The sequence below is a fragment of the Eumetopias jubatus genome, unplaced genomic scaffold (assembly GCF_037043125.1).
Source record: "Eumetopias jubatus isolate StellerSeaLion01/CBP00866 unplaced genomic scaffold, mEumJub1_p1.0 scaffold_13, whole genome shotgun sequence".
NCBI classification, from domain to species: Eukaryota; Metazoa; Chordata; class Mammalia; order Carnivora; family Otariidae; genus Eumetopias; species Eumetopias jubatus.
In genome coordinates, this window is record NW_028274819.1 from 89,744,689 (window position 1) to 89,888,867 (window position 144,179).

General features: G+C 43.7%; 1 protein-coding gene across 4 annotated transcripts; it reads left to right on the forward strand.

The window, feature by feature from the left end:
- The first annotated feature begins 4,393 nt into the window (after nucleotides 1-4,393).
- Nucleotides 4,394-67,351, forward strand: ETS1 (ETS proto-oncogene 1, transcription factor). Of its 4 annotated transcripts, XM_028120803.2 has the most exons (9): nucleotides 4,395-4,851; nucleotides 29,064-29,165; nucleotides 37,058-37,177; nucleotides 38,720-38,920; nucleotides 41,754-41,831; nucleotides 42,818-43,066; nucleotides 47,459-47,719; nucleotides 64,979-65,097; nucleotides 66,007-67,351. In XM_028120803.2, exons 1-9 carry the CDS (start codon nucleotides 4,770-4,772, stop codon nucleotides 66,220-66,222), a joined length of 1,428 nt encoding a protein of 475 aa, XP_027976604.1. In that variant the 5' UTR covers nucleotides 4,395-4,769; the 3' UTR covers nucleotides 66,223-67,351. The 4 variants fall into 4 exon arrangements, with proteins under 4 accessions (XP_027976606.1, XP_027976604.1, XP_027976605.1 ...); XM_028120805.2 differs by lacking the exon at nucleotides 47,459-47,719 and having other exon boundaries at nucleotides 4,394-4,851; XM_028120804.2 differs by lacking the exon at nucleotides 29,064-29,165 and having other exon boundaries at nucleotides 4,397-4,851.
- Nucleotides 67,352-144,179: the final 76,828 nt, after the last annotated feature.

Below are 144,179 nucleotides of genomic sequence, written 5' to 3' on the forward strand. Positions count from 1 at the left end.
TTAAATTAACATGATCGTTCTCCCTATCTGTCCCTGAAGACAGTTCAGGTAAATAGAGGATGCAAGTTACTCTGCAAAGGGGATGGTCCTAGAGATTGAACAGGATTTCTTGACTATTCTACCTCATCCTGGATCTTAATAACAGTAACAACAATTTAACTGGTCATGTTTTCTGACCTGGACACCGTGCTAAGTGCTTTGCATGCAGTATCCCATTTAATGCTCCAAACGACCCTAAAAGCAGGGTGCTATTATCGTCTCTACCTTGAGTGTGGAGGAGCTGAGGTTTTGGAGTAAGTGACTAAGGAGCAGGAATTTAGCCAGTTAGCGGGTAGAGCTAGAGTTCAAACCTGAGTCCTACTCCAAGCCTACAGTGCTCACTCTCATCTTTGATTGTGTGTGCCAAGCAGCCCCTAAGTCCTCCCTCTCCCTGGCCCCCTCCCCCCACTACTTCCCCCTAACTAGGGCTCTTCTTACGGCCCATTGTTTATTGTACCTTCTAAACAATAGCTAATGAGTGTGTATTACATGGTTGGGAGAGCCAGGGGTGATTTGATTCCCTGAAACAGAGATGAGGTTGTCACACACAAAGGTTAAGTGGCTCTGCTGAGGTCACAGAGCCAGCCTGCAGCCCTACAGCTCTGAGCCCGCCACTTGGGTTTTTAAACTGACCCTCAGGCCTTCTGGCATCAGAGTTTAATTAAGAGAGTTATTTTCATTTTCCTTTCGATCTCCAATTTGCCATTTTATTGCTGCTTGATAATGGTAGATATCGAAGCCCCAGGCAGTTTTCTGCCCCACTGTGCTTTTTTAATGACTCAACTTATCACGGAGAAACCACTTGCTTTAGAGTGAAGCTTTAGAGGTCTGTTTCTAGGTCCCTGTGTGCGACGGGAACTGTTGCCTTTTCTCAGAGAAAAAACAACCACAAACGCAACTCAGACAGGTTGTTAATTGAGGACTTTTTTTTTTTTTTTAATCTTACATTTGAACCTGTAAATCAACATCTGTGAGTCATAAACTTGCTCTGGATCAGCCGTTAGTGGTCTGAATGTTTTTTGCACCTACCTCCAAGACAGCATATTTTAGCTCAAAACTCAGAGGTTCTTTGGTTTGGTGAAGTTTAAGATTCAAGAAAGAGACAAATAACTTATTCTAGCACGCTTGTGGAGAGGGAGAGTCTGTCTTCCATGACTGTTTGAAATCTGGTGTATTTTTATCTTTCTTTTTTATTGAGGCTGGTGTGGAGTTGAGGGGAGGAGTAGTAAAGAGAAAGTTAATGTTTTGGACATCTTCTATGCGTGTGAGGGAATTCTTATAAAAATGTGACTAGTTGCTTGATATCATTAATGTCTAACTGCACACCCCTGTCCCCCAACTCTTGCAGCCCTGTTTTGACCCTTATTGACATGAAGTTCCTAGTTTAGGGAGTTTTAGCGCTTGCTGGGTGTAATTCCCTAGGGTTTAGGAATGTTTAAAAATACAATCCTGTTTTCTCCCAAGTGTAGGAGGATCAGACTGCTGCATTACAAACAAAAGCAAGGAAGTATTTCCTTGGTTGATTTTTCTCGAGTGCCTCACAAGTTGGAACAACTTGCCTAAGTAGCTGGAACGCAAGGCCCGGCTGCTCTTGTTTTGCTGATGGGGAAACTGAGGCACAAATGAACCTGAGTGGGCACAAATGCTGGGGAATAGGGGTTCTGCTCTGACACGGGGGACACAGGGCAGACCTAGGGGCGGAGTCGCTGACATGGTTAAGTTCATCTTCACAAGCCAGAGCAGAACCAGCTTCACTTAAACCTTTGAGTTACCGAGAGTTGGTGGTGAAGTAGACGCTCCTAGTGACCAGGAAGTTGATAGTTCATTACTGAAAAGATATTTCCTGAGTGTCTGCAATGTGTCAGGCACTGGGCTAGGGACTGTTTTTTAGGCTCCAGTAAGATATAAGTTAAGTTAAGTAGAACACTTACAAGAATCTACTCATGTCGTAAGGAGAATGCAAATTTCATTTATCAACATCGATTTGATACTTGCAGGCCCGATTGGATTATTAATATCCCACATTTGTGAACATATTTTAACTTGTTTACATCAGTGCCCCTTGTCCCAAGCGAAGTTTCAGTTAGATCCGAAGTTAGATGCATAATTTGTGATAATTTCACTGTTCACAATCAGCCTCAAGTAGAAGGAGATTTCCTGGAGGTCTGTGGCGGCCCCTGGCTATCTCCCCCACCGTCCTGTCTTGCCTAACCCCCTTCCTTGATTCGGACCTTCAAATACTTTGAGCTTCTGTGCTGCAGGACTGGGTTACAAAAGGGTGATGGACAAGGTGAGATGTCATTGTTGAAGAACCAAAAGAATGAATTCCCCCACTGCGGGAGTGGAGTGGAAAGTGCTTCTGGTTGGATCCTGGTGGGTTCTTTTAGTGTCTGATGGTGGGGGGTGTCGGCAGCAGGGTTCAGGCTAGCCTGGGGAAGAAAGCTGAAGAGGATTCTGGGGAAGAGAGAAGACTGGCTCTGAGGCAGCTTCGTTTGCAAGTAGAAAAGTACTCACTTTGATTTAAAAATAACAGCATTTTCTTAACACAACATCAATAAAACAAGATTCCCCAAAGCAACTCTTGATTTGCTCAGTTCTTTTGCTGATGTATTCAGAGCAGGCAAGGCAGGATGGGTTCAAGATCCTTTCTTTTGCTGCTCCTTTGGACGTGTAAATATCCAATTCATTCTTCCAGCCATTTCCTCTGGCTTTTCCCAGGATCAGAAGTGTCTGTTCTTGTCATCTGGAGGCCAGCATTGTTTTCTCACACCTTTTGGAAACACAGCTGGATTACAACAATCTTTCAAAAATTAGAATTGTCACATACAAATATTTTCCTCTGGTCACTGAAGGACGGGCGTAATCTGAAGTTGGAACCCGGAGCCAGAGATTTATTTTCTGTTCCTGGCTCCTTTTCTCATTTGCTGTGGGAAAACAGCAAGTTACTAATACTTCAAGAAGACAAAACTGGGATTAGGTGAAGGTAAGCAGGTGTGTTAAAACTGATCTGAGTCAGTTGCAGGCAAGTGGTGGTAGTTCAATATAGACTTAGAAATCAGGAAACAGTATTAAAAATAGCTTTCTTTGAGGTTGTTCAGAAAGACTGATGTTTAATCTTCTAGTTAATCAAAGGTAGACCTCAGTGTCTGGCTCTCGCTATACACGTGTGTCTGTGTACATCCCTCTAGATTTACTGGTTGATGTGTTAATTAGAACCAACTAGGTCCACTTATGATAACCAAAGTATTAGTGCAGTCATTAATTACTTGGGATCGTGTTGTGGTGTCCGAAGTGTCTGGAATTCCCAAATGGAACAGGGGCTGTGCATTGTGATTCTGTCACAGCTGCGAATGATGTACTCCAGAAATTCAAAACCAGGAGCCTCTGCATCACTTTTTTTGCCGGTGGTGGTGGTAGTAGTAGGGTTGTCAGTTTTACCTAGTGGAGGAGAGTGTGTGAAAGGAAAGGCCAATGGCGACCTAATTAGAGGAACAGAATAATAGCTTCCCCTAACACCCAACTGCTGCTAGAGGTAAACTGGACGCTTATGGAAGCCCATGACTGGATTCCAGTTTGGGGGCCCTGTTCGCTGCTCTCCCAATAATAAGCATTTGGGCCTTTGTTTTGGGGTCTCCCGTAGGCTGCTTTGGGCTTGATGCTGCTCAAGGGCCGCGAGAATTCTGCTCAGGAACGCTGCCTCCGTCTTTTCCTAACTCATTTCTTAACCATGACACGGGGGGGGGGGGAGGGTGTGTCTCTGAAAAATCGAAGGCTCCTCCAGAAACACAGCACCGAATCCTGACTCACTAACCGGCGAGAGTCCAGGACTCCCAAAGCCCTTAGGACACTGGCTCCAGAACCCCCTGCGCCCGCTCGCACGCACGCCCCTTCCTCCGCATGCCTCACGTCCTGTGTGTCAGTCTTTGTGAATGAATGATGTACACGCACTCGGAAAACTATGCTGCTACTGGGAGGGGGGCAGGAGCGGGTGACCAAGTCCTCAAGAATGCGTGGCGAATCAGACGGACTTTCCCGAAACGGCCGCAGCAGCCTCCGCCACCCAGCCTGCTCGCGCGCTCTGAGCCCTTCCCGGCTGGGCACCGGGCTCAGCGCCCTGCTGGCTCCGCGCTCAGCTATCGCCCGCCGGGCGGCTGGGCCACGGCAGGCAGCGGGCGCGGGCGCGGGCGGCCGCGGAGCTCCGCCCCGCCTTCCTTTCGTTTTTGGGCCACCGCCGCCGATTGGCCGTGGCTCTCTGGCCCCGCCCCCGGACCGCCCCCGCCCCTCCGGCCCCGCCCCTCCCCCCCGCGGAGAGCCTGGGGGATGGGGGGGGCGGGCGCGCAGACCCGGCGGCCGAGGCTCCGCGCCGCGAGAAACGCCCTAAAGAGGAGGGAGAGAGGGAGGGAGAGCGCGGCTTCGGAGAGCGAGAGCGAGCTGAAGCTGCTTGCCGGCGGAGAGGAGGAGCGGGGCGAGGACGAGGAGGAGCGGGGCGAGGCGCAGGCGAGGCTGGGACCCGGGGCGCGCGCACTTCTCCGCAAAGTGCCAACTTCCCGGGAGAGAGTGCCGGGCGCGCACCTTCTGGGCGCGGGGAAAAGTCAGCGGGAATTTGAGATCTTAGGGAAGAAAGTCGGATTCCCCCGGTCCCCCTTCCCCTGTTACTAATCCCCATTAAAAAGACAACAAGAATAACAGCAAACTTGCTATAATCCTGTCTGCCCCCCACTCCTGGCACCATGAAGGCGGCCGTCGATCTCAAACCGACTCTCACCATCATCAAGACGGAAAAAGTCGATCTGGAGCTTTTCCCCTCCCCGGGTGAGTGGTGACTGTCGAGGCCCCCACGCCAGCTTTCGGCCAGAGGCTGGGTCCCCTCCGCTTCTCCCCCTTTCCGCTGTTCCCTCCCAGGCAGTGCGTTTCTGCCTGAGCGAGGCGATGCTGGTGGCAGCTGGAGCAAGGTAGAGAAGAGGAGGACTGTTGGTGGCCTGAGACCCTTGTTTAGGGGGTGGTATTTATTATCACAGCTGTGTTTTTGTGAGTAGTGAGAAAAAGCTTATAGAATGTCCAGCACCCTCATTCCTGCTTTTTTTTTTTTTTTTTTTTAATCTTTCCAAATGAGTGAGCACGCTCTGGCCTTATTACTTAGCGTTAGGGGGGATGGACACTGCGCAGAAGACATCATCCACAGCCCCTGCATCCCCCAGACTTGGAGCTGGGTGGAGGGCCCTGGGCAGTAAGAACAGAAACAGTGTCTCGCTGTCTGGCCTACAAGCACATTTTCAAACGTCTTGCCTTCCTGAGCTCCTCTGTCACATGCCCCTTTGCTATCTAGCTCCTCTTTTCTGGGTTGAGGGCAAGGAGGTGGTAGGAGAACTGAAATGATCATCTTAACTTTCTGGAAACATCCCGATTCTATACATGCAGGTTACTTACTTTATCCAAAGCTTTCTCATCTGCCATACGTTTGTCCTCTGGTACCAGAGATCTGTTAGAAGAGGGAAAACATCCTGACCCCAAACGTGACTTTGGGTCTTTGGTGGGTGGTGTTACCCAACTCTTTGGTTTGAAGGATTTAGAAGAAGGGGATAGGAAAGAAATTTGATCTTGTCCTAGACACAATTTTTGATCCTACACAGTTTCATGGGGTCCAGAAGTCCAGGAATAAATGCAGTTTGAGAAGAATAGATGTTTTCTTTTAGAATAGGGAACTGCCAGCTATCCTTTCGAGATCAGTGATTTTAGAGGTAAAGGTATATATAATAAGATATGGAGAGAAGGTGATGCTTTCTGGAAAATAATTAACTGCTGCTCTGTTGTATCTGATTATTGATAAGTTTAGCTGCTCTTGCCTTTGGTTAACACTTCTTTGCCTCTGCCATCATCAGTTGCTTATTTTAACCCTTTCTTCACCTGCTTAAACTTCCAACACAAGCCAAGCTGATGTTCTGTCCCTTGGAGATCTTCCCGAAATGTTAATGAAGACATGGCCCTGTCCTCCCCTGCTAGACCCCCTAACATTCAGCCCCAGGATTGGGAGTTCCACTGGGGAGTGCACAAAGAAGGCTAAGCTTGTTTGTTGTTACAAGGATGATGACGGTCAGAGCAATGCTGAGATCAACTAGAACCACGGAGACATTTCAGGCACTTAGACCTACGGTTCGGAAATGATGTCGCTGTGCTGGTTGTGTTTGGGGTTCAAGGAAGCCAGAATGAATTCTCTTAGTCACAATTGATCCAAGCCATGTATCAAAGAAATGAAGGGGTAGTTGCCAGCAAAGATAGAAACTCAACTAATAGGTTCTTTCTTTAAGAATGGCTTGTTTATATGTGTGTTTATGGGGAAGAGACAGATTTGGCTGTCTGGGAAGTATCGTGTAAGATAGGTCAGTCCACATACCTACAGTGGATTTCGTGTGCTGGGAATGAAGAAGCGCCCCTGGAAACACATGTTTTAGATCGCAGTAAACAGCTGAAGTCATTTTGGGGGGCGGGTAATTTAATACTATATATTAGAGATTCTGAGCATATGGTGTTGTTACTTTGGTTATTGATAAAAATAAGCCTCAGGGCAAGTAACTTTGCTTGGCATTCCCATCTGTAAAATGGGACAGTAAGCCCTAATGCTACAGTCAACATCTATTATGATAAGTGTCTTTACAGTGCCTCTCTTTTTCAAAAAAGGTTGACAAGCCACTGATCAGGTTTTGTAAGCAGCCTTCGATACAACAAAATTTCAACAGGTCAGAGAAATTGAGCAATCTTCTGCCATTCATCATAATGAGATTTGATTTCTGGCACTGTCTTGGGGAAAACAGAGAAACTTGAAAATATATATAGCAGTTTTAGTTTAGTTTTTTTCCCCTGGATTTTTAGTAGCGTAGATGTGAATATTATACCCATATCTCAGAGAGGAAAATAGAGGCCCAGAGAAGGTAAGTCACTTACTTAAGAAAATCTTGTAAGCCAGTGGCTAGAGTAAAATTAATCCCTTTTTCTAACTTCTCGGTATATGTTGCCTTGAGTAATACTGCAAGTTGCCTTTGAAAAGCTCAGCAAAGAAACTTCAGTTGAGGCTTAAGCTTGCAGGTGCACGGATAGAAGAAGCATTGGCCGGGGCTGCCTGCCTTTGTTGGTGGGTGGGGAAGACACTGGGTAAGTGGGGATTTGCTTTGCCCATCAGACCATATAGGACATGTGTTTAAAGTTTAACTTTTCACAACGTGGCTTTGTGTCCACAGCTGTGACTTAAATATATTTCAGAATGATTCTTTGGGTCGTTTAGTTTCTTATGTGTGGAGACAACTAGTTTGGGATCTTATCTGGCTTAAATAATTAAACCAGGATTCCGCCCCCCCCCCATCCCACCCCAATCCATGGGAGCCAGTAGGGAGGCAGTAGGGAAGTGGGTGTTGAAACAGGAGTCCTGGGTTATTTGCCTGTCTTTGTGGCTAGGACCTGATCCAGAACCTTTATTCACATTTCTTCTAGATTGAGACCTCCCAGGATTTTTAACAGCTTTAAGTACCAAATTAACATATATTTTGAAATAACTTGGGAATTGGACATCCCTTATAAGTGTAAAGTGGGTATACCATTTTGATTGCAATATGTGATTGTAGGGGCTCTCGGATCTTAAATGGGCTAAAACAAACAAAGCCACGGAGAGTGGAGAGTCTATGGAGTTCCCTCCTGGTGCGGAGCTTACTGAGAAGGGTGGAGGCTGGGTGCCAAAGCAAATACATTCCCAAGCTGCTTCATTTTCCCCCTCCTTTCCCATTCCACCTTCTCGGTGAGGTGAGCATAATGTCCAGGGAGGAGTAGGAGTTCTAACTCTGGATGTTCGCTACCCCGGCAGGGGATGTGCATTCATCGGGGACCCCTGTTGACCTTAGAGATAGGAAGATTCGTTCCTTTCGCTGTCCCTTTGGTCAGTCTTTGTGTCTTCATCAGCATAGACAAGAGAGATGGTCAGAGCTGCCCAGGCTATTAAGCTCGCTCGTTCACTGTGCTTCCAGACCCCTGCAGACCACACTCCATTAGTGACTAACGAGCCCGGTGGTTCAGAGCCTGGACTCTGGAGCCAGCTTGTCTGGGTTGGAATCCCAGCTCTGCCACTTACTAGCTGTGTGACTTTGGGCAAATTACTTCAGCTCTCTGTGCTCTCGCTCCTGCATCCACAAAATGAGTGTAATGACTGTTCTATCTCATCGGGTTGATTGGAAAATTAGGTCTACTGGTGTGCACACAATCTTAAAGCAGTACTGACCCATAACAGATTCTCAACAGTTAACTAGAAAACAAGTCAACAGAAAATGAGCCTGACCAGTGTAGAATTTTCGGGGGCCCTTGAAATGTTTCACAGGGGCCACTGCTTGCTATATTGTGCACCTCTTCTCCTTTTTTAGCTGAGATCTCATGCCAATGAGGTTCCATGCTATGCCTCACAGAGCCAACACAGTGAACCAGGTAACTTTCCGAGTGTCTGAGTGTCTCCAGGTCCCAACTCAGAGCTAAAGAAAGGCACAGGGGTTGGTCAGTTACTTTGGGTGATGGAGGTGATCAGTGCTACCTCTAAGCAAGAGGGCCACCAAGACTAGGGGCCGGGGGGACATTTGAAGGGCTGATGAAAAAAGCAGTGTTTCAGTTATGCAGAGTTGAAAAAGGCATCATGTCCAGTTATTATAAAGTATCTCACATTTTATTTATTTATTTGGTTGGCAGAGCTTGCATTCCTGGCATTTTTGGTTGGTTTGTATTGCTGTTTTTTTGTCTATGTAACTTTTTTTCTTTCTTAAAGAGACCAGACCACCCTGTAGGAGGATCACCATCCCCCCCCCCCCCCCCACCGCCCAGGGGACAAACCAGCCTGTGGTCAGCCTCCAAGAACCAAGCTGACCCTGGGCTCCAGCAAAATCTCTGCAAGGCAGAGAGCTGGTTAGTATAAGTCAGGATTTTTCAGGAAAGCAGGGCTCTCTCTTTCAAGGAGCACAGATGACTCTACAAGGGCTATGGCAACAGCATAATTACAGACGTCTCTCTGGTTTGTGGAATGAATGACCCGTGGCTCTAGTGGTATCCCATGAGCTAGCATTGAAGGTAGATTGCTATTCACAAATGACAAATTATGGAGCCTACATTATGTACCTGGCACTCTCACATCAAATAACACTTTTTTACTCTTCACACTAACTCAGGTGGGGAGAGCTATCATTTTATCCCTTTTTTCAGATGAGGAAAATGATATTCAGGGAGATGCATAATTTGCCCAAGGCCACACTGTTAGAAACTTACAAACTGATGAGCTGTGGCAGGCATTTTATACCTAAAGTAAAAGCACCATGTTATTCATAGAAACTCTGGAAATTAAAAGGGGCATATGTTTAAAACAATTACATATATATATATAAACAATTACATATATATATATATATATATATATATATATATATATATATACACACACATATATGTATAAAGGGGGCATATGAGGAAGCAGTGAGGGTGGGTCCTCTGGGGGTCGAGGAGGTGCAGGGCTCCCGGCCACCTTGCATGACTGTTCTGAGCTTAGGGAGAGGGCTGTTCCGTGGGCAGTCTTCAGGCCTGCCAGTCCAGATGTGGTGCTTTAGGAAGGTACTTGAAGGTTAGAGCCATGCTTGCCTCAGATCACCAAGCAGAGAGCCAGGGTTCTTGTTTTTCCAATGTCTTCCAGATGTACTTCTCTCTCTCTCGCAGGTGGGGAGGCGATTATGTTCACTTCCAAGGTCACATCCTTCCTGGAGCCTCCTGATGCTGCCTGTTTTGCCTCTTGCATCACAGACACAGCTCTGCATATAATCTCACTCACAATCTGGCCAATGAGAGACCTAGATCAGCAACTAGTTTGTTTTCTTAATACGGCTGTAGTTCAATTTTCCTGCTTCCTCAAGAAGCCATAGGCCCCTACATTTGCTGTCTACACACCAAATGTTTTATTTTTTCCAACTAAAATGTAGTATTTTCAAGTCTGTTTCATGGGCCAGGGGACTGTGTGTAGTTTTTACGACACAAGGAGGGAGGGCGAGCTTTGGGATTCTGCTCGCGGACCTACCAGACCTCCACGAACCCTGGCTAATCCAGACACAGATGCCCCGACTACTTGTCCCTGGGTAAGGTATGGGTTTCTCTATCACTGCCTTATGGGGAGCATTTTCTCCGAGTAATTAATATCCTGGGACCTACACAGTCATCATAGAGGTGCATTTGCCTATTGACAACTCAGTCTCCATATTTTTTATCGGCTGCTCCAGAATGAAATGTTGGCCCCACTTCCCTGCTCAGACAGAATGTCTGATGAGATCTGCTCTCGTGTTCATAGCCTCTTAGGCCCACTCTTTGCTTATAGCTGCTAAGCAGTCCTTAACCCAGCATTGAGAACGTCAAGACAATTCCCAAATTTATCATTTCTATTTGTCATGTGTCTTTAGCTTCACTTTTTTCAGTTGGGTTAAAGGCATCTTTTTTTCAAAATGTCAGTAGATGTTTTTCAAATTGCATAAACAGGCTATTTCTGCTTGGCTAGTTGTCCAAAGCCCTGTGCCTATCTGTGTTACTTTTTTCTTTTAGTTGTGTAGTTTAGAGGCTCCGTGCAGATACAGAAAGAAATTGGTCTGTGGTGTAGGTTGCAGTAGATCCAATTTCACTGGCAGGGAGCCATGCTTACAGATACACTCAAAATATTGCTGTCCAAGCCATAAATATTTATTGATTATTTGGCCAACTTCGTCATATTTCCCAGGTGCTTTCCAGTTTCTGCTGCTTGGGTCCAGGCCTGTCACTGGACACTCCCAAATGTCGCGTCTTACTGTCCCATCAACTTTTTTCAGTTGTCCTTTTCTGTAGCATTTAGTTCTGTCCCTGAGAATTGTAGAATACTGACCTGGATGGTGCTTTAAGACCCAAAGTAGTATTGGCTGGTTTTAGGCTATTGGCTTTCAGATCTTGATGGTGTATAGGTAGTGAATTAATATAATTTACCATCTAAACTGGGACACTTTTGAGAATGTAATGGACACTGTGAATAATTATACTAGAATGATGGACATAAGCTGGGACTCTCCCAGCAAATGAGGGTCACACCAGTTAGATATTGAATTTAGATGACAATATTCTTTATAATTATCTATTCTCAATTGCTAATTTTGGGGCTTAGACCATCCAAAGTAACCTACGAGGGCCGGATTAAGAGTTTGAAACAATTCAAGTTCAGTGTGGTTTCCCCCAACCATGAGTTATATTTTTAAATGTGTTTTTGACGCATAATATAATATTTCTCAGAGCCTGAGAAACAACTAAACTACAAATCAACCTCAAACAAGTTCCCTTCAAGCATTTGAAACCTCTTGGTAGCTTTGGGGAGCTATGCTAAGCTGTTGATTTTTGCTTGGCAAGGTTCTGCAGAGGAACTGTAAACTTTGTGTATGTCGTGTGTGGGGAGGGTGTGTGTGTGTGTGTGTGTGTTTGTGTGTGTGTGTGTGTGTGTGTGTGAAAATGAACTTTTGAGTTGGGGGGAAATGTCATCATTACACGAGTGAAGACAATTAACATTTTTGCTTTGTTTTGTTTTAATGCTTGTCCAAGATGAGAAGTTTTACTGATGGGATCAAAAAGGGCAAGAAAAAAAAAGAGGTTTTTTTTCTTTTTTTTTGTACCATTAAAGTGCGTAAACACAAAAACAAAAGTAAAAAGCGAGCCCTCACTGCTTTAGGAGGGGAGGAAGGGAACAGTGGATTCAACTGCAACATCCCTTTTGGCTAAAAAGGAAGAGAGAGAAAAAAAGAGCAGGAAAGTATGAAAGAACTCATAAAGGAACAAAAAGAAATAATCAAAAATGAATAAAAGCTTTTAAGTGATTATTTCATAGACTCTTGGAAAAATCCTCATATTGACCAGTCTTGGGTGGTCAGGTAGGTGACCTCGGCTCTCCATTCTTCATCTGTGGAATCTTTTTAGGAGCCTTTAAATCCCTGGTGGATGCATGACCGGTGGGGGTCAGTCAGATGAGATCTTCCCTGGGCTCCAGATGCTTCCATGGCTGAAAGTGCAGGAGGACCATGGTGTGAATTTATGGACCTGCGTGTGGATCAATGATTATTTATATTTTCTGTGCCTGTTGGGCTCTGTCTTCCAACACTTCTAGGCTAGAATAATTTCACGGGTCAGCTTCAGGGAGAACATGGCTATTTCAGAAGCATTTGAAGGAGGTGTAAGAACAGGGAAAGGATTATTTTAGATAGAAAGAACAGTGTGGGAAGAATGCTGAAAGTTTAGAGTAAAAGAAAGGCTTACATAAATCTGAAGAAAACTACCTTGATTGTAGAAAGGGAAGAGAGAAGGAAACCTGAAGGCAGAAGGAAACCTTACCCCATGTAAGAACATTTTGAATCTCAGGATGAATTTTACCTTTGAAGGTAGGGAGGTTTTAAGGACAGATAAGTGTTACTGAATAGGCTTCTGAGACAGATGATTTTTTTTTTTTTTTTTTTTTTTGTAGCGTTACTCTACCTCCTACTCATACTGTTAGTTGTTAAAACCTCTGTATCAGTTTATCAGAATAGGTGTTAAACCTCAGAGTAGATGACAGAATCAATCAGGTACTTATTTTCAAGGTACAAATGGAAAATAAAAAATCTAGGTCAGGCAAGGGCATTCCTAAACCCAGGGAGTGTTTGTAGATCCATGTTTTTTTGAAGCGTTTAGAAACTCTTACTATGTGCCAGGTACTGTAACAGCTCCTAACAAATGTCATTTTTCTGTGATAACAGTTTGGTGCTAGGGTAATTCATTACTTAGCGTTCATGTTTAAAATAAAAGCGTTGCTGAGTCTGATTTTAAAATACCCTTCAGAAAATCCATCACCAGGACATTTTTGGTGGAAGAGTTTTCATGTGATGACCTTTATACTTCTATTATTTTCCTACCTGGTGTTCCTTGCCTAAAACTTAAGTGAGTTCTATACCTTATGCAAAGGTTGTCTTATGTCATTGAAATACTAATTAAATGTATGGAATACAGTGAGGATTCATGCATGGTAAGGGGAGACTTAGCAGCATAGTAGGAATAAATATTGTGAGTGGAGTGTACATTCTGGGGGGGGCCATCATTGCTTAGAGAGTCAACAGCCCTGGATTCTAGCCATGGCTTTGCACCTGTTTGTCTGCATGACCTTGAGCAAATCATTTCATTTTTTCTGAACCTCATGTTCTTCCTTAGTCAAATGCATGAGCCAGAGAAGATGACCCATAAGGTTTCTCTTTACCCTGACATTTTATGATCTTAGAGAACATCTGAAATAATTCAGGCTGGGAGAGAACATAGTATATGTCACTCAAGAGGTGGGCAAAATGAGGATGTTTTTTCTCCTAATCCTCAACTTTTGCCAATCATTGGGAGAACTAGGGTTACATCTGTGAAGGTTAATAGCTCTCATGGAGGGAGGTGTTGGGAACTGTTCCCGGCCTTGCTTGCCGTCGGAGAAACTTGGGCATGTGTCTCAGGGGTGACACTGGACCAGGAATCATACTTTCCTCTTAGTCCCCCTCCATGAAACAGCTTCCTTGTCCCATCGGCCTTTGCTAGAGTTGCAGCGGAAGGCAGTTTCAGTGTGGGGTCTCATCTGGAGGAAGGAGATGTAGGTTAGGGGTCCGGTAGGTGAAGCGGCCAGCCCCAGCTGCATCCTCAGGGCTGAACATGTGGTCTGAGCAGTGAGCCGATTCTGTCTAAGTTGCCACTTCTCAGGGCACTGCTCTGTAGGTAAACAGTCCCCTCCTGCAGCAGGAATGTATTCTGCTGAAAGCCCCCTCAGTGCCTCTTCCTGACATACTCAGTGAGTCAAGGCCTCTGCCCCCTGTTTGTGTAGAGGGAAGGGCCCGGGCCCTCTGGCTTCTGGCTGTTCACGCAAGACACCACCTGCTTTAGCTGCCCCAGCCGTGTCCCTGACGCTACAAGTGGGTGTTGGGGCGTGGTGAGCCCAGGCCGCCTTGCTTCTCAAAGGCCTCTCTTTGCAGCCATGGGAGAGTGTCGCCTGCACACAGCCGTTATCTGAAAATCATTTTCTTGATGTTATTTCTACACTTTGAGAAGGGCCTGTCACACTTCTCCCCTCTTCTGTCAGCAGCAGGCATCTAAGGGCGGCGTGCCAGTTTGGGGAAAAACAAGAAAAACTGCCACTGGTAATAAGGTACACCTTATCTACTGGTACTTATGTGGGCGCTTCTCTTCCCTCATCTTGACCCCTTTTTCCCCCCTATTAGTTATTAGGTGCCAACTTATTAATCCGTGAGGGTATTCATGTGCCGAGGACCTCATTATTTTACCCTCACCCCTAATGGCTAAGTATTATTTCCATTTCACAGATGGAGAAACGGAGAGGTTCAGCCACTTGCCTGAGCTCACACAGCTGGGGAGTGGAGGGCTTTAGATTCAGACCCACTCACTCAAGTTCCGGGTCTGCTGCCTCCAACACGCGCAGAAAAACTAGGATGCTTGTTGAGTTTGGGGGAAACACTCAGGTGTGTTTGTGTTTATTATCGACCAGGTCCCTTAATACTTGGTTATAATTTGGTAGCAGTTTTACAGTTAGACACGTGACTTCACCACACTTGAACCTCAAGGTAATTTTTTTTTAGTTAGTAACGTTTTATAAATGGGGCAACTGCAGAGCAGTGATTCTGAATTTTTTTCCCAAGTTTACATGGTCAAGTTCAGTGGCAGAGTTAGAACAGGAAGCTGTATTCCTCCAAACCTCCTGACATTTCTGTTTAGCCACACACATTTTCACTGTTTCTTTGATTTGGTGAGTATGTAGTGCATTCAATGTTAATGATAATAGTAATCATCATCATAATAATAAACATGAGCTGGAGATAAGAAATGCCAACAAGACACCCTCTCCTCTTTTGCCAGAGATAGATTTCCCCCACATATTTTATATGTAGTTAGTGGGTCCCACACAGTTGGCTAATTATTGAGCTCTGAGTGGGTTGCACAGATGACTCTGACATAGGATCTGAAAAATCTGCATAGCTTTCCATGATGCCAACCCACTGGCCAATTTTTAAGTAGGATGGCAAGTTAGTTTCTTCTCAAGAAGTAAGAAAAAAAATGTGAGTTACTCCACAGGTTTCTAGATAAATATGCAGTTTCCCTCTGGGATGGGTTGACCCTGGACTTTGAGAAATACATTATTTTTTAAATATAAAGAATTTTGAATAGAATCCCTGTCCAACCTGCTTTCCCGTGTTGAAATATATAGTCTTCTGTGCCTCCGTTTACCCATTTTAGCAAGCGAGGTCCATTTTGATGACTAGCAGGAACTTCAGGTAGCTGGAGGGAAAAAACCCAAAAATCAAAAACCAAAAACCTTTGAATCTCATACTGCATTTTATGAGCAAGAATTGTGCCAAAGAGGTGTATAAGAAGGAATGGCATCTTAGATGAGTGGGGTTTTTTTTCCCCCCTGTTTTCATCTGGGGCAGGGGCATTTGCTATGGTAACAGGTATATACACTCCCGAGTTTAGCTAACTCATACAATGTGTTGTTCCTTAGCAATAAAAATAAGTCCCCTCCCTCCTTGTGTTGGTCACTCTGGAAACTAGAGCGTTCCAAGGTGGGGTGACAGGTTGTTACACTGAGAAGTGTCCCCTTAGCATGTTGTTGTTTTCCTATGGGTGAACGTAATCCTGAGTAGCCAGCAGTGTCCTTGGGAGGGCTCTGGATTGTAAGGTGATGGGAATGGGGAGTAGAGGGTGGTACCCCTGATTGCAACAAAAACAGAGATCATCATTTTAAGTTTGGCACTTTTGAATCTCGGCCCTAAACTTAATGCTTGCCAGGAAAATCTAGTCTTGTAAAGCGAATCTTAGTGTGGCTGGAAGTGTGTCTCCTTCTCAACCTGAACTTTGGCTTCGTGCTCTCCACCTGTGGGGAGTTTGGGTCATAAGGAGTCCTTGGTCTTACCTTTTCCCGGTTTGAACGTTTTCTGTGCTTAAAACCGGGCAGGTCCACTTACCTAGGTTGGTCAACCTTTTGCCTTCTCTTGTCTGGTGTGGGAATGAGGAGAGCTGAGTCTCTTTTTACTCTGGAATGCCAGAGTATCACCACATCTCTTTGTCATCTCTACTCTTTTGGAAGAAGGGTGCTCGCTCGCTCCTCCTGAGTGAGCTGCCTCTCCTTGGGAGAGAGTGAGAGAGTTCATGAGCTCAGGTTTAGAAAGTACTCTTGGAGTCATTGTTGATGCAAGAAATGTTATTAAATTAGGGAGAGATATGATACAGAGTTACAATCCTGAATGCATACAAACTAAGGGTGAGTCATGTGTGTGTGTACAGGAAATGCATCCTTGATTTCACGTCAGATCAAGAGTTCAATCTTACACCTTCCTTGCCTCCTAATGGAAAACAAACGTTCTTCAAAACTGCTGGGTGCTCGTTTTTGGTCTTTGTATGTGTCTGGGTTTCAGTTTGGACGAGAGAGAGAAGTAAAACTAATATTTATAGAGTACCTACTGTGTGCCGGGCACGTGGTAGGGTGCTTTGCTCCAATAATCACCTTCCTTAAACAAACCTTCGTGAGCTTGGTGTTTTAATCCCCATTTTGAAGGTAAGAAATTGAGTCTCAGAAAGGTTCAATTAATTTTTCCAAGGTTCTAGAGCTCTCAAGTCATGAATTTGAGCTTAGATCTTTTTAATTACAAAGTCCTACCAGTTTAGAGTCTGCTTGGAGAGAGAATTTACTAACGTTCTCATCAGAGGCTTTGAGTCTTGGAACATCCTTTTGTGCGTTATGCTCTTCCAGCCTCCTCATTATTATCAGGGTAAGGAAGAAAACATTCAGTAGATCTTTAAATAGCTACCATTGGATGTGTAATACAGAGAAAGCCCCCCCCCCCATAGTTCCTAGAATTGTCACTGTGCATTTTCAAATTCAAAATGCATGAATGAAAAGTTGCTAACTAAATTCACCAAACTTATGTACAGAATTGGGGCTTTGGCCCCCATTTTCCGGATTGGGAAATCGAGGAATGGAGTAAGAGCTCCACCCTTGCTTGAGAATTCTCCAGGGAGGGGATGTTCAGAGGCACAAGTCTAGGCCTTGAGGCCACTTGATGCAACAGGAATGTTTGTAGATAAATAAACACACATGGAATGAATCAATGTCTACATGGCGGACCTGCAGTTAACCTCTGATTCAATTGAAGTTTTTTTTTTGTTGTTGTTGTTTTTTTTTTTAAACAGTATCTGTTGGCTTTATTTCTGGATTTCTGAAGGTTTCTCTTAGGGGGGCTTTGTGGCTTTTCCACACCCTCACCTGTAGTCTTCTGTGATGGATGGGCTGATGGGGGAAATGTGAAATTCCAAACTGGCTTCAATGTCTCCAAAGGATTTGGGATGCTGGATGAACAAAACAGCGATTTTTTTTTTTTTTTTTTTTTAAATGAGATCAGGCCCTGGTGTCTTGCCTCTGGGTTCATAGGGTTTGGTCAGGTTGCTCACAGGCATGTTGCAGACAGAGAGCAAGGAGCAAGGATGAGTCCGGTCTCTGGTGGCCCTCGGCTGCCTTGCTTTCTAAGAAGAGAATATTTTCAGTGTTTTTATGGGCACACCAATTCCAAGGAATTAATATTTGAATTTCTAAAAGCTGGTGGTGCAAGATAGGTTCCTCCTACGCAAACCAGTCTCAAATCTCTTTGCAAATCATCTCAGAATGCCTCACTGCAGTGTACCCTTTTTAGTAATTGTATTTGCTTTTTCTCTTTGCCAGGCAGATTTGTGTATGCCACAATTTCTTCCATAATCTTCAGATCTCTCTAGATTCTCTTTTTCCCATTTGGTGGATGAGACAGCTAAGTTCAAGGGAAGGGATTTGCATTTAGGTTGCTCGGTAGAAAGTAATCTTTGTCCCTAAATCACAGTCTGCCATTCATGATGTGGCTGATGAAGACACTGCAGGCACCATGGTGTCCTGGGAAGGGAAATGTTGATGTGAGCCAGCCCTGGGTTTGAATTCAGACTCTCTGCTTGCTAACTTGTCCTTAGGCAAAGTATTTAACTTCCGTAAGCCTTTTTTTCCCTGATCCTTACAATGGAGATCCTAATAAAGAGCTTTCAGGACTGTTGTCCGGATTTGAGGTAATTTGAGACAATATTTTTCCACTGCCACAGGGTCTCAGTAAATGGTATTTTATCATTATCTTGTAGGCCACCGTGTTCATTGCTGACAGCACTTCTTATGACTTCAGTGGTTGTTAAAACTGTGGTTACTGTTAACCTGGTTACAGAAAATTTTCCACTCGACACCACCATAACCAGCGGGCCAGAGCAGTCCCTGTGGCCAGTTAGCAACATCTTCTTCCTCTCACGCGTACTTACCAAACTTGAGTTAGGACTTTGGGTCACGTTTCCAACGCACAAGTGTTATTTACAGGCATTGCCCTTGCCTTGTCAACAAGGACGTTTCTTGGAATTGTAGCGATCAGGGAGGGCAGAGGATGATTTCAGCTGCGTAAGGACTCTCCTCTTTGCCCTGGGATGCTTTCTTTCCTTGGGAGGGACCTTAGGCATCCAAGGTCTGGGACAGAATCTCTGCTCCTTGTGAAAAGAGCCAGCCGAGGAGGAGAGATCACTCCTCCCTGGGAAGGTCGGGGCCAGTGAATCCGTTTGGCAACCTCCTGAAGATAATCAGCTTCAGGACTGAAAAATCCTACTTTCTTTCCTCTCCACATGCTGCCCCTTCTGTCCCCCAGCAATGCCTCTTAGATCTTCCCAGTTCTGGCCAAATGTCCCTAACGTGCTTTGCAGCTGAAGACGCCTGTAGGAACCGTGCACCTCTGGAGTCTGCCTGTTGCCAATTGCAATGGTTGATTTACAGCCAATATCTGGCACCTAGAAAAGGGGATCCTGTGTCTTTAAACAGCTGTGTGCCAGTGTGTGTAAATGTGCTTGCTAATCCAGTGACTAATTCAGTATATTATAAAGCAGCAATGAGCAGGCTGCCAAGGCAGGGCTGTATCCCAACTGGAGTGGGGTGTAAGGCTCAGAGAATTCTTCCTTGAATTCTGCCACACCACCCGACTCTGGAATGGACTCGAAATTTCATCTGTCTGCTCCCTGCCCCAGAGTCGGCACTTGCCTTCTCCTGGTTCCCGTTCTGCTCTCCGCCTGTCTGTTCTCTTTTCTCCTCTCCCTCTCTCCATTCCTTGGGTCAGTTTATTTACTCATCTGAGGGTGGAACTGTGCTCATTCTGAGTCAGGGCCACGGAACCAATCAGAACTGCTCTGGGGCATTCCAGGGGACAAAACTCATGATCCCTCTTGGAAAAGAATTTTCCAAAAGATCTCTTTTGGTCACAGTGCTGTGACTGCACCTTCCTCCGGCTCACGTCCAGTGAGCCTGGCCGGGGGTTTGTTTGCCCCAAGCTCTGTTCTGCCTGCCCTTCCTTTGTCTCCCTCCAGGGGTGGGGAGAGAAACGTCCAGAAAGAACTGGGTCTGATGGAGATTTGTTTTCTCTTGAAAGCCTTGTAGATCCAAGTATAAGTCCTTGGGCAGCGTCTTCTGGGGACATCTTTGGCTTAGGAGAATGGGAGGTGTTCTACTTCATCCTAGTCTGTGACCCTACCTCCCAGGCCTCGCCTAAGCATCCCACCCCGGAAGTTGTAGACACCGCAAGTTGGCCTCTGGAAGTGGACTTTGCCCAGCCTCTCACCTGGTCTCCAGTGAGCAGAGCCTCTCTGTTATCTCAGGAGGCTTTCACGTGGCAGAGTCCCAGCCCCTCTGGCTTCCCTTTCCCGATAGTGCCATCCATTGGAGGTGTACATCACACCATGACACCCCCCCCCCGGCTGTCTCGCACCCCCTACACTCAGGACATCAGCAGGCCGTTTCCTGCCCCCTTCCCCAAGGCTTCTGGAGCCCAGCTCCTGCCTCACTTCGTCTCCATTGCAAAACCTTTTGTCTTAGTCATTGTTCTGTCGCTCATCGCGAGATGTGACTGTGTGGCTATTGCTTGTGTGTTTATGTGGGGTTTGTTTCCCCCACGAAAAGGGAAACTCCAAGTGAAGGGTCTGTGTCTCCCAATCACCGAGTTGTTGCTTGGCTCATAGCAGGTGGCTCACTAGCTCCTACAATATATATATATATATATATATATATATATATATATATATATATATGGTTTTTTTCAAATTGAGATTTAATTTCCATAACATAAATTCACCATTTTAGAGTGTACAATTTGGTGGTTTTTAGTACATTCACAGAGCTGTACAGCGGTTGCTGATACATAATTCTAGTACGTTTTTATCACCCGCAAAAGAGACCCCATACCCCCGTTAGCAGAGGGTAGCTTTTTTTGATGCCGGCAAGGCTATCCAGCAGAGGACGGGAGGAGGTGGACCCGTGTGTCCTGATAAGAGCCCCCACTACTCTCCCCTGATGCTCCATGCACTTTCCTGGTGGGGGAGGTGCTCTCTCCCTGTTCTCCAGGCTCTAAGGACCTTCTGGTTCCCTGCTGCCTCACCAGGCAAGCCCCAGCTTTATTTTGGTGGCTCACTTGCTTTGGCTTCACCGTGTAGCGAGCCAGTGGATGTCTGGGCAGAGATAATGAGTGCTTTCACCATCTGCATGCAGACCGTTCAGTCCGAGAGCTGAGGGCTGTGGTGGCTGCAATTTCCTAATGGCTTCCTGATGAGGCAGAGCCATTTATTAGCGGCGGATGAGGGCTGAGGGCTGCGCATCTCAGTCTCCCTTTCCCACCAGACCTGGGCAGATGGAGGGTGGTTTCTGCTCCCTCCCTCTTTTGCATTGATCACTTTTTCTCTGCTCACCACCCGTTGACCTATCACACCCATTGATCTGGAGATCTGGTCTGCCTGGCGACTTCTCAGACACGAGGGTTTGCTGCTGGGAGAGGCATTGGTGCTGTCTGCTCTGGGCCAGTGTGGGTGACACTGTGGGGCAGTGATGGGGTTGTCAGAAGGTTTGGGGCCATGAGGAGAGGCCTGTTCTGAAAGGAGGGAGAGAAAAAAAAAAAAACCCATAGAGGCGAAGAGATCATAGTTTGGTGTATTTCCCCCTAAATCCTTAGCTCCCTGCATTCTAAATGGATTTCGTTTAGAACTGGAGCTGCTGATGTTGCTTTAGGACATGGCCTTTTGAGTCAGACATATGGCCTCATTAATTAGAAGCATCAGGTTCAATGTACAGGCCAATGCCCCTGATTTTATGTCTGGCTCTGTCAGTGGGTTTGTTGTATCCCCTGAACCCTATCGCTGTGTCTCCATTACTGTATTTGGAATACCAGTGGGACTGGACTGGGTAACCTTATAGAACCTTTGAATAGCATGATGGTGATCTGTTCTCCTTTCAGTGCTTTTTAAAGATAAAGGTCAATAGATCACTAAAATTAACTGCTGCCTTCACTCTGGATTGATGGGAACAGCACCCTCAAATTTTAGAGCTGTTATACACAGCGGTATCATGCAATTGAAGTTAGGTATTAAAGGTTGCTTGCTTTATAATTCCTGGTATTCAACTGGAATCTCTGCTCCAAGGAAGCTCTTCTATTGTAGAGGCTGACCACTGATATTGAAAGCTTATAGTCTGGAGCTGGAACAGGCGGCATCGTGGGTCTGTATAGTCCCAAGCCACGTTAATTCTTAGATCTTTGGATGGATTGTTCCTCTTTGATCCTTAGGAACTTGGGGAAGAGCAGTGTTTGTCCAGAAGGATGAACCAGGGCTTGACAGTGGCAAAGTTATAGGGGAGACCAGCTCCTTCCCAATCCACAGCTATGAGTAAACAGTAGTGGTATAGAGGTAAAAAAGTATTGGACAGGGAGTCAAGAGGTCTAGAATTAGTAACCCTGTGACCAAAGGCAAGTTGACGTCACCTCTCTGGGTTTCATTTTCCCTGTCTGTAAAAGAAAGGGTTTGATCTAGCTGACGTCTGAAGGGCCTTCTAAGCCTGTGTTCCGGGAATAGTGTAGGACCCCTGACCATTGACAGAGCTCGGGGCCTCCTCCTCTCTACCCACAGCCTCCTTTTCATTCATCTTATAATTACGTCAAGTTGCCAGGAAGAAGAACTTCCCTCCCAGGAGTTGTTAAAGTTTTATAGCAAATTCTATAAATTCCTCATTCCTGCTTTTGGGCCCCAGATAAGGCTTTATGTGTCATATAGCCATAGTGAGGTCGGTATAGAGGAACAGAAAGCCAAGGAAAAGTGTGAACACACAAGTAGAGTGGATGAGATGAGAGTTACTGCCCAATGCCATAAAAAAGGCCAAAGTTGAAGATATAGGGGCCAAAATTATAGATTAGGTAGGTCTAAACAAACCTTGGAGTAGCCTCAGATGATAGGTTTAGCAGCAAACCCGATGGTTTAGGGAGAATACCCATAATCCTTTTGAAGCACTCTCTCTGGGTCCTAAGTACCCCCTTAGCAGCTCAGGGAACTTGAGCTTGTACCCTGCAGTTACTACATAAATCCCTCAAAGCAACAGGATTTCTGATTCCTCGTTAGGAACGTACATTTGGATTTACTAAACTGAGTGCGGCCTTTAGTCCAGGAGCTGTTGAGTCCATAAAGCCTGATGCTCTAAACTCCAGATGTTCCATGTTCAGGCCATGCCATCAGTCTTTGGTACATTTTATCTGGCACGCAGGCATTTGGGAAGACTGATAGATAGGTCTAGAGAAGGGCTGTCTCCTGCACTTGCCAAACATACGATGGGTGGGAATTCTTGCATCTCCTCTGATGTCAGCCCTGCTTCAGGGTGGGAATGTGTGTCTCTCTGCCTTCTCCCCACTGCTGCCATGTGGCTCCCATGTGGCTCTCTTGAATTGCACGGGGTACGGTGCAACAGGGCCCTTGGAGTAGAAGGGAACCTTTAGCCTGTTGGGAGCACGTTGGGGGTGGGGTGGGAAGGGTGTCAGGGAAGCAGTGTTGGAATGAATTTAGTGGAGCAGGAGAGGTGGCCCATGCGCCCACTTAGATCTTCACTGCTTGGTGTAGTTTAGGTGGTCCAGTGTCTTCATCTGGGTTTCAGTCTCCACCATCTGCCTAGAAGGAAAGATGTACAGGAGTGTTTGCATGTGGTGGCCTTGTACAGATTATCTCAGTTAGCCTGTAATTCAAGTTTCTTACACCACCCTCAGATGGCCGAAACCCTGAGCATCTTGACGCAGGCCCTTCTGAAGTCACCGAGGAGGGGCTGGGGTGGTGAAGGAACATAGCGCTCACGTTTAACCATTCGCTGGTGGCACCCACTACAGCCATGTCCAGCACTAGCCTGATCGGTGCTTAAGCTTTTATATTCAGAAACGTTGCCTCTAGTTCCCTGTGAATGTGGTGACGTGACCTGGGATAGTCTCAATGACACATCCTAGGCTAGTTAACTGAAAAGGAGGAAAATGATCTTATTTGGGTTCCTTTCTGCCTTCTTAGTGTTGGTTTTCTAGGAGCAAGGAGGGGAGTTGTGGTAGGAACTGGTAGGCATGAGTGGGAAGCTGAAATTACTCCTCAGAGGATCTCTGTTGAAGCCCTGAATTTCTTGCCTTTGGGAGATGCCGGGTTTGCACTTAGGATTCTAGGAGGCTGTCAGGTTGGACTGGATCCAGGAGGCGCAGTTCCTGGCTACCAGTTGCCCGTGGATGCTGAGGGCTGTCAGGGGAAACAGACAATGCAGGGGTGCAGTAGGGGGACCGCCCTGCTCACTCCTGTGTCCCCACCCCTTCTTCCCTGGCTCAGCTCTGTTCATCTTCATTTTGGTGTCTATCACAGGCTGATGTGACCACCCCCGATCCTCTTTAGCTGGCCTCTTGGAGGATTAAGAATCTAGGTAACACGGTTACTAAATTATACACCTAAAACTAAGATAACACTGTATGTTAACTATACTGGAATTAGGATAAAATAAAATAAAAACTTAAAAGAGAAGTGGAACCATACAGAAGAAAAGAATATAAGTAACACGGGAAGGATTAGAATAGATGATCACTCCGAAGTCATGGTAGAACAGAAGATGACCTTTCCAGAGAAAAGAAAGAGACTGTCAGAAGAGGAGGCAGAGATCTTCATGAGGCATGAGACACACAAATCTGTGAATTGCAGCTCCTAGCCTCTTTATGCTAGCTCCAAAGAGGTGAGGAGGGAAGTTTCCCACAGAAAAGCTCTATTATGGTACCCGGAGATGTGTGTAATGAACAGATCTGATAGGACTCTTGTTCCAGGAACCGTAGAGTTGACCTCCATCTGCTGGTTGGTCTTCCCTTGACATCCCCACCTTCCTTTGACCTCTGTAGACAAAGGCCTTAATTGCCTTGGGCTGGGCGGAGCAGTAGTTAATGTTTGTGACCTACCCTCAGCGGTGACTGTATTTTAGCAGCAGATCTCTTTAGCAGCCTAAAGAGATCCTTTAGGCTAAGAAGAAACTCTGCAAGCAAAAAAGGAGCCTGTTCTAAGCAGGCAGCATTCTGGGTGACCTCATCTTCCTCCCAAATCGGGTCCAGTTGGAGCTGTGCGTACAGGGCAGACTTCCAGTTCCTCCTGTCTGGGACTAACAGTGGCAGATATAAATAGACCAAGACTTTGTCTGTAGCCATTGTTCTCTAAGTGCCCATTGTTTCTGGATGCAAAGTGGCTATAGCCCTCTCTCTCACTCTCTCTCGCTCTCCTTCCCTCCCTTCCGCCTTCCCTCTCTCCCTGCCTTCCTACCACCTCCCTCCCTCTCTGGGTCTCTTTCTCTGTCTTTCTCTCTGTGTGCACAGATCTGAATCCCAGCTCCGTTTCCCTCAGCTGCCTTTGCACTTGTCTGGCACTTAGTGAGAACCTGCAGGGGAACTGGCCCCGCATGGGGCACATCATCTGAATCTTATAGCTTTGTCTTTTTATTCCACTGAAGCTTTTGTCCAAGTCTTTCCATGATATATTTGTGGTCAAGATGAGGCTATGTGGATCCCACCATGGTAAAATCAGGAGGATTTGTAACTGGTTGAGCTACTATACCCAAAAGGGTCTTGATGAATGTGTCAGTGTCAGAATGATGCATGGTCTCTACTGTTCCGGGGCTCAGGACTTGGTCATTGCCTTTTCAACATTGCCTTTTTATCAGGGGCTCAGATTAGAGAAGGATACAGAAAACATACTTACTAAATTGCACATGGTGCAAAGCTAGTGCGATGAGGACAGATTCGTGATATAAAAAAAGATCTCTGCACCTAGAAGCAGGGATCAAAACAAACAGGGTCAGGTTCAATATGGATAAATGTGAAGCCTTACGCTGAGGTTAAGAAGATTCAGTCACAGGGTAGAGAACTGGCTCAGCTTCAGTGTACTTTGAGTGGCTTTTGTCGTGTGGTTGTTGGAAAACTCAGTGCTGGTCTGTACCCACAGGAGTGCTCGGTGTAGGGGGATGGTCTCATTTCCTCCTGAGGAGCATGATGTTCGCCTGGAAATGCTCCTGATGCTCTTGAGGAACATGGGCATGCAGGAATGCTTCTGGGTGGGGGGATGGACAGAACCATCCCATCATGAATGCTTGAAGGAACCACCAAGGAATTTAAAAACCTGGATAGAAGTGGTGACAAAGGAATGGTAAAGCGGTTGGGAAACCCATAGATGAAGAAAGATGAAACTTGTATGCATGGCTTCAACCCACAGAAGGAGGGTCAAAGGCTAGAACTCATTAGAAGGCAGATTTGAGCTCAGGGTGTGTAATCCTTAAGAAATCATGATGGCAGTCCATAAAGAAAATTGAGTGGCTCAAAAAGGACAGAGCAACTGAATGTCTTAGCAAGTCAGGTGCCATCCTAAAGGACCGCTGGGGGCCCTTCCGGGAAGCATGGTGATTGGGTCTCAGGTCCGGCCCTACCTCTGATTGTCATTACTCGTTAGCACACTGTCCTTTGTCCATCTGGGGAACTTGGGCGGGCTGCGTGCTTTCACTGGCTGTGGCCAGCCTGTTGAGAATATTTGTCCCTGTGCTGGGAAAATGGACTTATGTATTCTTTTTCACTGTGGTTTCCCTGGGTTGAAAACAGACAGTTGCACTGTGTGAATGTGTATGAGTACGTTTTTTCCTTCTCTGTCCAGATTTATTTATTAAAAGAAAAACACATCTGCATAAAAAAGCCTTAGAACACAGGAAGAATGTCCACTTTGTTTTTCTTTCTGTAGCACCAAGACATGTGGGGTTTCAGCTTCCTCTAAGGGGTTTTTGAAGACTGGCTTTCATCTCAGACAAGGCTTTTTCCCATTGGAAAAAAAACTGTCCTTTTTTGGTTTAAAAATGTATTTATATAATGTATAAATAAATAAGAAAGCCGAGAGAGAATTTCCTTTCAAAATTTATGGAAAAATGCTGCTTTCTGAACATCATTAATTGGAAGTTGCTGGCTCTTCCCAGCCTTCTTTCACTCTGCTCTCTGGTCTTTATTCTGGTGTAAGATTTCCCGGTTTCTCCTTCCTCTGCGTTTGCCTTTGTTTCCCTCTCTTCCTTCTCTGCCATCTGCCTTCCCTGCCTGCTCTTCTCCTCCCACTCCTCTCCCAGCTCCTCCCTGTCTGCCCCCCCCCGCCGCCCCTGCCCACGGACCCCGCCGCAGCCCACCCTGCGCCCCTCTTCCTTCTGCCTCTCCTGGACTAGCCTTCTGCGACTAGAGCCCTCACTGCAAGAGGCCCTTCTCTGTGTTTGTTTCCTGCGTGGGAGGGAGGGGCAGGCCTTGAGAAAACAGTTCAAAAGTGCAGAAAAACTTTACCTCTTCCAGCCTAAATAAACGGGCTCCACTCCATTTGTTTGCCCAGATTTTTCCTTTGCTTTCCTCATCCTCCACCTTGACCAGCCTGGCCTTCCTGGTGATTCTCATGAGCCGCCCCCCCCACCCCCCCGCCATTCCTGCCTTGCCCCCCAGACCAAGTGTCAGGTGGGCGCTGAGTTGAGCGGGTTAGGAAGAATGTTCTCTATCATGAAAATGATGGGGAAAACGGAAAGAAATGTCCTGGTGTTCAGCATTTCCGCCGCCCCTGCTTTAACCTCTGCTGATAGGTCTGGGTACAAAATACCTACCTGGCTTTAGCATCTGAGGATCTGGGTTTGCGTGCCAGTCAGACCACTGCCCTGGCCTGCCCGTCTTAGCAAAGTCACTCAGGGGACCTCTGTGAGCCTCAGTGTCCTCACCTATGGGATGGAGATAATACCGCAAACCTGGTCGTTTTCAGGATCATGTTAGAGTATAGGGGAAAAGGTTCTGTAAAATCTAAGATTCTGTTCTGACAACAGTTCTGAAAAATCAGAGGCCGGGAGGCAAGTGAAATGAAGATAAATTGCTTAGGCCCCAATTAACCAGCATCTCCAGGGTCTCTGGGAGGGAGGCATCAAAGGCCCATGTGTAAAGTCCAAGTAGAGGAAGCTGGGATTATATTATAGCAAGAGGGGGCATGTTAGATATTTTCCTGAGTCTTCCTGAGTGGGGTGATCCTGGGCCGCGTTGGCACCAAAAGCCTTATGGTTCCGTCATGAGGATTTTAGCTGATGGCAGAGCCGGAGCTTGGCCTCACTCAGAAGCGTAAGATGGCAAGAGCCCATAGGAGCGCCTGTGGCCATCTGAAAAGCTTTGGGCCTGAAAGGGACCAGTTCAGGCTTTCCTCCTGAGTAATATGGAAACGGGGCTCTGTGTTTTTCTCTGTATTTTTCGTGACAAAGAAGTCACACGGTTCTGGGACATTCAGAACCTGTAAAATGTGTGGTGTGGTGGGAGACATAGGAAATGATATGATGCATGTGACGTATTCTATAAATGGCTTGAAAGGATCATGTCAGAACTTTCAATTATTCTTTAAAATACTCTGTTGAGCTGTCCGTTTTTATGCAGGAATCCGAATCTCCACAGTTAAAACATCCTTCTAAATCGTGGGAGTGTCATTCATTGAAGGGCATGTGGATGACGAGGGTAAAATGCAGCTTTTGGGTTTTGGCAAGTTTCAAACATCTGGAAAAGGGTCTTGAGGCCCAAATTACAATTTTGTTTTGTGCCATATTGACTCTGAAATGGCACTCTTAGGACCTTTTGAAAACCAAACGGCATCTTAGGTGGGTTGGATCCTGGAGCTGTGAGGTGTTGTCTTGGCAAGACACATTTGAGATGATATTGCTGCAAAACAGGTTTCCCCCATAGCAGACTGGAGGGTGCAGCGTAGGTCAGAAATTAGTCTATTCTGTTTTAAACAAAGAGCCAGATTCCGGGGATGTCAATTTCCATTGACATCTCAGGATCGGATTTTTGCATTCATTTTTTCTTATTTTCTCAGTTGCTTCCTTGTACCTGGGAAAATTGCCAGATTCCGTCTCCTTGCTGTCTCTCAAAGCATTAGGAAATAAAATTCTGTATTTTTTTTTTTTTTTTTTTTTTTTAGTCTTGATATTTTACAAGATACTTTTTAGTTCTGTCCAAGTCACCAGTCACGTACTAAGCACCTCCTATGTATTAGGCTCTGGTATTTTCACACATTTTTAATTTAATTTAATCCTCCCTGCAAGGTGGGGTGAGAATCCTGGGTAACGAGAGAATGCTCCATCTTCGCTGCTCTTGGAGACCTGTCCTCATGCACCTTCTCTTGCCAGGGCTGTTGGAAAAAAAAAAACACAGAATTGAGGAGTCATTCTGGCAGGGTTCACTCATTCAAATATTTCCTCTTTCAGGCCATTTGCCCAATGTGTAGGGTAGGAGATTTGAACTACTCTAAGTAGAGAGCAAGAAAATTTAGCTCCAGGACCCAGGGGGCAGTTCTGCTTTCTGGCTCAGATTCTGGAACGGAAGACACTCTCTGGGTTTCCCTGAACACCTGGAATTAATTTGGGTTTTGCTCTGACTTCGAAACATTTGCTGAGGTGGAGGATGGTGGAGGGCGTAGGAAAGAAATAAATCCAGTGATTAAAAATAGCTTTGCATGTCAGGTGCCTGAACGGATTTGGGAACATGCCTGCAATCCCTTTTGTCTGGCAGGTCTGAACTCCGGCGCTGCCGAATTACAACCGCTTTCATTTGTTTTTCCTGCTCCCCTACCATGTAATGGTCAAGGGCTCATTGGAACCATGTGTGAGCCTGGTGAGTCACCAAATCCTCAGGACTTCAGTGGTAATAATGTGTTAAAACTCCTAGTGGGGGATGGGGCAGGGATGGATGGAGGGAAGAAGGGAGAGGACTGAAGTCACTTCCTACAGATGTTCGGATGTTCAGAAGCCCTCTCCGCAGGCATCTTTCCCAGGCCGGGCTGCGGGACCCGGGGCCGGTTTCTCCAGTGCGGTTGGGAGTGTGCTTTGCCTGGGTCCGGGGACCATCTCTTTTGTCCCGCGGTGGCTTCCGTCTGAGAGGGGGCATCCATCTCAGCAGTGGCACGCTGTACCCAAGCCCGTGTGCATTCCCCGGTGGCAGTGTGCATTGGCAGCAGGTCCAAGAGGCTGTAACTGGACACTGGCTTGCCTTTTGGGTCACCCAGGTCATTGGAGGGTGAATTGGGGATTTTTCTGTGCCGCTTCTTCTCCCCTCTTGGGACTGTGTTTTAAAACTGGCGGGTAGCTTGTAGGAGATTGGGTATTAAGAGGAGGGCGGAAGCCTGGTTGTAGGTTTTCCTAACTGATAGGAGTCTGTTTCAGAGCTCCGGGTGTCCCCTGACGTGGGGCAGTGATGGACTATTGGGTAGGGATGGGTGGTTCCAGAAGGGGCGCCAAAGTCTATCTTGTTCTGTGCTTGCCGGAGTGCAGTCCTGCCCCTCCCTCATTGCTCTGCCCCATCATTGCTCTGACCCTCTCTCCCAAAACAGAGCTGAGGGTCCGAGGAGGCACACTGATTTCCCTTCTTTGCACTAACCTCAGCCCAGGGGGCTTTGTGGGTTAGACCAGCTCCCTCCGCCGGAAGGCCTGCCTGCCAAGTTTCTAGGGCCTGTTACAGGATTGAGAATCAGGCATGTGGGAGAAAGAAGACCCTGACTGCTCTCTTGATCTCTAGTTCCCATCCACCTGTCCATGAATGAGAGACAGCAACAGACATGGGGTTGAAGATTCCCTGTCACACTCTACTGAGATATTAGTGTCTTCACGGGGGAGGTCCTCTTAGGGACCAGTAACAACTTTCCAGGACAGTCAACTCTGGGGTCAGAGTGAGCAGCCCTTGGCCACAGCCATTTTTCTATTTCTGTTGATCTAAAGGAGTAAAGATGCCATCTTTCCCACACTGGGACTTTCTAGGCAGGTTGGCACTGCCCTTTGGCTGCTTGCCAACATCCCCAGCCTTTTCTTGCATGCTCCTAGTTACAGTTACAAGTTCATGAACCCTTAGGAAGAATGATCCCTGCGGTCTCTGCTTGTAGGTCAGGGGAGTCCAAGGGACTGGCTTTCCATCCTGATTTGAGCTCCTCTCTCTCTGATCCAACTTCCTCACTTTCCAGATCATGGCAGTGTTGCTTTCAAACAAGCTCTGTGGTTCAAATGGGCTGATAAATAAAATGTAGACCTTGATGTAAGCACCATGGAAAGTAATCTGAAGCCTTATTCTCCTTTTCCATCAGTTTATCTGTCTCTTGTCAGCTTTTGTATTATGATCCTCCTTTATCTAGAGAATGTCTGCATGACAATAAGATGTTTGTGGGTGAAATGACATCTGGTCTGGGATTAGCTTTACAGTTCTTCAGTGTTCGGGGAAGGAGATGAATTAGGGACCGGTAGTGTTGATAGAGTTCGAATACGATTTCATTGTACTCTTCCCTATACTTTGGTGGATGTTTGAAAATTGAGATAAGGAAAATTAAAAATGCTATTCAACATTAACCTAGAACCTATTAATAGACTTCTTTTTAGCAATGCACTGATTAAGTGACTTATCCAGTATGATTATATTAGTGGCAAAACTGAGCTGCATGCCCTACTATGTCTTTTTCCCTTGTCTTCAGAATTCTGTTTCCAGTTGGGGCTATTGTTCTGTTTCCTCCCGGTATGAACCAGAAGGCTTCTTCTTGATTTCCTTTCACTTTAAGAAATATATTTCAGTAAGACTTTATGTAACTAATTAACCTTATATTATGCACACAGTTGCCCGTCAAGGTGACTCAGGGGTGAACACAGACGGGGAAGGAAGCCAGGTTGTCATTTAACCTGTGTCACTTTGTATGGAAGGAAGGAAGTGTCGCTACCCATAGTCCCGAGAAGGGACAAGATTACAGTTGATTCTGTAAATGCCTTTTAATTATGTCTTTATGGGGCTAGCCATATGGAATTCTGGATTTGTTCAGTCCAAGAAAGGTTTTGTTTAAGTTTTTAGTTATTTCCTCAAATGTATCTAATTTTCCAACTAAGAAATAAAAGTCCCATTTTCTCTCTTTGCGTTGTAAAAATTTTAGTGTTCTTGGATCTCTGATCTATTCCTATCTGCTGCAGCAGTGGAATGGAGTAGAAAGAGCTTGAGTTAAAAGAGTTGAAAGACTGGGGTCCAGCCCTGGCTGGGCCCTCCTGGCTCTCTGATTTTACACCAAACTTGATCTCTCAGAGCTTTGTTTCCTCATCTGTAAAATGGGGATTCCGTAGTACCCCCCGAGGACCCTTGGAAGTTTCATGTGTGGTGGTATCGTGAAATAGTATTCATGAAGGGTCTTAGAGGACCATAAATTGGTTTTCAGATGTCACGCATATTATTCATTCTTGGTGTTTCTTGCATGCTCCTCTTGATTGGGACAGCAGCCCCCCCCCCCATACACACACACAGATAGTATCATCATGGTAACCTGCTAGGGTTTGGCCAGTTGGATGGTTGTGCAAGACTGGAATAATGCACCTGGCATTTGTAGTTCTTAGTTTTGTTTCTCATCACCTAACCCTCAGATCCCAGACACTCCACTTTATTTTGTTGTTTATTTGAGAAAGGTGAGGGGACAAACATCTTAGGTCAGTAAGGCACTGTCCTCCCTTCTCCTGGAACAAACATCACTTCAGGCATAGATTCTATGTAACATGGTTGATATGAGTCATTCGGTTCCAAACAACTGAACAGAATGGCATGAAAAGTCACATGAAAACGTCCTGGATGGGTTTTTTGATATTGAACAGCCCTTAACCTTGAGTTACATAAAAGTGAATTGAAACCACTGTTCTGCATTTGACTTAAAACATCCATGGGGTGTGTATAAACTTTTGTTCAGGGTCAGGCCACAATGCAAAATGAGCAGATGTTTCCATGCATTCAGAATGGCCCTGGTTCGTTATGCCCCTATTAATTCAGGGAGTGCTCCCTGTTCGTTTCCGCCTCAATACTGTGTTGTCTTGGTAAGACAAGAGTTTGGGACTGTTACTCATTCACGAGCTTCTGTACAACTCTTTTCTCTGAAACTTGGGGTGATTCTTATAAATATTAACTCACGTTTAGGGTCCTGAGGGATAATCACGGGGTAGGAAATCCAATATGCTCGTAAATGTTTTCAGTTTCTCATGCATTGTGTTTAGAGTCTCCAGTGTATTGGCATAATATATCTTTCGGTCAGGTTCTCAGCATTTTGGGACAAATGTGTTATTTGAATTTAAGATACTGTAATTACAAATATTAACAAAAGACAATTTTAGTGCTTGTCCCTGAAATACAGTTAGTGAATTTCCGGGGGGGGGGGCATTGATTGATTTCTAGATGCCATCCCTAAAATTAGAAATATTTGGTACCTGATGCAAAAATATTATAACAGACTATGAGATAAAACATGGCAGGAATAACAGAGATGCCTTCTTGGGCTAAACTAGGTCGGATTCTCCACCTGTGTAATGATTTCATTATTGTTGTTGATCAGTGTAATTAACAGAACTGCTGCGATCACAAACTAGCACCATAGGGGGAATTTTTGCGTTCATATTTTCTATGAAGGGGTTTAATCTTTTAGATTAATGTCTGCTTTCAAATGTGATTATTCATCATCATTTAAATGCAATGCCCAGGCTACTACTGATAAAGACAATCCAGGCTAATTGTTCACTCACTTAGAGAGGGGGTTTGCATTTTTTAAAACCAGTGTTCCACACTGTTTAATAAGGGAGAAAAGCTCTGACTTTTCCTGTCTGAATCCTTTGGGTCCAAGGGCAATGACATGCCTTCTCCCGAGCTCATTGCGTCCAAATGCAGGTGTCCCAAGTGTGCGGGGTTGGCCTTCGCCAGCCAGCTGGGCTGTGAGCACTTTTCCAAGAGATCCAGCAGCCAGGGGCAGAGCTGATGGGCGCTCTGCAGCTGCAGCTGATAGCACGTGGACCAGGCTTTTGGAGATGGCACTGAGGTAGACAGGCAAAAGTCATTCCAGCTGCTTCTCTTGGAGAGAGCGAGTGAGAGCCTGCAAAGGCCGGTTCCCTAACAGGAACCTGCATGGGGCGTTGTCAGCCCTGCGGTCCTGTCCAGACCATACTTGCCAGAGTGTGTGGAGTTATAGGAAGCCGACTCCAGGAAACCCCTTTCTCAGGCTTTCTGCTGTCATCCATGCCCTTCACATCACCTTGGCATCTTCTGTGTAGAAGATGTCTGGGGCCTCCTAGCCAATCTCATCCTTCAGTTCCAGCTTCTCGCACAACCACTGCTTGTGCCTTTGGCCTGGCCTGTATTTTCCACATGTGTCGTCCTGGCCAATTTCCGCCATCAGTAAAGTTCTTTTCATCGAATCATAAATCAATGGCGGGAACAAACACACAAAACAAAACTCACACAGTTCAAGTTCATGAATTTGTGTTGGACGGGAGTGAAGGGAAGGAAAGTTGCTTCAAATTTGGAAAACAGTGAATTCACTATACATTTGTTGATTGACTCCTGTGTTCTCCCTGTGCTAGGAGGTGGGGGATGCTGCCGTTGTCCCTTGCAAAAGGAGTGCTCTTGGGTGAAATAAAAAGTCCCTTTCTCTGAGGTAACACTGACTTCTACTGAGTGGAGACATTTCTGGACCTGGCACTCGGCTGTTCACAAAGGGGCAGCATTGATGTCTTTCTTGGTGACTCATTTGATGATTACTCCATTGTTTGAAGGGCTGGATGTTATGTAATCAACATTTTATCCCCTCCCCTCCCCCCCCCCCGTTTTCCCTCTTAACAATCTGGGATTTTCCATCATTTTGTCAACCTTCCTGGAGGCATGTTGATTTTTCCACTAGATTACTAGATTTTTTTGGGCATGGCCCAGGGCTGCCCAAAGTCTCCACTCCCTAGAACTTCAGATTCACCCTTGGTCGCAGGGCCTGGGGAGCAGCTGCCGTGAACCCTTCTGTGCTTTTAGGGCAGAGCTGGACTCCAAGCTGTTTACTGAGGGCATCACTCAAAGCAAACCAGAGAGAAAGTGCTTTCTTGCAATGTAGTTTCCATTCATTTTGATGTTCAGAAGCAATCTATTTGCCCCTGTTTTCAGAGATCACCAATTGTCATCTTTTCCCTTCTATGTTTCCATTTCATTCAGCCAGTAACACATATGTATGTCCAAGAAATTTTTTTTTTTTTTTTAACTGGTCAGGGAATAGGGATGGCTAGTTGTGGAACTTCTCTAGTAGTCATGCCTGGAACCCAGCCATTGAATAAGTCAGTTTCATATGATACCCTCAAGATCCAAGGTGAGGAAGAGGGCTTCTGGAAATTACTACAGCAAAGTGTTATCACTGCCTGAAGATCACGCGATGGCTCGTTGGAATTCTCAGGCCATTTCTTTGCCTGTTAGCTTTTTATGGGAACTTGTGCCTGAGGTGAATGCTGAGGATTTTTAACCGGAGCCACATTTATGTATCTTTGCTTTGAACATGGTCTGCGAGTATAAGAGGGATTGGACATGGAGATAAAAATGCAGATGGATGTCACAAAGGATGATACGTTCGTGAACGTGCAGATTTTGATCCCTCACTCTTCCTCGCCACCTACAGAAATCAGGTTTTAGAGACACTACCTCCCATGTGCACTTCGACTTCATCCGCTTACATGACCTATATCACCATCTCCTTAGTGAAAGCCACCATCCACCTTTCACCGCAACGATTTTTTACCAAGTCTTTCCACATCTATTCATAGTTACCTCCTCAACCATTCTTTACAGAATAGCTAAGCTGATATTCTCTCTCTCTCTTTTTTATCCATTTTTATATTGGGGTAAAATACACATAACATAAAATTCACCACCTGAACAATTTTTAAGCATATAGGTCTGTGGTGTTATGTACCTTCATAGTGTTGTACAACCATCACCACCATCCAACTCCAGAACTCTTTCCATCTTGTAAAACTGAACCTTTCTTCCCATTAAATAACAACTCCCCATTCCCTTTCCCCCTCCAGGTTCTGGCAGCTACCGTTCCACTGTCTGTCTTGATGAATTTGATTATTCTAAGTACCTCATATAATGTGTCTTTTTGTGATTGGCTTACCTCACCTAGAATAATGTGAAGGTTCATCCAGGTCATAGTTCATGTCAGAATGCCCATCTTTCAGGCTAATATCACATTGTGTGTATATATACTACATTTTGTGTGTACCCATTCATCTGTTGATGGACGTTTGGGCTGCCTCCACATTTTAGCTATGGTGAACAATGCTGCTGTGAACAGAAGTATACAAATCTATCTTGAGGAGCCTGCTTCAGCTCTTTCAGGTATATCGAGAACTCCTAAAACTCAACAACAAAAACCCAACAACTTTATTAAAAATGGGCACAATCCTTGAATAGACATCTCTGCAAAGAAGATACAAAAATGGCCAATAAGCCCATGGAAAGATGCTAAACATCATTTGTCATTAGGGAAATGCAAGTCAAAACTACAGCGTGGTACCACTTCATGTCCATTATGGGGCCTTAATAGATTCCATGCTTCTCTTTCCACCTCCTTTCAATCAGCTGCCCTCCTGGTTCCTCTGCTTCAGCTGCATTGATATTTTTGATACTAAAATTGGCCAGGTTCCCTCCTCCCCCCATTTCATAAACTTCATCTCTGCTCCTCCCCTTGTCTAGGACCATGGTCCTCTAACTTGGGTGGTCATCAGGAGACCTGGATTGTGAGTTAAAACATAGATTTCTGGGCTCCCCCCACCCCTTCCCAGAGGTTCTGATTCAAGAGGTCTGGAGTGGAGCTGAGAATTTTGAGAATTTGCATTTCTAACAATTTCCACCCTGAAGAGGGTGGAGACTATTCCTCTGTTACTTTGGAGAACTCTGGTCTAGACTATTCCAACTCTTACCTTGGAGAACTCTGGTCTAGAGTATTTTTTCTCTTTTAAACTAGTATGCATGCTTTAGATCTCAGGTCAAGCATCTCTGTTCTCCTAAGGGAGGCCTTTTCTGATTCCTCCGGACTTTCAGGAATTCTTGTTCTATGTTAACATCTCATCTTATGCTTCTCATGAAGCCCATATTGACGTATTTGAATGTTCAGTGTGTAACTAGTTCTGTGATACCTAAATCCTCTGCTAGTGGCTGATCTCCAGCTCCATGAGGGCAGAGATCATTTCTGTCTTCTTCAACGATGTGTTGAATGAATGAATGTTGTCATTTCCTTTTCATGGAAGTAGGTAGCAACATTAATACTCTCAGTGAATGTGAAGGATGAGTAGGGACTATGAGTGAATTAGTAAAGCTATACAGAAAGAATAAGCATTTTTTTTTTTTTTTTTTGGTCAAGGATGCAAAACATTCTAGGCAACAGTCAGGTTTTTCCTTTTTTTAAGGGGCCTAGCACACTGTGGAAAGCCCCCCAAATTTTACCTGCCCTGGTGAGGATGTTAGTACAGTTATTTCTCAGCTTGCCTTCTTCAGGCCACTCATGCCCTATTATCTTTTATGGGTGGTTAACTACCTATTAGTTTTTTTTTTTTTAATTGAGTTGTAATTAGCATATGTTAGTTTTAGGTGTACAACATAATGATTTGATATTTGTATCTGTTGCTTAATGATGACTGTAGTGTCTAGTCTTCATCACCTGTGCTATTTTTTATTATTCATATGTTTTTTTTTCCTTACAGATATGGAATGTGCTGATGTCCCACTATTAACTCCAAGCAGCAAAGAAATGATGTCTCAAGCATTGAAAGCTACTTTCAGTGGTTTCTCTAAAGAACAGCAACGACTGGGAATTCCAAAAGGTGTGTTTTGTTGATGGGAAAAGAGAGGGATGGAATCAGACTTTTGGGTGAGGTTAGTTTTCTCAGCTGTAGAGATAGACATTATGACTAACCACAGTTCGGTCAGCCCCTACAGTTGGTTGCAGACGTCTGCTAGAACAGTCATAGACCCATGCCAAGTCTTCCCCATCTCCCAGGTTTTGACACAGCCATCTTGGTCGTAGGACAGTGATTCCCAAACTTGTTTGCACATGAGATTCAGGAACTTCAAAAAATTTCACAGCCCAGGCCATGTCCCAGGCCCATGAAATTGCAATTCCTGGTAATTCCAAAGCACAATCAAGCTTGGAAAACAGTGTGAGAGTCATTCTGGGCCATCATTGGGTGAACTCAGTGAGCTACATTCCTTGGAATTTAACTGATTGCTCTTTTCTTTTCCATGTGCTTTGGTGAAATGTGTTTATGCTTGGGTGTTCTCATCTGAAAGGGTTTATTCAGGAATGTAAGGGGACTGGAGTTGTCAAAAAGGACAAATGACTGGAGAACACTTAAGCCTCCAGCAAGCAACATTTCCTGAACAATTAAGAGCAGAGAGAACACTTTTCTCTTGAGTGAGAGTATCACCGTTTGCTGCTTCCAGCCCAGTCACACCCACATCTTAGACAGAGTCTGTGACTATACCTCCAAACCTTTTCTCACGTATATACTACTTCACCACAAACCTGACAACAATGCCCAACATCCTATTAGGATCACAAAGCAGAATCAAGTGAATTCTGCCCGCCCCTGGATTTTGTAGCATCTCATAAAGTCATCTTCTAGTTGAAGGAGGCAGGGGCGGGGGGGAGGGGCGGACCTGGACAGCAGGTGCGATGTGGACAGCACAACCTGCCTGCCGCCCTCTGAGCTCTGAGAGCACCATGCTGGTGTAGTCGTGTTCAGCCTCAGCCACGCGGGAAGAGCATGTCTTGTCGGTTCTCAGATGCTACTCCACACTTGCACAGCATCTGCTATGATGAAATCAGGCCCCTGATAATGCTGTTATGACTAAGGACCATTTGAATGGCTTACTATTACTAGTTGCTATGATTATGACTAGCCATAGTTAGCGAAGATAAAAATGATTAATTCTAATGCCTCAGGTCGGTCATGACAGGGAAGAGCAGGGATAGGTGAGTGCAATCTCTGAATGCACTTGACTTTGTTCTTATTGTTATGAAAGATGTCATTCTGTTCCTTGGTCCTGGGCTTAAAAAAAAAAAAAAAAAAGTCTCATGAAAGTAAGGCAGTGAGAGAGGAGATTTATGAGTCCGTCTGAAGAGGGTGGAGACTATTCCTCTGTTACTTTTTGGCTGATGGTAGTGATCTCCTAGCTTGGATAGGGATGTTGAGTGTGAGGGGGAGTGTTACGGAAAGTGCCCCGTGACATGCCTTTACAGGCTGGTGCTTCCTAAACCTGTAAATCAGAGAACATCCTCAAGTGAGTTCAGATCCTTCAGTGTCCTCGCTTGGGCATGAAGGAAAGCCTGACCTGCTGGATCTTCCTTTGATCTTTCTCCTCAGACCCCCGGCAGTGGACAGAAACCCATGTTCGGGACTGGGTGATGTGGGCTGTGAATGAGTTCAGCCTGAAAGGTGTGGACTTCCAGAAGTTCTGTATGAATGGAGCAGCCCTCTGTGCACTCGGGAAGGACTGCTTTCTTGAACTGGCCCCAGACTTCGTTGGGGACATCTTGTGGGAACATCTCGAGATCCTGCAGAAAGGTAACAGGGTGGGCACAGAGTGAGGAGGAAGCCATGTGGGGTTGCTGCAGCAGTGGGTAGGGGAGCAAACCCCAGGGCAGGACACCGATGCCATTAGGTGTGGGTGTCCGATCACAGCGTATATACGGTCTCCGGAGACACGTCAGGCAGGCAGGGAGCAGGTGCTCCATAAATGTCAGTTTCTTTTTCTTTTATGTATTAGAGGTTCAGATTTTAATATTTCGCAAAATTGCACTCCCGAAGCTTCTCAGGATGCAGAATTCTGATCCCAGTCCTTACCTTAGACTCATGGGCTGTTCGAGCAGTGTCAGCAACCAGCTCCCAAGACAGATCGTTGGTTTTTGGTTTTTGTTGTTGTTTTGTTTTTGTTTTTGTTTTTTTCCCCTGGCCATCTTAATACACATTCCCTTGATCCGTGGCAGTGTGATACCTGTCCACCTCCACAAGAGAGCTTAGCATCTCAGAGCTAATTACTAAGACTGGCTTCTCCGCCCACTCCCGGGGGGTGGGGGGATTGCTGCGATGTGGGCTACCTTTTTCATCTGGAGCAGAACTGGGGGTTATATCAGGACACCGTGTTGCAACCTTGTAATGACATGGCCTCCCCTACCAGCCTCTTGCAACCTTTTTGGACCAAGTGACTCATGTCCCACAGTCCTGGCTGAGTATAGAAACAGCAACAGGCGGCAAACCTGGGTGTTTTTGCACTTATTTTTCTGAATTTCTTCTTAAAATAAATTGCAGTTTCCAGCAGTCAGCAGTGGCCTCCAGCTGACTGTAAGCCTAGAAGCCCGTTGCCCTCTCTGACCCAGGCCCACCCTTTCCCTGTGGTCACCAGCTCCAAGCCTGGGCGCAGATTCCGGGGGGCAGGGAGCAAAGCTCCGGATTAGCACTTTTGTTCCATATAATACCTTCCTTTGTGTAAGGATATTTTCCACTCCGCAATGCTCAGGAGAGCCCCAAATTAGATTCCTCTGGGCCCAGAAGTGTTATCTTTCTTCCTTCTCTTCAGCGTCTGCTGGAAAATAAATAAATAAACACAGTCCAGAACTAGGTGAATCTTGCTGAGGCTGCCTCCAGTGAGGACTGCAGGGCACAGGCTTCCCGAAGCACCGACGGGGTGTCTGCGTTAACTGCACAAACACCCACTCCTATGGGTTGACATGAGTGACCTGTTTATAGAGGGAAAAGATAGGGCAGGCTCATAACAGATCTGATGTAACTGTTGGCGTGTAAACACAACAGTGGATTCTACCGGACCGTGTAACCCAAATATATCCCACTAATATGGTCTTCCCCTCTGTTTATCTCCATGGAGCGACCAGGTGTGCCGGAGTGTCTGTGATCACAGTTATGACTGATAACTGTAGAGCAGCTCCTTGTTTCCCGAGTGCTTTCCGATGCATTTTCTTGTTGGATTCTCAAAACAGCCCTGTGAGATAAGAGGACCATGTACTGTTGGTGTCCTCATCTGTAAAATGAGGGCAGATTAGGTGGTTTCCTCAAGATCACTCATTTCCTTAAACTTAGTCTTTTCAATTTAACTTCCTGCCCTGCGTTCTTTGTATAACAATATGGACTCGCAGTGGGGAGGGGAGCGTCTGGGCCCCTGAGACAGGTGTGGCCTACCTTCCTGCAAAGGAAAAGGTTTAAGAGAATTTAGGCCAATCGGGAAATCATTGAGAATGTTGGAGGACAAAAGTCCTATCATCCCATCCGTTTGCTCCTGGGAGAGGCGATAGGAACCGTCTCTCTTGAGATCCCTGAAGAGCCCAGCTCGAGGTTTGTATGGAGGCTACAGCTCTTGTTCTGTAATTAAACTAGAGCAACACAGCCCCAGAACATAGCTCTTTGGGGTGGGGTGGAAGGCCAAAGGTACGGGAATGTTTCAATCTGATAAGCTGCTAAAGCAAAGTTTAATAATTTTATCTCATTTGGGAACTGTTTTTCTGTGCAGGTATAAACTTGTTTTCCCAGCAGCCTCTGCTCCCAACAAGCTATCAGATATCCAAGGAAAAACCCAAGCCAACACTCGCTCTGTATGTCTGAGTCTTACAGTGAAATAGAATCAGAGCACTCCATACAATGGTCGAGGTCACACCATTGGATTCCAGGGTAATGAGAGGATCCTCGAGCTCACCTGAGTTCAGTGGAGAGCCTGTCTGTGCTTTGTTAGCTTCAACCACATTCCATTCTCATGCCAAGGGGAGTTGGCATCTGGTTGCCAACAGCCGTTGGTGATAACTGTTTTCTGTCTTCACGTGAGCCCTGCCATAGCCACCAAATATTCGCCTTACCAGTGTCCGGTTCTTCTCTGGGCCTACACTTGAAATCTGGGAGTGATGTAAAAAAAAACACAACACAAAAACCAGACATCCGTTAGAAGAAGTGGAGGCTCTAAAATCTAACTACCTAAAGATTGTAATATATTTCCGAAAAAAGTTTTGGAACCAATCAGTTCGAGTGTTGGGGACTGATTCGGGTAACTTCCCAAGACATCTCGAAGCCTCTGATGGTAACGTGGTGCACGCATGCATCAGAATGAGGGTGGGATGCCTTCCCAAGCCTTAGAGATTACTCACTGGTGCTGCTTCCAAGATATTAAATCCCATCTCGCAGCTACTGAAATAATAGACTTAGCCATACTTTTGTGATCTCATCTCTAGACAAGGCCCCAGTCAGGGTAGACTCAGACACCCGCTCAGTTAATGAACATGCTGATTTCTTAGAAGAGGGACTGAGATCATTGCAGTCCTGTGTCCAAAGTCCTTTTAGGCCAAATGCTACTTGCTTGTTGACCTCTTTGCTTGGTTCTCTGCCCTGTCTGTTACAGAGGATGTGAAACCATATCAAGTGAATGGAGTCAACCCTACCTATCCAGAATCCCGCTATACCTCGGATTACTTCATTAGTAAGTTCGTCTTCCACTCTTCTCTCGTTTCGCTTGCTAGCGTGGGAACCTAGGAAAGGATTCCTGTCCCAGATGATCTCAGGCTCCTTCATGGTAATTCTGCGGAAAATAGTATTTTCTTAAATGTGGCCTCTTTGTTATTAATTTTGTTATTCCCACGAGGTATGAGGCTTCAGCCTATTTACATGTTGGTATTTTTATTAACCTGCCAACTCCTACACACTAGGATCTCTCTCGATATCTTCAGCATTGAAAGTCATGCAGAGGGACTACAACTTGACCCCTGAACTTTGATCTTACTTGATCCTGTGTACCATGGTGGCCATCAGAGGTTTGGGTTAGGGACTTGGTTGTGGCCCTTGTTCTTTCCCTTTTTACTAGTAGATATGACAACATTTCCTCTGATCCTTCCTTAAGAGTGTTCCACGTGGCTTCAGGTTCTGTTACAGAAAATAAAACCTTCTCCCTTATGGTAGGTGATGCCTAACCTTCACGGAGAGGGGCCAGAATAAGAGAATTAGGAAAGGGCTGTTCTTATCCGATGGCCTTGCTTTTGAAGGGAGTCTTGAGCAGGTTTGTTTTCATTTTACCTTTTTATTTTATTTTGATTTTTACTCTAATAAGAGCAATGATATTAAGTACTGCGGTAGCAAGGGCTTATTGTGTACCAGAAGTGTTGGTAGGCATTTTACACATATACTCTCCTTTGCGCTTCTTCACAGCGCTCTGAGGGAAATTGCAATCATCCCTATTTTAGAGATGTGTGAATTAAGCCAGAAAAGGGAAGTGTCTTGTCAAGGGAGTATCTTGTTAAGTAGTGGAGCAAGGTGAAACACCCAGGCCCTTCTGACTTAAAATACGTTCCTTTCATTCTGTAAGGTCGTCAGCTTGTTTTCATCTTGTGGGGCTGTTGTGAATGGTGAAGACCTGCCTGTTGTAGGTACCAATTGGCTCTCTCTCCAACAGCACATGTTCTGTGTTTCCAGGTTATGGTATCGAGCATGCTCAGTGCGTTCCTCCCTCGGAGTTCTCAGAGCCTAGCTTCATCACAGAGTCCTACCAGACACTCCATCCCATCAGCTCGGAGGAGCTCCTCTCCCTCAAGTATGAGAACGACTACCCCTCGGTCATTCTCCGGGACCCTCTGCAGACGGACACCTTGCAGACTGACTACTTTGCCATCAAACAAGAAGTTGTAACCCCAGACAACATGTGCATGGGGAGGACCAGTCGTGGTAGGTCAGATTTCTTCTCTAGAAGCTCTTGGGTTTCCAAGAAGTACCTGACATTGTGAGTTTTTCAGGTCCCATTATTTTTTTCTTTGCTCTTGTTCCTGTGCATTCCTTAAGTTTCGGCCTTTCCATTAGAATGTCTAGATACGAAGAGCTTTCCAACATGGAAGTGTTGCCAAGTCCACCATGATGACAAAGACGGTGCGTCCGTTGGTGGAATTGGTGTGATGACCGATCCCATTTCTTATTTGGGTAAAATATTTTATGAAACGATAACTCTAGTTGAAGGTGGTTGTTTTTTAAGGTGTGAGTTATCTTCTGTGAGAGCATTTTGCTTGGGGAAGACATAATCTGATAAGAATGATTCAGGTGATCTTCCTGGAAAGCTCTTAGCTTCCCACGTAGCCTAGCGATCCTCCCAGAGTAGTCCTGCGTCAGACTGCAGACCTGGGCTTGCTATCTGAATGACCTCTGTTTCTCAATCTGGGCTCTCTAGCCTCCTGCGACTTCTTTGGTTTGGGGAGATACAAGATGGTTAACCAACGGTTTATTTGGAACCAGTCATCAGCAGTGTGGTGAAAGTGTGTATTTAGCTAGAGGACCAGGGAGAGAGTTGGCCAGAGGCTTCCAGAAGAAGGTACTCTTGTTGACATGACTTATGACAATGATAAAATATCCACTGACAGTGAAGTAAATGTTTCAAAATAGAGCTGACTCACTTTATAAAGCAAGAAAAATAAAAAAGGAAGAAAGTTAAGTACACCCGAATTTAAGATCAGGACACGAATGCTCAGAGGTGCAGCCCACCTCCTCAAGTGTCCAGATTGTTTTGTGTCTGAGAGAAGTGCAGTCCTCTGTAAGGAGGGATTTGTTCATCGAGGAAGAACTAGCCAATTTCTAGAGAGTTGAAAAAAAAAAAAAAAGATTTTTCCAGTGGATAAAGGGGAAAAAAACTATGAACAGGAAGAGGAACAGGAGAAGCTCATCCGAGTGGTGCTCTGAGGCATTTGGTTGCAGGAGTCGGGCTTGGCCGGCCTTGTAGTGATTTCTGCTTAGGGATCACCCTGCGCCCCTCCTCTGAGTCTCTCAGAGCGGATCCCAAAGACATCTTTACTTTGAAGAATCACTCTGCAGGCACCAGGGGCCATCCATGTTGTCGTCTTCTTCGAGCTTCAGCCTCATGCTTCCTCCCAGCAGGCCCTAGGAAGAGCGGCGGGCCCTGCAGAGGGAAAGTCCCTAGCAAAATCTGAACCTGCAATCTTCCTTCTTAGGGCCCCAGGGTGTTTGTGTGTCAGACCGAAGGGGTTGGGTGGAACCAGTTTTGCCTTCCCCTTTCTGACTCTTTTTTTATTTTTGGATGCATGTCTATTTAAATACATACACACATGTATGTGTATTTTTTTCTTTTTTCTTTTTTTCTTTCTTTCTTTCTTTCTTTTTTTTTTTTCAGACAGGTCAAAGCAACAAAACTACTTTCTTTCTCATGGGGCTTTCTGTGCATAGATGTGATGAGGCCGGGGCTGACTGAGGGTTGGGCCCAGGCACGGTGTCACTCGGGGAGCTCTGCCGTCACCTTGTTTCTAAATTGCGTCTGGCTTTGCTTTTGTGGGATTGTCCCTTCTCCCTCTCCTTCTCTCGGCTCTGGGTTTAGGGCCCCACCATCCTTCCAACCCCATGTCAGTGACTGGGGGACCAGATAGCAACCCGAGAAGAGGGGCAGGAGATGTTTCTCTCTGACCCCGTTCCCCCTCCCTCCGAGCAAACTGACCATCGGCACCGGAGAGGAAGCTCTTGTTGTTCTCAGCTGCTGTTTGCATGTTAGAGGTCCCGCACACCAGCCCTTGGACGTGCGGTGAGCGGTTAGACAGAGAGCATGACTGCTAGCTGACGATTAGTAGTAATGATCACAGTGTCCCTATACTGCATTATAGGCTACAAAGTGCTTCTGTGTCCCACTTCTTTGGACTCTGAGTACTGTCTTTGTGTCAGGGTGTCCAGAGCGTTGCTGGGGAGGCTACCTCGTCTACTGTGTAGCGTCCTCTCAGGCCTGTTTGGTGGAGTCAGATGGCTTTGGAAGGCCTTGCTCTGAGACAGCTCACAGAGAAGCCGGCCAGTGGGCGTCTTAGAGGACACAGGCTTCCCTGCCTGAGCACAGTAGCATAACTGAGTGCCTAATCCAGTTGGATCCAACCCATTTTTGGAGAAAATACCCGTAAACGAAGGTTCCCAGCTCCAGGATTGTGAAATAGAGCTAAAATGAAAGCAGCCTACTGCTATAAACCGCAACTCTCAACAGAGTTACATTTGGCTCATGTTTGAGAGGCTGCCAGAGGGTGGTTATGGCCTAGTTTAGTGCCCTTGCTTCTTGGGGCTCCTTGGAAACTCAGCTCTCCTGCTTTGGAAAGTTCAGTCTCTATGCCCTCCAAATAGAAAAGTGACTGATAGCGAGAGAATCGTTTCAGAAAGATTGAAGTATAAATGCTGCCTAAAGTGTTGGTGACTTGCTGGGGTGTTCTCCACGAAAAGGTGAATTCTCTTTCTTAGGCTGTTGGTGTGTTTGTCTCACAGAGAAATTGAATGACCATTAAGATGGGTAGCTGGTCTAAGCAAACGCCTTTTTATGAGATGCCGCAAATTTTCCTTGTTCTGTTAAAAAGAGGCTATTGCATTCTGGTTGTAGGCTGTTTTCTTGAGTCTTTTCATGTGAATTTCTGGAAAAGACGATTCTTTCATTTGTTATGATAATAAAAAACTTACATATGTGCCAGTGGATGGGGTAGGCGGTGCCAGTAACCCATGGAGCTCTTAGTCTGCCTTCTAGAGATTACTCTTCTTTGGATGATTGGAGGAAGGAATGAGATCAAGTGGATAAATAACTACCTTTCTGTTAACAGCAGTATTGGAGGGGGTAAGAGGTTCAGGAAATCTTACAACAGTGGCTTTACAAAAAATATATATATTTAACTGAATACCTCTTAATCTTGGATTGTTTTTGGTTGCTTGTTTAAATTTTATGAGCGACGTATCTTCCCTCCTAATTACTGTATATTTAATTTTGGTTTAGACACCATAATTAAATGTTTGAATTCCACTGTTTTAGCCATTCCCCACTATTATGAAGGGGAGAATACACCAGAAAACCACCAGTATTAGCTTGTATCGGCCAACCGTATTCTGGGTTTTAAACTCTATCGTAGACCAGCCACCCCTGAACAATTGAGAGTTGACCTAGTATTTCTACACACACGTTTGTCACATCCATTTGCCTCTTGGCCAGTGCTGACCTGAGGTCGTCATGTAGTCTCCCATGGTGATTTAATTTAGGTTGCCTGAAAAGTATCTGAAAGGGGAACATAGAAAATATTCCTGTGTGCTTTTCAGCTTTTAGATACATTTATTTTCCTCTAAATTATTTATTTTTTGGGTTAGTCTTCCTTTTCATGGCATTTTTGCCAATGGAAATTTCTCTAGGAGCTCTTATGCAATCGTAGCAGCTGTTTATAACCTGGTTTGGGAAATTAATGAACTTGCATGATCTTGTGGTCAGTTAAGAATGCCTTAAGCAACTCATAGAGTAAAGGATTTCTGACTTTGCTATGGACCTTAACTCTTTAATCAACTCCTTTGTGTTTTATTGCCCACACTCCCCCACTGAAGTATAAATTCCAAGTACAAAGTTGTACTTGGAGAGGATGAAGAACATGGATTTTTCTATTTAGAAGAGCGATAGTGTTTTTTTTTTTTTTTTTTAACTCCTGGAAAAAGCATCTCATTACTTATTTCTCGATTTGAGAAGGCATGGAGGCAGGGCATATAATTCATTTTAAAATAGTATTTGGAAAAAAATGCTAAAAAATAACACTTATGTTCCAAGGTCAAGGAAGTTCAATCTGCTCTTAGTCTAATGGAATATTTTTTCTTATGACCAAAATATATTGCCAAATTTGGCCTTTTGAAATCATCTCATTGGCCTGAGTGGGAATAGGGAGTTGAGCCTGACACTGCTGAGATTTCTTCATCTCTTCGTTGAGTCTAATACGTCAGCCAGAAATTCCGTAATCTCAAGGGTGATTCTCCACTTTTGGATTTCCGGCTCTAGAAGTCTTGAGGCCCCAAACACTGCTGTCTCCCTCTGACAGTATGAGCAGCATGCAAGGAATCTCTGTCCTAGGCCTGTAACACAAGACAACACAGTGGCAATGGGCCCTCGGATTGTGGCCCCGTGTGGTGCCCTTCCCCAGAGGAAAGCCATGAGCTTCCGTTTCCACTGGCCTCTCCCTTCTTCCATCCCTCCTGCAGGTCTGACGAGCAATCCGTCCTCACTAAGAGGGTTTTTACAGTTGTCTTTTCCCAATCCCTCCTCCCCTGCCCTCTTCCTACCTCCTCTACCTCCAGGTAAGCTCGGGGGCCAGGACTCTTTTGAGAGCGTGGAGAGCTACGATAGTTGTGACCGCCTTACCCAGTCCTGGAGCAGCCAGTCATCTTTCAACAGCCTGCAGCGCGTCCCCTCCTATGACAGCTTCGACTCAGAGGACTATCCAGCCGCCCTGCCCAACCACAAGCCCAAGGGCACCTTCAAGGACTATGTGCGTGACCGTGCTGACCTCAACAAGGACAAACCTGTCATTCCTGCTGCTGCCCTGGCTGGCTACACAGGTAGGCGCCCTGCCCCTACCTCAGCAGCCTCTCTGCGCTTGTCGCCATGGGTGGGCTCTGTAGAAGGCACCATGCGCATATTCCTAGAGACTGAAGTCAGCCTCTTTCTTTTTTGGAGGAGTGGGGAGAAGAAGATTCTAGGTCTGGTCAGTCTCTCACACCACTCTGTTTGTGACTGGCCATCAGTTTTTGCAAGTAAACAGCATCATTCTTTCCTAGGGGATCATTTCCAAGAGTGGTAGGAAGACCGTCTCTCTCAAGGGCATCACTGACTGAATGGCTTACACTCTAGATTCTTCTGTAGTAGAATTCTCATTAGGCTTGCTGTTCAAATGGGAAAAGGTCCTTAGTCACATTGTACTCTGTCCAGATCTGGCCTCTGTAGGAAACCTGTTTTGTTTTGTTTTGTTTTGTTTTTCTTATTTAGCTTTATTATTGATTTTCTTCTAGGAGTGAAAGTTCTAGTTGTGGTGAATGAAGAAAGAGCATAGGGAAAAGAAGATGTATGTTGAGAGCTTAGGCTTTGATTAAGAATCTGCTAGTAAAACAATTCATTGTCTGAATGAGCTGTCAGCATGGGTGCTGCCTAACCTTGGAGACGCGTGACGAGTGTATCTGAGAAATGTCCAAGGAGTGTTCATGGGTTGACTATCAGATCCTTTCTATAGGATTGTAGTGTTCTCTAAGAATTAGGAATTGTGTCGTGAGTGGAGCTTATTTTAAGCTTTGATTACTCGGCTGTGGTGTAGGCCACTACTCTCTTCTAATTGACTCCACCCTGGACAGGTTGACATGTGGGTACCCTTTATGTGGATGGAGGCAAACAGTCCTACCTGTGTTTCCAGGGAGGTACCTGTCTGATCTTAAGAGTGTGCTTGATCCTTATTCTTGTGTCAGGGAAGCCTCAAGATTTTACTAGGAAAGCGAGCTGAGCTTTGAGAACAACTCAAAAGCTTGGAGAAATTACTCCTTCAGAGATCAGGAGTGTGCCTTTTATGCTGCATCCCACATAGCTCCTAGGGCAGTGCATTGCATGAAGAGGTGCTCAGGAATTATGTCTGTGTTTTGAGGTAGCAACAAGCTCTCTATAGAGAGTCAGGACCCAGAAAGGCACGTAAAGGTCCCCTACCCTGTTTTTTTCTACTGGAACCTCCCATAGTCTTTGCTTGAACGTCACTAGTGTGTGGGAACGTGCTGATTTTCAAGGGAATCCTCCCCCATCTCTGGACAGCAGACTCTTAGAGAAGTCACCGCTTTCCTTGAAGGACATCTGGAATGAGGAAAAGAAAGTTCAGTCTCTTTCAAGATGTGCAAGAGTCCGTCCTGGCTCCTGTAGCTTTAGCTCCTAGGTATTTTAAGCCCTGAACTCCAGTTGGATACTGATGAAGGAGGGGAGAAGTGCAGCTTAATCAGGGGGAGAAAGGAAAGGCCAAGGAGCCTCCAGCATGACTCTGTGGGCTTTGCAGGCGGCGGTGTCTCTAACTGGTTGCGCTTGGTTCTGTTTTCGTGCTGCTCTGCCATTTGCTGCAGGTAAAGGCCAGCTCGTCTGCAGTTTGCACCAAGTCCTCAAATTGCTTTGTCCTTATTGGAAGTATTTCTGTATTCTCTCTGGCATCATGTCCCCTATAACCACCGGCATCCACAATCATTGTTCTAACCCCATGGCATCATTCTCTCTTAGCTAGGTATGTCATAATGAGAAGTTTGCTACTTAGGGTAGTTTTGTGGATAATGAGACTGAGTAAACTGACTTTAAGTTCTAAAGTCTGGGTTATGGCCAAAGAAAGCCTTATGGTTGAGGTCAACCTTCGTGGGATAAGATTCTGGTAAGGATCCCTGGCTACCCTGCAGAAGATCTAGAAGTTTCTGGGAAGGGTAAAAGCCTGGTCTCCACCTCAGATAGAAACCCCTCTGAACGTGTGACATGTATTAGTTACTGCATTTTCTATGTGGGAGAAGCCTACAGAGCTAACAGTCTACAAGAGTGACTTAAAGCGTTTTAACTTAGATGAGCTTAGTCTTTGAAAGAATTATCTGAGAGTTGGGGAATCTTTCCAAGTGTCCCAGTTTCAGGGCGAGACAGACAGGGATGAATCAGAAATTCTAAGAACTAGGGACGAATATGAAATACAAATTAGATAAATGAACAGCCATCAAGAGAGCCAACACCAGTGTGCTGCCCAAGAGTCTTCTCTGGCAATCCAGACTCAGAGCCAAATACATAAGAGCCCCAGAAAGTTCTTTCAGCACAAATATAGGCATGTCCTGGAGGTCTGAGTTACAGTGGATGTCCCCCCTTATCTGGATGGGTTGTTTTTAAAAGGTGCTTTCATTTTCTCCCTCCCCTCCCTCCCTCTCTCCGTCTCTCTGTCTCTCTCTGTCTCTCCTTCTCTCTCTCTAAGGGAATATTCAGTGAGTGGAAGGAAAAGAAAGGTGACTCAGTTAAAGGCCTCGAAGACTGAAGTAGTCCCTTATATTAAAAAGCACGTTTTAAGCGTCTCACCATCCAGTGTTGCTCTCTGACCCTGGGGATGTAACTTTTCACACCGTTTCAGATGGTGGTAAGAACAATAGCCCAGAAAACAGAAGTCCCCTGGGCCACTCCCCCCCCCCCCCCCCAGAGCTAGAGCCCCAGCTCTAGCACACTGTGTGATTTAGGCAAATTTACCTTGTACCTTTTTCTACTTTTAGTGAAGTGGAAGTGTTCATCCTTATCTTGGTGGTGGGAGATCTGTGAAAATGTAATTTAACTAAATCAATTAATTAAACAAATGAGTGCTAGACATTGTACTAGACATGGGGTGCAGGGAGCTCCGTTACAACCAATCCATTGTTTCAGCAAATGTTTCTGAGCACATGTTGAGTGCAGATAAGGGCCAGTTGCCCTTGGGGGTTCATTATCTTGTCGAATTCAAGATATTATAATTGTCCTTAGACTTGGACTGGATTTTCTTCATGCTGTGGTCTGAATGAAGGTCAGGATTTGTGAGGCACGTGGGGGGCAGCCCAAATTTTGGTGACGTTTTCCCTGGGCTCAGTGCCTGGTGAACATCTGTCCACACTGCAAACTAATTCTATGTGGTGTTTCCTTTGCCCTTGCATGTTCACTGTGGTCCCTTAGCATTCCAGGTACATCCTAGGGAGTTGGGGATAGGGAGCCTCTGCAGCCCTCTCCACCAGCCTGGGAGCATGCGGTGCCTGGGGTTCCTAGAAACGGGGCTCTGACCTTACACGGACATGTTAAGATGAGCTGAAGTTTGGAAAAGTGCTTTGGAAAGTGGAAAGCATTGTATGAATGTTGGCAAACTTTTTGTTTCTTGTAAAAATTAGACCTATTTTCCATCTCAAGTTCTGCCTCCTTTTTGTTCATTCCCTTAAAATCCGAATACTCCAGAGTCTGTGTGGCCACACGGTAGGAGCAGTGGTACCTTTATATCACTGTTATTTGGCCTGAACTACAGTGTGTATGCATGGATCCTTCAAGCTGGGAAGAGAGTCATTTCTCTGCCATTACACACGGGGGGCCTTTGTCTATATCACCTTCAAAGGAATACATTTCACTTCTTCACATGATGTCTTAGTTACTGCACTGTACGTGTGGAAATCAGTTAGAAACCGAATTTTCACATTCTCTTGCACAGTTACATTCTTCCTCCGAAGATAAGAAAATTGCATCAACCTTCACTGGGCTCCCATGGCAACTTGTTAAATTAGGTCAAGATGTGGGGGCAGATAACATGGCTTGAAAGCCTGCCTGTGAGCTGAGTTAAGAATACATCAAATGCAATGCTGGCTTCCGCCAAAATGTACCTTCCTACCTTACTGTGAACTGTTACGGTTATCAAACTGATACAATCAGAAAGCTCCATTTTCTCTTGTTTGAAGATACATTATGAACCCCATCTAATTACAAAACAATCCAAGAGAAGTGGCCCAGCGTTTTCTGCCTATTTAATAGACCTAAGCAGTATGCTTTCCAGATCCCTGAAAAATGTAGGGCTCTCTGATTTTTTTTTTCTCTCCAACTGCAGTAGCTATAGAAGAATATACTGATTTGTCGACTGGTATTCTCTCCTCTTCCAGCCCCATTTTATGGATGATAAAACTGAGGCACAAAAAGTGACTTATTCAAGACCAGATAATTGCCATGTGCACAGAAGTAGCTCATGAGTTGAATCTTAAGTGCCAGATGTCTCACTCGACTACGAAATCTTTCTCCATGTTAAGAAATGAGGATACTCATTGCTTATCTCAGTTGCTTTCATACAGTAGATTAGGGGCCTTGTGTCCACTTGTTACCAATTAGCTCTGTGTGTATATGGGTTAGCGGTGTGTAGGACATAGTGCTAGCCTTTGGCTTCAGTCTGGAGTTATTGGCCTATAAGTCACCTTCATCGAACTTCACTCCAGATTGCCAGACAGATAAGGCATTGCCACAGATAAGGCATCTGTTCCTAGCACTTCTGCACCTGTTCCTGAGTCGGCCTGGTAGTAATTCTATTGCCCGGGTATGTCCCCACCCACAATTGCATCATTGTGAATGAGGTGGCTAGGGTCTTTTTTTCGTCCTGAAGCCTGAAAAAGGCTAAACCCAAAGCCACTCATTAACTGTCACAAAATTCTTTCTTCTAGTGCTGTGCAGATTTGTGAAAATGCAGTTCCTCATTTTCCTTCTGGCTAAATTTGGGACCATCTGGAATTCAACTTTCAAATATTTTTGCACCAAACATCACACACAGTCTTGTAGAAAAAGAAGCCCCAGGCACTCCCCGTAGGTTCTCTCAAATTGCTTCTGGCCTGAAAGAAATCTTCTCGCCATGTCATAGGTGGGTCTAGAACCAGTCTCAAGTCACACACAGTAAGAAAGTCCCTAGGCCAAGCCCAGAACCTTGGAGTTCTGGCTTGTAGTAAAGTTTTAGAGTTCAGTAACCCAGAGCGACTGCTAAAACATGTTTTTGAAAATAAATAACTTCATTGCAAAGGAAGTGCTTCAAAGCCCTTCAATTCAGAATGAAACCTGAGATTTGGCAGCGTTACCTGAAATCACAGTTTTCTGAAGGAAAACTGGATTGCAAAATAATCTCAAGGTACTCAGGTACAAATAACAACTGAGGAAGCTTTTGGTACGAGCCTCAGTTACTGATAAGGAAAGGGTCTGAGGGGGTCACCTAAGCAGTTCATAGTGCAGCGTGGATTTGTGCAGAAGAGTTCTGAAATTCCTAACCCAGGTGGATATGTTATTAGGAATAGCGTAGAGCTTTCTAATTTGGGGGCGAAGGGAGGGATGATTACCCAACCCAAGCTCTGGAATATAGTGTCTGTATACTATCAGTATAAGACAGTGTGAATTGAAGAAGAGACAACTTGTTTTTTTTTTTTTTAAGATTTTATTTATTTATTTGACAGAGAGAGCAAGAGAGTACAAGCAGGAGGAGGGGTAGAAGGAGAGAGAGAAGCAGGCTCCGTGCCAAGCAGAGGGCCTGAGGCGGGGCTCCATTCCAGCACCCTGGGATCATGACCTGAGCCAAAGGCAGACGCTTAACCATCTGAGCCACCCAGGCGCCCCAAGAGACAGCTTGTTGACAGGAATATAGAACTCTCTTGGGGCAGGAGCCATCTTTTCCAGGAGCCCTGAGGTTCTTAGGGCAGGCAAAGCTGGAGATGGCTGGGGGCTGCCACAGTATCACTGTAGGGCATCCGTGGGCAGTGCCTGGATGGAATGGGGGCAAAGAGCTTAGAAATGAGAAAGGCAGCAACAGAGAATGTCTCCCCTTTCTGGCTCAGAGGCCCTGTGTTTAGCAGGTTGCAGGAAGCCAGGCAGACCCCCTTGGCCTAAATGGGACCTTGCTGCCAGCCAGCATCTTAGAAGCGGGGCGGGATTCCCATTCTCTGTGCTGTGTTTGGCAGTGGGTCCTGGGGGGTGCGTGGAATGGTTTGGGGGCATCTCCCTGGAATAATGGGTTAATGTGATGCTCAGTTATGAGACTGATGGGAAAATACTTTGGAGCATGGGAGAGGGAAACCCCTTGGGAAATTTGAACTGGATGAGAGGAGAAGTTCCTTTCCGTGGCCCAGAGAACACTTTCACTGCTCTGCCTCTTGATTGGCCACAAGTAGAAAAAGATCACAAGGTAGCAGGATTCGGCCTTCTGGCTAATTTTTTTTTTCTCTAAATGTCTTTTAAAAAATGTGGAAAGGGAGGTTCTCCTTCTCCGCCAGGTGTTTATGAAGACCCCGGCTGACTGAACCACCTCCTTGTCTTGATTCAGTTACAGCAATACCTTGCAAGCTGTCTCTGCCCATTTCTACTTCGCAAAATGGGCCTCAGTCCCTGGTGTTGTTTCCAGCGATCCGAGGCTGAGCGGGTGCATGGCTTTGGGATTGCAGGAAACTTGCAAGGCACCCCTCTCTTCTGGGGACAGCTCCCTGCCTGTTTCAGAGGTGTCCCGAAGTCTCACATTTTGTGGGTCACTGTTTCTTTAACACAGTCTAACTACATATGATGGAATTGGGTGGTGACTGTTCTGGAATTCGACTCTGTCTCCAGTTTGAGGCTCCACCTTTTTTGTCTTTGAAGTAAAATGTTTCCACTGAGCAAAATTCAACCCGGGTGCTGCTAAGGCCTCCATACCTTGTTGCCCTTAACCAACAGGCCCTGGAAACTCCCCGCAGCTTCTGTTGGGAAAGGTCCTGCCAGACATATTCCTGCTGGTGCCCCTTGGCATCTTTCTCTTTTCCTTGGATGGTCTTCACTGCTCTGGAGCTTGAGCAGTGCACTCACTGGTCCTCGGCAGAGACTCAATTCAAGGGAATCTGTTCTCTCCCCATCTTCCCGATGGCAGCCTTCATGTGCGGCCCGCTGGTTGGAGGGTCTGCCTTCTCTTTTCAGTCCCGGTAAAACACCCGAGAGGGAGGCCTTGTCAGACTGTGTAAGCCCTGGGTAGTTTCCTGTATGCGTGAAGAGCCGGACTCGGGAGCCAGGCAGCCTGAGTGTGGCCCGGCTTTGCCACGGACCACGTGTGACCTCAGCCAGGCTAGCATCACTGTGCCTCAGGATTCTCATCTGCAAGATGCTAATAATAGTAGTTACTATCTCAGAGGGTTGTTGTGAGAATTGAGGGCATAGTTTGTGGAAAGCACTCAGGACCCTTGCTGGGCACGTAGCGCATACTACTGTTCCGTATTATCCTCCAGCCTCCGTCTTTCCAATATAATTCTCTTTTTTTAAAGATTTTATTTATTTATTTATTTGACAGAGAGAGCGTGCCCAGGAAGGAGAGAGGGGCAGAGACAGAGGGACAGACAGACTCCCCACTGAGCAGGAAGCCTGATGTGGGCCTTGATCCCAGGACCCCGGGATCATGACCTGAGCCGAAGGCAGATGTTGAACCGACTGGGCCACCCAGGCGCCCCTCCACTATAATTCTATATTTATATTCCTTGAGGTCCAGGGGATAGTGTATTTTATTTAGAGAATTCCAGTATTGGTGGCAGTGACGTAGGGCCCAGAAGATATTTCATATTCGATTAGGTCATGTGTATTCAGCTATTCAGCTCAACCCACATGTGTATTAAGCTCCTGCTGAGTCCTAGCCTCTTTCATGTACATTACCTTTTTTTTTTTAAACTATCACTGACAACCCCACGAGGTAGCTTCAGTTATTCTTATTGTACAAATGAGGGAATCAAGGTTCAGACAGGGAAAGAGGTCTAGCCTGAAGTCACACAGAGAACCACAAGGAAGATGCCCTTCCAAGTTTTTCACGATATCAGACAATTAGTGGGAAAACAGTCACTTGTTAGTGTGTTGTTTGGGGTCTGCTAAGACGTAGATGGCAAGACATGGTTAGACTCGCAAGACATGTATTTGGGTGTGAGGGAGATCTGTAAAGGACAAAGGGGGGGATGGCTAGGGAAGGTGGGGGAGCCTTTCTACCATGCTGCAGGTCTGTCACCTGGAAAAGGAGAGAGGGAAGGAGGATCTGGATAGAGAAGAGCCTCCATCTGCAGCTCGGTTCTAAGAAAGGTTTGGCCAGGCTCCTGGGGAATCCTCAGGTCGGCGCTGCCCACTGGAGGAGCTCGCGTCCCCTCCTCCTGCAGCGGGAGGTCTCCATTGCCCCTTGTCATGGCTCCCGCCGCTCGGGTGACTGCCACACCGCACCTGACTGATGAATGTGCATTGTCAGATAGGCCAGCACGGTTGTTCTGTCTGGCTAGGTGCACAGCAGGGCTCACGACCCTGGTCCCAATGCTCTCCCTCAGTGGCCTGCCGTAGGCTTTGGCGCTCCATGCATATTGCTGACTGTAACAAAGCAAATGGCATTGTCTTCTGTGTGACTCACCTCTCCCTGAGAATCACAAGAGTGAAAGTTCTCCTAAAGTGAGTGAATGTGAAAGTTTGAACTTTGACGGGAGGCCGGGAGGCTCTTCGCTGGAGAGGTGCCCACAGGGCGCAGAGCTGAGGAGGTGTTTGACATTCAGAGCCGAGGTGGGTGCAGTTTCTTGTGCAGGCCCCTCAAGGCTAGGTTCTCGGTCCTTTCTTCTTTAAAAGCAAGGCGTAGGTAGGACACTCTCAACTCTTCACACGATGGTGAAACAAAACGTGTTTCTTCGGTTGCCTCCTCGCTGTCATTCACGTTCTATTTGTCATCCAGCCCAATCTGGCTACCACGCCTTACATTCGGTGGGGGTGCTCAGAAATTGTTTTCTGGACGAAGGTTTGAAAACTTCAATGTCCCAATGACCACTTGGGATGTAGCTCACCTCCCCAAGACTTCTAACAGACTTTGCTAGTCATTTCTCTCATCCTTGATATGCAGGGGCAGCTATACTGTTAGGATAAAATAAATTCCACAGATTGCACTCAGCCCACAAACTACAGGCTTCGGACGCCTCAAGTTCATCTTTCTAATCCAAATCAGCGAACATACCTTTCTTTCTTCCTGTTCCCTCGATACATCATGGGGAGGCATTGTCTTTTGACATTTGCATTGGTTCAAAGAAGCATTTCTTTGGTTTCTAACAAAATTCTCACCCTGTACCCTCAAATCCAAACCTAACCCATTTCTGGTGACTTCTGAAAACAGTCAGTTACCTAGAAGACATCAGAAGGAAAAGCTCTATAAGAACCCACTTCCTGACTTGAACTTTCCTAGCTTTCTATCCGAGTCTGTGTCTGAGTGGTAGGTTGAGCATGGTTAGACAACGTCCTTGGGTTTGGAGGGAAGAGGTGGCTGCATTTGAATATAGGCTGCCCCTTTAAGAGAAGACTCCTTTCTCCTTCCACCCCCACACAGGTGTACTTGAACACGTGCAGGTGCGAGGAGCCCAGGCGATAACAAGGGTCTTTCCTCCACACTCTAGAGCGTGTAACTGTTTTGTTCTCGGAGCCAAGACAGATGGGCTGGGGAGCCTCACTTATGTCTGTTCCAGGTGGGGCAGCCCGGCCGACCTGTGGCCTGCCACCTGAACTTGTGGCCCGGTCTGTCTTGGACATTGATTAGCTGGATAGGACTTTTCCGCTTTATCTTCAGTTCACGCTGTGGGATCCGTCTCTAGGCCCAAACTCTAGGCCCGACATTTATGGGCAATGCTGCTGAATTCCTGGGTCAGCCCTACATAATAATTAGGTGGAGTGTGCTTTGTGAGGAGCATAAATGATTAGGGAGGAAAGCACACTGGGGGAAAGAGGATCTAAGTCTGTCTGTGGCGAAGATTTCCCCAAACCGTAAATGTCTGTGATACTTTCACTTGCAAAGTAGTTTGCATCTGTTCTTTTTTGTGCGCACCTACTTTGAATCAGAGCAAGAACTGCACAGAGTTATCCCGAAGTTTAACAGATCCGCACTGGTTGTTCTCATGTATGGTATTTTTTTAAAAGGTCACATTTATACACTTTAGACTGCAACTTTATCCTTTTCGAAAGTTGCCATGTAAAAGGCCAATTTAATTCTTGGAAGAATAATTGAATTTTATCTAGTGTTTTGCTGTGTTTAGTTTTTAAAAATTTCATCCTTTTTGCTTGTCTTTCTTTGAAAAGTCTGCTTTAAAAGTACATTTTCTGTTGCTTCATTATTCTGTTCAATCCCACTGTTGTATTTTAGATTGTTCCCAAAATGTTTGACACCATGGTCGCCTCTGTATATACATGTGTGTATATATATATATATATATATATTTAAATTTATTTTTATATATTTTTTAATAACAGGGACTCAGTTGACATCTCTATAAAGTAGGGAGGAGCAGGGATAACTATTTCCATTTTAGGGATGGGAAAATTAAAGCCCAGAGAGGTTATATTTGTTATGTAAGATCGAGCAGTGAATCAGGGAGGAGGTGGGTGCAAAGTGCTGGATGCTTGACCTCCCCACTTGGGGCATTCCTTGGGCATATATATTTTTTTAAATTTCTTAAGGTACTGTCTGCTCTCATCTCTCAGTTTTCCACTGCCTGACACGTTTGTTTGTTTTAAATTTTTTTGAAATTCTTTCTCCTTTCTTTTGGTCTAACGTGCCAGGGACACGGACTTGACATCAAAGGCTGGATTTACATGATTTGAGAGCTGTTTTCTGACTTGCTTCCATTGTTAGCTACTGGCTCATTCAGCAGCAAATAAATGCAAGTTCATGAAGTTATTGTCCCTTATGTTCATGGAGTGTGTTTTGCAAGCACCTGTCAGATAGTGTTCTTTGTAGTTGTACGTTGAATTATTAGAACCTATATCCCCACCTGCTGCCCTTGAGTTATTAGCCATTGATATAGGAATTTATTGATAGAACACGTGATTCATTGAACCAAGACATTGTTGGTTATGGAATGTACCATATTTAGATCGTGTTGGAGATGAGAGGAGATTGGGTTGGGGGGGGGGCAAAGGATGGGCATCACTCAGAAGTGGGGAGAAGGTACCTACAGACATAACCCCATGCCAAAATATCAAGCAGTCTCTGCCCTTCCATCTCTTTTAACAATCTTCTTAGTGCTTCAGTGGCCAAACCATCCAAGAGTTATTCATCCTCAGGCAGAAGATGTCTGTATCTTCAGGTTGGGTTTGGTCCAGAGGGCAAGAAATGGTCAGGAGCAGGAGGGCAAGACATTGTCAGGATGTTTGCTGCTAGTCAAATTCAACTTCATTTTATGAGGGCCTAGTGGACATAGGTTTGGCCATCTTTTGGTTTAGAAGGGGGTTGACAGGAAGGGTGTGATGCTTATTAGACTCCGGGGTCACCCCCGTACCAGCCGCGGTGGGCACCTTTACAGTGGCAGGAGAAGGAAGATAGATCTGTGAACAGATGGGTCATTTCAGGATTCGCCTGTTCTGTTTTTGCCATCATTGTTTGGCTGTGGGTAGAGACACCTGGGGGGAAGGGAGGGGCCAGTCAAGGCCCGTTCCTCTGGTTTAGGACCACCTGCCAGATGTGTGCTCTTAAGGCAGAGTCTGCCCTGTTGCAAGGGTGACCAACCATGAGAGTTTCATAGGTTAAAATAAATGTGGTGTCTTGCCCACACTGAGGTATTTGATTTGACTTTTAGAGTCAAGTTGAAGAGATTAACTTCTCAAAGTAGCAAATGAATCCCCAAAGGACAGGCCATGTGGGCGTTTCTATTTTGGGGAACATGTTGATCCAACAGCCTGGGAGTCACTCATGTTGATTAGTCCCAGATAGGGTTTAATAGAGAGAAGCAGCTGGGGTAGGCTTTCCGATCCTGACACCTTCCTGCAGGGGACCAGTGTTCAACAGCATGAGCCAGAAAATGTTTATTGAGCGCTTGTCCGAAACCCCACACCTGCCGAGAAAAGAAGGGTCACTAAGATGCGGTCCGTGCGCACAGGGAACGCACAGCTCCTTCAACAGCAAGGCGCTTTTTGATTGTCGGTATTTGTTGGTGAGGCACCATCTCGCTTTGCATTGCACCAGTGGAAAAAACACCATCTCTGCCCTGAGAGCGTATATCCTCGTGACGAGAGGGAGATGGGCTCAGAGCAGACAGACCATCAGGCTTGGTCTCGGTATAAGCAAACCCATAATAGAAGGCTACCCGAGAGCATGACTGCCCCGTGCGGACCTCTGTCTGCATGGAAATCAGCTACCCTCTGTTAGCCTCATGCTGGGGCACAGATGACGGGGTGAGGACTTGCAGTTGAAAGGAAAAGGAAAAACTGCAGTCCAGCCCTGCTCCCTGTTCACCAGCAGTGAGTCCGTGGCCATGGACTAGAAAATGAGAAGATACTGACAGATTGCCAAGTGAAAAGGATGATTCCCAGGAGAATTTTACTAAGATTTTGTCCTTGCCCATTGCTGTATATTGAACTTGTTCACTTAGACTCCAGAGTAAGGGAGCACTGCCAGCCACACCAGCAAAACAACACGGGATTTTTCAGAACCAGCTCTCATCCGGATAGATTGGTGGGCCTTCCAGTTCTTAGACAAGGAGAAGGGGCTTGAAACATCACCCGGATGAGTAGGAATTTACTTGAAGCTTTGTCTTAAAAAAAAAAAAAAAAAAAGACTGACACCTTGGATCTCAAGTGCCTTGAGGGTCCCCCACCTGATACTTCTGCTTCTAAGGTTCTGTCATGTTCTTCAAATCAGGACTGGCAGTGTTGTACTAAGAACCCTTCTCTTACCCAGAAGCTGAGAAGAACAAAGCAGTCAGAGGAAATCCCCCCGCTGTAGCCAGCGAGGGAGTTGGAGGGAGCAGTCAGCAGGGGTGTGCAGTCCCAGCCCGAGTGTGTGTGGGGGGGTGGGGGGTGCCCTCCCTCCTTCACTTCTTTGGAGAGAGACTCCCTTCTAACAGGGACCCCTCTGTTGTTGTGGCTGAGAGTTTCTACTTGAGAAGCATAGTTTCCCAGTGATGCCACCGGATTCCTGATGTGTGACACCCCAGGGCAGCATGGTGAAGGACGCCGTTGACTGCCTTGGGGCCCCCAGACAGGGACACCATTGTGAGTCACATCGAGTGTGTGAACTCCCCCTTCCCATGACTGGCACTATTCTTAGTACCATTCTCTGCTCCCTGGGACAAAGGTCCCTGGGAGCACCGTCCAGTTGGGTGGGTGGATGGGGCTGGGCCCAGGGTGAGAGGAGATACAGGGAGAATGAGGAAGAGGCTTTACAATTTGAGGATATGTTGGAGCGAGGGTGAGGGCTGGAGGAGCCCTGCAGCCCTGGGGATTTGGGCAGCACTACACTAAGCAATCCAGAATGTCCTCTGGGAGAGTCTGTAACCGGGAGTGCTAACCTCATTTCCGGGTTTCAGCACGTCTGGGATATAAGAAGTTCCCATGGGCCTAGATGTGGATGTGACTGGTGGGGTCGCCAGTGTGCATTACAATCCTGAGCTACCTCCCAGCCGGGTGCTTCCATCAGGGGGCCCTGATATCCCTTCCCAGACCTGCAGTGAGCCTGACCCCGGTTGTGGAAGCAAGCTCCTGTGTAGGACTGTCCACGAGTCCAGCCAGGGAATGGACCTACCCTGGACCCAGAACGCTTACCCAGACCAGGCATTTCCAGCTGGGAGAATACTTCACGTCCTTCCTATTTACAGCTCCCTGCCACCAAAAGGGTGGTTTAGGAGTCAGCCAAAAGGAGGAATCTTTGGGCGGGGGGTGGGGGGGAGTGCGGGGTGGATCTCATGGATGCCTTTCATTTGGTACCACATACGTGCTTTCTGAAGGGTGAACAGCCACTTGAGGAATCCCATGGCAGGAGTGCTGTGTGTGCCTTTCAGCACTAGGTGGGCTTACAGGATCTTTCTTCCAGAATCGGGGGAAAGGAGACTTGAGCTGACATCACCCTATTTTGACTTTCTTGTTGTAGAGCTTACCAGAGACATTTCTCCCCAGTCAAGTTCCTACGCTTTTGTTAGGCATCTGATTTTCCTATTTATGCTCCCTCTTACCTTTGGTGTAAATAGGAATTAGTAAAAAGAACTTTGAGAAGACTTCACCCATGACCTGGGCTCCTAGTTCCCAAATTTCACAGTGTTATGTTCCTTATGAACAGAGGAAAATTCACGATGAGACAAAAAACCAAACCCCCAGACAAGGATTTACCGTGCTCACCCTCCCCCCTGCAGCCCCGCCCTAGAGGCTGCTGGGGATCCCATGCACGCAGAGCTGGGGCTGGAGCAGGCAGATGGAGCTTGCACCTCTGACATTCCGGTTCGGGAAATGGCACTGGGCAGGAGAAACAGCAGGAATAATTCTGTCTGACATCCCTGCGTCTTTGAGCTGGTTCCAGCGACAAGACTTAAACTCCCCTTTTGCACTTTCTGGCTGCCCCATCCCAAGGGCAAGGGACTGGGATGTGTTCCTGGGCCTCTCTCTTTGGGACTTGGAACGTGCTTGCTGCTCCCTGCCAGTGACTAGGACTTGCCTGGGTAGAAGGAGCCCGATATGTCCTTCCTTCAGCTTGTGGGACTAGCCCTCCACTCCCCAAAAGGATGTGAAGATGAGTAGTGGGGATGAGGTTTGCAGGTAAATAGTGGGAGGGAGAAGCAGTGAAGTAACGTTAGCCTAGCAGCTACCAGGTGGGGACTCACTCATGGGGCTGGACGTGTCACCTGTGGAGGTGAACACCAAGGTCCCCAGTGGCCGGATGGTCAGGAGAACCACTGGCCAGCCCAGCCCAGTGTCCTGTGTCTGCTGTGAGAGGTAAGGGAGAGATGGGTTGTTGTTGTTTTTTTTCGAAAAAGCTTTGTCCTTTTATCCCATGGCTCACCTCAACCAGGCAGGCTGCTCAGATGCCCGCCTCTGGGTTGGTCTTGTCTAAGGACAAAACGGTGCCAAGGTGAAGGACTTGGAGGTGAGATCGCCTGGGTTCCATTCACGGCCATTTTACTTCTGAATGGCCTTAGACGAGGCCAATGGCCAAGCGACACAGGATCTCAGTGTTCTCTCTTGTAAAAGTGGTAAAAGCAAATATGATAATCCTAGTATCTACTCCCTGGAGTAGGAATAAATGTACGGAATGAAGGGGGTGAACATAAAGCATCACATCATGCACAGCGTCCACTGCATAGTGAGTGCGCCCCAAGTCCTCACTCTTGTTCGCATTTTTCTTCATCTGGGGTCTTACAGTGAGTCCTCTCTGTTATGTCTTCCATCTGTGGGCTTGGCCGGGGAAATGACTGCAGACTCCGGAGCTCATTCACCTAGTTTCTGAGTAGTTGACCTTTCCTTGTTACATCTCTTCCAAAAAGTATGAAGACAATGATGTCCTGTTGGGTGTGTAGTCACTTTGTGCCGCTTCCAGAAGCCTTCCTCTTCGCAAGGTGCTTTCAGCCGCTGTTGCTGAATTTCTTGGCTACCAGAAATTCCATAGCCTTTCTTACTAGAGACACATGGACTGATGCCTGCCCATCCAGAATGGCTTCTCCACGGATTCCTCCCATAATGTCACTATGCGTCCCGTGAACCCAGGCAGGCAGTAGCTGCTGGTAACTTTAACTCCACTCCCAGGAAACCTGCAGATGTGTCGGAGTGGTATGCGAAGTGGTGATTTCACGGGCCAGGGGCAGGGGTGCGGCGACAGAGGAGGGTAAGGCTTTCCTGGGGTAGCATTCTGGGCTGTTTCTTTGAATGCTCAGTTATTTTGTAGAGTCCACTGAATCATCTTATTCTAGTATACGTGTAAGGCGTTTCTTACAGGATGGTTTTAGAGAGCTCAAGGTGCATTCCTAGAAGGATGAAGTAGAGCTATTTCATCTTCCACATTGAGCTTGGCCTGGGCTGGAAAGGACGCTGGGATTTGCTGGGGGATGCTTCCTTTGGCTGCCCAGTGAATACCCACGTCAGCCGTTGTTGTCCTGGTGCCTGGAGTCTGAAGGCCTGTGCGCTAGACCCAGCACCAATCACATTCTCACTGCACCCTGGAGTGAAGTCACATCCACTTTTCTGAGCATTTTTCTCTTTCTTTCTTAACAGGATAGAAACAGTAAGACCAGTTGTGCCTTGCCTATAGAGAGGGCCAGGGAGTGGATTTTAGGAGTTAGCAGAATGATGCATGTGAACATACCTTGTAGACGTATAAGGTATAACAAGAGATGACCCCTCTAGATCATAAGGAACATTTCTTTTTTTAGATTAAAAAATCTTGTTGCTTGTTTCCTATTGAATCTCACTTTACTTTGGATCAGACAGATCTGAAGCTCAGGTTAAGGATTCGAGCCTTAGAAAGTCAAGTTTTCCTTGATGAGTTGGAGTGTTCCTGGCTTCCTTCATCTTCCCTCCTCTGTCCAGATGGCTTCTAAGATGATGCTGTCAGTGTAGACCAATAGCAAGCACCACCGACAGTTGAACCCATATTTGTTTCTCTGGCTACACCCGTGAACGAGATAGCAGTCACTGGCAACATTGTCATATCTGAGTAGAAATTTATCTTAAAAGGAAATCTATTAGCATAAATCCTTTAGCATAAGATAAATGGACTATCAGAGTATGTCTGGCTTTCCAGAACTAAGACCTTTGGCAGTGTTGATGGCTAAGACAAGAAAAGTGTGTGTGTGTGTGTGTGTGTGTGTGTGTGTGTAAGTTAGAATATACGGACCCATGAAGAATTTCTGAGACAGTCCTCACCTGACCTCTGAGGATTTCGTGGGTGGCAGGTTAATCCCTTATAGAGTGATGATGTTCTCCTTTCTTAGTTTGGGTGCCTGTGGTAAGCGGCCTGGGGGGACGGGATGGTGGTGGAGAGTTTTATGACCTTATGACCAAAAGAATGTCTCACTTCTCTGTCCTTGTTAGATGACCCCAGGATAGCGATCCTTGTCACTTACAAATCAGGCGCCAAAGGCTCTCTGATATCGAGAAGCGCTTATGAGCTTTGACTTCAGATAGGAAGTGGCAAAGATATTCCTTAATCTTTCTTGCTAATTAAGGCAAAAATAATGACTTAGTTCTTGAAGGCACCAAAGATTATGCTGCCTTAGACTGTCTCAGAGGATAGATCCAGTAATTTTCTTTCTAGAGTTTTCATGGCAATAAAAATGGACTGACCTTCAAGTCAATCAAAATAATATTGATAAGATAATGGTATATTGTAAGTGCTTTTTCGGGGGGGGTAGGAAGTTTTTCACCTTTCAGTCCTTTTGAACTCATAGCACCTCCTCCAACATTTGTGCTATGTGCCGCCTTCATCCTCTTGGGCCTGGGTGGACTAGGGAGCAGGCAGGAGGAATGCTGTGTATAATGGGATTCATTGCTGGCGGTGCTGAGCATCTGGTGTAATGATTCACAATGGCTTGTGTTTCCAGGCAGTGGACCAATCCAGCTGTGGCAGTTTCTTCTGGAATTACTCACTGATAAGTCCTGTCAGTCTTTTATCAGCTGGACAGGAGATGGCTGGGAGTTCAAGCTTTCTGACCCAGATGAGGTAAGAAGGGAGTGACTTGCGAGCGTCGTGTGGAAGGGGGATGAGAGTGAACTCTGGAAAGTGGTTATGTGGGCCGGGATGACATTTCCTGGGATTCCAGCCCCACCTCTGCCCCTTGGTACTTGTATGATCTCGAACCAGTTACGTAGCCTGTCTGAGGCTGAGTTGCATCCTTTGGACAATAGAGGAAATATCTACATTGCCCATTTGTTTTCCAAGATTCACGGATATGATACACGAGAAATGCCTGGCACATAGTGGGCCCTTCGTCAATATGGGTTGCCTTTTCTGGAAGGGGTTGGACAATTCAAGAGATCCTGGAAGATCAGTATAATCTGTTCACTAATGTCTTGTTTTACTCAACAAATGCATGTTGACGGTTGCTCTGTGGCATGCCCAACTCTGAGCATGACAGACTTGAAAACATTGAACAAGAGAGACAACATCTCTGGTCTGGCAGATGCGACAAGATAGTGCATCCCAGTACAGAAAAAATGCTTCCCTTTGATGAAACGCAGGCATGATCGGCCCCACTCCCTCACACTAAATTTCACGCTTTCAAAGCGAGATTAGGCTACCAACAACATAAGGAGAGAGGAGCCTATAGTGTTGCATGTCTTTTTTTTCCCCCCAATTCTTTAATGCTTTCCAGTATTTTAACTCTATTACACAGAAACACAGGGTCAATGTATTTTCATTAATTTAAAGAATCTTGCCCATCTCTTGAAGATGGGAATTCAGAATGGGTGGGTGAGAAGAAGATCTTCCATGTACGTGACTCTTTAGCCAGCTTCCTTAGATATCATGGGTCACCATGAATGGATATAGGGGCATATCAGTGTGTCTACTTGGGTTATCTTCTAGGTGTTTACCCCGTCTCTTTTTCACTTTTTATTCTTTTAATTTCAGGTGGCCAGGAGATGGGGAAAAAGGAAAAACAAGCCTAAGATGAATTATGAGAAACTGAGCCGTGGCCTACGCTACTATTATGACAAAAACATCATCCACAAGACAGCTGGTAAACGCTACGTGTATCGCTTTGTGTGTGACCTGCAGAGCCTCCTGGGCTACACGCCCGAGGAACTCCATGCCATGCTGGACGTCAAACCTGACGCTGATGAGTGATGGACACCAAAAGGGTCGGGGAAAACTCTGCTGAGACATTTCAAAGAACAACCACGTCGGTCGGACTCTTAATTTTTAATCGTTATTCTATTTTTAATTTTTCAGAACTCATTTTTTACATTCAGGGGTGGGAGCTAAGTGAGCTGCAGCTATAGTCAGTTGTGCGCAGTTGGAAAAAGAGAGCCAGGACTTGTGGGGTGGGTGGGACGAGAAATTCTTGAGCAAATTTTCAGGGGAGAGAGAGAGAGAGAGAGAGAGAGAAAGGGTCTTCTTAGAAGCTTGAAGAATCTGGCTTAAGGGAGGAGGAGACTAACGTGTCCCATTATTTTTTTTAAATCGTCCATGAAAAAAATGTGTCTTGAGTTATGGACCTATTAGCAAAAGAGATTGACACATCAGGAGTCATGAGACCCATGAAAAGGCAATTGATTTGCTTTTGTTTTTAGGTCTGGGAGGGCAAAAAAGAGGGAGGTGGGATAAAACATTTGTTTGGGGGATGCACTAAAAACCAAGGACTATTTACTTTTTACTCAACTTTTGAAACAAAGATGGACTTCAGTGGGGAGGGGCCCAAACTGTTTTTGTGTTAAAATTTATTTTATTAAATTTTGTGCCAGTATTTTTTTTTTTTTCTTAAAAATCGTCTTAAGCTCTAAGGTGGTCTCAGTATTGCGGTATCATGCAAGTTTGTTTTTATTTGCCGGCTGAGGATTCTGTCACAGTGCAAGGAAACTGTTTATATAGACCCCACTGGAAATGCAAAGTGCTGTCACTGAGATCGGGGATCCCAAATTCATGTGACTTCTATATGAAGGAAAAGAAAATCATGCTGATTTGGGTACACGGGACCTGTGCATGTGAATTTCATCTGTGTTTTAAAAAATGATCACGCCCCTCTGCTTACTTGTCATTAGTGGATTCTTGGGGTTTGGACTTAACGTTGAACTAAGAAGCATTAAGTCTTTGAACTGAATGTATTTTGCAGCCCTGGTTTTGGACCACAGTCAATGTAGGAGCACTGTTGAAGTCATAGAAAAGAGATCGAAGGAGGAGGACTGACTTGGTTCTTTATTGGTTCTATACCTGTAACATATATGACTTGGAATAAAAGCTGTGTGCATGGGCATTACCCCTCTGGTCTTAGGAAGTAAGTCCTGAATGCATGTCATTCCAAACCAACACTCTACTCTTTCTCCTTTATGTGTCATTGTCCCAGCATCTCATGTTTATTCCTTCCCCCCACCCTGTTACCCAGTAGAGAGAAAGGCAGTCATGACATGAGGTGAAGAGTATCAGACAAAGCCATTTCGAAGTCCTGGGTTTTAGGAACAATGGGAATTAAGGTTGGATAGAAGCAAAATGTGGCTTGGCTGTCTTTGGGAGGAGAAGTGCAAGGCTTTCCTTTGAAGGGTTTAAGCTAGTGGAGTCAGGTGGGGCCGTGTATGCAGAGTGAAGAGTGCAGACACTATTCGGCCCGTGCTTGGATCAGCTGTTACCTTGGCACAGGGTAAGTGAAGGTTAATTGCAGAAGGGAAGAATGACTTGAAGGCAAAGGAACAAGAAAAGGAGCTTGAGAAAACGAGGTGGTCGTGAGATTCGAGTAGATTTCTAGTTCCTCCAAAGTTCAACGACAAGCTCAATTGACTGGGGCATTGTTGAAGGGTGGTCTTCAAAGGTTTGGATCTTTTTCCAGGGTGGGGAGGGCGGGAAACAACATCTAACCCGTGAGGAGAAGTGCCTAAAACACTTGAACCCCACCTCCCCCACATAGATGCCTGATCAAGAATGGTGATGACAGAGGGACAGCTCTCCCTGACTTCCGTGGGAGAGGCGGAGAGACATTTAAGGTGGGCTTCTCAGGGCGAGCCCTTCTTGGGCTCCGGCTGAGAGACTGGAAGTACTTAACTACCTGCTAGCATATCTTCAAGAAAGTGGATCGTTTACTCCCAGGTCCTCTTGCAGACCCTGAATTATCAGGAACTTAGCTCTGTGATTCATGAGTTTCCTCATACTGATAAATTGGAGTGTCCACTTGGAAAGCAAAGGCAGAGTTGGCCCAGCTGTGTATTCTCATCTTCTTCCGGATGCAGGTGCCTTAACGAAGCTCTCGAAATATTTTAGGAGCTGCTCAGGGAGTGTTAGGCGGAACTGTTGGATTCCATTGTTTTCTCTTAGATTATGTGATCTTTGTTGGGCACTGGCAAAGGTGAGCGTATGTGCGGGTGCGTGCGCACGCGTGTGTGGGTGCGTGTGTGCGTGTGTGTGTGTGTGTGTGTGTGTGTGTGTGTGTGCAGACGTGCAGAACTGCCGCTAAAATAATACCTGGGTTTTCCAGTTAAGTCTTTCCACATTTCAGCAACGGGCAAGAGTAGAACCAAGGCAGGGCATCGGTCATTGCTTGCTATTCGCAACCAGGCCTAACATGACTTTCTCAGTGCATCCACCTTTCCTCTTGCATTTCTGCTGGAAACTCCCCTTGTGTGAGCGTGTCTAAGTCCTGCAAGAACTCCGTAGCAGATAAGAGATAAGAAAGTGCCTCCTCCTACTCCTCAGCCCGCTTGTTTGCTAAGATGCCTTGCTCTCTAGGTCCACCGTTTTCAGTATTTGTAGATAGTGCGCTAGTGAAGACAGCTTTGTCCATCTGGCCAGATGCTTTTTCTCCTTCTGTCCAGAGGCCAGAGACCATCCCAGGAAGAGTGGTGGGTGGTTTATACACTGGAAATGTAGCAGAATTGTTGCATTTATGCTTTTTAAAAACACATGTTAACTTCAGAGGAAGGATGGGCAAATCTGGTTGAGCTGATGAAACCCTTATTTTCCTGGAGATGCCTTAGCCCATGTTGGTTTTGGCTGTCGGGTTCGGGGTCACTTTTGTTTCCTTCTCCAAGCAGGGGAGGGACTTCCCTACACAGAGCCCTGATTTTGTGGCTTTGGGGATTGGAAGTAGCATTCAAAGATCAGATGTGCTTTTCCTCACTTTGGAGACGAACACTCTGGGTTTTAGAGCATTAACCTGCCTAATCTTCATGGTGAAAATCACCCCTTCTCTGTTCTAGTCATGCTGTGCATGCTGCTTTCTGTTGGGGTCTATGTAAATGCGTTGAACTCATATCTACATTCCAAAGAAGTTTCGAGGAACCATAAATATATGTATACATATACATATATAAAGTATATATATTAAAATGAAATTATCTCTATCAGGAATACTGCCTCAGTTACTGAACTTTTTTTAAGAATACTTTTTTTTTTTAAGCTGAGAAGTCTAGGGGTGAAAAAGATGTTATATTGTGTTTGACTATTTTCCAACTTGTATTTTCATATAATTTATATTTTTTAAAAGCTGAAAATTTAAAAGCAAGATGAAAAAAGGAAAAGCAGGTGCTTTTTAAAAATCAGAACTGAGGTAGCTTAGAGATGTAGCGATGTAAGTGTCTATGTGTTTTTTTTTTAAATGCAAAAAAAAATTTCTTATGGGGGAGTTTTTTGTTTGTTTATTTTAGTAGCTGATGCTGGCACATCATTTTGCTGGAGAGTTTTTTATATACTGTAGCCTGATTTCATATTGTATTTTAAACTGTGTGAGATTAAAAACAAAGAAATTCATTCATAACAATGTGGGTTTGGCTCGATTCTTTCCTGTCTGGTGCACGTGTGAAAAAGCAGGACAGACTCTCCAACCAGAGACAAGCTGAGGAAGAAATATAGTTCAATCTTGCTGATCTCACGATCTCAAGACCAGCTCAGATAAAGATTTCCTACTAAACCTGTAAAGAGAACACAGGGAAGTATAATGCAATGCCCCGATTATTGAATAAATGGTGTCATCCTTTGTGGAATGTTCCTGGCCTCGTCACACCGTGTTTTGCTCATGTCTGAAGGAACGAAGAGCCACGTGAAGCATCAGTTTTTAATGACTCAACAGATAAACATTTGATTTTAACTGGGTAAAGTTCCTGATATTAACACAGAAATTTGAACAGCTTAGCTGATGCTTTGGACACGAACAGTATTCTGGTTTCTTCTTCTGATACTGATTTTGCTCTGTGCACATTTGGACCCATCACCTTCATCTTTTTGGCCCCAACTCTTTCACTGGGGGCTGAAAAGGGGGAATGATAATATCTGTCTGAACCCCCAGAAGCCCGTGTCGTAAATAAAATCATATTTATAAGTGCCTTTGGGGAGGAGTGCTTAGGAACACATCCTGCATGGTACTTTTCTCTTGTTGTTGAAACTGTAGAAGGTGGATGTTTTTAATTAACACCAGCATTTGCAACATGAATCCCCGACTCACAGCTGGAAAGAGAATTTTTGCTGAATTGTTCACAAAGACAGCTCTGTTTTTGGAAAATCTGTTTCTCCCGGCTCGGAGCTTGAGGTTTGCTGAGTGCACGTTGAACACTGACTGTGTGGTCTAGTGGTTATAGAGCTGGACTGGCCGCGAGGGGGGCTCGGGGTCCTACACCTCAGTCAAGCCACCACCACTCACTGGGAGACTTTGGGAAGTTGGCTTGAAGTCCTTATATTTTTTAGTCTTCAGCTGCAAGCCCCAAGCAAAGCCACAACTCCTGAGCCAACCTGAGGCCACATCTGAGCTCTCTCCCACTGAATAAACAGTGCACAGAGAATAGGTTTCTGCCTCAGTCAAGAATTTGGTCAAAGAGCTTAGCTTCGGTGCCAAGTTGCTGTTCTCTCCCAAAGTATCTGATTTAATGCTGACCAGGTTAAAAGAGACAAGATATGCTTGACTGAAATAAGCTTAGACCTCTGTTTCTCCAACTAGGAGCTAGAGTTAAGAGGGGAAGTGATTTCTCTTAATGATATTACCGAGGCCACCATATTGCAACTGGGCCAAGACCATTTCTTCTAAAACAACTGCAGGATTTGGGGGTATAGGGTAGGGTGAGGATAAAAAGAGATGCAATGAAAAGGGGACTCATTCAGAAGTGGGTCACCAAAAATCTAGATTTGATAGGCTTTCAGGAAGTTATGGGATAAAGTAATAGACCAAGGGTAATCTGGCTCACCACTGCTACAGCTTTGGAGCAAACTATAACACTCATGCCACACAAACAAATAAATAAACAACCCTCAAAACAACAGCAACAGAGCTTCCTGTATAATGAGGTATAACTATTTCAATCTAAAAAGGAAGAAGACTGTGATTTGTGCTTTGGGTAAAACGAGGCAGGCAATGTAGATAAGATGTTACATGTGGGCAGACTGTGGGCTGATCGTGTGCCTTAAAGATGTTCAGTTCAGCCTTCACAGCGTTGGGACTCATGTATCCAGTAGGGTCATGGGAGGTCTTTGAATACCAGTGTTCTTTTATAGCAAGCACCCACGGTCGACACTGAGTGTGAGGTGCCCCTCAAAGTGAACATGAGTCTCCTGTCTCCAGGAGGTCAGCCCCACACATTTATACTCCTGCCTGGTCCCTGCAGAATTTGACTTTGTGACCCTTATGATGATATCTATCTATTCACATTCCATGTTTACTTGGCAGGAAGCTCATTTTATTCTAGAACCTACTGTGGAAGGGAGTACAAAAGGTCATCATGTTCATCAGCACTATCTGGCTTCTGAGCCCTTGTTCTTTCCATTAGGCTATGTTGCCACCCAGCAGCTCCAGAAGGTCTCTTTTGATGATGTTGGCTAATGGCCCCCGTCCACGGGAGCCACAGCCCCAGTTATTAGGAGATACACTTCATACATCAAACACGGGACAAGGACGTCTTCTTTCTATAAGGAAGCATTTCCGCTTCCACAACCCTTCCTCTGTCTTTCCCCAGTGGTGGCTCCAGGAAAGTGGTATGTAATGCAAGTTCAGTTGTACAGAGGCCTTTCTCTGGTTCAGATACAGGGATATTTGACCTGGGTAGCTGGCTCTACCATTTTTTGGGTAAACAGACTCAGCATGCTGCTGGTTGTTTACTGCTCTTGAGGACCCCTCCATGCTTTGAGGATCCTCACCTAAGAACAACAGATGACAGAAGAGAAAAGTACTTTCTTGGCACTGCTGGCAAGGAGGCAGAGATTTGGGGATGCTGATAAAAGCAGGTGTTGATCAATAGGTGAAAATTAGAAAAGGCTTGAAATTGAGGTAAGAAACCCTTAATAAGAATTTCAAACTGCACATCAGGGATTCAGGTGGCTCTGCCTCTGCCCCTTGGCCACTGCCATTTCCTGTTTTACTCGGTGTTCCGATCCCTTTTCCCTTTTCCATTTTCCTGGAAAATATTTCTATCCTGAGAAAGTCAGGTTCATTCAATTGCCTGGTCTATCTCAGTGTGCTGACGTCCAAAGTAATGAGAGTGACGCTCATCTGCCCATGGCAACGCAAGAGAATCAACAATGACCACCAGGTCTCATGACATGTGCGATCCCCAAAGCCCTTGTGAGTTCACAGTCCTGTCCCTAATCTCTCTGCCCGGCCACTCTGGCTCCAGTGCTCTCTCAGCCACAGCATTTTCACAGAGCTTTGATGTCGGGTTAGCTCTGCTTACTCCATGGGGTGCTGTGGGGAGGAACACGGAAGTTTCCAGCAGCCACTTGTGGGAATTACAGGAGGTCAAGAGAGAGCCACTATCTTCTTCTCCCTGCCCATTCCACACTGACCCTGGGTAGTAGCAGGTTATTTTTAAGGCAAATCCCGAAATTTCAGCTGTGTCCCTTCTTCTCCCCTTTCGAGGGCTGTCCCCCAGATGTGCCTGGAAACAGTGACTCAAAGAGGTGGCAACAGTCTTCACACGGCTGGAAAGTTTGATGACGACTTTGGGCTTTGATCTGGGATCTGGCTTTTTGAGGCAAGAATATTCCAAATGGGAGAAGGAGAGATGAGATTGGGAAATTCGAAAGGGCTTTGAGAATGGTGTAGTGTTCGTATGAATGGGTCCTTGCTCCTACAAATCTCAGGGGAATGCAAGTTCAGAACCTCAAGGGTGATTGAACTGGGGAATCTTCTCTGCTAATCTACTTCTCAGACAGACCAATTTTGTCCCATTTGTTCTGGTTTCCATGGGATTAAGAAAATTTACAATCAGAGTGCAGCCAAGGAACCTTTTGTCTGAGATGTTTACATATTAGGGGAAAGGTAAGAATAATGGTAAAGACAATGACCATTGTTTGGAGGGTAAATAGACATTTCATTCAGGTATGTTTTCTCTGTGGTCAAGTTTTCATGATGATAGCACAGAGCTGTGTACTTGAACCCAAGGGGATTTAAAGTATTTTCTTCACTGACTGACTTCAGACCACTGGGGTAGGGAATGGACTCACCTGTGCTTAGGCTTCTTGCTCGGGAGCAGGTAGGGGAACCAGGTGGGGCATGTAAGCTGTTCTGGGCACCAGTGTGTGCAGCCTGCTTGAAATCCTAGAGCAGAAATCCCACAAATTCCAAATTGTCTTCTCGGCCACCACAAGTAACAACCACAAACCTGAAACCCAGCCAACAAAGACTGAATTAAAACAAGGGTGACCACAAAGACTTGTGTACCTGGGACAGTCCCGGGGTAAACCCATTGTCCTGGAATAATTATTCATAGCAATTCCTTCCACTTCCATGATACTTTACATGGTCTCCTCATAAAACTCATGAATGGCCTAGCAGCTGATGAGTGAAAGAGCAAACACCAGAATTCGAAATTCTACATTTTCAAGTTAAAAGGGACCTGAAAGATTATCTAGTCCAGCCTTTTCAATGAGGCATGCATGAACCCAAGGCCAAAAGACTTGCCCAAAGTCACCTGATTAGTGACAGAAATAGACTTTCTACTAGAACAGTAGATCTAGACAGATCTGTCTATTCTAGACAGACTTCCTACTAGAAAGTAGATCTGATTCTCCCTGTGTGCTCCCAGCCCTCTCCTTTCTCTACTGTATTGGATCTCATCCAATTTCCAGGCAACACATCTTAGTTTAAAGTTGATCCTAGTAGATTCAGAATTGATCATGACAATTCTTTCTATGAGTTCTGATGGATTCCAGCAATCAGCTAGGTGCTCATGTTCAGGTTGGGAATGGGAGATCCTTGGGTGGTGGAAGGTCTTAACATCTGGTTTTCAGAAACTGAACATGCGGGAGGTATGAGACTGCCGTCTATGAGACTATAGGATGTCAGGGCTGGAAGGTACCCTGTGTGATGATACTACTCAACAAATTTATTCAGGTAGCAAACACTCATCGAATACCTGCTCTGTGGTTGGCACTGGACTATTAGGGAACCATAAGGAAAAGGTAGGCACAACTTTTACCATGATTCTGCTTTTAGTAAATGAAGACTATATAGGCAAGTAAAGAGAGAATGACTGTCCAGTGCAATAACGTTATGATTTGATATCTAGGAGAAGCACCCAGCCTGGAAGAATTTATGCCCTAAAGGTGAATAGTGGTCAGCCAAGCGGAAAGAGAAGGAGGCTCAGGTTGAGGCCTAGATGTGAGAAAGTTCGTGGACTGCTAGAGAAACTGGAAGTCCTTTTGCAGAACCAGAGCACAGGGTGAAATGGAGTATGGTGAGTGGTGAAGAGATGATGAGGAAACTCTTGTCCCATGCAAAGGGTAAGGCAGAGGTCGGAGGACCTTCCTGCAGGCCAAGTCACATGATCCGATCTGGTCTTAGAAAAATCATTCTATTTGTAAAGCAGAGAATGCATCAGAGGGCCCAAGGATGGAGGGACTGGTTGGAAAATGGCTTCATTTGTCCAGAAAAGAAGCCTCCAAGAGAATTAGCAGTGAGCAGAGCAGATAGGTACTCGGGAGATTGAATGGTTAGGACTTGGTGATTGGTTGGTGTGGATGGGTGGTGGCCACTGGGCTAGGACCAGCACTTGGGGACTATGCAAAGATGACTTATCCTTGGTCCCAAGATCACCATTCTATGGAGTTTAGATCTGGAAAAATCTTAGAGACAAAGTCAAATCCCCTCATTGTATAGATAAAGTGTTTAAGGTAAGAGGGTTTAGGTGATGGATCTGAGATCATCTTGCTAACTGGTGACAGAGACAAAATTAGGTCATAGGTCTTCTGACTCCAAGGCCAATCCTATGTATCTGATGAGGGTCAAGGGCTTGTCCCTCCAAATAACCTCTCTCTTCCTTCCCTCCCTCCTTTCTTCCTTCCCTCCCTTCTTTCTTTCCTACTCTTCCTTCCTCCGGGAACAAGAACTATTCAGCTTACAAATGGATGTGACAGGGCTCCCTGGGTGACTGACACAGGCTATCTCTTCTCATCAGGGGAATAATCTCTCCCTGGAGCCGTGGACACCTGCCTCCACCCCAGGCTGTAATTGGAAGAGAGAGAAGGTGCTCGTTTCTCTGCTCCAGCTGCCTGCTCTCCAGCCTCCCTGAGAGCTGTCTGAGCGCCATTTGCTGAGTGATCTCTGAGTATTATTTCTCTGGAAATACAAAAGAACAGGTGTCTGTTTAGCCATGTGGTCATGGCTTCCATTCCCAACCCCGCATTTCTTGCCATCTCTCTACCTTGGTCTCACACGCCTTCTCCTAGACTGATAGCCTCCTGTCTCTCTCTTTTTTTTTTTTTTTTTAAGTCTATTATTCCAGTCCTTGGTGACCACTCCTCTCTCTTTCCTCATCCATTCCTTTTTATTCTTCATCTGAGTTCCTTCTCTCTGTCCTTCATATTGTCTATTTCTAGAGAGGAAATGTATGTGACAGGCTAAAGAGAAGGTCGGTAACATTGAAGAATACGGGTTCTGATGCAAAATTGCACAGTGATAAATCCTAGCCCTGCTGCTTTTGAGCTATTTGACTTGGGCAAATTATTTCACCTCTCTGTGCCTCAATTTCTTCATCCATAAAATAGGAACAATAGTATCAACCCCACTGACATGGTGATTGCCAATTAATATATGTTGGTGTTTGACACGGAGTGTCATGTAAGTGGGAGCTATTAGTAAATCTGAAACTACAGCTCAAGAAAGTCTTTTTCTCCTTTCTTTGAAAAACTTTCTCCCCCCAGCCCTGCCCCCAGAGTCCCCGGACAAGGAGAAAACCTCACATTCAGGGCACAGGCTCTGGAGGGCCTGTCTGCAGGGACGGGAGTCCTTCCCTTCCCAGTCCTGTCCCCTGCCCTCCTAGCCCTTGGCCAGGGTGCTGGGGGCCCAGGCCTCCCTGCTCTCTGTGGGCCTGCTTGCTATGACAGCTGCAGGTGGGCAGTGCGCCTGGCTCTGAGCATGGAAAGGCAAATGCTGCTCCAGGACTCAGCATTTTCCACTACTCCTTGCTTTGTTTGCTTTCCTCTTTGGACTCCCCCCACGGAGTGGGGACTTCTGAATGACGTCCAACAGCAACGTTGGGCCTGCCCAAAGTCCTCTCCCACCGCCAGGCTTGGAGCCTGCCTCTCATCTCCTCCCGTTGGCAGGCAGAAGGAAGCAGGGCCTGGCTGGCCCATGCCGAAAGTTCTCACACAAAGTGCCATTGTATGGGGCTGGTCTGTGGGAGACAAATGAAAGGGATTTCAAAATCAACGGCGAGTTATTTTTATCCATGGAAGGGCTGAAATGCCTTTATTTTCCATCTTGGAAAACAAACCTTAAGGGGTCATTGTGCTGCAGAGTGTTTTCATTTACTCTGGTATTCATGCAGTTAAGAGGGAGGCCTCTCAAAGACCTGGATTCAGAAAGGATGAAATCTAGAAAACCAGGCTGTTGGACTGACCGACCCTTCCTGGGTGGGGGGTCTGCTGGATGGCCCTGGAGCCTTTCTCTTGCCTGTGCTCCAAGCACGTACTGTGGACCTGCAGCCTGGGCATCTTCTCGTCCCAGCCCCACGCGCTGACTCCGCAGTTCCTGACTGGCTGCTTTTCTTCTCCAAACCCTCAGCCTTCTGTATCTGCGTGGGAATATAGCGTCAGCTTCCTTTAGGGCAGGGGTCTCCCAGGGAGATTGTGCACGCTCCGGGAATTGCAGAGGAAGACATGGGGTGTGGAAGAAACCATTTAGAAGTTCTACTCATATTTGTTTTTAGTCTAAAACTGGGAAATACATTTTTATTTACTAATATTGAATGTACATGTTGACCCTGGTGCCTAGGGTAGGCTTCTTTGGGTCATTTGCATATATTCCAAACACCCTAGGAGAAAGTGGGAACTATGCAATGGAAAAGGGGTGTGGACGGTGGTGCGCTTATTTCTTTTTTCATTTTTAGCATCTTACGGTGTTTTATGGTTTGCATATACACGATGAATAGATTTATAAACGAGAATATCTAATTTTAACCAAATAACCTTCACAGAGTGGACCAGTGCCTTCCAGTGTTTGCTGTAATGAAACTGGGTTGTTGACATAAGAACCATTCTGGCACACAAAGATAAGAATAAAAGCCAGATGACTTCTACTCCTGGAACAAATTGTCAGTCACATACTGAAGTTAAAACAACAATAATTTAATTAGATTCGGCCAAAAAAATTTCCAAATTATCAACATTATATTAAATGTCGATTTACAACTATTGTCAATAACGAGAATAAATGCCCTGGGGTATTGTATTATCGATCAATGCCAATAGCTATTAACTAGTGCCTCTAATTTATAAAGAAATATGCATATATTGGAGGCGGTGCTTCAAGATATTTACTGATGGGAATACAGGGTCAGAAAAGTTTGGAATAAATGCTGTGGGCCTGCGAGATTTCTGTTTATGGTGGAGGAAGCTCAGCATTTGCATTCAGTTAAAATCTGAGTTTAACTTCTGACTCCAACACTTAATAAGCTATGTGTCTCTGGGAATCCATATAATTTCTCTGAGCCTCAGTTTTCACAAAATGACAACGAGAGCAGTTAACTCACTGGTCAATTTTGAGGATCAATTCATTTATATTAAGTGCACAGAATAGTACTTACCATATAGTAAGCACTAAAGAAATGTTTTGCTTTCCCATTCTCATCTTGCTTCTGCTGGGAAACTAGGGAAGATCCAAGGGTTTAAGTGGAAGCTCATTCTCCATGAAATCTTAACTACTGCCCCTCAGAGAGCGTCCTTCCCTTGGGGTTGAGAAGGTAAGCCTCTGCTTTTCAAAACAATCACTGATTGGCTGTTCTTGGCTCTAAGAGGAAAGGTTTGCATGTGTATGTTTAAAAACCACTCTGGGTAGGCCTTCCTGGTGGCTTCTTAACAAGTGTGCAATAAATGGTTTTATGTTGGTTTTAGCCCAGTTCCCAGCAGACCATTTTTTTTTTATGTCAGAAGGTAGCCCTACAATTGGCAGTAATTAGCCCCCCGTCATGCAACTCAGCCAAAGGTCTCAGAAGTGAATGAGCCATGGAAACTGGGAAGCCCCCACCGAGCCTGGGGCCTGGTCTTTGGCAGAGGATTTGGCCCAGCCCAGCCCTGTTATAAAAGAGGCAGTGTGTGGGGGTGGCGTGGGGAGTGAGGCTCAGTTCTTCTGGTTCCTCTCCCCAGCTCCCATTTTGCACACAAGGATACAAGATGAAGGGTGCTCACATTCTCACATTGGAGTGTGAGAGCCATACTCTTCCTCTCTGCCAACTCCCCTCCATAAATGATGCTCAGACTAGGATTTCGATGATCCCTAGTCATATGCTAGCTTTGAGAGAACACCGACCAGCTTGCACATAGCTGTCAGAGCCCACCCCCACCCCATTCTAAATTTAGGTTCAAGTCAATCCCAGATCTCCCCGCTCCCCTTACAATTGGACCTGGGAGGGTTTTTGAGAAATCAGAGTTTCCATACCACAAGCTTTAAGAAAATGACCAATAAATAGAAAGCAAATGAGGTTTTTTAAAGCCTAGCAGTCAAAGTATGTCGTAGTTATTGAAAGAGACTCACTACACAAAGAAAGAGCATTCAACAAAAGGTGGAGTGAGCTGGTGTGACCTGAACAAGCTGACAAGGAAACAGCTCTGGCCCACTGCTCTCTGGGTGACCTCACTGGTGTGCTCTCCCACAGTCCATTCCAGACAGGTGACCAACCTGTGAGTCAGGCTTGCCTGGGCAGGAGGCAGCTGATACAGGGAATGCACCCATTCCTGTAACTTGACAGCCAACCCCTGACCTTAGAGGGGTTACTCCATCTGGGGACAAAGCAGCCTTTGTCCTTATAAGCTGTTGACAAATTGTTAGGAAAAACACATCGCTCCGGCTCCCACCATTAGCCATGCAGGGTCCTAGATTGGTTTGGATTTTCTCTGTACCACCCACTTTTCTTGTCTTAGATCAGACTTCCTTGAGTTTCAGATTAACTATACTTGATTCATGACTGCTTTGACCAATAATTCACTTTGCCAGAGAGTGAACTCCCCGAGTCCAGGTGCCAATTCCTCGGCCTGCAGACAGTGATATATTCCTGGGACTTTCCCATCCTGCCAATTCTTCTTTATTCTCTGAATTTCCAAAGACCATACCAGGAGCTTAAGTCTCTTTTTAGAATCAAAATGTGGACTCCAGAAACAGGCAGACCTGAGATCAAGTCAAGAGACCTTGAACTAGTAACTATCTGCCTGAACCATCATTTCTTCTTTTGCAAATGGGATATCTACTTCACAGAACTGTCATTTTGATCAAATGGAATAATGTAATAAAGTGATTTTAAAGGGCTAATATATAGCAAATGCCCAGTAAATATTTGTTTTCTCTCCTTCATCCTTTCTACAAGGCAGAGAGTCCCCCCAGAATACCTTAATTCGTTTTTTAATATTAGTTTTACCTATGTTTTAAAAAGATTGTACATTTACTGAAAACTTAAGTAAATGAAAAATATTCAGAAGATAATTTTACAGATCACCTAATGTTCTTAACTATTGAATACGTGTGTATTTAATACTAAACACACTTTTTATTGAGGTAAAACTTATAAATGAAGATATTTGTGAATATTCACAAAACTTAATTGTTCAATATGATATATCTGTGTACACAACACTCCAGAAAGTTCCCAAATCCACCTACAGTGAATCGCTATTCCGATTACTATTACCATTGGTTAGTTTTGCCAGTTCTCGAACTTCATAATTCATAAGGCATTGGGTTGAGTACTGAGAAGGGTTTTGCATCAGTCATGGAACAAAATTAGCCCTAGACTAAATGCTGTGTACTCCTGCCTAGTAAAGCTTAAAAGCAAGACTCAAAGTGGTCAAACTATTTCTAAGTAACTTAGCTCAAGAATATTTTTAGGAGGGTGCCTGGGTGGCTCAGATGGTTAAGCGTCTGCCTTCGGCTCAGGTCATGATCCGGGGATCCTGGGATCGAGCCCCATATCAGGCTCCTGGCTCAGCAGGGAGCCTGCTTCTCCCTCTCCCTCTGCCTCTCTCCCTGCTCATGCTTTCCCTCTCTCTCTCTCTGTATCTCTGTGTCTCAAATGAATAAATAAAATCTTAAAAAAAAAAGAATATTTTTAGGAATACAAAAATACCCAACAAATCCACAGTGTCTGGCATCCAATAAAAAATTACCAGTCATACAAAGAAGCAGAAAAATATGACCCATAAGGAGGAAAAAAAATCAGTTGGGAAATTTCCCAGAAATGACACAGGTAATAGAATTAGTGCATAAGATATTAGAGGAGAGTAACAATTTCACATGTTCAAACAGCTATTGAAAAGATTGAACATGTTAAGTAGAGATGTGGAACATAAAAAAAAGAGACCCAATTCAAACTTCTAGAGATGAAAACTATAAGGTAAGAGGTGAAAGATACAATGGATGGAATTGAGGGCAGATTTAACACAACAGAAGAAAAAAAGGTGAACTTGAAGTCATAGCAATAGCAACTAGCCAAAATCAAGCACATAGAAAAGAAAGACTGAAAGGAAAATGAACAGAGAGCCAGCGAGCTGTGAGAAAATTTTAAGTGTCTGAATAAACATGTAACTGGAGTCCCCAAAGAGGCAGAGAGTGTGATAGAAAAAAATATTTAAAGAATTGTTAATGCTTGAAATTGTCCCAGAGTTGCTTAAAACTATAGTCTCAAAGATCCAAGATATAGAAGTCCAACAAACCCCAAGAACAAGAAACTTGAAAACAATTTAGCAAAGTACATGGCAGTTAAATTGCTGAAAACCAGTGATAAAAAAGGAAACCTTAAAGGTAATGAAAGGAAAAAGATACATACAGAGAACAAGAAGTAAGAATAATAGCAGATTTCTCATCAAAAGCAATTCAAGCAAGAAGACAGTGTACACCTTTAAAGAACAGAAAGAAAAAATAAGTCAACCGAGAATTTATACCTAGTGAAAATATCAAAAACAACAGCAAAGTAAGTTTTTTTCAGATATAAAATATTGAAATATTTTATCACTAGCATAACTGCACTCTGAGAAATCATCAAGTCTTAAAAGTTGTCAGTATAAGACAACCATTTGTAATTATATGTGGTGAGAGATGTTAACTAGACTTACTGTGATCATTTCACAACATACAGAGATATTTAATCAAGAAGAAAATAAAATAACCTCACACCTGTCAGAATGGACAAAATAAAAAACACAAGAACAACAAGTGTTGGTGAGGATGTGGAGAAAAAGGAACCTCTTATACTGTTGGTGGGAATGCAAGGGGGTGAAACCACTCAAAATTTTTGATTCCTCAAAAAATTAAAAATAGGGGTGCTTGGGTGGCTCAGTCCATTAAGCATCTGCCTTCAGCTTGGGTCATTATCCCAGAATCCCAGGATCGAGCCCTGTACTGGGCTCCCTGCTCAGCGGGAGTCTGCTTCTCCCTCTGCCCCTCACCCCGCTCATGCTCTCTCTTTCTTGATCTCACTCTCTCTCAAATAAATACATAAAAATCTTTAAAAAAATTAAAAATAGAACTATGCTATGATCCAGTAATCATGTTACTGGGTATTTCCCCAAACAATATGAAAACACTACTCTGAAAGGATATATGCACCCCTTTGTTTATTGCAGCATTATTTACAATAGCCAAATTATAGAAACAGCCCAAGCGTCCATTGCTAGATGAATGGATAAAGAAGATGTGGCATACATACACACACACACACACACACACACACACACACACACACACACACACTGGAATATTATTCAGCCATAAAAAAGAATAAAATCTTGCCATTTGCAAAATCATAGATGGATCCAATGATTATAATCCTAAGCAAAACAAGTCAGTCAGAGTAAGACAAATATCATATGATTTCGTTCATATGTGGATTGGAGAAACAAAACAAATGGACAAAGGGAAATAAAAAAAAGAGACAAACCAAAAAACAGACTCCTAACTCTAAAAAACAAATGATGGTTACCAGAGTGGAGGTGGAGGTGGGTGGGTGAAATGGGAGGGGGATTAAGGGCACACTTATCTTGATGAGCACTGAGTGATGTATAGAATTGTTGAATCTCTATGTTGTACACCTGAAACTAATGTAACACTGCATGTTAACAATACTGGAATTAAAATAAAATTTAAAGTATTTTTTAAAAGTATAAAATAAAATAAACAATTAAAAAAAAAGATACCATAAGGATGGAAAATAATCCCAGATGGAAATGTGTGCAATAGAATTAAAAGCCTTGGCAATGGTAATAATATGGAGAAATATAAAATATACTTTTTTCTCATTATTTAAATCTTTCTGCAAGAACACTGATTGTTTAAGGCAAACATAAGAGCACCGTATGTGGGGCTTATGAAGAAATAAAATGTACAGCAACAGTCACCCAAAGTCCATGAGGAAGGGGAGGGAAGTGTATTGTTGGAAGTTTCTTTTAATGTATGTGAAGAGGCACACTATTACGTGAAGGCAGACTGTGATAAATTAAAGACATATTCTATGAACCCTAAATCAACCATTCAAAAACTACAAAAAAGAGATAAAATGGAATAATAAAAATATGCCATTAGTCCAAAAGAGAGCATAAGGAGTAGACAAAAGTCACAAAAAACAGATGGAATAGAAAAAATTAGCCAGCTGGTAAATTTAAAACCAATCACGTACATAATCACATTAAACAGAAATAGTTTAAACAGCCCAAATTGAGAGTCAGAAATGTCACAGTGATAAAAAGAAAGTCCCAGCTATACGTTTGTTAGAAGAATGCACTTCAAAAATAAAGGTGCAAATGGGTTAAGATTAAAAGAAGGAAAATGATATACAATGTTAATACTAGTCAAAATAAAGCTAGAGTAGGTATATTAATATCAGGAAAAGTAGATTTTAGAACAAAGAATATAACCAGGGATAAAGAGGGCCATTTAATAATGACAAACTAGTCAATTTGCCAAGATGATATAACAATCCTAAATATTTATGCCCTTAACAACTGAGCTACACTAAACATGAGACAGAAAAGGATGAACCACTGGGAGAAACAAACGGATCCACATTTATAGTCAAAGATTTCAGTAATTGATAGAAATTATAGACGGAAAGTCAGTAAGTATCCAGAAGATTGGAACATTATTAATCAAATTGACTTAATTGACAATTATAGAACACTGTATCCAACAACAGCAGGATGTACTTTCTTTTCAAGTATCAATGAAACATTTACCAACACAGACCATATGTTGTATTACAAAACAAATCTAATTAATTTAAAAGGAGTCAAATCATAGAAAATCTGTTCTATAACAGATTTTTATTTATGGAATTAAATTACAAATTAGTATCAGAAAGATAGCTGGAAAATCCCCAAGTAGTCCGAGGCTAACATTCATAAATAACTCATGGGTTTTAGAATAAATCAAAAGAGAAGCTGCCAAGTATTTTGAACTGAGCAAAAATAAAAAAACTAACACACACACACACCTAATACTAGAAGATGTGGATTCAAGTAGTACTTACAGGAACATTTATAGCACAAAAGTTCTCATAGTAGAAAAGAAAAAAAAAGACCTCAAATCAATGAACTCAGCTTCTACCTTAAGAAGACATCCAGAGGGCCAACAGATACATGAAAAGGTGCTCAACACCTCTCATCGTTAGGGAAATGCAAATCAGACATATAATGAGATATCATCTCATATCTGTCAGAATGGCTAAAATCAAAACACAATAAATAACAAGTGTTGGCAAGGATGAGGAGAAAAAGGAACACTTGTGCATTATTGGTGGGAATGCAAACTCGTGCAGCCACTCTGGAAGACAGTATGGAGGTTCCTCACAAAGTTAAAAATAGAACTACCCTATGATCCAGTAATCGCACTACTGGATATTTACCTCAAAAATATGAAAGCACTAATGTAAAGGGATACATGCACCCTGTATGCTTATTACAGCATTATATACAATAGCCACATTATGGAAGCAACCCAGGTGTCCATCAACAGATGAATGGATAAAGAAGATGTGGTAGATATATACAATGGACTATTACTCAGCCATAAAAAGGAATGAAATCTTGCCATTTGCAACAACATGGAGTGAGAGAGTGTTACACTAAGCAAAATAAGGCAGTCAGAGAAAGACAAATATTATACGATTTTACTCATGTGTGGAATTTAAGAAACAAAGCAACAGGAAAAGGAAAAAAAGAACAGAAAAACAAACCAAGAAACAGGCTCTTAACTACAGGGAACAAACTCGTGGTTACCAGAGGAGAGGTGAGTGGGTGGGGGGGTGGGTGAAAAGGCAGTGTGGATTAAGAGTACACCTATCAGGATGAGCACTGAGTAATATGGAGGTGTTGAAACACTATACTGTACCCCTGAAACTAATGTAACACTGTATGTTAACTATACCAGAATTGAAATTAAAACCTTACTAAAAAATAAATAAAAGAAACTAGAAAAAGAAAAGCAAATGAAACCTAAAGAAAGAAAAGACACAGGACAATCAGAGCCCAAATCAATGAACTAGAAAATAGAGAAGCAATTGAGAAAATCAATGAAATCAGGAAATGGTTTTTCAAATAAAAAGCATCTGAATTGGCAAAGAAGAAGTCAAATGCTCACTCTTTGCAGATGATCTGATACTTTATGTGGAAAACCCAAAAGACTCCACCCCAAAACTGCTAGAACTCATACAGGAATTCAACAAACTGGCAGGACATAAAATCAATGCACAGAAATCAGTGGCATTCCTATACACCAATAGCAAGACAGAAGAGAGAGAAATTAAGGAGTCGATCCCATTTACAACTGCACCCAAAACCATAAGATACCTAGGAATAAATCTAACCAAAGAGGCAAAGAATCAGTACTCAGAAAACTATAGAATACTCATGAAAGAAATTGAGGAAGACACAAAGAAATGGAAAAACATTCTATGCTCATGTACTGGAAGAAAAAATATTGTGAAAATGTCTATGCTACCTAGAGCAATCTACACATTTAATGCAATCCCCATCAAAATACCATCAACTTTTTTCAAATAAATGGAACAAATAATCCTAAAATTTATATGGAACTGGAAAAGACCCTGAATACCCAGAGGAATGTTGAAAAAGCAAAGCAAAGCTGGCGGCATCACAATTCCGGACTTCCAGCTCTATTACAAAGCTGTCATCATCAAGACAGTATGGTACTGGCACAAAAACAGACACATAGATCAATGGAACAGAATCGAGAGCCCAGAAATGGACCCTCAACTCTATGGTCAACTAATCTTCAACAAAGCAGGAAAGAATGTCCAATGGAAAAAAGACAGTCTCTTTAACAAATGGTGTTTGGAAAATTGGACAGCCGCATGCAGAAGAATGAAACTGGACCATTTTCTTACCCCACACACAAAAATAGACTCCAAATGGTTGAAAGACCTAAATGTGAGACAGGAGTCCATCAAAATCCTAAAGGAGAACACAGGCAGCAACCTCTTCGACCTCAGCCACAGGAACTTCTTCCTAAAAACATCGCCAAAGGCAAGGGAAGCCAGGGCAAAAATGAACTCTTGGGACTTTATCAAGATAAAAAGCTTTTGCACAGCAAAAGAAACAGTCCACAAAACCAAAAGACAACCGACAGAATGGGAGAAGATATTTGCAAATGACATATCAGATAAAGGGCTAGTATCCAAAATCTATAAAGAACTTATCCAACTCAACACCCAAAGAACAAATAATCCAATCAAGAAATGGGCAGAAGACATGAACAGACATTTTTCCAAAGAAGACATCCAATGGCCAACAGACACATGAAAAAGTGCTCAGCATTGCTCAGCATCAGGGAAATCCAAATCAAAACCTCAATGAGAAACCACCTCACACCCGTCAGAATGGCTAAAATTAACAAGTCAGGAAACGACAGATGTTGGCGGGGATGCGGAGAAAGGGGAACCCTCCTACACTCTTGGTGGGAATGCAAGCTGGTGCAGCCACTCTGGAGAACAGTATGGAATTTCCTCAAACAGTTGAAAATAGAGCTACCATATGATCCAGCAATCGCACTACTGGGTATTTACCCCAAAGATACAAATGTAGGGATCCAAAGGGGTACATGCACCCCGATGTTTATAGCAGCAATGTCCACAATAGTCAAACTATGGAAAGAGCCTAGATGTCCATCAACAGATGAATGGATAAAGAAGAGGTGGTATATTTATACAATGGAATATTATGCAGCCATCAAAAGGAATGAGATTTTTACCATTTGCAATGATGTGGATGGAACTGGAGAGTGTTATGCTGAGCGAAATAAGTCAATCAGAGAAATACATATATCATGTGGCATCACTGTTTTGAGGAATTCTTAATCTCAGGAAACAAACTGAGGATTGCTGGAGTGGTGGGGGGTGGGAGGGATGGGGTGGCTGGGTGATAGACATTGGGGAGGGTATGTGCTATGGTGAGCACTGTGAATTGTGCAAGACTGTTGAATCACAGATCTGTACCTCTGAAACAACTAATACATTATATGTTAAAAAAAAAAAAGAAGAAGAAGATAGCAGAAAGGGGAAGAATGAAGGGGGGCGGAAATCGGAGCGGGAGATGAACCATGAGAAATGATGGACTCTGAAAAACAAACTGAGGGTTCTAGAGGGGAGGGGGGTCGGAGGATGGGTTGGCCTGGTAATGGGTATTGAGGAGGGCACGTTCTGCATGGGGCACTGGGTGTTATATGCAAACAATGAATCGTGGAACACTACATCAAAAACTAATGATGTAATGTATGGTGATTAACATAACAATAATAAAAAAATCCTAAAGGAGAACACAGGCAGCAACCTCTTCAACCTCAGCCACAGCAACTTCTTCCTAGAAACATTGCTAAAGGCAAGGGAAGCAAGGGCAAAAATGAACTCTTGGGACTTCGTCAAGATAAAAAGCTTTTGCACAGCAAAAGAAACAGTCCACAAAACCAAAAGACAACCGACAGAATGGGAGAAGATATTTGCAAATGACATATCAGATAAAGGGCTAGTATCCAAAATCTATAAAGAACTTATCAAACTCAACACCCAAAGAACAAATGATCCAGTCAAAAAATGGGCAGAAGACATGAACGGACATATCTGCAAAGAAAACATCCAAATGGCCAACAGACACATGAAAAAGTGCTCAACATCGCTCAGCGTCAGGGAACTCCAAATCAAAATCTCAATGAGATACCACCTCACACCAGTCAGAATGGCTAAAATTAACAAGTCAGGAAATGACAGATGTTGGTGAGGATGCAGAGAAAAGGGGACCCTCCTACACTGTTGGTAGGAATGCAAGCTGGTGCAGCCACTCCGGAGAACAGTACGGAGGTTCCTCAAAAAGTTGAAAATAGAGCTACCATATGATCCAGCAATTGCACTACTGGGTATTTACTCCAAAGATACAAATGTAGTAATCTGAAGAGGCAGGTGCACCCCGATGTTTATAGTAGCAATGTCCACAATAGCCAAACTATGGAGAGAGCCTAGATGTCCATCAACAGATGAATGGATAAAGAAGATGTGGTGTATATATATATACAATGGAATATTTGCAGCTATCAAAAAATGAAATCTTGCCATTTGCAATGACGTGGATACAACTAGAGGGTATTATGCTAAGTAAAATAAGTCAATCAGAGAAAGACAATTATCATATGATCTCACTGATATGAAGAATTTGAGAAACAAGACAGAGGATCATAGGGGAAGGGAGGGAAAAATGAAACAAGACGAAATTGGAGAGGGAGACAAACCATAAGAGACTCTTAATCTCAGGAAACAAACTGAGGGTTGCTGGAGTGGAGGGGGGTGGGAGGGATGGGGTGGCTGGGTGATGGACATTGGGGAGGGTATGTGCTATGGTGAGTGCTGTGAATTGTGTAAGACTGCTGCATCACAGACCTGCACCTCTGAAATAAATAATACATTATATGTTAATAAAAAAAGAAAAAAAATGGTTTTTCGAGAAGCTCATTAAAATCAATTAACTTCTAGCTAGACTAGTCAGGAAATAAAAAGGGAGAAGAACCAAATTACTGATATCAGGAATAAGAAAGGTGGCATAGCTGGTTTCTAAAGATATTAAAATATAATGAGGGATACAATAGTACCTACTGTTTGATTCCATTTATATAAAATGATAGAGAAAAGCAAATTATTCAGCTTTGAAGAAAGCAGTTCTATCATTGCTGGGAATGAGGGGGAGGGAAGAATGGATTACAAAGGGACTTGAAGGAAATTTTTGAGTTGATGAAATATTTGTTATTTTGATTGTGGTGTCGGTCTTATGAGACTATACATATTTCCAAGCAGATCAAATTATACACTTTATATGGGTGCAGTTTAGTATACTTTAGTTAGAAACCACTTTTAGAAAATACAGTGCTCTCCATTACAGCCAAGGGTCTGCTAAGATCCATTGCCTATAAACAATTTACTTGAAGAAATTATATTTTCCTTATAGTGGTTATGTATGAATTTCCCTAAGCCATTCACATGGTAATTCAATGACCCCAAATTGAGGAAAAATACAGGTGCATTTTATTGCTGCTGGAAATAGAGAAACTAACTGGCCTATGAATGACTCAAGCTCATGGTCTTGGCCTCACTGACATTGGACATCAACCACCTGAGCTAATCAACCACTGATAACATTATAAAGAAATTTTATTGAGGTTTGTGTGTACTAAGTTTTCCACTCCTTTGGTAAAACATCAAAAAGTCTGATTGCTGAGTTTGAGAAGTTCTTTATAGATCTTGGATACCACGCTTTATCTGTAGTGTATTTGCAAATATCTTCTCCCATTCTGTGGGTTGCCTCTTTGTTTTGTTGACTGTTTCCTTTGCTGTGCAGAAGCTTTTTATCTTGAAGAAGTCCCAAAAGTTCATTTTTACTTTAGTTTCACTAGCTTTTGGAGATGTATCTTGAAAGAAGTTGCTGTGGCCAATGTCATATAGGTTACTGCCTATGTTCTCCTCTAGGATTTTGATGGATTCCTGTCTCACACTGAGGTCCTTCATAGTCAAAAAATGGGCAGAAGACATGAAAAGAAACTTCTCTGAAGAAGACATACAAATAGCTAACAGACACATGAAAAAATGTTCATCATCATTAGCCATCAGGGAAATTCAAATCAAAACCACATTGAGATACCACCTTACACCAGTTAGAATGGCAAAAATGGACAGGGAAAGAAACAGCAAATGTTGGAGAGGTTGTGGAGAAAGGGGAACCCTCTTACACTGTTGGTGGGAATGCAACTTGGTACAGCCACTTTGGAAAACAGTATGGAGGTTCCTCAAAAAATTAAAAATAGAGCTACCCTCTGACCCAGCAATTGCACTCCTGGGTATTTACCCCAAAGACACAGATCTGGTGAAAAGAAGGGCCATATGTGCCCCAATGTTCATAGCAGCAATGTCCTCAATAGCCAAACTGTGGAAAGAGCCGAGATGCCCTTCAACAGATGAATGGATAAAGGAGATGTGGTCCATATATACTGTGGAATATTACTCAGCCATCAGAAAGGATGAATACCCAACTTTTACATCAACATGGATGGGACTGGAGGAGATGATGCTAAGTGAAATGAGTCAAGCAGAGAAAGTCAATTATCATATGGTTTCACTTATTTGTGGAACATAAGGAACAGCATGGAGGACATTAGGAGAAGGAAGGGAAAAATGAGGGGGGGAAATCGGAGGGAGAGATGAAACATGAGAGACTATGGACCCTGAGAAACAAACTGAGAGTTTTAGAGGGGAGGGGGGGATGGGTTAGCCCAGTGATGGGTATTAAGGAGGGTACGTACTGCATGGAGCACTGGGTGTTATACGAAAACAATGAATCGTGGATCACCACATCAAAAACTAATGATGTACTGTATGGTGACTAACATAACATAACATAACATAACATAACATAACAAAATAAAATAAAATAATAAAATAAAATAATAATAAAATAAAATAAAATAAAATAAAATAAAATAAAATAAAATAAAATAAAATAATAAAATAAAGGTTGGAGCATGTGAATATGCATATCCACAAGGGAAAACCCAAATGGCCAATAAATATATTTTTAAATATTAAAAAAAAAGTCTGATTGCTGGATTGTATGGGAAGAGTGATATTTATCCTTAACGTATATATCCCTGGTGGTCTAGTGGTTAGGATTCGGCGCTCTCTCCTTAACGTATATATAACTTCACACACCTGCAACTATTTCCTAAGGCCAAACTCTTAGTGCCTTTTATTAAAAATTGTTTTTGTTGAGGTATAATTGACATACAACATTATAGTAGTATCAGGTGTACAACATAATAATTCTATATGTGTATATAATACAAAATGTTCACCACAATAAATCTAGTTAACATCCATCACCATCCAATGGGATTACTGTTGATACTTGTTTAGTTACAAGTAACAGAAGACATCTTGAGGTATCCTAGGGAAATATGCATTTTATGGATTCAGGGGTGAGTGATGGGCCTCTGTGGCTGTCAGGAAGGCAGGTGGAACTATGAAGTTTCCAGAACCAGAGGCTGAAAGATCATCAGGACTTCCTGTCCATCTCCTATTTCTACTTTCTGTACTTCTGCAGCTTTATTCCTTCTCTTTGTAGGCAAGCTTCCACCATTTTTCTTGTTCCATATGATAGGAAACATGGCCTTGTAAAGTTCCAGAGTTTAGGTGGCATGGGTCCAACCATATAACAAGAAACCTAATCTCTCTCTTTCTCTGTCATAATTTTTAAAATCCCGAGGAAAGGGCTCTGAGTAGTTCAGCATGGGTCAAGTGCTCACCTCTGGCATGTAGCAATGGGAAAGGTACCCTCCTTCCAGGAGCTTCTCTTGTGGGTAGGGCAGGCAGTGTCTAGAGAGGATTGTCTGGGTAGGAACTGTACTGGGTCAAAGTCTAGGAATGTAAGAATTTTAATGTATATCACCATGTTTTCCTCCAAAATGGTCTACTTTTCCACTGATAGTGTATATAAGCAACTATTTCTAAATAAAATAACAACTCTGTAGTCTGTCCCACTAATCCAAGTAGTCATGTAATATTCAGTTTAGATAATTGTAATACTCAATTTAGGTAATTAAAATATTGGAGGGGCACCTGGGTGGCTCGGTCGGTTAAGCGTCTGCCTTCGGCTCAGGTCATGATCTCAGGGTCCTGGGATAGAGCCTGGCGTCAGGCTCCCTGCCTACTTCTCCTTCTGCCCCTCCTCCCCCTGCTGGTGCTCTCTCTCTCTCACTCTCTCTCTCTAATAAATGAATAAAATCTTTAAAAGAATAGATAATTAAAATAGTGGAGAGAGAGAATCTAACATTTCATCTTTTTCCTAAAGTGGAACATCTCTCCTGTGTCTTCAACTCATTCCTTAACTCCTTTCCTAGAGTCTCTTTTTCTTCTGCCCCTAATTTTGGGTGGCCTCAAAGGATCTGGACTCGGCACTCAGGGAGTGCACCCTCTCAGGGACTTACCAACTCTCGTAACTTCATTTAGCACTTTTATAATATTGATCTTCAATATCCATATCCCCTTCCTAACTGCTTTTCTATTTTGTTGTTAGTACGATAATTTCTTACAATATTGATGGCCAGAAACCGAGACATCAACCTGGACTACTCCTTTTCCCTCCTTTGCTGTGTCCAGTCTCTTGCCATGTTTTTTGGCCATCCATGTAGGCGTCTTTCTTTCCCTTCTGCTCACCATCCATCTCTATTATTCAGTCCACAAAAAGACAACAAATGGCAGATCTTCAGCTCCCAAGTTTAGATTTTATAATTTAAGTCACATAAAGGACAAATTAACTCAGTCCCAAATCCAAATTCTCTGCGTGAGTCACGTTCCTATTTCTGAACCAATTAGTTATAGCCAGGGGTCAGGGTCACACAGCAGAAATATGACTGGTTACCAGCCCCTGTGGGTGGGGCATGTTGTTCCCAGAAAAGAGGGTCCGGGAGGAAAACTCTGTAGGTGGTCATTACATGAGTCACCGAAACATCATAGAGTTTCAAATATTATCCGAAATCAAAATTTGGGATATATTCCACACATTGTTGATGAACTTTAGGTTCAAATATAGATTTCCTGAGTAAATAAAGCTTAAGTTTATGCTGGAAAATTTTATGTTATTATTTCATGAAAAAAAATCCTGAAAATGCAAATAAAGGAAACATCATCTTATCTTCCTCATTTTTATTTCAATAGAAAAATCACACCATCTGCAACTAGCAGCCTTTTCAGACTCTCATTTTTCATCATCTAGACATGCAGTATGTGATTCCCCTGATGCCAAGGTTTGTGGCTCCAACTCCCTGTTGCTTCATGCTGCTGGAGTGACATCAGCATTGTGGGTTTTTCCCAGATGTGAGCCCAGAGGCTCTTAGTACTCTTAGTATGAGTTTTTGGATTAGGAACAGTAAGCAGACAGGTCTAGAGGAAGCTTCTCTATAGCTTAAAGTGCTGTCCCTACTATACTAACGATCAAAATTAAACTAAAAGAAAAAAAAAATTAAACTCATGGACAGAGTCACTCTTTCGGCTGCTAAATTTTTCAGTATTTCTATTAAGTATTCCAGGGTGGAGAAACACAATTAGCCTTTCCTGCCTCATCTCCCACACTCTATATACTACATTCATCCAGGGACCTGCTATAAAATCTCACGCCTCTGGGTTTATGCAACTGTGGTTGCCTTTGGCTTTTCTGTGTAGTAAGAGCCTACATATTTGCCAAAGTTCAGCTCAGATATCTCCTCTTTCATGAAGTCTTCCTCCCAATTTATCCTTCTCCTCCAACTTCTGCTGATAGAGCTGTTCCTCCTCAAGTTAACCTGCCACTCTTTGGCTCTTCACTCTTCAACGTTTAACAAATAGGCTGAACACCTACTTTGAGTCAAGTATAAGTATTTGACTTATATAAGATGAAAAGGCATGTTTCTTGTCTACAAGTATCTTTTAATCTCATGGAGAGGCAAAAAAAGGAAAACACCTTATAAGATGATAAAGAGTTATAATGTGTGTGTGTGTGTAGGGGAAGGGATAGGTAATTTTCTTTTCTTTTCTTTTCTTTTTTTTTTAGTTTTTGATGTAGTGTTCCATGATTCATTGTTTGTGCCTAACACCCAGTGCTCCATGCAGAACGTGCCCTCTTTAATACCCATCACCAGGCTAACCCATCCCCCTACCCCCGTCCCCTCTAGAACCCTCAGTTTGTTTTTCAGAGTCCATCATCTCTCATGGTTCGTCTCCCCCTCTGATTTTGCCCCCTTCATTCTTCCCCTCCTGCTGTCTTCTTCTTCTTCTTCTTCTTCTTCTTCTTCTTCTTCTTCTTCTTCTTCTTCTTCTTCTTCTTCTTCTCCTTCTTCTTCTTTTTTTAACATATATTGCATTATTTGTTTCAGAGGTACAGATCTGTGATTCAACAGTCTTGCACAATTCACAGTGCTCACCATAGCACATACCCTCCCCAATGTCTATCACCCAGCCACCCCAACCCTCCCACCCCACCCCCACTCCAGCAACCCTCAGTTTGTTTCCTGAGATTAAGAATTCCTCATTCAGTGAGGACATATGATACATGTCTTTCTCTGATTGACTTATTTCACTCAGCATAACACCCTCCAGTTCCATCCACGTCGTTGCAAATGGCAAGATCTCATTCCTTTTAATGGCTGCATAATATTCCATTGTGTATATATACCACTTCTTCTTTATCCATTCATCTGTCGATGGACATCTTGGCTCTTTGCACAGTTTGGCTATTGTGGACATTGCTGCTATAAACATTGGATTGCATGTACCCCTTTGGATCCCTACATTTGTATCTTTGTGGTAAATACCCAGGACTGCAATTGCTGGATCGTATGGTAGCTCTATTTTCAACTTGAGGAACCTCCATACTGTTTTCCAGAGTGGTTGCACCAGCTTGCATTCTCACCAACAGTGTAGGAGGGTTCCCCTTTCTCCACATCCCTGCCAACATCTGTCGTTTCCTGACTTGTTAATTTTAGCCATTCTGACGGGTTTGAGGTGATTTCTCATTGAGGTTTTGATTTGGATTTCCCTGATGCTGAGCAATGTTGAGCACTTTTTCATGTGTCTGTTGGCCATTTGGATGTCTTCTTTGGAAAAATGTCTGTTCATGTCTTCTGCCCATTTCTTGATTGGATTATTTGTTTTTTGGGTGTTGAGTTGGATAAGTTCTTTATAGATTTTGGATACTAGCCCTTTATCTGATATGTCATTTGCAAATATCTTCTCCCATTCTGCCGGTTGTCTTTTGGTTTTGTGGACTGTTTCTTTTGCTGTGCAAAAGCTTTTTATCTTGATGAAGTCCCAATAGTTCATTTTTGCCCTTGCTTCCCTTGCCTTTGGGGATGTTTCCAGGAAGAAGTTGCTGTGGCTGAGGTTGAAGAGGTTGTTGTCTGTGTTCTCCTTTAGGATTTTGATGGACTCCTGTCTCACATTTAGGTCTTTCAACCATTTTGAGTCTATTTTTGTGTGTGGGGTAAGGAAATGGTCCAGTTTCATTCTTCTGCATGCGGCTGTCCAATTTTCCCAACACCATTTGTTGAAGAGACTTTTTTCCATTGGACATTCTTTCCTGCTTTGTTGAAGATTAGTTGACCATAGAGTTGAGGGCCCATTTCTGGGCTCTCGATTCTGTTCCATTGATCTATGTGTCTGTTTTTGTGCCAGTACCATACTGTCTTGATGATGACAGCTTTGTAATAGAGCTGGAAGTCCGGAATTGTGATGCCGCCAGCTTTGCTTTTCTTTTTCAACATTCCTCTGGCTATTAGGGGTCTCTTCTGGTTCCATATATATTTTAGGATTATTTGTTCCATATACTTGAAAAAATGGATGGTATTTTGATGGGGATTGCATTGAATGTGTAGATTGCTCTAGGTAGCATTGACATCTTCACAATGTGTGTTCTTCCAATCCATGAGCATGGAACGTTTTTCCATTTCTTTGTGTCTTCCTCAATTTTTTTTCATGAGTATTTTATAGTTTTCTAAGTACAGATCCTTTGCCGCTTTGGTTAGATTTATTCCTAGGTATCTTATGGTTTTGGGTGCAATTGTGAATGGGATCGACTCCTTAATTTCTCTCTCTTCTGTCTTGTTGCTGGTGTATAGGAATGCCACTGATTTCTGTGCATTGATTTTATAGCCTGCCACTTGACTGAATTCCTGTATGAGTTCTAGCAGTTTTGGGGTGGAGTCTTTTGGGTTTTCCACATATAATATCATATCATCTGCAAAGAGTGAGAGTTTGATTTCCTATTTGCCGATTTAGGTGCCTTTGATTTCTTTTTGTTGTCTGATTGCTGTGGCTGGGACTTCTAATACTATGTTGAATAGCAGTGGTGATAGTGGACATCCCTGTTGCGTTCCTGACCTTAGGGGGAAAGTTCTCAGTTTTTCCCCATTGAGAATGATATTTGCTGTAAGTTTTTCCTAGATGGCTTTTATGATATTGAGGTATGTACCCTCTATGCCTATACTCTGAAGAGTTTTGATCAAGAAAGGATGCTGTACTTTGTCAAATGCTTTTTCTGCATCTATTGAGAGGATCATATGATTCTTGTTCTTTCTTTTGTTAATGTATTGTATCACGTTGATTGATTTGCGGATGTTGAACCAACCTTGCAGCCCAGGGATAAATCCCACTTGGTAGTGGTGATTAATCCTTTCAATGTACTGTTGGATCCTATTGGTTAGTATTTTGGTGAGAATTTTTGTGTCCATGTTCATCAGGGATATCGGTCTGTAATTTTCCTTTTTGATGGGATCTTTGTCTGGTTTTGGGATCAAGGTAATGGTGGCCTCATAAAATGAGTTTGGAAGTTTTCCTTCCATTTCTATTTTTTTTGAACAGTTTCAGGAGAATAGGTATTAATTCTTCTTGAAATGTTTGGTAGAATTCCCCTGGGAAGCCCATCTGGCCCTGGGCTTTTGTTTGTTGGGAGATTTTGGATGACTGCTTCAATTTCCTTAGTGGTTATAGGTCTGTTCAGGGTTTCTATTTCTTCCTGGTTCAATTTTGGTAGTTGATACATCTCTAGGAATGCACCCATTTCTTCCAGGTTATCTAATTTGCTGGCATGGAGTTGCTCATAATATGTTCTTATAATTGTTTGTATTTCTTTGGTGTTGGTTGTGATCTCTCCTCTTTCATTCATGATTTTGTTGATTTGGGTCCTTTCTCTTTTCTTTTTGATCAGTCTGGCCAGGGGTTTATGAATCTTGTTAATTCTTTCAAAGAACCAGCTCCTAGTTTTGTTGATCTGTTGTACTGTTCTTTTGGTCTCTCTTTCATTGATTTCTGCTCTGATCTTTATTATTTCTCTTCTCCTGCTGGGTTCAGGCTTTATTTGCTGGTTTTTCTCTAGCTCCTTTAGGTGTAGGTTTAAGTTGTGTATTTGAGACCTTTCTTGTTTCTTGAGAAAGGCTTCTATTGCTATATACTTTCCTCTCAGGACTGCCTTTGCTGCATCCCAACGATTTTGAACAGTTGTGTTTTCATTTTCATTGGTTTCCATGAATTTTTTTAATTCTTCTTTAATTTCCTGGTTGACCCATTCATTCTTTAGTAGGATGCTCTTTAGCCTCCATGTATTTGAGTTCTTTCTGACTTTCCTCTTGTGATTGAGTTCTAGTTTCAAAGCATTGTGGTCTGAAAATATGCAGGGAATAATCCCAAACTTTTCGTACTGGTTGAGACCTGATTTGTGACCTAGGATGTGATCAATTCTGGAGAATGTTCCATGGGCACTCGAGAAGAATGTGTATTCCGTTGCTTTGGGATAGAATGTTCTGAATACGTCTGTGAAGTCCATTTGGTCCAGGGTGTCATTTAAAGTCTTTATTTCCTTGTTGATCTTTTCCTTAGATGATCTGTCCATTTCAGTCAGGGGGGTGTTAAAGTCCCCCACTCTTATTGTATTGTTGTCAATGTGTTTCTTTGCTTTTGTTATTAATTGCTGTATATAATTGGCTGCTCCCACGTTAGGGGCATAGATATTTACAATTGTTAGATCTTCTTGTTGGATAGACCCTTTAAGTAGGATATAGTGTCCTTCCTCATCTCTTATTACAGTCTTTGGTTTAAAATCTAACTTGTCTGATCTAAGGATTGCCACCCCAGCTTTCTTTTGGTGTCCATTAGCATGGTAAATTGTTTTCCACTCCCTCACTTTCAATCTGGGGGTATCTTTGGGTCTAAAATGAGTCTCTTGCAGACAGCATATGGATGGGTCTTGTTTTTTAATCCAATCTGATAGCCTATGTCTTTTGATTGGGGCATTTAGCCCATTTACATTCAGGGTAACTATTGAAAGGTATGAATTTAGTGCCATTGTATTGCCTGTAAGGTGACTGTAACTGTATATTGTCTGTGTTCCTTTCTGGTCTATGCTGCTTTTAGGTTCTCTCTTTGCTAAGAGGACCCCTTCCAATATTTCTTGTAGGGTTGGTTTCGTGTTTGCAAATTCCTTTAGTTTTTGTTTGTCCTGGAAGCTTTTTATCTCTCCTTCTATTTTCAATGACAGCCTAGCTGGATATAGTATTCTTGGCTGGATATTTTTCTCGTTTAGTGCTCTGAAGATATCATGCCAATCCTTTCTGGCCTGCCAGGCCTCTGTGGATAGGCCTGTTGCCAATCTAATGTTTCTACCATTATAGGTTACATATCTCTTCTCCCAATCTGCTTTCAGGATTTTCTCTTTGTCACTGAGACTCGTAAGTTTTACTATTAGATGTCGGGTGTTGACCTATTTTCATTGATTTTGAGAGGGGTTCTCTGTGCCTCCTGGATTTTGATGCCTGTTTCCTTCCCCACATTAGGGAAGTTCTCTGCTATAATTTGCTCCAATATACCTTCTGCCCCTCTCTCTCTTTCTTCTTCTTCTGGGATCCCAATTATTCTAATGTTGTTTCATCTTATGGTATTGCTTATCTCTTGAATTCCGCCCTCGTGATCCAGTTGTTGTTTATCTCTCTTTTTCTCAGCTTCTTTATTTTCCATCATTTGGTCTTCTATATCACTGATCCTCTCTTCTGCCTCATTTATCCTAGCAGTTAGTGCCCCCATTTTTGATTGCAGCTCATCAATAGCCTTTTTGATTTCGACTTGGTTAGATTTTAGTTCTTTTATTTCTCCAGAAAGGGTTTCTCTAATAACTTCCATGCTTTTTTCAAGCCCAGCTAGTATCTTTAAAATCATGATTCTGAACTCTAGGTCTGACATCGCACTAAAGTCCGTATTGAGTAGGTCCCTGGCAGATGGTACTACCTCTTGTTCTTTTTGTTGAGGTGATTTTTTCATCTTGTCATTTTGTCCAGAGGAGAAGAGATGAATGAGAGAACAAAATGCTACCAGGTTAACAACGTCCCCGGAAAATATACTCTAAACAAATCAGAAGAGACCCGAAACTGGTGGGGGAAAAAGGGAAAGAAAGAAAAAAGAGAAAAAAAAAAGAAAAAGAAAAAGATAAAAACAAACAAAAACAGAATATGATCAAATATGATCAGGCTGGTGCATAGATCAGTGCCACACACTAGATTTTGGGTGTATTTTGGTCTGTTAGAAGAAAGTGACTCCTAAAATTTTAAAGAAAGAAAGACTTATATATGTACAAAATAAGGGTTGATACGATGAAGGGATGTAATATGAGTATAAAAATGAAAATTATAAAAAATTTTAAAAAAGGAATTGATCAGAAGGTGTTTGAAAAAATAAAGAAGAGGATAAAAAAAAGGAAAGAAAGAAAGAAAGAAAAGGGAAGAGAATGTGATCAGTCAGGAGACTGGAAAAAAGCCATACACTAGAGATTTAGGGTATATTTTGATATGTTAGAAGAAACTGTATCTCAAAATTTTAAAGAGAGAGCAACTTATATATGTATATATATATGCCAAAAATAAAGGTAACTACTATGAAGGGATAGAATATGACTCTAAAAATCAAAAATAAAAATGTTTTTTTTTTAAAGGGATTGATAAGATGTTGTTTGGAAAAGGGAAAAAGAAAAATTCAAAAACAGAAAAAACAGTTTAAAAAAATTAACTTTGAAAGACTAATGAATCATGGTAAAAAAGCCATGAATTCTATGTGCAGTATTCCTGTAGCGCTGGGGTTCTCCCGTTCTCATTGATCGGTAAACTTGGTCTTGGCGGGCTGTTCTTGCTGATATTCTGGGGGAGGGGCCTGTTGCCGTGGTTCCCAAGTGTCTTTGCCCGAGGCGGAATTGCCCCGCCCTTGTCGGGTCTGTGCTAAGTAATCTGCTCAGGTTTGCTCTCGGGAGCTTTTGTTCCCTGCAAGCTCTCCGTACAGCTTTGGAGGACAAGAGTGAAAATGGCGGCCTCCCAATCTCCGCCTGGGAGGAGCCGAGAACTCGGGGCCCCGCTCCTCAGTGCGCCCCCAGAGAAAAGCAGTCCATCACTCCTGTCTCCCTGGTCCCCGGCCACACTCCGTGCTCACCCAGCCTGTGACCAAGCGTTTCTATCTCTGGCACCCGACCCTGTGTGGGGTCTCCAAATGCAGCAGATCCCTGCAGTGCACTCCCGCGCCGCTCCTCCCGGGGGAGGGAGGGGAGTCTCCTCGGATCTGCTGCTTGTTGGGTCCCTGCTGGAAGAGCAGTGGCCCGACTGTGTCACCAATCACAGTTTATGGCAACCCCAAGCTGAGAGCCCGTGCCTTGGCTCTGTCTCTGCAGCCAGCTTCCCCGCTCCGATACCTGGGAGCTCTGCCGCACTCAGGCACCCCCGGTCTTTCTGTGACCCCGAGGGTCCTGAGACCACACTGTCCCGCGAGGGTTCCACCCCCCGCTTAGTCACTGGAGCGACATCCCTCAGCGGAGCCGGCTTCTATAAGTTCCGATTTTGTGCTCCGCGGCTCTAGCACTTGCCAGAAGCGGCCGACGGAGGCCCCCTCCCCCGCCATCTATCCTCCCGAATATCGCCTCGGATTCACTTCTCCACACGTCCTACCTTCCAGTAAGTGGTCGCTTTTCTATTCAGAGAGTTGTTGCTACCCTTTCCTTCGAGCTCCTGTTGAGTTCGTAGGTGTTCAGAATGGTTTGATCCCTAACCAGCTGAATTCCTGAGACCAGACCAGGGATAGGTAATTGTCTTCTCTATTCCTGGTGTTTTCTTTAATGTGGAAGGAGCTCCATTAGTGTAACACTCCTAGCCTTTCTCTGTCCTTTACTTGCTCCACTCCAAGGACTAATATATTTGCTGAGTTTTGAAAGAAGAAATTAGTCCTGCTCTTAAGATTCATATTCTCTTGTGTTAGCCCATGCTCTAAATCTTACAGTCATAGGCCCTGCCGTCAGGAAGACTGATGCAGTCCACTGGAGTCTGTGCCTTGAAGGTTAAGATAGCCAAATTCTGGGGTTATTATTAGGAAGCTCCTTTGTCCAGTTGCCCATTGCCATTAACTTCACACTATTATGTTGGCTTTATCACTGATGAGGGTAATATTTGGGGATCTTATTCCATCTACTTTTTTGGTCTTTTTTTTTTTAAATGCTCAAAAGTATTTTTTAATGAGTACAGTTTTTCTTTTCTATTTGGTCTTTTAAAAAAAAAATTATTTCAGGGCTCATATAGGAAAAATGGGTGCTATGGGCTGACCCCTCAATCTCTCCCCATCATTGTGTAGTTAGGTTCAGGCTGCAAGGAACTTTGATGAAAACAGAACTGGAGGGATCAGAGAATTTGTTATAGAGGATGCATGCACTCTGTAGTAAAGAAGTAGGATGCACATCCTTAACATGGAGAGCAACGCTCACGCGAACAACACAGTGATTTCACAGAAGGATGTGTCAGCTGGGTTGAGGGGTTGAGGGTGTCCAGAGATGTAAGTGGGAAGAAAAATAAGAATCGGGTCACAAAGGGCTCTTCCATGTTAAGGAATTTAGATATTTGTCTGTAGCCAATGGAGGATCAATGGAGAAATTCTGAGTTGGGGAATGCTATGAGGAAATTTGAGTACAGAAAACATGACTCTAGCGCAGTAAAAAACAGATTTGATAATTAGAACCATATGTTATTGGCCTTAAAAAAGATATTATAGACCAATGGAGCATAAGAGAGAGCCCAGAAATAATTCCAAGCATAGATGGTCAACTGATCTTTGACTAGGGTGCCAAGAATATACAATAGTAAAAAGACAGTCTTTTCAACAACTTGTGCTGGGAGAATTGGATATCCACACGCAAAAGGATGAAAATGGACCCTTTTCACATCATGCACAAAAATCAACTGAAAATGGGTTAAAGATTTAAAATAAGACCTAAACTTTAAAACCCCTGGAAGAAAACATAGAGGAAAAGTGTCATGACATTGGTCTGAGGATTTCATCACTATGACATCAAAGGTACAGACAGCAAAAGCAAAAATAGACAGGTGGAACTCCTGCATACTAAAAAGCTTCTGCATGGCAAAGGAAAGCACCAACAGAGTGAAAAGGTAACCCACATAACTGGAGAAAATATTGCAAAGCATGCATATGGCAAGGGGTTAATTTCCAAAATAGGTGAGGAATTCCTCCAACTCAATAGCAAACCCCCCCCAAAAAACAAAACAAAACAAAACCTCAAATAACACAATTTTAAAAATAACTTGAATAAACATTTCTCCAAAGAAAAAGGAAAGGAAGAAGGAAAGGAACTGACTTGGTGGGTAGGAGAGAGCTGGAGGTACGGAGCCTGGCTCTGCACTCACTAGTCCTCGTGCGAGGTCACAAGGAACCAGAAGAAGCATCAGCAACAGGAAAGGAGCAAAGGGGTGGGATTCAACAGATCATTAAGTAGTTAACTCTGTAGGATACGCCAGTGGGAAGTGAGAGGTTGGGGGTGGGCTGTGGAAGGGTCCACACTGGCTCCTAGAACAGGTTTGATCATCTGGAAGGATGGAGAAGATGCCATGCCTATGACGACTCTCTCTTCCCTCCTAAAGTACTGCATTATAATTCACTGAGAATTCAACCACACTCGTTCAGGGCTTCCTCGAAAAAACAGACTGTGACTTTTAAATATCCAGAGGGCCTTGCATATTGCCTGATATACAGCAGGCTCAAAATACTTCTTAAGCTTTCCATTTCTTTTCTTTGAAAAACACGTATGGTATAGTGCCTACTATGTGCCAAGTGCTAGTCTAAATGCCTTAGAAGTAATATTTCACATACTTCCTGCAGCAGCCCTACAGGATGGGTATAATTGTCTTCACGTTACAAATCAGGAAAGTGAGGTACAGAGATTCATTAACTTGCCTAATGGGATAATAAGTTGCTGATCTGGGGTTTCAAGCTCAGGCAGCCTGGCTTTGGGGAGGTTTCCCCTAACCGTTGTGTTATACTAAATAAATATATGAAGCTCTTGAAGGCTGCTAAGTTAATACATCCAAATTGACTTCTATCCACCTTTCATTGAATAACATCTTCAAAACTCAGATCACATGTCCTCTGACATTCCAGCACTCATCTGAGCCCCAAGACTGGGTTCAGGGTCCCTCCCATGTGCTTCCAGAATGTCCAGCATTGACCTCTGTCCTAGGATAGACCCTACCCTCTTGGAACTGCCTGTTTATTTCCCTGCCTCCCTTGCTAGCTCGTGAGCTCCTCGATGGCAAAGGATTATGTCTAATACATGCCTATGGTCAGAGCACCTAGCAGTCATTTGTTATCAGAAAGAAATAACCTAACCAGGTAGATACCCACATGGCAAGGTGCCGTGAAGACCTTTGCAAGATGGAGTGGCAGTTGGGGGTTTGGTCGGGAGGAAGGAGAAATGTAGGTAGAGCAAGAGACTGCTTTCAGGGACTCAGCCCTTCTAATCTCATGAAAAGAGGGGGTCGAAGGGGAGAATTCCCTGCCAGTGAAGGCTCCAAACATCTGTTTCTCATCTTACTATCCATTTATGATTTTCTCCCTCTTCCTCCCCCTGCCTCTTTGGGGTTGGATGCAGCCGGAAAGCCCATGTGGAAGTAAAGTTCTCGGTAAATCACCAAGAAGGCTCCAGGGCTTTAGGGCTCATTTTTCACTGGAAAGAGCCAAATCCGGCAGAGGCTGGTGAGGGCTGGTGAGCGCTGGTAAAGAAAGCCAGGCATGGGAGATCTCTGCTCTGTTTCTCCTCCGTACAATGAGTGGGAGGTGGGGGGATGGGGGCAGTATATACGTGTGTGTGTGTGTGTGTGTGTGTGTGTGCCTGTGTGTGTGTGAATCCAGGTTAGGGCTCAGACCTTTCCTTACACCTCTTGGTAGGAATCAGAGAGTCAAAGTCTCTAGGCAGCTGAGCCTTGACAGCCTTCTGCACACTAGCCTGCCCCAGCCCACTAAGCACAAGGGTGTCCCTCCATGAGGAAGCCTCTGCAGAGACCAGGTCTGTGCTGGAGCTCCTGCTCTCTGCTTGCCACCAACGGACTTCACAGCAAAGTAAACAGGGGCAGGGAGAGCACACCCAAATGACTTGGAATAGTGGCCAAATTAGAACAGAGTGAGGCAGAGGCTGAGAGCATCAGAATTAAGTAATAGGAAATGCCATTTGTGGAATCTCTGTAGGGCTGGTGGTGAAACTGAGTTTCTCTGTAACAGTGTCACCTTTTAAATTTAAGCTGCTTTCTATTTAATGAAGATATTTTTCGTAAAAAATTTATTTATGTATTTGTCAGAGAGAGAGTGGGGGGGGGATCAGTAGGCAGAGGGAGAAATAGGTCCCCTGCCAAGCAAGGAGCCCAATGCAGGGCTCGATCCCAGGACCCTGGCATCATGACCTGAGCCAAAGGCCGATGCTTAACCAATTGAGCCACCCAGGCGTCCCAATGAAGCTATTTTATGTTGACATTTGGTGAGAGCCAGATTAGGGCCCTAGGTTCATGGGCTAACACAATCACAGATGAACCTGTTAGGACAATCAAGTTCCAGTCCAATTCCTCTGATAGACACTGAAACTTGCCATAGATGGTTCAGGCCCCAGGTCTTTGTTAGACCAGCCTTTCAAATTCAAATGATGCGTATTAGGACTAAGTATATTTTGTTTTAAGATTCCCAAGGGATGGTGTTAATCTATTTCTCTATTATGAACTCCATCATTCTTGCAGGGAGATTTTTACTGAAATTTCAGGGACTGGTGGTTCTTTCTGAAGGCCTTGAAAGGATCTAGAATGGGCCTTTGTGGTACAGTGCTTGGTTTGAGTTATGTTCCATGAATTCTTCCACTTCTTAGCCCATCAAAGTCCTCGGCTGAGAGCAGAATTGATTCTCATCTAGAGTTCTTTCTGTTAATGAACTGGCCCCCTCTAACAGACCAAATCTGAGACTTGTATGGTATAAAAAAGGATTTCTGTACCACATCCAAGTGTGAGGAAAAGCCTGGGAAATGTAGTTTCCAGAAAAAGTTGATGGGTCATGAGAGTAACAGATGAGATTGTTTGAAATTGAGACCATTCCTGACAACCTAGGACTCAAAGTTCCCATTATACAAGTGTCTTTCCCATGTGTCTTTTAGGATCTCAAGGAAGAAACTCCCGCTTTCCACAGCACTTGCTACAGACTTCCATTTGGCCCAGAGAATGAGTTTTTAATGCTCCTACTGTGAGGGAGATCGGAGAGCCTGGCAAAATTCATACTAAGAGGTAAATGACTAATATCAGAGCCCAAGGGCAATGGCGAGAGACTTTGAATGTCTACACTGAAATGAACAGATGACCCCCCGCCCCCCACTATCCCTACTAGAGACAAAGGTGCAAGGTCCCATTGGAAGGGTCTTGATTCTATTTACAGGAGCCTCTGAGAATCTCCCCACAGCCTTGTTTGGCTAAAGCTTTGTTCCTGAGATAATTCACTATAGCTGTACCTAGTTCCAACTTTCCTTTGAATGAGTTCTCTCCCAGATACCCTGCATGGCTAATAAAAGTAAAAATTTGGAGATGGCCTCAGCTATGAATTTGACAGAAATGCGCAAGCATGTTTGAATCCAGCAGTGTACATGGCCTTGACTGAATGATAATAGTAATGGCAATGACAACATCTACCATTTGTTGAGTCTGTGCCAGGCACTGTGCCAATCATACTGCATAAATGATGTCATTTAATTGTCACGATGATGCTAAAAGGAAAGGACTCTTATTACCCCCATTTTGTGTATGGGAACACTGAGGCCGGGGGGGAGAGGATAAACAGCCTGCCCAAATGCATGCAACTAATAAGTAGTTATTTGTACCCCAGCTGATTGACTACAGAGGGTATACTCACCCCAGCCATGTTTGCTCCTTCTCTAGAAACTGTGAGCTCTGAATCATAAGTCAGCATTCAGCCCTGAATGTCCTCACAGTGTCACGTGATGTACCCTTGCTACCTTAACTAGTCCCCCCACTGATATGTCAGGTACTGAGACAACAGGTCTCCAGGAATTGGATGCTCAACATTTTTCTTTTCCTTCTTCCTGAGAATAATTCCTGGTCAAATCTCTAGTTCTGGCTCTCATGTTAGTTCCATTTCAGTGGCTGGATGTGGGTGGGAATGGAAGCCTTAGCTGTTGTTACCTACTGAAAATGTGTAAAGGAGTATTAATATTCCTGGAAATGCCAGGACACAACTATACAATTTCCTTGAGCAAATCCAAAGGAAATGTGAGAAGAGATGGGTGATTCTATCCCTCCAACCTTCCCCGCGCACTTTGACATGATAGAAACAACGAGAGGAGCAAGCATGACAGCTAACAGTGATTAAGTGTTCTGCGGTCTGAGCGAACCAGGGGGAATGTCCTATGATCAACCAGCTCATCCAGAGGGACCTGGGTCCTTCCACAATATCCTAGAGCTCAGTAGGACATCTCATAGGTGGTCACCCTGGGCAGGGACCTGCATTATTACTATTTTGACTATTTTGATGAATGCATCCCACAGTGTGAAGAAGGGAATGTCCCCTTGCCTCAGTCTTCACAAAGGCTCTAGCCCCAGAGCCTCCTCTCTTCCTCTGGCCCCAGTGCTCCACACTTGGATGGGGAACTCCCTGTTGACCTTTTGGAGAGATGAGAAAGCAGAGCGGGTGAGTGGGCTCCAAACTCTCTTCCCTCAGCTGTGACCTTTAAGCAAGCTCTGCATTCCTGGGGCCCTCAGAGCCCACAGTAGGCTCTCCCAGGCCTTGATTTGCATATCTTCTAACTGCCTTAAAGGGACAAGGGCTAGGGGAAGGAGGGCCGGGAGGAAGCTGTTGAGATGGAGGGAATCTGTGCCTCAGACCATGAGTGCTGGAAGATGTGCCAACCGAGGTGATACCAGTCAGAAAGAGCTCTTCTTGGCAATGGAGGCAATTGAGATTTGAAGGTGACCAGAGGGGGCTCCCACCATTGCCTGCCACAGGGCCTGAAATCCTGGCCTCCCCTCACCTCAGGAGTGAGGCCTTCTGAAGAGGATAAGCATGATTTTTTCCTAGTTTGAGAAGTGATGTTATCTGAAGGCAGATCGTATGGGTGGTTGAAACTCTGTCTTGGAGTCTGAAGGTGAAGGCCTAGTTTCAAGTCCAGCACGTTGCCGAGTCTCCTCCAGCCCCATCTACAAGCAAAAGTATGCTGGCCATTTTGTAGGCTAGCCGTAAGGCTCAAGTGAGGCATGAATGTGAAAACCTCTCGTAAATCTGTAATGGACCGTTCTGTGTCTGAGGTGACTGCTATCACCACTCAAACAAGGTAGTAGGTTATCCGTTAATGATATGTATTTATTATGCTATCAGTTAATAATATAAGCAGCTAATATTTACTTAACAGACATTTCATTAAATAATTTAACTTAATAAGACATTTATTTAAGTGCCCCACTATGTGTCAGGCACTGTTGTAGGAACTGGCAATAAGGTTGAAAACAATATCCTTCCTCTCCTGGGACTTAAACTTTCTTCTGGGGGAGAGAGAGAGAGTAAACAATTGTACAAAGGTAATGAAGACAATTTCGGACTTGAATGACTACCAAGAAGTAAATGATACAGAAAATGAGATAGAGAGTCTCTGGGGGTGGGAGCACAGCAGTTTCACATAGATGGTTGCCTTCTGAGATGTTGCCTGAGATAGAAGAGACCAACCAAGAAGGCACCCACATGGAGCGGGGGAGGTGTTCCTGGGAGAAGAGAAGAGCAAGTGTAAAGGTCCTGAGGCAGAAGCAAACTTGAAGAGGGGAAAGTGGTCCTAGGTGGTGCAGCAGACCCATGAGCAGGACCGGGGCAGCAGCTGAGCTTTATGCGGCTGCCAATGAGTGTGGCCTTGTGGGACCCGCTAAGACTCTTCTTTCCAGTGGAAGCCATTGGATCGTTTCGGGAGAGGCAACATAATCTGATTCACGTTTTAACAAGAGCTCTCTGGCTCTTGGTAAGAATCAGAATGAAGCAAGAGTGAAAATCGGGAGATCTGTCAGGAGGATTATCTCAACTGATGATCACAACAACATGACAAGCGGTGACATGCTATTTTCTTAATTGAGAAATTGAGGCTTCAGGGAGCCTGAGTGGCCTTAGGGAGGCCATACCCCGGAGTAAGCAATAGAGACAAGATTCCAACCCTGAAGGCTCTGCTTCCAGAGCCTATGTTGATAAAACTTCAGTGCACGGTTTCTCCCACCAAAAGCCTGTGTAAGTCACTGCGTGATGCTGTCACCTGTGGCTAGCCAACCGTTGGGATGGGGAGAAGAGTCCAGCTGGGGTTGGGTTGGGGTTGGTGCCCGGGGAGTTGGCCTCCTTGTAGCAGGAGGCTGGGCTCCACCCTCCCGTGGGCTTTCCCCACGGGGTCTCATTCCGGCTACCACGCCTCCCGCCGGTTCCCATTACGTCTGTCCCCAGAGCGCCCCACCGAGGCCTGTGGCCACAGGATGGCTCCCCTCCACGTCGGGCCTGGGGTTGCAAGCCACAGGGTGAAGATCTGACAGCTCTGTTTTGCCCTAACAGCTGCCTCCATGGTAACAGCCTGCGGTGTGGCTGGAAAAGCGATCGGTAGGACCGCCGAGCTGCAGGCAGGAGCTGGGGGCTGGAGAGAACCCGGGCTCCGCCGCCCCGATGGGTGGCTTCCCCGCCAGGGCTGGAAGGTGCGCCGCGCACCTGTCCCTTTCTGTGGGCCTTGTCATGTCTTGTCTTTTGGTTGAGGCTGAGCAAATCCAGATGTTCTTCGAAGAGCTTGGGCGTACTTGGCCCAGTCCTACCCTTCTCTTCACTTTTCAGCCGGTCTGACAAATATTTGTACTCACCTCATTCTGTGAATCCCAGGACGCCTTTGGGCTTCAGGGGGTTAATGAGAACCAACCCTGCCTGTGTAGCTTCCCCTCCCCCGCTACCGTGCCACCCCTGGGCCATGCCTAGCTGGGCCAGCAGGACTTGCTGTCCAAAGGACTTTGTAAGACATCCGAGCAGTCTTTTCTTAGAAACAGGAAACTGTCTTCAGCCAAGTACAAATGAACTGAAGCACCCAGAAACCTGAGGATTGCTCCAAACTCCGAGGCCTGGAGGCGGACAGGGAGGGTTGAACTCCTGGCAGGGTCTCCCTGACTCATTTGCTCATGAATGGAATTGATCTCAGCTGTGCTCTCAGCCATTATTCATTGCACTCAGACCATTATGTAAGTGCTGGTAACAAATTCATTGAAATACTTTCAGCAAAATCCTTTTCAAAGCCTAAAACAAAAATATGAATCAAGACAATATTCCTTGTTATTTTTCATAACCTTTTCATTGGACAGACACTAATCACTAGCATGACTGGGAAGATGAGGGACATGCCGCTGAGGCAGTCATTTGAATAGAGGAGGATGGAAAAAAATGCAGATTATATTTCTTTCCAAATATAGCGGGAGGCGTAATGGGGAGCGCAGTGTGGAGCGGGGTATTGGCTGTCGCTTATTTGTGAAACTGCTTCGCAAGTCTGGAAGCTATCTTGTCAAGGGATAAACAAATACAACTCCTTGAGGATGGGGAGGGTGCCCCTAAGTTTGCTGTGGCAGCCCCAGCACCTAGGCTTGATGGCCTGAAATTTGCCTCACAGAAGAGTTGGTCAAGGGCTGAGTGACTGACTGACTGACTTAAATCAATAACATTTGTTCTCGATGAATCAAAGTCAGACTAAGGCACTCCTGGGGTGGGGCATGTTGCTTGCCAGAGATTGGGTGAAGGGGAATAGTGGAGGGAAAGAGGGGTGGCGTGGTGGTGGAAAAGAATTTTCTTTGGGGCGTGGTGGGGGGATGTTAGGGAAGGAACACTAGACTTCAAATCAGAAGAGCAAGTGTCAAATCCTGACTCTGAGTAGCTGTGTGACCCTCAGACAAATTGTCCAATCTCTCTGAGCTTCAATTTCATCTCTAAATCCAGACTTTTCATAGCTACAGATATTATCATAATAACCTGGGGATTAAATGAGACAAGAATGGGAGAGCGTATTCAGCACACAGTAGGGTCTCTGCACACTTTTGATAAGTTGGCCTTTTCAGCGGGCCTGGCTCTGGCACGAGCTCTTTTAAGTGTACTTCGTAATTTATTTTCCCACTGATGACACTCACCACATATTTTCACAACTAACCAGTGTCCTCTTTGTATTCTTTCCTATAGGCCACCCAACCAGAAAGCCTCCTCCTGTCCTGGGTGAGCTGCTTCTCTTGGCTGGGTCACTCCACCGAGTGTGCCCAGCCTTCCAGCTCGGGCCAGGAGTCTGAGAGAGGGCCTCATGGAAGCTTCAGAATGCATCCTCACATGCTGTGGGAGCTATGGAGTGTCAATGCAGATGGAACTTTGTGTGTGTGTGTGTGTGTGTGTGTGTGTGCGCTTTTATCTAAAATTGGGCCCTGGACCAGCATTCATGAGTGTGTGGGGCCCACCCTTCCTTCATGAGCAACAGGTCAGGCAGAGAGGAGAGCCATGCTGTGGCCCAGCCCTCCTCGGGCCTTGCCCTTGTGTGCCTATCCCTACCGCCACCTACAGAGAGGCTCCCAGTGACAACGCTTCTGGAGGCAGCCCCCTCCCCCTCCCGTGGCACTAGGGCTTTCCGAGGAGCCCGCCAGCTGAGGGAGTGGTTTCTGTGGTATTGTCCGCCACAGCTCATTTTCCATTAGGGTCACCAGGCAACCAGCAGAAAGCGACAACTCTCCTGACGCAAAACTCTACTTCGCCCAGCAAGAAGCTCTGTATCCCATTACTAAGCCTGGGCTGGCTCCAGGGCGGGATGTGCCAAAGGCGTGTTGCTGGCCAGGATGGATGGAGGGTTCCAGAGCCCAGCTCCCAGCAGTGCCTGTGCAGCTAGCTGAGGCCGAGGCGAGTGAGGGGGTGAGGGGGTGTTGGGTGAGTCAGGTAGAGGCAACAAGGTTTCAAATCAGACTTTGGTCCCAAATGAAGTGTTTCTCTTTGTCCCATTCTGACTGGAACATTTTTTTTTCTTGTTTTAGGGTGTCACCCAGGAAATAAACTGCTGTGTTACTTAAAAAAAAGTGTTGCTAACATCTCCTTTTTATATGGTGATTTACAGTGTTCAAGGCAGATTTATTTCCACGATTGAAATTTATCCTCTGCCTAGCTGTTTGAGGTAAGTATGGTATTGCCTTTAGAGATGGAGAAACTGAGGCTCAGAGAGCAGTGTACTAGCCCAGCATTGTATTCACTGAGTAATTAATTGGCTGAGACCAGTCAGGACTTCCTCTCACATCGAGCTGTGGGGAGCTCATCTTGGAGGTGAGGGAGAGCCAGTATGGGCATGGGCATGTGTGGGGATGGATGGAGGAGAGCCTCTGTTGGATGCCGGGTGATCAGAGAAGGTCTTCCAAGAAGTTGCTGTTTGATCAGAGCCTGAGAGAAGTGAAGGAGCCCTCGGGGTGGTTCTTGGGCCCATGCTGGAAGGCATCACAGACTAGGACCTGCACCCCGGCTCTTCGGGTAGGTGTCATTACCCCAGGGAGACATAAAAAACCCTCAGAGCAGCTTGCTCGAGTCCCACAGCTATCAAGAGGGGAAAGAGGGTGTGGACAAGGTCTGTCTTCAAAGCTCTGCTCCTAACCACCATCAGTTTCAGGCAGAGGCCTCTTATCAGGTGGGGAGATATTTGGGGCAGCATCCTCTCCACTCAAACTCCTCAGAAAACACTTGGTGTTTGCCAACACCACCCAGGTGATTTCAACAGGGCATATCCTGCCATAATAAAAACTGACCTGTTTTTGTTATTTGACTTAATTTTTATTTTCTGTTTATATTTTCTATCAGGCAAAGAACCAGAGCCCACAGATTACAGTCAATATCAAGTGCATTAGAGTGAGAGAGGCTGAACTAAAGATCATACTTCCTTAAATGTCACTATACACCAGGTACTGTTAAGCACTTTCTATCTAAGATCTCACTTAATTTTCACAAACATTCTGTGATACAGGCACTACTTTTATCTTCATTTTACAGATGATGGGCTTGAGTTGAGGATCCAGTTAGGCTTATATGACTGAGAAGTGTCTGATTCATATTCAGCTCACCTCTAATACCATAAACTGGGCTCTTGAGCCCTAAGGAGTGGGTACGGGAAATCTCAAGTAGCAGGAGCTGATGGAGAGGAGGCATAAAAGGGGAAAGGCAAGGGGAGACTGTGGGTCTGCTTCTTTGGGGTCCCATAGTTATCTAAGACAACCAGGCGGAGTACCTTGGGATTGTTTGTAAGTGAAACCTTCTTTTCTCCAGAACCACTCTATAGAATTATAAAGAACAATTCATTAATTCAGTAAGAATGCGGGGGAAACTCCTGACATACTTAACATTCGATTTTTTAAATTTTCACTGCAGGCTTGGTGGCAAAACATAACAATATTGAGAAGGGGGGTGAAGAAAATGAAAACACCCCTAATCTGACTACTCAGAGACAATCACCATTATCATTCTGATATCTTAGTGTTCCGTCTTCTGTCCAGGCCTCCTTAAAACATGTAATTGAGTCAAAACAGTTCTTTACGTGTAATGGTGCAAGATCACCTCTTTCTTGGGAATTGAACTCTACTCTAGTCTCCAGCTCTATACACTCAAAAACAGCTCTGGCTCAGGCTCTGGTGCCCGCTTTTTTCCTTTGCTTATCACTTGGGAGTCGCACAGGAGTCTGTGGTAAACCCAGGCCCCACCTGAGCCCTGCTCTCTCTGGAAAGATTTCAGCTGACCCTGGGCTGTGGTACAGCCAAAGGGCATCCGCCTCTGCTACTGAGCTATACATTTCCCTTGACAGGAGCTCCTCTCAATCCTCCCTAGACGGCAGACATTGCGAGCAGACAGCAAGATTCACGGCTGTCTGGCTTCTACTTGTCCTCCCCCAGATGGGCTGAAGCCAGATGACAGAACATTAGCTCCGAGGAGGAGCAGACTGGGGGTCGACGGCTAGCCAAGCAGAAATGGACACTATCTTGTCCCAGCTCAGGCCTTGGTTTAATCGCAACCACATGAGCAAACTCGGGGCTGCATAGCGTGGTTGCATTTAGCATAGAGTGTCCTCGGGGAGACTAATGGGGGTGAAGCTGTTCAGAGCGTGAGACCACGTACTGTTGTAGATTTCATCCATTTACCATCCGTTTGCTAGGAACGGCTGCTAATGTTTACTGCATGCCTATGAGGACACTGGCCCAGGGTTCGGCACCCTGGGAGGATTACCTCGTTAGTCTGCATAACACATTGCACAGGTGGGTATGATTGCCATCCTCATCTTGCAGATGAGGATGTGCAAGCTCAACGAGAGTAAGTAGGGTGCCCAAGATCCCCCAGCTAGTATGCGATGGAGCTGTGTTTTGAAACAAGGCAGTTCTACAGCAGGTCCTAAACCTCTCACTTAGGTTCGATTGCATTCATTCACTCATTTACTCATTCATTCATTCATTCACTCAGTAAAGAAGCTAATTCAAGCTACTACCATCTTTCACCTAGACAACAGGTAGTAATAACATTCTACACCTTGCCTCTCTCTGATAGAGAGAGTTTCCACCGTGGCTGCAAACTGTTATGACTTGGGAAGATTTTACTAGTACAGGTACCTTGTCCCAGAAATACTGATTTAACCTGTCTGAGATGTGGTCCATGCATAAGATAAAAGATCTAAATATATATGTGTATAAAATCTGATCACGTCCCTCTTGTGCTTAAGCCATTTTCCTAGAGAAAGGTCCAGATTCTTAACATGACTATGTGGCCCCTCCCTCTTCACCAGCCTCCTTTGATACAGCTCATCCTCTCACTCAGCACACTGCCTCTCTGGCTTTCTTGACTTCCTGGAAGGATTCAATCTTCTTTCCGCTTTAGGGTCTTTATACGCGGACCACAATTCTCTTCTCTGTTTGTCTGCTTGACTCCTACTTATTCTTTTGGTCTTAACCTGGCAGCTGATTACAAAAAAGGCCATAATTTCCCACCCCTCTGCATTTTTTGCCACGTGATTTTGCAGCTCTTTCCATTAAGAGGTGGGAGGTCCCTCTGCCCACCCTTGGAATCTGAGCTGCCTATGCAACTTACCATGATCAGTAGAATGCTGTAGAAGAGATGTGTTAGTTCTGAGCCTGAGCTTCAGCTGGGCTTGCAGGCTCTGCTTCCTCTCCTGGAACCCCACCATCACCATGTGAATGGCCCTGGTCTGACTTCCTGGAGAATCCTAGCTGAGACCATCCCAGACCAAACAACTTAACTCTAGCCCCCAAAACTCATGAGGAAGCCTAGCTGAGATCAGAGCCTGGCTCAGATCAACAGAAACTTTCAAGTGATCTCCAGACTTGTGAGCAACAATAAATGGTGGTTGTTTTAAGCCACTCACTTTAGGTTGATTTGTTATGCAGTGGTAGATAGCTCATACACTCTAATATGACTTCCTATTTCTCTTCTAGCCTAGATCTGGTTCTCCCACTTACCACTTTCATAGCACCTTATGCTTGTCAACTGTAGTAGGTATGACAATTCTATCAAAGCTAAAAATTGTGTAAATAATACTTTTTCTTTCTCTGATTAGAGGTTAAGCTCCATGAGATCAGAGACTATATTTGATTTGCTCCCTGAAATATTCCTATCATCTAGCATTATTTTATACATGGTAAGTGCTAAATAAATATTTGTTATAAAGCAAATGCAAGGATGAATTAATATATTCACAAAACATTTCTAAAGTGCCTTCTATATATTAGGTACCATGCAAGATTTTAAAGGTATAAGAATGAATAAGGCATAGTCTTTGCTCTTAAGGTAGTTCACAGTTTAGAAACTGGTACATGAACATTAATAAAGATTGTAGCCCACATTAATAAGTATAATTGAGGATGTTTTTAGTATTGATAAGAGCAGTGTAGATTAGTGGGTTGAATACAGCTGGAGAAAAGAAGTTTCTGGAAAATGCTTTACAGAGGAAATCTGAAATGATTCTATATCTGAGAGTGTGTTGCAATGGGTAGTCAAATGCCATAAGTGGTACTGCCATTGGAAATATGATTTTCAGAATGATAACGAAGCTTGTTAAATTTCCACACAAGCCAAAATGCAATCTTCCCTCGATTTACAGTTGCATTTATGGAAAATTCAAACCGCACAAAACCATGTTTTAAAATTATACAAAAGTTAGGCCCTAGGTGTTTATTGTAAATGCAATTAAGTATTAGGCTCAGAGAATTATAAATAGGTTTCCACCCACATGAATGTCTGGAGGGACATTTGAAAACTCTCTGAAGTTAGTTGTTGATTGCATGGTGATGTCCTATACATTCCATGATTAGCATCCCTGGCCATTGCCTGCTAAATGACAGTAGCATCCCCTCTCGATATGGTGACAACCTAAAATTCACTTCAGATTTCTAAGGCTATTTTACCAGCATGGAGCTACCTCTGCATTGAACCACTGATGTAAAAAAAAATTGCTTTAACAAATTAACGTTAATGTTTCATGGAACAGTGTTATTTATTTATTTTTTTTAAATTTTTATTAACATATAATGTATTATTTGTTTCAGGGGTACAAGTCTGTGATTCATCAGTCTTACATAATTCACAGTGCTCACCATAACACATACCCTCCCCAATGTCCATCACCCAGGGAACAGTGTTCTTTAAAAGAACTCACGCAATCCATACAAGCGTTCTAAGCCTTCCAAATTATCTTGTATTATGGCGAAAGATGATTCAACACTTCCTTGGAGGAGAAAGAAAGAATCTAGTCCATTTCTTTTTTTTTAATATTTATTTATTTATTTTTTAAGATTCCATTTATTTACTTGAGAGAGAGAATGAGAGAGAGAGAGCACATGAGAGGGGGGAGGGTCAGAGGGAGAAACAGACTCCCCGCTGAGCAGGGAGCCCGATGCGGCCCGGGACTCCAGGATCATGACCTGAGCCGAAGGTAGTCGCTTAATGATCTGAGCCACCCAGGTGCCCGAATCTAGTCCATTTCTATCCCTGGAAACAAATAACTTTAATATCTGAGCTGTTCACATAAGGAGTGGGCAGGAAGTCCAGCATGCCTGCATTTCCACAGGGCTGAGAACAACGCTGCTAAAAACTCATTTCATGGTTCTGGGTCAACAACAGCACAAAAACCTGTAAAATTGCCTGGAAACTTATTCTGAATACAGCAATTCCTCATTAATTTTTACTGATGGGAGTAGTTTGGATCAGTGAAGAATCCTAGTGTTAGAAATTTGTAAGCGTTTAACAAATCATTCTAAGAGGTACGTAACAATCAACGAGCGAACATCTGAGTACCGACCTTAGGTGAAATCACTATGCTAGCGGCTTTGAGAATCCAAAGAATACTACTACACACTTCTGATCTTTAAGGAACTGAAAAATCTAAGTTTGGCAATAGAATGCAATCATGCAAAATTTACTGACAACACACACTGCAAATACCTAATGAGCGGGACAGTCATGAAGGAATTTAGAAGTTCAAGGGTGAAGAGAATTAGAATGACCAAGGAAGTTTCCCCAGAGGCTGGATTAGGCCCTAAAGGATAGATATGAATTGAAGAAGAAAATTAGGGAGGGCATTTCAGGTGGAAGCCATGGCATGGGAAAAGAAAGGAGGCAGGAGTATGAATGTCATCTTCTAGAAATCATGAGTCCACTCATCTGGCCAGAGTCACAATAGGTAGTAACTAAGAAGATTACATTGGTAAATTAAAACCAGATAGCTCAATACCAGACTAAGATACCAGAATTGGTGCTCTAAGGAAAGAGGGGTCATTGAACATTTTGATCAGGAGAGTTTAAGGATCAGAGATTATTTAGGTATTGGGAGAAACCCTTTCTTCTCCCCCCGGTTTATATTTCATTGTGAATAAACCTCCATTACAGAAATACTCCTGGCGTCAGAATCCCCTAGTTCAATTACCCCCTAGGGAGTGAGGATTTTCCGATTGAGAATTTGGGAGATAAAATCCGGGCATGAATTATCCAGCCCCCTCCTTATGCCTTTGCTAAGCTATTCCTGCAGAGTGTATTCATTCTTGTTACTTGCACTCTGATTCTTACAGGATAGGTCCACAAGGAGGATCTGCTTCCAAACGAGCTTGTAAGTGTGTAAGCAAGCCTGCCAAATTCAGAATCAAGTACTAGCATTCCCACTTGACTGCAAACCTCGGCTGCATTCTCCCAAAATACATTTTATCTGCAGTAAAAGTGCCATTTTGATTCCTGCCTGTCTAACTCCCATGTTTCTTAATTAATTCCCACTTTGGGTGGAAGATGACTGGTGCTTATTAGCCTCTACCACATTAGAGATAAAATATCCATTTAGACAGAGGTAGAGGAAAAGCCTCACCAATCCAGACCCTAAAAATGATTTACCCACAAAAGCTTGTGCCTGATAAACTTTAGACTTTGCAATTAGGTGGATGCTGGAATAGTCAAGGCCGTAGGGCAGCAAATGAGAAATTTCTGGATGTTTGAGTTCAGGTGTTGACGAACTATGACCCACCTGGTAAAATCAGGCCCAGCACCTGTTTTTCTAAATAAAGTTTTACTGGAACACAACTATATGTATTCATTTGCATATAACCCATGGCTGCCTTAGAATTTAGATATACTCACCACTATGTTTATTTTGATCTACTTATCAGAATTAAGCAGTGGCCACAGAGACCATACGGTCTGCAAACCCTCAAACTGTTTCTGACTTCTGAGTGGTCATTGAGAATCAGATACTATTTACACAAGTTTAAGTTCACAAAAGCATAGTTTACCACACTGAAAGTTTGAGGTGGATTATGAAGAGAAAGGAAAGGTCTTCCTTATTATTTCCATCAAAATATTGGAAATGAAGAGAATCTGCCAAATAAATAACCATAATGAACTTAACGAACTATCCCTTATCTATTCATTCTGTCCATGCAATTAATTCTTGTGTTGCTAGATGCTGGATTCAGTCTGTGTTCTTGAATTCATCTGCTTTTGAACTAAAAAGGCTTTAAGCTTTAAGCTCTGAAGCCCACCCTTAGGAATTTCTACTCTGAATTTCGGTAATTAAAAATGGAGTCCTTTGCATGAGGCTCTGACATTGTCCTTTGTTGAGCACACACAAAAAAGGCGGTAAGCATCAGGGGAAAGCAGAAAATATTTGTGGATGAAATTAAATTAATCATAGCTTGTGTCCTTAATTTATTACAGTCATCAATAATATCCAAACGGAGGTACGCAAACTTCTCTATTGGAGGACAATACATAACTGTTTCATAAGGGTTTGACAAATGTTTCCCCTGAGGATAAGAACATATTATAGAGAGTGAAGACATTAATAAATCTCCAGGTACTTTTAATTCATAAAGTGTACAATCTCTGAAACATTTATATTAATGACATTTTACCTACATAAAATGATCCTTTGATTTAACAACTCTTCCCATGCAGCTCTGGAAATATCACTGAGCTAATTAAAAATTACAGACCATACCAAGTATACCTAATCACTTCTAGTATTTTTCTTTATATTACATGAAAGAATAAATCTTTGTGATTGTCCAGGGCTTTCTGGGAAATCCCCAAAATAGTTTTGGGTATAAAAGAAACTGCTTTTTTTGGGGGGGGGTCCAAATTTATTTATTTTGTATTAAGTTTTTAAATTTTAATTCCAGTATAGTTAACATACAGTGTTATATCTCTTTCAGGTGTACATTATAGTGGTTCAGTTTTTTTTCCAATTTAGAATACGATCTCAGGAAAATAAATTCAAGAGTTCTCAAAGTAGATTAAGATAGTATTATGGGCACCTGAGAAACAATAGTGTTTTAGTTAATTTGTTAACTTGGCTTAACCTTGGTTAAGCCAAGGTGTCCAGATAATTGGTCAAACATTATTCTGGATATGTCTGTGGGGATGTTTTTGGCTGAGATTAACATTTAAATTGGTGGATTTTGAGTAGAGCAGGTTGCTCTCTATAATGCAGGTGGGCCACATCTAATTGGTTGAAGGCTTGACTTAGAACAAAAGGCTGACCTCTCTGGAACAAAAGGGAATCCTGTCAGCAGACAGCCTTTGGATTTAAACTGCAGCATCAGTTCTTCCCTGGGTCTCCAGCCTGCTAGAGACCCACTGTCTCCACTAGAATGGTCTTAATGACCCATATTAACTGTAACTTGTAACTAAATTACTTAACTTCCACTTTTATATGAAAAAATTGGGAGGTAGATGGTTGATAATTATTTGTCCTTTTGCAAACATTTTAGCAGACTTGCAAGGGTATCACATGGTACAACTGCCTGTAGCCACTTTTGCCTTTCTAAATGGATGAAAATGAATATCATCAATAATGTGACCCAGAGGTATATTCTCATATAACATATAAAAGTAAGAAATAAAAGTCTATAAATTAGGATATATATTATGATCAATGTTTGAGTATTCTATCTTACTTAGAGATTATCGAAGTGTGCAAAGATTAGCCAAATTTGATGTCAGACCTAGTTAAAGTTAACAAAGAATCTTGGGAGTTATTTTAAAGCTGAAACATTGTAGAACATGTTAAAATTTGTTGAAATTATATTTTAATTTAAGTGAACACATTATGTTATAATTTTCACAATCGTAGTGATTACGTAGGAGCAATATTGGCTAATTTGTTTTTTTTCTAATTTTTCATTGTTATGTTAATCACCATATATTACATCATTTGTTTTGGTGTAGTGTTCCATGATTCATTGTTCATAACACCCAGTGCTCCATGCAGAATGTGCCCTCTTTAATACCCATCACCAGGCTAACCCATCCCCCTACGCTCCTCCCCTCTAGAAACCTCAGTTTGTTTTTCAGAGTCCATCATCTCTCCTGGTTCCTCTCCCCCTCTGACTTACTCCCCTTCATTCTTCCTCTCCTGCTATCTTCTTCTTTTTCTTTTTTCTTAAAATATGTTGTGTTATTTGTTTCAGAAGTACAGATCTATGATTCAACAGTCCTACACAATTCACAGCGCTCACCATAGCACAATACCCTCCCCAATGTCTATCACCCAGCCACCCCATCCCTCCCACCACCAACCACTCCAGCAACCCTCAGTTTGTTCCTGAGATTAAGAATTCCTCATATCAGTGAGGTCATATGATACATGTCTTTCTCTGATTGACTTATTTCACTAAGCATAACACCCTCCAGTTCCATCCACGTCGTTGCAAATGGCAAGATCTCATTCCTTTTGATGGCTGCATAATATTCCTTTGTGTATATATACCACTTCTTCTTTATCCATTCATCTGTCGATGGACATCTTGGCTCTTTCCACAGTTTGGCTATTGTGGACATTGCTGCTATAAACATTGGGGTGCACGTACCCCTTCGGGTCCCTACATTTGTATCTTTGGGGTAAATACCCAGTAGTGCAATTGCTGGATCGTATGGTAGCTCTATTTCAACTGTTTGAGGAACCTCCATACTGTTTTCCAGAGGGGTTGCATCAGCTTGCATTGCCACCAACAGTGTAGGAGGGTTCCCCTTTCTCCACATCCCCGCCAACATCTGTCGTTCCCTGACTTGTTAATTTTAGCCAATCTGACGGGTGTGAGGTGGTATCTCATTGAGGTTTTGATTTGGATTTCCCTGATGCCGAAAGATGTTGAGCACTTTTTCATGTGCCTGTTGGCCATGTGGATGTCTTCTTTGGAAAAATGTCTGTTCATGTCTTCTGCCCATTTCTTGATTGGATTATTTGTTTTTTGGGTGTTGAGTTTGATAAGTTCTTTAAAGATTTTGGATACTAGCCCTTTATCTGATAGGTCATTTGCAAATATTTTCTCCCATTCTGTCGGTTGTCTTTTGGTTTTGTGGACTGTTTCCTTTGCTGTGCAAAAGCTTTTTATCTTGATGAAATCCCAATAGTTCATTTTTGCCCTGGCTTCCCGTGCCTTTGGTGATGTTTCTAGGAAGAAGTTGCTGCGGCTGAGGTCGAAGAGGTTGCTACCTGTGTTCTCCTTTAGGATTTTGGTGGACTCCTGTCTCACGTTTAGGTCTTTCAACCATTTTGAGTCTATTTTTTTGTGTGGTGTAAGGAAATGGTCCAGTTTCATTCTTCTGCATGTGGCTGTCCAATTTTCCCAACACCATTTGTTGAAGAGACTGTCTTTTTTCCATTGGACATTCTTTCCTGCTGTGTCAAAGACTAGTTGACCATAGAGTTGAGGGTCCATTTCTGGGCTCTCAATTCTGTTCCATTGATCGATGTGTCTGTTTTTGTGCCAGTACCATACTGTCTTGATGGTGACAGCTTTGTAATAGAGCTGGAAGTCCAGAATTGTGATGCCGCCAGCTTTGCTTTTCTTTTTCAAGATTCCTCTGGCTATTCAGGGTCTCTTCTGGTTCCATACAAATGTTAGGATTATTTGTTCCATTTCTTTGAAAAAGTGGATGGTATTTTGATGGGGATTGCATTGAATGTGTAGATTGCTCTAGGTAGCATTGACATCTTCCCAATGTTGGTTCTCCCAATCCATGAGCATGGAACGTTTTTCCATTTCTTTGTGTCTTCTTCAATTTCTTTCCTGAGTATTTTATAGTTTTCTGAGTACAGATCCCTTGCCTCTTTGGTTAAATTTATTCCTAGGTATCTTATGGTTTTGGGTGCAATTGTGAATGGGATCGACTCCTTGATTTGTCTCTCTTCTGTCTTGCTGTTGGTGTATAGGAATGCCACTGATTTCTGTGCATTGATTTTATAGCCTGCTACTTGATTGAATTCCTGTATGAGTTCTAGCAGTTTTGGGGTGGAGTCTTTTGGGTTTTCCACATAAAGTATCATATCATCTGCAAAGAGTGAGAATTTGACTTCCTCTTTGCTGATTTGGATGCCTTTGATTTCTTTTTGTTGTCTGATTGCTGTGGCTAGGACTTCTAATACTATGTTGAATAGCAGTGGTGAGAGTGGACATCCCTGCCGCATTCTCAGCTTTTCCCCATTGAGAATGATATTCGCTGTAGGTTTTTCGTAGATGGCTTTTATGATATTGAGGTATGTACCCTCTATCCCTATACTCTGAAGAGTTTTGATTAAGAAAGGATGCTGTACTTTGTCAAATGCTTTTTCTGCATCTATTGAGAGGATCATATGATTCTTGTTCTTTCTTTTGTTAATGTATTGTATCACGTTGATTGATTTGCGGATGTTGAACCAGCCTTGCAGCCCAGGGATAAATCCCACTTGGTCATGGTGAATAATCCTTTTAATGTACTGTTGGATCCTATTGGCTAGTATTTTGGTGAGAATTTTTGCATCCATGTTCATCAAGGATATTGGTCTGTAATTCTCCTTTTTGATGGGATCTTTGTCTGGTTTTGGGATCAAGGTAATGGTGGCCTCATAAAATGAATTTGGAAGTTTTCTTTCCATTTCTATTTTTTGGAACAGTTCAGGAGAATAGGTATTAATTCTTCTTTAAATGTTTGGTAGAATTGCCCTGGGAAGCCATCTGGCCCTGGGCTTTTGTTTCTTGGGAGATTTTTGATGACTGCTTCAATTTCCTTAGTGGTTATAGGTCTGTTCAGGTTTTCTATTTCTTCCTGGTTCAGTTTTGGTAGTTGATACATCTCTAGGAATGCACCCATTTCTTCCAGATTATCTAATTTGCTGGCATAGAGTTGCTCATAATATGTTCTTATAATTGTTTGTATTTCTTTGGTGTTGGTTGTGATCTCTCCTCTTTCATTCATGATTTTGTTGATTTGGGTCCTTTCTCTTTTCTTTTCGATCAGTCTGGCCAGGGGTTTATCAATCTTGTTAATTCTTTCAAAGAAACAGCTCCTAGTTTCGTTGATCTGTTTTACTGTTCTTTTGGTTTCTAGTTCATTGATTTCTGCTCTGATCTTTATTATTTCTCTTCTCCTGCTGGATTTAGGCTTTATTTGCTGTTCTTTCTCCAGCTCCTTTGGGTGTAGGGTTAGGTTGTGTATTTGAGACCTTTCTTGTTTCTTGAGAAAGGCTTGTATTGCTATATACTTTCCTCTCAGGACTGCCTTTGCTGTATCCCAAAGATTTTGGACAGTTGTGTTTTCATTTTCATTGGTTTCCATGAATTTTTTTAATTCTTCTTTAATTTCCTGGTTGACCCATTCATTCTTCAGTAGGATGCTCTTTAGCCTCCATGTATGGGAGTTCTTTCCGACTTTCCTATTGTGATTGAGTTCTAGTTTCAAAGCATTGTGGTCTGAAAATATGCAGGGAATGATCCTAATCTTTTGGTACCGGTTGAGACCTGATTTGTGACCTAGGAGGTGATCAATTCTGGAGAATGTTCCATGGGCACTCGAGAAGAATGTGTATTCCGTTGCTTTGGGATGGAACCTTCTGAATATGTCTGTGAAGTCCATTTGGTCCAGTGTGTCATTTAAAGTCTTTATTTCCTTGTTGATCTTTTGCTTAGATGATCTGTCCATTTCAGTCAGGAGGGTGTTAAAGTCCCCCACTATTATTGTATTGTTGTCAATGTGTTTCTTTGCTTTTGTTATTAATTGCCTTATATAATTGGCTGCTCCCATGTTTGGGGCATAGATATTTACAATTGTTAGATCTTCTTGTTGGATAGACCCTTTAAGTAGGATATAGTGTCCTTCCTCATCTCTTATTACAGTCTTTGTTTTAAAATCTAGTTTGTCTGATATAAGGATTGCCACCCCAGCTTTCTTTAGGTGTCCATTAGCATGGTAAATGGTTTTCCACCCCCTCACTTTCAATCTGGGTGTGTCTTTGGGTCTAAAATGAGTCTCTTGCAGACAGCATATTGATGGGTCTTGTTTTTTAATCCAATCTGATAGCCTGTGTCTTTTGATTGGGGTATTTAGCCCGTTTACATTCAGGGTAACTATTGAAAGGTATGAATTTAGTGCCATTGTATTGCCTGTAAGGTGACTGTTACTGTATGTTGTCTGTGTTCCTTTCTGATCTTTGCTGCTTTTAGGCTCTCTCTTTGCTTAGAGGACCCCTTTCAATATTTCTTGGAGGGCTGGTTTCGTGTTTGCAAATTCCTTTAGTTTTTGTTTGTTCTGGAAGCTTTTTATCTCTCCTTCTATTTTCAATGACAGCCTAGCTGGATATAGTATTCTTGGCTGCATATTTTTCTCGTTTAGTGCTCTGAAGATATCATGCCAGTCCTTTCTGGCCTGCCAGGTCTCTGTGGATAGGTCTGTTGCCAATCTAATATTTCTACCATTGTAGGTTACATATCTCTTCTCCCGAGCTGCTTTCAGGATTTTCTCTTTGTCTCTGAGACTCGTAAGTTTTACTTAGATGTCGGGGTGTTGACCTATTATTATTGATTTTGAGAGGGTTTCTCTGTGCCTCCTGGATTTTGATGCCTGTTTCCTTCCTCACATTAGGGAAGTTCTCTGCTATTATTTGCTCCAATATACCTTCTGCCCCTCTCTCTCTTTCTCCTTCTTCTGGGATCCCAATTATTCTAATGTTGTTTCATCTTATCGTATCACTTATCTCTCGAATTCTGCCTTCGTGATCCTGTAGTTGTTTCTCCCTCTTTTTCTCAGCCTCTTTATTTTCCATCATTTGGTCTTCTATATCACTGATTCTCTCTTCTGCCTCATTTATCCTAGCAGTCAGTGCCCCCATTTTTGATTGCACCTCATCAATAGCCTTTTTGATTTCGACTTGGTTAGATTTTAGTTCTTTTATTTCTCCAGAAAGAGTTTCTCTAATAACTTCCATGCTTTTTTCAAGCCGAGCTAGTATCTTTAAAGTCATGATTCTGAACTCTAGGTCCGACATCGTACTAATGTCCGTATTGAGTAGGTCCCTGGCTGACGGTACTACCTCTTGTTCTTTTTGCTGAGGTGATTTTTTTTGTCTTGTCATTTTGTCCAGAGGAGAATTGATGAATGAGAGAACAAAATGCTAACAGGTTTACAACGTCCCCAGCAAATATACTGTATAGAAGCAGGAAAGACCTGAAACCAGGGGAAAAGAAAGGGAAAGAAAGAAAAAAGAAAGAGAAAAAAAGAAAAGAAAAAAAGATAAAAACAAAAACAGAACAATACAAAAAAAGCAGAATGTGATCAAATATGATCAGGCTAGTGCATAGATCAGTGCCACACACTAGATTTTGGGCATATTTTGGTCTGTTAGAAAAAAGTGCCTCCTAAAATTTTAAAGGAAGAAAGACATATATGTACAAAATAAGGGTTGATACAATGAAGGGATAGAATATGACTGTAAAGATGAAAATTATAAAAGATTTTATAAAAGGACTTGATAAGATAAGAAGTTGTTTGAAAAAAGAAAGAAGATTTAAAAAGAAAAAGAAAAAAGGGAGAGAATGTGATCAGGCAGGAGACTAGAACAGAGCCATACACTAGTGATTTAGGGTATATTTTTATCTGTTAGAAGAAACTGTATCTCAAAATTTTCAAGAGAGAACAACTTATATATATATGCCAAAAATAAGGGTAACTATTATGAAGGGATAAAATATGACTCTTAAAATGAAAAATAAAAAATGTTTTTTTTTTAAAGAGATTGATAAGATGTTGGTTGAAAAAGGGAAAAAGAAAAAAAAACAGTTAACAAAAATTAACTTTGATGAACTAATGAATCATGGTAAAAAAAAGCCATGAATTCTATGTGCAGTATTCCCCTAGCGCTGGAGTTCTCCCGTTCTCCTTGATCGGTAAACTTGGTCTTGGCTTGCTGGCTGTTCATGCTGATCTTCTGGGGGAGGGGCCTGTTGATGTGGTTTCCAAATGTCTTTGCCGGAGGCTGAATTGCCCCGCCCTTGTCGGTCCGGGCTAAGCAAGCTGCTCGGGGTTTGATCTCAGGAGCTTTTGTTCCCTGCAAGCTCTCCATACAGCCTTGGAGGACCAGGGCAAAAATGGTGGCCTCCCAATCTCCACCCGGAGGAGCTGAGAACTTGGGGCCCCGCTCCTCAGTGCGCCCACAGAGGAAAGCAGTCACTCCCTTGTCCCCGGTCTCCGGCCGCACTCCGTGCTCACCCGGCCTGTAACCGAGCGTTTTTATCTCTGGCACCCGACGCTGTGTGGAGTCTCCAAACCCAGCAGATCCCTGCGGTGCGCTCCCGCGCCACTCCTCCCCGGGAAGGAAGGGGAGTCTCCCCGGATCTGCCGCTTGTTGGGTCCCTGCTGGAGGAGCAGTGGCCCGACTGGGCCGCGGATCACAGTTTATGGCCACCCCGAGCTGAGAGCCGGCGCCTCAGCTCCGTCTCTGCAGCCGGCTTCCCCGCTCCGATACCTGGGAGCTCTGGCGCACTCAGGCACCCCCGGTCTCTCTGTGACCCCGAGGGTCCTGAGACGGCACTGTCCCAGGAGGATTCCACCCCCTGCTTAGCCACTGCAGCGACGTCCCTCAGCGGAGCTGACTTCTAACAGTTCCGATTTTGTGCTCCGCGGCTCTAGCACTTGCCAGAAGCGGCCGGCGGAGGCCCCTCCCCCGCCGTCTATCCTCCCGAATATCGCCTCGGATTCACTTCTCCGCACGTCCTACCTTCCAGTAAGTGGTCACTTCTCTGTTCAGATAGTTGTTGCTACTCTCCTCTTTGATCTCCTGTTGAGTTCGTAGGTGTTCAGAATGGTTTGATCCCTATTCAGCTGAATTCTTGAGACCAGACGAAATCTAGGTCTCCTACTCCTCCGCCATCTTGCTCCGCCCCCCTAATATTGGCTAATTTGATCACTAAGCCAATATAAGAAATTTAGGAAGTTCAGAATAACTAATTCCTTCGTGAAAGAATAATTCAAAAATTTTAAAAATAAAACATCTGCTTATACGTATTTAAAATACATCCATATTTAAAAATATGGATGTTTTCAAATGAAAATGACCAAACCAGTGTCCTTAATTACACAAATTTTATTTTTATATAAAAATACTTTTGAGTTAGTGATTTCTACAAGAAGGAATTTTTATCCCTATAAAAATACAAAGTATGAGATGTTTAGTTTCTTAATTTTCTAGGAAAATATTCTGAATTCTGGAAAAAGATTTATGTAAGCATTTATTATTCTCTCTAAACTAATTCAACTATAGCTCCTTCAATTTAAAGTGCTTTATGATCTAATGTCTTAATATACTCTAGAGGTAGAAAACTGTTTCACATTCACACACTGAGAGATAAAGACTTTCCACACTTACGGATACAATTTTACAACTTTAGACATGGGTCAAAGTAAACACCAAAACTCACCCAACTAGATCTCAAAGATTTATTCTCCTTCTCAGAGAGCATATAGATTTTTATTTGAGCTCCTGAGTAGACAGTAAGACAAAAGTTAATAAACCAGAATCTCTGCTGGGTCTCACTTTAGAAGAGATCCCCATCATCCAAGAGAGATCACCAAAGAGTCAGATGTTAAGACTAGGTTGCCAATCAGTGCTGCCATATAAGGGGAAGAGTTCCTCAGCCATGCACAAGTCAGACCCAGAACCAAGGTTGGTTAAGTATAGAAGCAGAAACAAAAACACAGAATGAGATAAAAAAGATCACAAAAAAGAGTCGGGGCTGGTTAAACTGTAGTGCCTCTTGAGACTCGCTACAGGAACCAAGAAACGACATTCTTGGACTTAATCCATGAAATGGACAATTACAGTTTAATTGGCTCTGTGGGCATCTCAGTGGGACCTCCCAAACTGTTTAAGAACAGTTTGCAAAAAGTTAAAAACATGACTCTCATTCAAATACGGAAGGATTACTTCTCAAACATTCATAATTGTTCATTATTGAGGGAACCGGTAAAAACGTAAACTTGGTTCAAAGTGGACAGCTTTGAGGAATTAGGCGTATTCTATAGGCATTAAAGAAAGGAACGTTAGAATAAGATTGCTAGAGTAGATACCAAATCGGTTAATGTCCTTCCGGGTAATAAAACTTAACCTTTGGGATTATCTTCTCTGCCAGACAAATATGCTCGTTAACCCAAACTTTACAGTGTCTGGGCTTTAATCAAATTGTAATAGGAAAGCCAAACATAAACAAATTCCCCAAGAAAATTAAATCATCCTTGGGCTGGCCTATTAAACAATGCTTCTGTATGATATTGAAAGAAATTACCATCCTCCCCCTTTGATTTTTTTCCAGGTTTTAGATAATTTTTCCTACTATTTTATTGCCCCTGTTCTGTTTATATGACTCAAATGTTTTGATTTTGCAAACTATTCCAGTTCCTCTTGAATTTCCCGAGCTGGCTTGATTCCCAGAGATCAAGGGTCATAGACATTTAAATGTAAATTATTTAAATTTCTTTTCTAGCCTTTGAGTTTTTAGTAATTCCATTGATAATGATTGTAACAATTCCAATAATAATTCCATTTTTTCTCTATCATCCCAAGATAATGGCATATTCTTTTAATAATAAAGACTTCCTTCATTTTCATTTGTTTATGTCAACAATCTATTCTTCTCCAGAAGAAGCTGTAATGTGGGACTCCGAAGGCTAAAACCTCCTTCTAAACCTATGTGATTAGTTATTCAGTTTACTCTGGGGTGACTTTGAACCTGTGAATCAGCTACACGAATGCAAAGTTTTTCCTTCTACATTTCCCTCTTCAGAATAACATGAGATAAAATTATGGGTAGCTGAGCTAGGACACACTTTTACTGGTTTCAAAATTTAAAACTCGCATCTCACATAATAATGCTCTGTTGCACAAATGGAAAGTAGCTACCTTTGAAGTTTAAAGTCTAGACCTACCTTCTGGACTGAGAAACACACCTGGAGGAGCCCCCATTATTCTGCAGCATCCCTTCCTCGATTCGGCCCCAGCAACTCCCTGTTCTACCACAATGCCCAAAGGGTAGATAAGAAGGACTCTTTCCTTTGATCAAATCCTTGCCAGAAATGGTACAGTTTGCACATGTTTACTAAGCACCCCCCCATTTGTTTGGCATTTTGCTAAGGTCTGTGGGTGTTAAGAAAGTCTGCTCACCTGCATGCAAAACTGCCATAAACGGCAGTGACTTACAAAGGTCAAAATCCCATATGGTTTCCTTCTAAAGCCTAAAGCTGAAATCCACCTTTACAGGTTGCTCTAGTTACAAGCCAACCACACAACTATAAAAACCAGTCCCATGGCATAAGGTCAAAACCTCACAATATTCAGGGTTGCTAACATCTACTACCTCGAGCCTTCAATCCTGGACCCTTTGGAGCCTTAATCTACAGGTACTACTTGGTTTTCCAAGTTGCAATCCTTGTGTATTTCTGAAGATGTCCAACCCATTAAACCGGATGTTGGGGTTCATAGGGAGGGTAAATAGTTTCTCATTTGTTTCTTGTCCCAGTTTAGACCCTGAGAGGCAGCCTATGGAGTGACTGGGCTGAAGATGAACGCGTTGTCTTTATTAGTAAAGAAGTAGTTGGAGAATGTGGCTTAGGTGTGAAGGTCATGTGGTCTTGCTAGAGAGTGTGTGCGATGCATGAACACTTCTTCCTCCCACTGCCCTCAAACCAAAGGCAGAGTTCATAGGCATGGTGCAGTGGGAGAGGGCCCATGAGTGGAGCCTACTAGACTACATAGCTAAGGTGGATATGGATAAGTTACTCTTCTGGGGAATGGAGGAGGAAAAGGAGGGCAGGAATGTCCTCTGACAGCACATGAAGGCCAACATGAGGCGCAGGGAACTACGCCTCATTTTTGAGGTCAGGACCTTGGAAGAAAGAACCTGACAGGCCTTGGGATCCTTGAATTTCCCATGCATGCATTATTCACTCCTTTGTTCATTCAAAAATATTGATATTTTACTACGTGCTCCACATTGTACTAGCAACTGGAACACAACAATAAATGAGACTCACATGGTTTCCTCTCTCATAAAATTTCCAATCTAATGTGAAAAACAGAAATTGGACAAATGCTTAGTCACATCGGGACTTGCCAAAATGCAAGAAAACACAGGGCTCTTAGGGACTTTTCTCTCCAAAATGAAAGAAAATCCAAATCAAAATGGCTTAAGCAAGATTTAAAAAATCAATAAATCAATCAATAAAAAATTTTTAAAAATGAGGGAGGGTGCTGTTTGCTCACATAATTAAAAAGTTGAAATCTGTAGGTATATCTGGCAATAGGAGTTCCAAAGCCATCTGAATCTGGTTTATTTTTCTCCATTTCACAACTCTGTTCCTACTGTGTGGATGCCCTTTTCAGAAGACTTGTAGATGCAGTAGCTTTAGATCTTATATTTCAACTTTAAGCCCAATGGAGAAGAGCAAGAATCTTTATTCCATAGCATGGAGGACATTAGGAGAAGGAAGGAAAAAATGAAGGGGCGCGGAATCAGACTGGGAAACGAACCATGAGAGACTATGGACTCCGAGAAACAAACTGAGGGTTTTAGAGGGGAGGGGGGTGGGGGAATGGGTTAGCCCAGTGATGGGTATTAAGGAGGGCCTGAGATTCTCTCTCTCCCTCTCCCTCTGCCCCCACCCCATGTGTGTACCCTCTCAAATAAATAAATCTTTAAAAAAATGTCTGGTTAATAAACCCATCTCTGTACCAATCATTTTAGCTTAGGTCTAGACTCCATGGATCCCCACCAGGAGACTACGGTCTATGAGTGAGGGGAAGGCACATGGTTTCCCAGAAATGATGAAATAGGCTTATTATTAGAAAGCTGAATGGATACAGGGGTACAAAAGCCACAGATGTTCACCATGAGTGAATTAGCTTAGGGACAACAGAGAAGGCTTCTTTTTGGAAGACATAGTATTTGTGATCTGAAGGATGTATAGAAGTTAGTTATGTTTTAGAGAAGGTGAAAAGCCATCCAGGTTGAGGGAACAGCATGTGAAAGATTTCCAGGGAGTGTGGTAGGGAAGAACATGGTGTATTTCAGGCCAGTACGATTAAAAAAATAAATAAAGATGGTCAGGGACAGGAGAGTAGGTTGGAAATGCAATAGGCATCAGATTATGTCAGGCGTTGTAGATCACAGTAAAGCCTTTATCTTTTTGGTTTTAATGTAGCTATATGGATCAAAAGATGGTGGACAGAGGACTAAATGAGAACACAGATTAAGGAAATTTACCAGGGTGACTATAGTATTCCACAGGCAACTTTCCATTACAATCCCAAGGATCTACCTGATTTTTATTTTAATTTTTAATTTTTTTAAGATTTTATTTTATTTTTAAAATTTTTTTATTTAAATTCAATTTAATTAACATATAGTGTATTAGTTTCAGAGGTAGAATTTAGAGATTCATTAGTTGCATATAACATCCAATGCTCATTCTATCGAGTGCCTTCCTTTATGCCTGTCACCGAGTTACCCCATTCCCCTCACCCCCCTCCCCTCCAGCAACCCTCAGTTTGTTTCCTATGATTAAGAGTCTCTTAAGGTTTGTCTCCCTCTCTGATTTCATCTTGTTTTATTTTTCTCTCTCTTCCCTTATGATCCACTGTTTTTTTCCTTAAATTCCACATATGTGTGAAATCTTTTGATATTTGTCTTTCTCTGACTGACTTATTTCACTTAGCTTAACACCCTCTAGTTCCATCCATGTCATTGTAAATGGCAAAATTTCATTCTTTTTGATAGCTGAGTAATATTCCATTGTATATATACACCACATCTTTATCCATTCATCTGTCGATGGACATCTCGGCTCTTTCCATAGTTTGGCTCTTGTGGACATTGCTGCTATAAACGTTGGGGTGCATGTGCCCCTTTGAATCACTATGTTTGTATCCTTTGGATAAGTACCTAGTAGTGCAATTGTTGGGTTGCAGGGTAGCTCTATTTTTAACATCTTGAGGAACCTCCATACTATTCTCCAGAGTGGCCGCACCAGCTTGCATTCCCACCAACAGTTTAAGAGGGTTCCCCTTTTTCCACAGCCTCGCCAACATCTGTTGTTTCCTGACTTGTTAATTTTAGCCATTGTGACAGGTGTGAGGTGGTATCCCACTGTGGTTTTGATTTGTATTTCCCTGATGCTGAGTAATGTTGAGCAATTTTTCATGTGTCTGTTGGATCTGCCCGATTTTTAAAATGTTCTTAAAGGTAGGTAGATATTTCTAATATTTCCTGAAATAAGTGGTCCTTTAGCTGGGCATTAGAAATTATTGTGCTCACTAGAGATGTTTGATGTAATGGAACTTAGTGGGAATAGAATATGACCTGACATCCTGAGAAAAAATATTACCATCATTCTCTTATGATTTAGACTCGCATACCCTTCAAGTCACTTTTTTTCTCTTTCAATGGTTGAAACTGGGCCAGTTCTTAGCAATAGTTAAGTATGATATTGAGAAAAGAAGAATGAGTGTACAATATCTCAACATAGACATAATTTCACCCAACATGAGGTGTGAGGACTGAAGCATAGGATGAGTATCCGGCCCCATTCCCCTTAGAGATTGAGGTGTCTCGGAAGACAGAAAAATCTTACAAAACAGCCCACAGAAATATCAGCCAGATCCTTTCACCTTACCATTCTCCAAATTATTAAATGATCAAAACCTACTGCGGAGATAAGGGGACACATCAAGTTGCTTCCAGTGCTGTAGTGAGAAAGCAAATGACTGAAAACCATCTGTTGCCCAGCCAGATTGAGATGGAACCAAAGCCCCCCTTCCGAGGGAAATGGAAGAGTCAGAAAGAAGTGTTATAGAGACAGTCTGGAAGGAGATTAAATTGTGGGGTGGATCCTCTTGCTAAGGTAGGATTAGCAGAGTGGTTTGGCAATATTTTCCCAAGCTTTCTTTCCTGGAGCAATGGCAGATTGCTGAAATTGGTAGAATCTGCCATCTCTCAGGGAAATCTGCCATCTCTTAGGGGAAAAAGTTGTAACTATGTGAAATGACAGATGTTAACTAAACTTACTGTGGAAACCATTTTGCAAAATATACACAACGAATCATTCTGGCATACACCTTACACTAATACAATGCTATATGCCAGTTATATCTCAATAAAACTGGGGAGAACAGAAGACTAGGATGTGACAGAGGGAAAAAAAAAAAAACTTGTTGATGCCAGATATGCGCAGCTGCTGATTCAGAAATATAGGAAATGTTGGACTAAGGGGGGAAAAAGGGAAGAATGGATATTAATGGGTAGAACTCTCTTAGGGGTAGGAAGATGTGGAATAGAGCCTCAACATCATGGATTCAAAAGCACAGAAAAGATAAGTGGAGATCTTAGAGACAGGGATGTAACAAGACATGTTCAAGAGCTCTCCTAGTAGTGATCCACCCTGAGAAAAAGGTAGAGATGACCCTTGTTCCTTGAGTTTGTCAGAATGTTTCTGGCAAGGAAGGCACGGATGGTTTAATGGTTTAGGGTTGTGTGCAAAAGTGCCTTGGTTTGGGGACAGGCACATCTGAATGTATGCAGTGTGTCTCTTTGCTTCTTGTGGTAAGCCCATCCCTCCCCTGACTTGTAAACAAAATAAAGGAACTATTCTAGTAAGGAGCCAGTTATTTCAAAGTTGGCCAGAAGAAGAGGTTGAAAAATTAGGCTGGGCTGAAAGGAAATCCAGCCATGATTTTTTGAATTGGGGTCAAATTTTGGAGCTTTAATACTAAACTCTTTTGGACAATTTCTATCTGATATATCACTACTGGCCTGTGTCTAGTGTCAGAAGAGATTTGTAAGCCTTCTGGGGGCTAACAGAATTGAAAAACTGCTACAAGATTGTTGAAAAGCTGCTACAAGATTGTTTCAACCGATCTTTTAAGGATGAGTGCTTCTTTTCAATATTTCTTTTTGGGATCCCAAATGCCATGCTAATGACCAGCACTGGTCCCTTAGTTATTTGGGGTCAGATGAAATCTGGCAGAGCAGCAATAAGCTTTGGTTTTGCAAATTGATGATTGCCCAACTTGAGGAATGGATAACAGTTCCTTTTTAAAGAATGGCTTTCTCAGCAAATGGGAACCACAAAAAAGTTAGGAAGATCTTGATGCAAAGCGGCAGGCATGAGTCAAATTCTTAGGAATAATACAGTGAGTGGCTGGGGGTTCTCCTTACTGTAAGCAAGAGTGTGTACTGCAGCTCTTATAAGCTAATTTACAGTGTTACTCATCTTTCTTCTACCTCTTCTCAGCCTTGCTCCAAATCAGAAGGTTTGGTCTTTGGTTGCTGGGTTCTGGAAACCTAGTTTCCCCACCATTCTTTTCGCCTTTATCTTTAGAAGAGAATGAAGGAGGCAGACAGAGTGAGATCTGCCTGCCGGGAGCAGGGCAGTATGAACTGTTTTACATGTGTGTAAGTGTAGGGGAAGGGCACTGTTCACCGACTAGAATGATTGCTCAGAAACAGAAGAGGGAGATGTGGGGGAGAGGTGATGGGAAAGCCACCGGCCGGGAAGGAAGGGTGGAAGGGGTGCGGTCCTCTGGTCATGGTCAAGGAGGGGAATGCTGTTTTCAGAGCTCAGCCTGCTTTGAGGTTGCCTATATCACCCAAGTTTATCTCTTCTGTCCTGTCGACATCAGCAAATTTTCTTGTGGCCTTTCTCTCTTTCTTTCTCTCTGTCGTCGTCGTCGTCTTCTTCTTCTTCTTCTTCTAATTCTTCTTCTTCCTCTTTTTCTTCTTCTTTGGCTCTTGTTTAGCTAATCATAAATTTCTCTAGAACCTTCCATTCTGATCTTTTACCTTTCTTCTTCCTTTTCCCACTATTGCCCCAGCAAAGACAAGGTGTGTTTGGAAGCAATTTAATGAACAGGCAGTCAGGGGCAGGGTGTGGGGAGGATAGGGAACCTAGATATGAAATGGGAACCACTGGTGGCTTTGTGAGTGGTAGACGGCACTAACTTCCATTCCTTTCTTTTTGTCTTTTTGCCCCTCCACCCCTAACCTTGCCATGTTGCTCTGAAATGTGGATGATAGTTTATTAGATAAATATGTTTCTTTTCTTACCCTCAGAGGCACACGCACTTCTCTATGCAGAGGAATCAAGAATGATTCACATAAAACAACAGGCTAAGGCATTCCAAGGTGTGTGTTTTTACATGTTCACTAATATAGTAATATCTCTGTTAATGTATCTGTGTGTATATGGTCTCACCAGGAGTTGGACAGATTCGACCCGCTTCTGTGGTTCTCCCCAACCCTTCCTTCAGAAGTAGGCACCGGTTCATAGGCAAACTGGGAAATTCAAAGCCCTGGCCAAAGGCATGCTGGGAAATTCAATACCCTGGCCAAAGGCATGCTGGGAAATTCGATGCCCTGGCCAAGGATGGTTTGAAGAAATAGTGAGTGGAGCAGCTCTTTCCTCTTCTCACAGAACTCTCTGGTTTAGGAAAGCATAGTAAAGACTCCTGGGGATGACTGAGTCTAAGCATCTTCATTTTACAGAAAGGGAAACTGAGGACCAGAGAAGAGACGTGACTTGTGCAGGACTCCTATTTATGGTACAGTGGAGACTAGCACTTAGATCCCAGACCCCTTGTCTAGTGTCCTTTTAGGTCAACAGCAAAGCACTCAGGGACCCTTCCTCCCTCTTTCCAAACCCTGGAGCAGTGAGGGGACAGACCTGGGGGCTTTGCCTCCAATTTTTTCCTTCACTTCTCAGGCTCATCAGCTTCTGCACGAGAGACTTTTGCAATCTCTTCTTGTTTCCTGAGATTCCTGGTTCACGGTCCAGGCTAACACCAGAGAATTCCTTCCCAGGGGCAGCCAGGGCATGTCAGCAGTTTTTATCTTCCCTGGGACAGAAGTGGCAGGACCTCAGAACTCTTGCTTCTTAAGACTCAGCTCAATCTCTACCTGACTCAGCAGGGGTTTCTGGAATCTCCCCTCTGCATGCCGACCAACACTCAGGTCGGCACTAACCAGAAGCAGTAGGTTGCCTCTCTGTTTCTGTAATTAGAACACCAAAAAAGCTGACGATGACCATTGAGACAGAAAATGCACAACACGTAAACACAGCATTCTCCGCTCTATAAATAACCCTAATTAAAATGAAAACACCCGCATCGCCCCCTCTTCTTTTTTCTGTTGGACATCATGGGAGGTCCTCTGGCCCTTGCCAACAATAACCAGGCTCTGAGAAAGAGACATTTCTCAGCTTCTTCCATTTTTCTCACTAACTCAAATCTGATTCTTTTCTGAGGGGGAATGCTGGTCCCTCTCTGTTTCCCCTTCTGTCTTTTAAGTTGACTTTGAGAGCCCCCATCTGATTCTGTCTTCCCTCCTAACGTTCCAGGCATTATCCAGTTGATTTATGAACGAAGTTCAGCAGGGTTTAATTCATCATGCAATTAAAATAGTGCCATGAGGTTTTCCCTTGGAGAGAGGAGCTGTGGCTATCCCAGTCTCATTTTTAAAAGGGACCAGATAACATTAGACAGAGTACAGAAGTCTCTGTCTCCTGAAAATCAGTGGGAGTGGAAGGGGGTGACTCAGCTGCCTGAGGGGGCTCTGAGGGAGGGCTCCGGAGCGGACGAGTCTCCATGCACAGAAGGGGCAGGGGTGCTGCTCAACAGTGAGCTGACTGCATGCATAGAGCTCACCAAGGTCCCTGCCCTGGCCCTTCCTTCCGGGTCCCAACAAAGAGGGGCCTGAGGTTTTCACATCCCACCCTGCAGCCTGCAGGGATTATAGGGGGCCACACTGAATGGCTCTAGGGGTCCTGGGTGGAGAAGGCAGTGAGGGAAGGGGTCTGGAACCAGAGGAGTCACAAAATCACCCAGATGAAAATGAGAGCCTATCAAAATTTCAACCTAAAAAGTATTGTCACTAAACTCCTAATTCTGTAAACAAAAGAAACAGATTCTGAGAAGGCTTTACTCGTTCAAGTTCGCATCAATAGTCAGTGGCAGAGCCAGGGCCGCTCATAAATGAACAGATTCTAGGTGGTCTCTTCAAAATCACGCTCTGCGTTTGTACATCTCATGCCAACTTTAGATCTCCAAACACTCCCACACAGTTAGGCCACAGCTATTCATTGAGTATAAATATTTAGTGCCCCTCTGTGCTTCTAAGCATCCTGCGAGTAACTCTATGATTCTCCTAAATGACATTGAACTCGTCTGTTTCTAACTAGGTCTTCCGCTGGTTGTAAAGATTGAAACTATGTCATACTCACATTCACATTGCTGGTATCTATGTTTGCAGAATTGTACCCATTTTCTTCAGACCAAACTCTGTTCCAGATGCCTAAGAAGACATCAAAGAAAGCAAGCATATTCCCCTTTATTCTAGCAGCTTATGGCCTAATGGGAGGTATGTATAAAGTACATGTCTGGCCGGTTTACCCCTTTATACAAGAGCATCTTCAAAAATAATACCTGTTAAAGAAAATTCAAAAACATTACCATCACGTCTTTTTTTTTTTTTTTTTTTATGAGAGAGAGAGAGTATGAGCAGGGTGAAAGGGAGAAGCAGGCTCCCCACTGAACAAGGAGCCCGATGTGGGACTGGATCTTAGGACCCTGGGATCATGACCTGAGCCAAAGGTAGACACTTAACCGTCTGAGCCCCCCAGGTGCCCCCAAAGTGATCCTTTTCTTGGGCTTATCATCTACTCACTGTCCCTACTCACTTACATGTATTTCAACTATACGGACAATTTCAGGTACCCTGGGAAGCCTGCTCCATCCCCAGCCTTCCTTGCTTTCCATCTGGAGCCCTGTGTTGAAATCCACTTTATCCTTCAAGATCCATTTCAGATACTATTTCTTCCTGGTCAGTTTTATCCAGGGCCGGCTTTGGATGTCCTTCAGCATGCACTCTGTCCCTTTCTCCTGACACTTCAGAGCCTTTTGCGTCATGGTAGCTGATTGTGTCATGTGAATGATCCCTCTGGTTCCTTCCCCAGCCTTCGTACTCCTCACATCTAACTAATTTATAATTCAGGAACTGTCAGTGCCCAACAAATGGGAGGGCAAATACCACACTCAGTTCACACTTGGATAAACCAATCTACGTCAGTTGACTGGAGTTCCTGTAGGATGGGGATTTTATCTTGCCTTTGCATCCCCACCACATCTAGTACAAGTCTTTCTTCCAGGAGCATGGGCTGAACTCATGCTTGTTGACCAAAAGAACAACTAGTGATTACAAAATAGCATGGCAAATTGCAAATGCATAGCATGTTTTTGGAAGACACTGACCTAAGAAGTGGAGTTAAGCAGTAGAAGCTCTGTGTTCCCTTGTGAAGGTGTTCCTGAGCCAGGATATGGGTTGGGGGTGGGTAGATGGCAGGACAGTGCAAGGATGAAGAGAATCAGAAAATCACCAATAAGAGAATCCAGGGCTTTCTATTCTAAACTAAGGGCCTGGGCCGATCAATGTCATGTGCATTGCTGACACGTCCCTTCTTCAGAGGGTGGGAAAGTAAGTGGAAAGATATTGGTGTGGGCATCAGAAGATCTTTGGCATGTTTATTTACTTTGAACCTCCATTTTCTCATCTATAGAAGCCTCCTGGGTAGATCAAATGAAAAAATATACAGATTTAAATTTGAGCTGTTACTCTTTTGACATTCGAAGCGGCTTCTGGCATTTCTCTTCTGTGGCTTCTCCTCCATCGAATATATTTTTCTTGTTTGTCCTTGCTCTCTGGACACAGGAATTATATTTACTAGTGAAAAGAATATCTGCAGATCCCTGTGCTGTTGGTGTTCCTTCCTGAAATTCTTAAGTAAATAATCATGGGTTCAGCTATAAAATTGTTCTTGACAACATTATTTATCAGAGCTGGAAACCAGATGTAATCTAGACATCTAGCTATAGAGGACTAAATAAAATATAAAACATCCATATAATAAAACATCATTCAGTACAAATTTCAGTCAACTTGGGAAGTAAAAAAATGATACCTGCTTGCATTTATTTAATTGTTAGAAAATTGCTGAGCATCTTTCTGTTTATTGGCTCTGTGTGTGTGTGTGTGTGTGTGTGTGTTGTTTGTTTGTTTGTTTTAGTGTGCAAATATCTCCAAAGACAAGGAAGTCAGTATGAATTTCATCACCCAATAAATACAGTTTTGAGGGTGGAAATTGGTGCTATTAAAAATAGTACAGGAAAACATGCAATATACTGATCACCAGGGCAACATTAGGGACGTAGGTGACCCTTACACACTAAGACTTTCCACTTTCTTCTTCTGTGTTCCTTATTCTTCTCAAGGGTCAACGTAGAAAATTAAAAAAAAAAAACACACACACACCACAATTGTAATGACTTTAGATTCACAGAGTTGCAAAGATAATACAGATAATTGCAAAGAAGTTGCAAAGACAATACAGAGAATTCCCATATACCCCTCACCCAGTTTCCACTGATGCTAACCGTCTATTATTATCATGGTATATTTGTCAAAACTAAGAAACCAACACTAGTGTGCCACTATTAGCAGATCTCAAATGGTTATCAAATTTTGCGAGTTTTTTTGTTTTGTTTTGTTTTGTTTTTTTTCAATAATGACCTTTCTCTCCTCCAGGATCCAATCCAGGACACCACATTACACTTAGTCATCATGTTGCCCTCATCCTTTATGGTTTGTGATTTTTTTTTCACCCTGTTCTTCATGATCATTATAGTGCCAGGTAATTTGGGTTTATCTGCTGTTTTTCCCATGATTAGTCTGGGGCATGGATTTGGGGGAAGAATATGAGAAAGGTGAGGTCCCTTTCCCATCACGTATTAGGGGGTACACGCTATTGACCTTCTCACTGGTGAGGTTAACCTTGATCAGCCAGTTAAGGCAGAGTTTGCCAGGTTTTTCCACCGGGAAGTTGTATCACTTTTTAAAATGGAATTTCAGCTCAGTGAGAGAAAACAGATTGTGTTTGGGTTGATGTTTCTTTGATTTGCAAAATGTCAGTTCCATAGCCCCAGAGGGAAGACTCGAGGCTAACTATTCCTTTAGAGCCCAAATTCCTTCCCTGATAGTTATAGCCTATCACTTCTGAAGTGTAACCTAGCTTCCAAGAGGTGGTTCTATCAAAGGCTTAGGAAGAAAAGGCTGCACATAGGGGCTGATCTGGGACGTATGGGCAGGTCCAGACCAAGAGTTCCATTATTATATAGCTCAAATATAATCCAGACTTAATTTTCTTAAAAAACAAACAAACAAACAAACAAAAAACCTTCTCACCATCGCGAAAGTCACTCCAAGGTGGAGGTTGGGGGAAGAATAAGAACATCCGCCCTGGGTGCAAGCAATAGAAGGTGCATTTTCTTTTCTTCTTCTTTTTTTAAAGAATAATTATTCATCTATTTGAGAGAGAGAGAGCAGAGTGAGCAAGAGAGAACACGAGTGGGGGGAAGGGTCAGAGGGGGAGGGAGAAGCAGACTCTCTGCTGAGCAAGGAGCCCAATGCAGGACTCGATCCCAGGATTCTGGGATCATGACCTGAGCTGAAGGCAGACGCTTCACCAACTGAGCCACCCAGGTGCCCCTAGAAAGTGCATTTTCTATAAACAATTAAAAACAATAATGAAACTCACCCTAAGTCAATCTGCTTTTTTATTATCACCATGGACTGGCAATTCTAAACAACATATATGACATAATACTGGTCCTCACGGTGTAGACAGCTTCTACCACCGTCTCCTTCAGCACGTCACTGACCATTACCGATTAAGAAGACTTTGGATGGAGCACTTTGGCAATTGTTAAGTCATCTCACTTGCATAATGGTTAAATGCCTGAGTTTGTCCAGTGTCTGCCATCTCTTAGTTTTGTGACTTTCATATGTTACTTATGCTAAATAATTCCTCATCAGTAAAGGGGAGCTAATTTAATATGATTATTGTGAGGAAGAAGTGAATTAATTTGTGGGAAGGGTTTAATGCATATGGTAGAATTCAACATTTTAAGAAATAATACTCCATCAGCCACTTACTCCTGGCAGTTATACTGGAATATGTCAACTTTGAGGTTAGGAAATCTTTGTTAGTCTTAATGCTCTCTGGCCTCCAAAATGCTTTTGGCTTTCAAAAGTGCATATCATACTCCCAGGAGGCAATGGAATTCTGGGCAAAATTGCCTGGGAAGTTTGGTTCTCTGGGTCTTCTGGTCCAGCCCCAAGATGTCTAGCTTCCTAAAAAGATTAAATTTAGTGAAGGTCTTTCAAAAACACAGAGGCACAGGAAATGTGAAGCACAAGGAGCCCCTGGGGTTAGGAGATAACTCCCTAAGGAAGAATCCTACAGGGATGAGTGGTGAGGCCAAGCCTGAGGTCAGGGAGAGCTCTTTCATGGCCTAGGGGGATGGGGTTTGTATCCAGACCACACTCCGTTTCTCTTATTTTCATCTTCATCATTCTCATTTGTGATTCTGAGCACATTGCATGAGCTGAGTCACCCAAAGCTTAGAGACCATCAATCCACCTTTAGCATGGACCAAAAGATCTGGAAGGTTGACGGTCAACAGCGTTTCTAAGGCTAACCAAGTTCAGAGGCTAATAGTGCACAGACTAGGGACAGTTGAGCAAATCTGTCTAATGGAGTAAATGGCACAAACCCCCGAATCTTTTCATCTTCATCCCGCCATGAACTGGAGCCCCACGATCATGAGTCAAGTGCTAATACAGATTTAGACTGAAAAGCTCATGGAGGTCACTTGCCTTTCCATTCCTTATTCTTGTCACCATTGACCGTATCTCCACAGAACCCCTTGCACTGCTGGAGCTGTTAAGACCACCACTGGGCTCCCCTAAAGTGAGAACACTCCTAGATCATCAGCAATAGCCCCCTGAAATGAACCAGTCCTTCCGAAAACCAGTATATTTTGGAGTCTGCGGTGAATCCCCTGTGGCCTATTCACTCCTGTGAGGACCTTTCCCTCCAAGGGAAACACTACTCTGGGATTAGTACTTGAAAAGATGACTTAGCACTTGGTCATTCTAGATAGTCACAGAATTTTTACCACATAAATTGGAAGAATTTTCAAATGGAAAGATACATTGGTCTTCTCTGAGTGAATTTTGGGATCAGTGATTATAGATCCCTGTAAGCTTTCTATTTAACCCATTTTATTTTATTTTTTTTTCTGACTTGCTGCCACATGGAGTCTATGAGATTAGGACACCTTATCTAGTAACTTCCATGTAGAAATGAAAAATTGTTCAAAGAATAAGTCAGTATACGTGGCACCCACCTTTTTGGGTCTCTATTGAATTTGGAGCCCTATGCCTTTTGGTAACTTAGTTTTGTGACTTTAGCAGGCACACTGAGGCTCTTTTGTGAGAAAAATCCTTAAATCCCTGTTTAAATTGGATGAAAAGGAGGTAAAAAATTACATCTAATCTCTCTCTGTGTCAATGTTTAAGAAATGTACTGTTGTTTATCTACTTTTGCTTTAACATACTTTGCTACCCAATTATCTTGGCCATCAGGCATCTTAGTAAAACAAATAGAAAAATTCCAAGAAATGAATAATTCCAATTTTATTGTTACATGGTCTGGTGTCTCTGTTGGAGATACACAGGGGATACAGGAAAAGGGGACAAGGAAAGAAACAACCCAGAAAAAATAAGAAGCAAAAAATAAATTCTCATATATAGATGGAGAAATAAAAGAAAATAAATTATAAAAGCAGAGGGGAGAGCATGAAGTGGATGGCACTGGGTGCATGACTTAATTGTGCACTCACTGTGCTAGAATCTGAAATTTCTCTCCTCTTCGTCACTGATTAAAGGAGTGTCCTTTTCCGGCTGTGGGAGGTCCCTCCCTGCTGCCTGGGTTGCTTGAAATTGGTAAGAGAGTTAGAGCCTCACTATTGCCTGGGGAGGGCATAATGAGGTTGTGTGGCTTAGTGCCCAGCAGACTAAGATCCAAAGCTTTTCCGTTAGCTCACCTGGTGGCTGTGTGCAGCCTGACTTAGAGACCACTCTACTGAGTCAGACCAATAGAGAAAATGCAGTGCACTCCTGTTGAAACTATGAGAAAAGATGCAGAAGTAAGGAAAGTGCTACTTATTGTCAAGCTCAGTCTCCCCATTTGACTCCTGAAATTCACTAGGTTGGAATCAGAGGATTGTTCATGAAAGCATCTTAGTGTTCTTGCTCATCAGAGCTGGTAGAAGAAACTGGCCTAACCTAGTCCTTCTCAAGCTAATTGATCTGTTGGGCTTTTTGTTTTTTGCTTGATGATTAACTTTTCCAAGAGAATTGAAGAAGAAGACTATGTTAAGGCAGATGTGCCTCTTTCCTTCTCAAGGAACATTCCTGGGCAGCTAGCAATGCAAGCAAGAAGCAGGTGATTGCAGTGGTCCAGTGGAAGGGCTTTGGAGTCCACCAATCACCCTTAAAATCTAAATGACCTGGGGCAAGTTATTAATTTGCCCCAGGTCATTTAATTAATTTGATATTTAATTTCAGTATCTTGCTTTTCTCATCCATGAATCAGAATATGGGAAAAATTAGCACTCACCCCAAGGGTTGTTTTGGAAATCAAATGAAATAATGTATATAGGGCTGGAAATGTATTAGCTTTCATGATCACAAATGGGATGCTAAGTTAGAGTTGCTCTTGCCTCCTGGTTTGCAAATACTTCTGCTGAGGTTGAGATTCGACATTTATAACTAGGGTCTGCATCTGCTCACTCGATGGAGGAGAGTTCTGCACCAGGGTACACTTGTGGTCCTCAGGCTGGCTAAAAATGGAGTGTCGACCTCTTTGAGAGGCCCCAATCTTGTTTTTCAGGCACATCTCATTGTGTGGTTTGGTTGCCGCTGGTTAGCAGTGAAAATAGGGCCTATTTCCAATTCAGATAAATACCTTCACATAATAACAGGGTTGAAAAACTGAGCCGGGAGTTTCATATGAGTCAGCAGAGAGTTGTGATATCAAAACTGGCAAAGTAAACTCGGATCATAATAATGGACATCTGAGAACCAACATGAGGGAATGATGCCCGCGCTGTGTTCCTCGCTGGTCAGAATTCCTCTGGAGTATTGTAATTACTTCTGAGCGTTGCACTTTAAAAGGAACATGGACAAACCAGAACAAGCTCAGAAATTTGCAACCAGTGTAGCAAAGAATCTTGGAACTATATAACTAGAAACAGTTGAAGGAAATGGACAGACAAAACCAAAACAGGGACACTACCCTTGTCTTCAAGTATTTACAAGGGAGAATAATGAATCACATTTTCCCCTTACAAAGAGGACCCAGAGGGTTATAAGTAGTCCAGTGGGAAGAGGTTTAACCAACTTTTGGCTTAATGTAAGGAAAGGACAGTCCATGAGGGTAGAGACTTTTTTTGGTTTGTTTGTTTACTGCTTTTCTCTAAGGTCTATAAGAGGGCTTGGG

Bases quoted from the DNA above. Each gene is read 5' to 3' on its own strand.
- ETS1 (XM_028120803.2), top strand. From the start codon at position 4,770: ATGAAGGCGGCCGTCGATCTCAAACCGACTCTCACCATCATCAAGACG. The intron at 4,852-29,063 runs GTGAGTGGTGAC...TTTGTCTGGCAG, and splicing joins GGAGCTTTTCCCCTCCCCGG to GTCTGAACTCCGGCGCTGCC. The intron at 37,178-38,719 runs GTGTGTTTTGTT...CTTTCTCCTCAG, and splicing joins ACGACTGGGAATTCCAAAAG to ACCCCCGGCAGTGGACAGAA.